Here is a 121,761-nt window from a genome sequence, read left to right as displayed (position 1 = left end):
CAGACCCTGCGGTCACTGGGAGATGGAGAGTGGCTGTATTTTAGAACTCAGTAGGTTGCATAAGAAGCCTGGTCTACCAAGGGAGTGGCTGAATCCAGGCATCTTCTGATGGTCAATGAGTTACAGGCACTAGGTGGGTGGTGAGCAAACTGCTTTCTCAGAATCATTAACCACATCCGGGCAAACACCCATCATCTCTAAGAGGTGCTAGCCAAAGGGTGCCCGGGGCCAGTCACTGAAGATATTGCTGTCATATCTAACAAAAGCAGCCTTCTTCTTGTCCTGGGGAATCTCTAAAAAACCAGGAGTACTTGTGGCACCTCAGAGATTAACAAATTTATTTGGGTATAAGCTTTTGTGGGCTAAAACCCACTTCATCAGATGCATAGAATGGAAAATACAGTAGGAAGATAGATATCTATATATATCTATAGATATATAGACACACACACACACACACACAAGGAGAACAGGAAAAAATGGATGTTGCCATACCAACTGTAATGAGACTAATCAAGCACCCATTGAGCTGTGGATGGGGTAATACCCTGCACTGCTATATAAGGGCTTGTCACCGCCTTGAAATTAGGTGCTGGTTGACCTCCCTGTGATTCCTAGTCCTGGTCACTGGTACCACACAGTCTGGCAGTGGAGGATAATAGGGTGAGGGCTTGTGGCCCTCAGGATGCTATGTAGGAAGAGGGCTGGGTTCAATCCCTCCTGGTGACTCCCTTCTAGGACTGATGCTTTTTTGCATCTGTCTGACAGCCCCACTGGTCATTGGTTTCTTCCCCCTTGTCTTCCCTCCTCCTCTTTTCATTCAAACCCAAGGGTCAGAGCCTTGAATCTGACCAAGCTGCAGGCAGTTCAGGACCCAGGGGGGATAGCAAAGGTGACTTAAAGCCACCGTTATTTATGCTCCCTTGATCCCTGAGCTAGCTAGGGACCAATTCAGCCAACCATGTAACCTGGAGCAGCCTCAGGGCTGCTTTACATCTTTCCAGCTGCAATGGCCCCAGGGGCTGTTGTGCCAAGTGGGGCTCTGCAGAGCATAAAGTGTTCCTGCCTTTCAAGGGTGAAGATTAGGAGGGCATAGGGGACATTGCCCACCACCCCAAAAAAATACCTGTATACATTGATAGTGGTGGGGCACAACTTAAAGGGTCAGCTGCCCCCCGAACAGCACGTCACACACACCCCCGGGCAGACCCCTCCCTGGCCCTCCATCTCCTCCCAGAAAGCAGCAGGCCCTTTCCACAGCACCCAGCTATTGCTCCTGCCTCTCCCTGCGGGGCGGGGCGCAGCTCACACAGCCAGCTCACAGCTCGCCTGGCCTCTTTGGTCACTTGACTGGCTCGGCTCTGCCAGCTGCCATGCAGGGATGTGGCCTGGCAGCACCATGTGACCGAGCCCGGGACCAGCTCTGACTCAACAGGAAACCCACACACAGGAGTGGAGCAGCCCCAGCCCCACCTGGAGCCCCTCAAGGCTGGGTGGTTTCCAGCTGAGGATTCCAAGATGCCCCTCCCCCGGCTGGTGTCTCCTGCACATTAGCCACCCTGTGGCCCTGGTTAAATGCCCCCAGCCCTGCCCCCCCAAACATAGAAGTCAAACTATGCCTGTTTTGCCATTCCCCCTCTCACCACCAACACACCAGGAGGAGCCAGGAGCAAGTGACACAGAGGGTGGAGGTCCCCGAACTGGTGCAAAGGGAATCCCTAACTGCCCTGCAACTACAGCTTACTGCTTCCCTTGCTCTGCTGGAGCAGGGCAAAGGAATGGACCGAGGACCAGTGATTTAGCCCATAATAGGGAGGAAATAGGCTATTTTTCCACAGCTGCGCAAAGTAGGAGAAAAGGTGCGAGGGAACCTTGGCCCCTCTTTCATGAGATCAGAAGGCCCCATAGGCTGTTCCCATGGATGGAGTGGCAAAGGAGCGGGTGCATCCTCTGTGCAGTGCCCTGCAAGGAGTGGGTGGGAGCAAGGCCAGAGAAGCTGCAGCTATCTGGATCCTCTCCCAAGGAAGAGGGTGTGAGGCCTCCCCCAGCATTTAGGGCTGGAGCAGCAGCTGTTGGGTTTGACTCTGGTTCTCTGTCTTGGCGAGGGAAGCATTCCTCCGTTTGTCGCCATGCAGCTCCCCAGCTCGGCTATGCAGGCTGGTCTTGAGAAGCTAGCAAACAAGCCCTTTGCCTTTGGTGCTGCATTATTTTCAAGGTCAAGCGCATCGCAGACCCGAGGATGAGATAAAACAATTGAGTCGAATGCTCCTTTTGCAAGACTTGATTTATCGCTCATGTTCTTAAATATTCCTCTGCTCACCAGACTTGGCAGCAATGTCTGGCCTCCATGCTGCTGGAAATGCTGAGAGTCCTGATTTATTTCTCATGCTGTGCAAGAACACAATATTTGCACTGCAGCCACCAAGCTCTGGTAATGCAGGAAGAGTTAACTTGTCTCTAACTCATTCTCACTCAGTGGGGTCAACTAGTCTTCCCAGAGACAGTCACTGCCTGGCTACTGCACTGTGAGGTGGGAGAACTTAACCCGTAATCTCCAGTCAGCATTCAATGCCGGTGTCAACTCCGCTGTCTCAAGTCAGAGGAATCAATTTGCCAGTTGCACATGAACAATCAGAAGCAAGTACCAGCAGTGCTGGCTGCTCTGAACTGAGACTGACTCATGCAGAGACAATTCTTGCTGCTAGTTACTCTGCTGGAACCAGCCAGAGTCAGCCTCTCTCTCTCTGTTTAATGAAAAGGTTTTCTGAGGGGGATGTCATGGACCTCAGGCAGCCATTTACACGGCACAATGTGCATGTCAGACACTACCATTCCAAACTGGTTAGTCCAAGTGACCAAATGTCCCAATAAAATCGTGACTGTCCCGATATTTAACCCTTTGTCCCGCGTCCCGGTCAATGTCCGATCAGGACACCATTTGTCCCAATATTCAGGTAAGGAGGCAAGTGGGAAGGAAGTGCTGATCCCTTGGGTGCTCCAGGGCTGGAGCACCCACGGGGAAAAATTGCAGCCAAGCTCCCCGCTCCTCGCCTCCTTCTCCCCCTCTCCAGCTCGTCACATCCCTGCTCCTTCCCCCGCTCCAGTGCTTCCCGCCACCTAACAGCTGTTTGACTGCGCTTAGCATTTTCCAGGAGGGAGAGGGGAGGAATGGGTACACGGCGCGTGTTCAGTGGAGGAGGCAGAGAAGAAGCAGGGCAGGGGCAGGGAATTGGGGGAAGGGGGTGGAATGGGGGTGGGGCAAGGGCAGTCCGGGGGGGGGAAGAGGCAGGGGATGGGCAAGCACCCACCTGGAAGAGGGGAAAGTTGGCGCCATACAGGTGAGTGGTGCCGTACGGGTGAGTGGCTTCGCTGTCTGCCTGGGACTTGACTATCTAGAGTAGTTTTGTATCATCTGCAAATTTTGCCACCTCACTGTTTACCCCTTTTTCCAGATCATTTATGAATATGTTAAATAGGACTGGGCCCAGTACAGATCCCTGGGGGACACCGCTATTTACCTCTCTCCATTCTGACACTTTCCATTATAAGACCCTATTTTCAATTGCTCATAACTAAGGCTACGGTTTTTTCACAGAGGTTGTGGAAGTGACGGAATCCGTGACTTCCTGCGCTCACTGTGGATTCAGTCCTGTTGGGCTGGAAGCTGCAGCCCGCTGCAGCAGGGTGACCCTGCAGCTCTCGATGGCTGCAGGCCCCCCAGAGTTCCCAGCCGCCACAGGCAACACTACAGATGGTGGGCCCCCCGATCACAGTGCCCAGCCACCACAGGCAGCAGAGGCCACAGCTCTCGTCCACATCAGGGTCCTTCAAAGCTTCTGCTGACACAGATGGCGAGTTACCCTGAGCTCCAAGCCAGGGAACCCTGGAACTCCAACCCCCCACATGTGGGGGGAGCAGCCCCCGCAGCTGCCCAACCTCTCCAGGCAGTGTGGGACCCCGTAGCTGGGCTCCCCATTTTGTCAGGGATGTTTTTAGTAAAAGTCAGAGACAGGCCACAAGGTTCTGTGACCTGTCGGATATTTTTAGTAAAAGTCATGGACAGATCACGGAAGCTTGTGGCCTGTCTCTGACTTTTACTAAAATTATCCATGACAAAATCTTAGCCTTACTCATAACTTTACCAAACTTTAACCATTTGGGGTGAAATTTTTCCACACTGGAGTGTGTGCATTCAGCCGAATTTTCTGGGAAAGTTTCAGCCAAAACAGTTCAGCCATTTCCAAAATGAAGTCAGGAGAAAGACATTGTTTTGCCATGTTAAAAAAAAAATTCTTACAACCATTTAGATGAGAAGCTCTAGCCCCTCCATGCTTTGGAACAAAAACTTGAAATTTACCAAGGAGTTGTTCTGGTGTGTGAGATGCGCCTTTTGCTGTCCCTATGAAAACTCAGCCACGTTTGGCCAATTTATCAGCATCTGAAAAATCTCAGTTCGCACATGCTCAGTAGACACTTCAGTTTTACCAATTCTCTGAGGATTCCATCCTCACGGAGAGTGCTCCATTGCCTCACAGCTTTCCCATGACCAGAGAACTGCACACGTGCCACACATCCACGCAGAGCAATGGAGCATGCTCCATCCATTCACATCTCCTACATGTGACAGGATTGCACAGGCACAATCATCACAGAGCAACTAAGCAATGTTCCATCCATCCTGGGGCTGAGCAGGACTTTTCTTGAAACAACTCCTCCTAGCTGCCAGGGACTGCTGTGGTAGAACTGAAAGCAGAGAGACTATCTCCCCTATGCACTCAGTGCTCCCAGGCAGCATGGAAGGGAAGAAGTAGGGGGTGGTCAGGTTCGCAGAAGGGAAGGGTTAGAAGCAGGACCCTAGAAGGGCAGAAGGGGGAGGGAGAGGAGAAGGAACTGGGGGAACAAGTCGGGGGGTTGCAGAAGAGGAGAAGACAGGGGCAGGAGCTGGGGAGAAGGAGATAGGAGCCGAAGCAGACAGGGAGAGGTGGGGTGGCGGGGAAGGTCTGTAACCACTAGAGAAAACTTCACTACAAAACCTGGAATAGAACCTAGCATTCCCGAATCTCAGCCTTCTCTGCTGTCCAGCAAACATCTGTGAAAACAACTGGCAAAGTGTTTGTCTCCATGCTCACAGGCTCCGACCTTCTCACTTCCCCAGGGGTGCTCGACCCCCACTCTACTCCACTCCTTCTCCCAAAGCCCCACCCCACCCCGCCTCTTCCTGCCCCATTCTGCCACCTCCCTGAAGCAAGCCCCACCCTCACTCCACCTCTTTCTGCCCCCGCTCCTCCCACTTCCCAGACAGTGCCTTTTGCCTGCTGCTGAACAGAAGATCATCAGCAGGTGGAAGGCACTGGGGGCAGAGAAGGAGCTGATCAGTGGTGCCCGCCGGGGGGTGGTGAGTTGTCACCTATGTCCTGCTCTTCTAGTGGTAGGTCCATGTAGAAGATAACAGCTGTCCACCGCTTCTGGTTACTCCATTAGCTCAGGTGGAAGAAGACTGTCCTGTGGATCTAAAGAACCCATCCCCGCAGATGACCTGTGTGCGGTGTCAGCATGGTTCCATGTCTTGAAATTTTTGGCTTTTAAATTTTTGTAAGATTTTGTTACAAAATTAGGAAGTTATATCCAAAACATTCTGGGAAAAGAACATGAAGGTTGCAACGTCCAGCACTCCAACATTAGGAAATAGCAGAATTGAAGATGCCCATGAAACCTTCATTTGGCCCCTTTGTGTGTTATGCATTATGAAACAATCTTTAATTACATGATCACATACTGTTTTTTCCTTAGGACCCCTGCCTCATTCAGCGCACAGGATGGATGGTGCTCCAGGCATGAATCAGGGCTGTGTAGTGAAGGAGGCTGTTGTCTATAGGAGCCCTGCCTCATTTGCTGTATGGTTTGGAAGGTGTGCATTTGACATAACCTTAGTCCCAGTTTTGGACCTTAGCGTCCAAAATATGGGGGTTAGCATGAAAACCTCCAAGCTTAGCCACCAGCCTGGACCTGGTACCTGCTGCCACCACCCAAAAATTAGAGTGTTTTGGGGCACTCTGGTCCCTCTGAAAAACCTTCCCTGGGGACCCCAAGACCCAAATCCCTTGAGTCTTACAACAAAGGGAAATAATCCTTTTTCCCTTCCCCCCTCCAGGTGCTCCTGGAGAGATACACAGACACAAGCTCTGTGAATTCAAACAGAGGGAATCTCCCTCTCTGTTCCCACTCCTGGAAACAAAAAGTACTTTCCTATTCCCCCAGAGGGAATGCAAAATTAGGCTAGCAATCCAACACACAGATCTCCCCTTGACTTCTTCCTCCCACCAATTCCCTGGTGAGTACAGACTCAATTTCCCTGAAGTAAAGAAAAACTCCAACAGGTCTTAAAGAAAGCTTTATATAAAAAGAAAGAAAAATACATCCAAATGTGCTCTCTGTATTAAGATGATACAACACAGGGTCAATTGCTTAAAAGAATTTTGAATAAACAGCCTTATTCAAAAAGAAGACAAATTAAAGCACTCCAGCACTTATATTTATGCAAATACCAAAGAAAAGAAACCATATAACTTATTATCTGATTTCTTTGTCCTTACACTTAGAAACAGAAGATTAGAAAGTAGAACTACTTCTCCAAAGCTCAGAGAAAGCAGGCAGGCAGACAACAAAGACTCAGATACAAACTCCCTCCACCCAGAGTTGAAAAAATCCGGTTTCCTGATTGGTCCTCTGGTCAGGTGCTTCAGGTGGAAGAGACATTAACCCTTAGCTATCTGTTTATGACACGCCCCCCAAATTGCAGACAGTGGGGAAGCTCACTGGCGGCGATTTCCTTCTAGAACTTTAAAATAAACAGATTAATACAACACATGTACCTTTACATATACCCCTAAGTATATAACTAACAGACTTCTACATTTTAAGAACACTTTTTAACTACTGAATTCTGGGAAACTCTCACGGGAGAGTGCATCAGCTACTTTGTTAGAAGCTCCTGTGATGTGCTGAATTTCAAAATCAAAATCTTGGAGAGCTAAACTCCAACGAAGAAGTTTCTTGTTGTTCCCCTTGGCAGTATGAAGCCACTTTAGTGCAGCATGGTCAGTTTGTAGTTGGAACCGCCGTCCCCAAACATATGGGCGTAGCTTTTCCAGGGCGTACACAATGGCATAGCATTCCTTTTCACTGACTGACCAGTGACTTTCCCTCTCAGACAGTTTCTTGCTGAGAAACACGACAGGATGGAAGTTGTGATCTGTTGCTTCCTGCATGAGCACCGCTCCTATACCACGCTCAGATGCATCTGTGGTTACTAGGAATGGCTTGTCAAAATCCGGGGCCCTGAGCACAGGGTCAGACATGAGCGTCGCCTTAAGCTGGGTAAAGGCCTTTTGACACTCCTCAGTCCACTTAACGGCATTTGGCTGGGTCTTTTTGGTCAGGTCGGTCAGTGGGGCAGCGATTTGGCTGTAGTGTGGTACAAATCGCCTGTAGTATCCGGCCAAGCCTAAGAAGGATTGGACCTGCTTCTTTGACTTTGGGACAGGCCACTTTTGGATAGCATCCACCTTGGCCTGTAGGGGGTTTATGGTTCCTCGACCCACCTGGTGCCCCAGGTAAGTCACTCTGTTTTGGCCTATTTGACACTTTTTGGCCTTAACAGTTAGTCCGGCCTGCCTGATGCGCTCAAAGACCTTTTCCAGGTGTAGTAGGTGTTTAGGCCAGGAGTCTGAAAAAATGGCCACATCATCGAGGTAGGCAACTGCAAATTTTTTCAGTCCAGCTAGTAGACCATCTACCAGCCTCTGGAAGGTGGCGGGTGCATTTTGAAGGCCGAAAGGAAGGACATTGAATTTATACACCCCCGCATGGGTGACGAATGCTGACCTTTCCTTGGCAGGTTCATCTAGCGGTACTTGCCAGTACCCCTTGGTTAAGTCTATTGTAGAGATGAACTGGGCACGTCCCAACTTTTTTAATAGCTTATTGGTACGTGGCATTGGATAGTTGTCCGGACGAGTTACAGCATTTAGCTTACGGTAGTTCACGCAAAAGCGTATTTCCCCATCTGGTTTGGGTACCAGAACCACTGGAGATGCCCATGCACTGGTAGATGAGCGGATTATACCCATCTGTAGCATGTTCTGGATCTTCCGTTCTATAGCAGCTTGGGCATGAGGAGACACTCGGTAGGGTGGGGTTCTGATTGGGTGAGCATTACCTGTATCAATGGAGTGGTATGCCCGTTTAGTCCGTCCTGGGGTGGCTGAGAACAATGGGGCGAAGCTAGTGCACAGCTTCTTGATTTGTTGCCGTTGCAGACGTTCCAGGGTGGTTGAGAGGTTCACCTCTTCCACGCCACCGTTTTTTTTTTCCGTTGTAGTAGACACCGTCAGGCCACTTAGCATCATTTCCCTGGACTGTAAACTGACAAACCTGTAAGTCTCTGGAATAGAAAGGCTTGAGAGAATTAACATGGTACACTTTAGGCTTTAGTGAGGAATTGGGAAATGCTATGAGGTAGTTTACAGCTCCCAGGCGCTCTTGGACCGTGAATGGCCCTTCCCATGATGCTTCCATCTTATGGGCCTGTTGCGCCTTCAAGACCATAACCTGGTCTCCTACCTTGAAGGACCGATCTCTGGCATGTCTGTTATACCAGGCCTTTTGCTCTTCTTGAGCATCCTTTAGGTTCCCTCTAGCAAGGGCTAAAGAGTGTCGGAGGGTGCTTTGTAGGTTGCTTACAAAGTCCAGAATGTTAGTTCCTGGAGAAGGCGTAAACCCCTCCCATTGCTGCTTCACCAACTGTAATGGCCCCTTAACCTCGTGACCATACACAAGTTCAAATGGTGAAAAACCCTAAACTGGGATGTGGTACAGCCCTGTAGGCAAACAGCAACTGCTGCAACACTAGGTCCCAATTATTGGAGAATTCGTTGATGAATTTTCGTATCATGGCCCCCAAAGTTCCATTGAACCTTTCCACCAGGCCATTGGTTTGATGGTGGTACGGGGTGGCAACCAAGTGATTCACCCCATGAGTTTCCCACAGTTTTTCCATGGTCCCTGCCAGGAAATTAGACCCTGAATCTGTAAGGATGTCGGAGGGCCAACCTACCCTGGCAAAGATGTCTGTTAAGGCCAGGCACACAGTGTTAGCCCTGGTGTTGCCTAGAGCTACTGCTTCCGGCCATCGGGTAGCAAAGTCCACTAAAGTTAGTACGTACTGCTTTCCTCTGGGCGTCTTTTTGGGAAAGGGCCCAGAATATCCACAGCTACTTGCTGAAATGGGACCTCAATTATGGGGAGTGGCTGGAGAGGGGCCTTGACCTGGTCTTGGGGCTTTCCCACTCTTTGGCATACCTCACAAGACCGGACATACTTGGCAACGTCCTTGCCCATCCCCTCCCAGTGGAAGGACTTCCCCAACCGGTCCTTGGTTCTGTTTACCCCAGCATGGCCACTGGGATGATCATGGGCTAAGCTTAAGAGCTTCCCCCGGTACTTAGTTGGAACCACCAACTGTTTTTGCGGCTGCCATTCTTCCCGGTGTCCACCAGAAAGAATTTCCTTGTATAAAAGTCCTTGGTCTATAACAAACCGGGATCGATTAGAAGAGCTGAGAGGCGGTGGGGTGCTCCGTGCCGCCGCCCAAGCTTTCTGAAGGCTGTCATCCGCTTCCTGCTCAGCCTGGAACTGTTCCCTTGAGGCTGGGGTCACCAGTTCTTCCTCAGACTGTGGACTTGGGCTTGGTCCCTCTGGAAGCGATGTAGGTGATGGGGTTGTTTCCGTTGCTGGTGAACCGCTCTCCGCTGGTGCACCTGAGGGTATTTCAGGCTCTGGCTGAGCCTTTGGGTATGGCTGTCTGTTGCTTCTGCCAGTTTTGGCTCGCTGACGCCCTCTGGCGTTGAGTTTGAAGATGGGGTTGCACTTGCTGGTGCTGGTTGCTGTTCCAGTTCCGGGCCTGGGACTGGAGATGCTGGGTCTGTTTCAGTGGTAGGCATGGAATCCGGGTCCACTACCTCTGCCTGGGTCTCTGGTAACACAGACGGGGCCTCTGTGGATGGCTCAGGAACAGGAATGGGTCTGGAAGCTTGCCTGGTTTGGCTACGTGTAACCATTCCCACTCTCTTGGCCCGCCTCACCTGGTTGGCCAAGTCTTCCCCCAGTAGCATGGGGATAGGATAATTGTCATAGACTGCAAAAGTCCACATTCCTGACCAGCCTTTGTACTGGACAGGCAGTTGAGCTGTAGGCAAGTCTACAGCTTGTGACATGAAGGGGTAAATTGTAACTTTGGCCTTTGGGTTGATGAATTTGGGGTCAACGAAGGATTGGTGGATAGCTGACACTTGTGCCCCCGTGTCTCTCCACGCAGTAACCTTCTTTCCGCCCACTCTCAAATTTTCCCTTCGCTTCAAGGGTATTTGAGAGGCATCCGGGCCTGGGGATCTTTGGTGTGATGGTGGTGTAATGAATTGCACTCGCATGGTGTTCTTGGGACACTTGGCCTTGATATGTCCCAGTTCATTACACTTAAAGCATCTTCCATCTGATGGGTCACTGGGCCGAGGTGAGTTACTGGAGACTGGTGAGGTTGAAGGGTAGGGTATCTGTGGCTTTACTTGGGTGGTATGTGGGGTCTTTGGCTGTCCTCGGTTGTAGGGTATATGGTCTGTGTGCCCCCTGGGGTAATCGTTCCCCTTGACAGTAGCTTTCTTGCTTTCTGCCAGTTCCATCCATTTGGCTTCAATCTCCCCCGCCTCAACGATATCTTTGGGATTTCCATCTTGTATGTACCGTGTGATGTCTTCAGGAACACCATCCAAGAACTGCTCCATTTGTATGAGGAGGTTCAGTTCTTCCAAGGTTTGAATGTTGTTTCCTGTTATCCAGGCCTCATAGTTTTTTGCAATGCAGTAGGCGTGTTTGGGAAATGACACCTCGGGTTTCCACTTTTGGGTTCTGAAGCGCCGACGGGCATGATCTGGAGTTATCCCCATTCGGTATCTGGCCTTGGTTTGAAAAAGTTTATAGTCATTTATTTGCAGCTTAGGCATTTCAGCTGCCACCTCTGCTAAAGGTCCACTGAGCTGTGACCTCAATTCTACCATGTACTGGTCTTCGGGAATGCTGTACCCAAGACAGGCTCTTTCAAAATTTTCCAAGAAGGCCTCGGTGTCATCATCTGCCTTGTAGGTGGGAAATTTCCTGTGCTGTGGAGCAATATTTGGCGCCGGGTTGTTAGGGTTGGCTGGCACATGCAGCCCAGCTTTTGCCAACTCCAGTTCATGTTTTCTCTGTTTTTCCTTCTCTTCATTCTCTTTTTGTTGTTTTTCCATTTCTTTTTGGTGCTTTTCCATTTCTCGGTGGTGGGCCAACTCTTCTTCTTCTTGTTTCCTTCGGTGGGCGAACTCTTCTTCCTCTAGTTTTCTTTTGTGTGCTGCCTCTTGGGCTGCTTGTTCTCTTTGGTAGGCTGCCTGTTCTCTTTGGTAGGCTGCCTCTTTGATCTGTTCTTCTCTTTCTTTCATCTCCATCTCTTTTTGTTTTATTTCCAGTTGTCGCCTGTGTTCAGCTTCTTTGATTTGTTCTTCGGCCTCAATTTTTGCCTTAGAAGTCATGATTCCTGTTTTCTTGTGTTGGGGTGCCCTCCGGTGTTTATCTTCTGAACTGCAGGTTCTCTGTTGCCTCCTGAAGTCTGCCTAGCAACAGTGCCTTTAGCTAATTTTCCTTTTCTCTCTCTAGCTAATGTTCAATGAAGGGAAACCAGAAAAACCACTTTATTTGCATGCATATAAGTGCTGGTACTTGCCTCCTAATGGGAGGGCTATTGCATGACAAAAGACCCTCAACAGTTTCTTAATGGCTTCTCGCTTAACATGCAAGCCACAAACTGCCAGAGAGAGCAGAAAAAAAAAATTCTCTCTGGTTCCCTTTTAAAACCAACTGTTTCTCTCTGCTAAAAAGCCCTTAGCAGAGAAAAGAAAAATATAATATTTCTACTGGCTTCTGGATTCTGTCTATATCCCACCAGCTGCCACTCATGACATAACCTTAGTCCCAGTTTTGGACCTTAGCGTCCAAAATATGGGGGTTAGCATGAAAACCTCCAAGCTTAGCCACCAGCCTGGACCTGGTACCTGCTGCCACCACCCAAAAATTAGAGTGTTTTGGGGCACTCTGGTCCCTCTGAAAAACCTTCCCTGGGGACCCCAAGACCCAAATCCCTTGAGTCTTACAACAAAGGGAAATAATCCTTTTTCCCTTCCCCCCTCCAGGTGCTCCTGGAGAGATACACAGACACAAGCTCTGTGAATTCAAACAGAGGGAATCTCCCTCTCTGTTCCCACTCCTGGAAACAAAAAGTACTTTCCTATTCCCCCAGAGGGAATGCAAAATTAGGCTAGCAATCCAACACACAGATCTCCCCTTGACTTCTTCCTCCCACCAATTCCCTGGTGAGTACAGACTCAATTTCCCTGAAGTAAAGAAAAACTCCAACAGGTCTTAAAAGAAAGCTTTATATAAAAAGAAAGAAAAATACATCCAAATGTGCTCTCTGTATTAAGATGATACAACACAGGGTCAATTGCTTAAAAGAATTTTGAATAAACAGCCTTATTCAAAAAGAAGACAAATCAAAGCACTCCAGCACTTATATTTATGCAAATACCAAAGAAAAGAAACCATATAACTTACTATCTGATTTCTTTGTCCTTACACTTAGAAACAGAAGATTAGAAAGTAGAACTACTTCTCCAAAGCTCAGAGAAAGCAGGCAGGCAGACAACAAAGACTCAGATACAAACTCCCTCCACCCAGAGTTGAAAAAATCCGGTTTCCTGATTGGTCCTCTGGTCAGGTGCTTCAGGTGGAAGAGACATTAACCCTTAGCTATCTGTTTATGACAGCATTGAATGAGGCAGGGGCTGCAGGAAGACGCAGGATAGTCTCATGGCTAAGGCAGCTGAGTGACACCCTGGGGATGTGGATTATCTTCCTGCTTTTGCCTCTGAGTTCCTGTGGGACATGGGGTGAGTCCCATAAACTAACATTTTCCCAGGAAGCCGCTGTGTGTTTCTCATTTTCCGGGCACCCAACTTGGGACACCTGGGTCTGATGTGCAGAACTGCCGGGCACTCACAGAAGTCAATGGGAGTTCCTCTCTGAATAAAGTGCTTTACATGCTAAATACCCTAAACAGGCTCACTGACAGGAATTCCGGGCCCCAGGACCAGGGTCATCCTTGGAGGGGGCAGGGCTGGGGCAGAAGTGACGAATTCGTCACTTCTGGGATTGACCCCGCGCCAGCCCACAAGGTCCCCCAAAGTGTGGGACCCGGGCCCCGAGCAGTTGCACACACCTAAGAGCCCTGCAGCCCACCCAGGAGATTTAAAAGGGCCCAGGGTTCCTGGCTGCCGCTACCACAGCAGCAGCCGAGAGCCCCTGAGCAATTGCCCCCTCCCTGTCAGCGGACCTGGGCCTGAATAATAAGGCCCTAGGCATTTCAAATTGGGCACCCAAAATTAATTGACACGACCATTTTGGCCTAAACCTCCATGCCTCAATTCCCCTGGTGTAAAACGAGGCTAATCGTACCACCTCATGGGGGTGCTGTGTAAATAGTACTTTACAGACCTGAACAAACTTAAGGCCCAGATCCACAAAGGAACAGGCGCTGCAGTGCTGAGCATGGTGGCGCCTGACTTTTAGTCATCTAGAAAATTCAAGGAACAACACTGCAATCCACAAAGCCTGAGTTAGACACTAGGGTTCTTCTACAATGAATGGGGAGAGGCAGATGCCTAGCATGTAATCTACAAAATTGTCAGCATGTTAGGTGGGGAGCTGCCCAAGCTAGCCAACAGGAGATGCCGGGGGGGGGGGGGGGTGCTAAGCCCCACCCCTCTCTTGAAGATAGGCACCTAAATCCAGGCTGTGGGAAGATACCTCACTCACAATCCACAAGTGGGAACCTGCCACCTGGAGTCAGGTGGTGTAGGCACCTAAGCTGTTCCTTGCAGGAATGGGTTAGGTGCCTGCCTTGCTCCATGCAAAACGGTGAGAGAAGGAAGTGAGCCAATGCCCACTTTATAACTTTTAGCCTATTGGGTAGAGCACTCATCTGGGATGGGGAAGACCCAAGTTCCCCCTCTGCCTGATGGGGGGAGGGGGTAAGGATTTGATCATGGGTCTCCTGTCTCTCAGGTGTGGGCTCTACCCAGAGCTATGGGATATTCTGATGTGAGGGATCCCTCAGTGAGCCCTGGTGAAGCTGTTGCACTGTGGACAGAGGTAAAAGTAAGCCGGTACGGTATGGTACGGCGTACCAGCAAGAGCCAGTATGCCAAGCCAGACTAGACTGGCTTCCCCAGGCTGGCGATTTAAAGGGCCCAGGGCTCCCTGCAATGGCCGGAGCCCCAGGCCCTTTAAATCGCCTCCCAAGCCCCGCTGCCAGAGCCCTGGGTTAGCAGCAGCAGCAGGGCTCCAGCAGTGATTTAAAGGGCCCGCTGCGGGGAGCCCCAGGCCCCCACCAGACATTACCTGAGGCTCTGGCAGCGGGGCTCGGGCAGTGCTTTAAAGGGCCTGGGGCTCCCTGCAACGGCCTGAGCCCCAGGCCCTTTAAAGCACTGCCCGAGTCCCGCTGCCAGCACCCCGGAACAGTGGCAGCAGGGCTCCAGAGGTGAGTTAAAGGGCCCGGGTAGTTAAAGGCCCCACCTCTTCCAGTTGAGGCCAAGACCCCTGCTCAGGACTCCAGAGTACCGGTAAGTCCTTTAAGTTACTTTCACCCCTGACTGTGGATAACTAATAAGAGAATGATTGGAGTAGGGACACTGGATGCCAGGTCTCCTAGGGGGGTGCCCTGACCACTGGGCTACAGAATCTCTCATTATCCATTAAAATAATGTACATACACACACACAACTGCATAACAAGCAAAGTGACAGCAAATCAAGCCCACAGAATGTACCACAAATCCAGATTGCATACTAAGTGCAGACTGCAACAGATCAAAGATGACATTTCCACACATTATTAACATAGTAGCATTGTCAACTGTTCTGTGTACAGTCCCTTTTTATGGCCCAACTTTCATTTAACCAGTTTTCCTCTAGACACGTCAAATCAGCCCAGTCGATCAACTTAACATAAAACAAATTAATACGACCTTCAATTCCAGAGTTTGCAATCCACCTCCCTATTGGCTCCCTGGAGATAGCCTGACATGGGGCTGTTTCCACACTATCATCCCAGTCTTTCCTTTCTGCCTTCTTTCCTTGTTCAGTTCTCCTCCTTTTATAGCTGGGCTTGTTTTCCTTATTGGTCCTAGCTGAGGGAGCTTGTCTCCATAAATGGCGGTTCTGGTAGCTGTGCTGAGGTACGGTCAGCCTGGTTGCCTATAAGCAGGGAAGGTGCTGGTCTGTGTGGGGTTTGTAATCCCTACTACAAGCAGTATCCCCTCAAACGTTCATGCTTGTGTAATAGTACTCTTCTGTTGCAGGCGACAGCCACTAGAGGGTAACATGGCCACATCAACTTGCGCAAACCAGATGTTCCAGGCAGTGGTACGCAACATTATGGAAAGACAGACATACAAATGTAGGTTGTAATTTCTCCCCCCAGAAAACAACTTTGAGATAGATTTAAGGTTTTGGTTAAATGAATATTAATGCCATTAAAATAATATCACCATAGAACAGTGTAGTTATAAAATACAAATATTTGAAAGTGAGAACATTCACAGCTAAGGTTCCCCAACCTAAACTCTGATGCCCGTAACCCTCCTAATAAATACAGGAATATCATTACTAGTCCAACAACTTTAGATATGTTTCCTGTCATTGATTTCAATGGAACTACGCTGATTCACACCAGCTGAGGATCTGGCCCATTAGCTACAGATGAAAAGGCATGTTCTACAGATGCTGGCTCCCATCTCTCCTCCATGGGAACTAAGAAAGGCCTATCTCTCGGAATAGGGTTCTTTGGTGTCTGCAGCCAATCCATGTAGAATGAATGGGAGAAAGGCACATATCTGACCCATATCCAGAGGGAAGGAGTCTGAAAGCCACACTGGAAGGGTGAATGAGAGGGATACACTGTGGTCACTAGTCCATACACAAAGAAATCAACCTTGGCTCTCTAGCTCATTGCTGGATGGTGGGTGGCCTCAGATGTAATCTCTGGACCTTTTAGGAAGGGTATGGCCTCTTGCTCATAGCAGCAGCAGCAGCAGAGTGGGACTGCAGGAAGGTCAAGTCAGGTCTCCAGCCTGCAAACTGAAGGTAAGACAGAGTACAAGAGGTGATATGCCCAGCTCATAACAGGTGGGCAGACTAGAGGTGAAGAGAGAAAATATTCTGATAGATTTGATTAAGAAGTGTGTGTTACAAAACTCTCTGGTCTCGAGCACCTCCTTACAACACAGTAGGGCAGCGCAGCACCTCTGCTTTCATTTCCCCTTGGTCTTCCTGAACTCCACCCAGCCACCAACACCTTTCAGTTGCTTTGGTCACTCAGCCTTCCACTCCAGCTAAGTCCCATCGCTTCTAGTGTTCATAGGCCTTACATTCAGGCCTGTAAATACTTTTTCCAAGGCACAGCGCCTTCCTTCTTCCCCTTGACTTCAGCAGGCAGAGTGTCAGCTTTCCATCTTGGCTGAAAGACAGCACCTGCAGCAGAACAGCATCTTCCCATTTCAAGGCTCTGCTCGGGCACTGGGTCAATACCTAGTGTGAGGGAAGAGCACTGAGCAACTGACACCACTGCCTGAAGATAGCTAGGTTTTATTTGGTGGAGTTTCATCTGAGTACAGCTCAAGCCTCAGCCTAACTTGATGGCTGAGATCTGAGCTCCAATGGAGGTGCAAGTACGAATAGAGAAGATAACCGGTAACTCAGCCTCCTCATGGTGTGTCAGTTCTCAGCTTTTGGAGGTCTGGCTCCCAAAGTTTTTGTCAGTCCCTCTAATGCAAACTCCTGCTTGTGGCCACTCAAGACAAGTTCATGACCCGCTGATGCCGTTCTGAGATTGGTGGTGGACCTGGACACACCGGTTGCACAAAGCCCTCATATAAATGCACCCAAATCTTGCTCGAGTGTCATGGCGTTAACAAAAAAAATTTCAATTTGCTGAAAGAGGAAACTGCTCCTATAAGTTCTGCAGCTGGGAAATGTATCTTGCTAAATGTACACGTGGGACCATTGAAGATCCCACAGTTATCCCCTGGTCTTGTGATCTTAAGAGGAGACATTGCTCCTGTTGTCTTGCTCCCAGAACACACAGGCATCTGGCAGGACAGTCTCTGTTAACTGTAGTCACAGCAGAGGCTATAGCTACCACAAGTTGCAGCCACTAGAGGGTGACGTGATCACAGCACCTGAGCAGGTCAGGCAGCCCATCCAGAAGAGGACGGTATACATGCCCATTACAACCTAGAGCATGTTTCCCTCAAGAGTATAGGGCTGCAAGCCCAGGGTCTGAGCAGTGAGGCTGGTAAACCCACATCAGAGACACACCTAGCCCTGCTGTGCTGCTACAGGAAAAGAGGAAGGAGCAGGCACCTGTCCATTCTCCCAAAGCTGCCCAACCCTCTCAAATGTACCTTGCTGCAAATGTACCTTGCTGACTCCCCACCTGAACTCTCACCCATGTGCCCCCTATCCCCCACCTCCCTGTAGCATGGACTATGTTTTTGCACTTGGAAAATCTGGTCACCCTAGAGAGATGGGAGCTGCAGCTTCAGGGGAGGGCAGGAATATCAAGACTCCGCTATGGCACACAAAGAAAGGCAAAAAGGGGAGAGCGACCTGCCCTCTTTTTGTGTCAGAGCTCAAACTATCCATGACATAGAAGCCAAATCTCCTGTCTAGGATGTAAGGCGCTGTCTGCAATTAGCCATGGGGCGGACCCCAATCTGCTGTCTCTGAAGAGATCAAAGAGAGCCTACACAATAAACATCTGCACTGTCACCACTGAGCCACAGGGTGGTGTCACCCTCACTCTGCTATGCACTCAGACAGGAAGGGAGGAGTGGGTGTCCCGCAGGGATGTTGGCTGGCTTGCTGCTAAGTGGCATGGGGAGTTCATGGAGCTGTAGGCAAAAAGGGGAAAGGCTGTGGCAAGCAATGGCTGGTGCAATAGCCTTTGATCTTCGAAGGGAAGAATTTGGATTGCTCATGAAAGCCAGGGCCAGAAAGTGCAGCCTAGTGCTGTGCAAGAGTCTGCCAGTGCTTCTCACTCCTGACCTGCAAAGCCCCCTGTTATTCCAGCCTTGGGCTCTGCATGTGCACACTCACCCAGTCCTGGCCAGCATCCCTTGCTGTCTCTAGGCCCCTCCAGAGGACTGCGTGGCAACTTGTGGAGCCCTAGGCTGAAACCCATCAAACTCATTACACTGCTGACATAAGCCAGAATTGGGGCTTAGATCTTTCAAGGGGATAAACCAGTGATTTCACCCCTTACGTCCATCTTCCCAGGCCCCCTCCCAGCTGGCCCTTGGGAAGATAATGCAGGGGCTCTTGAAGCTCTTCTGTCGGTTGCAAAGGCTCAGCTTTGGCGTCCCCATTGCTAACTCGCTGTTATTTGTGCAATTCCTTTAAATATTCTACTCCCACATTCCTGACCATTCCCAATGCTTCTGATTCTTGTGTCCCGAGCCAATCTATCCACCCCCCCCCCCCCAGGCCATCCCACAGAGACTAACACTAGCCAAGGACAGAGACAAGATCGCATTCAGCACAGACAAACAAAACTGAGACAAATCAAAGCCCCAGCCCCCGGTGTGGCAAGAGCTATGCCTCAGCTCCCAAGAATCTAACCCCAAATTCCCCTCATGGGGAGGATTTATGCTCAGCCCCTGGGAATCTAACCCCAGTCTCTGGTGCAGTGAGATCTATGCCACAGCCCCTGGGAAACTAACCCCAGCTTCCCTGCCCCAGTAGGATCTATGCTCAGCCCTGGGCAATCTAACCCCAGACTCCCTGGCACAGTCAGGTTCATGGCCTTACAAATCAAAGTCCAGTCTCAGTAGCGCAGGACTGCAGCCCTACCCCAGGGATGCAAGCCCCAGTCTGTCTTTCTAGCCACAGACATACTGACCCGACCAAGAGCTGTGAGCTCTCCTCCCCTGACTCCCTCCCTTTGGGGGGGAGGGTCTGTTAGTTACATAAACAGGAAGAGCCTGGCCTCCCCCACCTCCCTTCAGAGTTAAAGAAGTCCCTGTATTCTGTGTGCACGGCCCCCTAGGGGAGGGCTGTTGGCTGCTCCGACTTCAGTCTCTGCATTTCCCGTGGCTGCTTCAGAGGGAGACTGAGCCCCTTATTCTCGACACAGAGCATGTCTCAGTGTAAAAGCGCCTACGTGAGGCAGATGCAGGGAGAAAAGAGGTCACCCCAGGCTCTCCCAGCCCGTCTCTGTCACCCCCAGCGACCTCGGGCAGAAGGGGGGGCCCTACACCAGTGCATGTGGCCAGGGCTGTCCCCAACCCTGGGGGCAGCATGCCCCGAGCCTCACTTGGGTGCTCTGCCTTAGGAACAGAGGTTGCTGACGCGTAGTGAAAGAGAGCACGGAGCACAAAAGGGCAAGGCTCCTCTCCAGCCCCGGGGCCAGAGTCGACTCCGAAGAGCCTCATTTGCTCCCAGGCTTATTTTTAAAAGCTCTATGGTGATCCCTCCCAAAACCAAAGGCGTCCGGGCCAGCGCCAGGCCTGGCAGCTGCCAAGGAGGGCGTGCACGGCAGGGCCTGGAGAGCTGCAGAGGGTACCCTCAAGGGAGGGGCTCGTTTCCTCCCGCTGCCAAGCTGGAGCTGGATTGTCCTTGGCTCTCTTGGCTCTCGCAGACCAAAACTTTTAACCCTTGGCTCGCTGCGCCGTGGCGCAGGCAAAGGATTCAGGTCTGGGACCAGAAGCTGGGTCTCCTGCATGGAGCGTTGTCCCTGAAGGTACTGGCCCACACAGCTTCTCCCAGCCCCTGCCAAGCCACTACAGAGTGAGACTAGCCTGGGCCCCTGCAGCATGATCCAGCCCTGGGGAGCAAGACACAAGACTGTGGGTGGAACCTGGGTCTCCCGATGTGTTAATTCCTTGGGCACCAGGCCCAATGCCCACAGGACTTCCAGGACCCCAAGAGTTGGACTGGGATCTGGGTCTCTCACATGGCAGTGCAGAGCACTAGCCCTGAGCGGGAAGGAGCAAGCACAGCCCAACCCACCTTGCGGTAGTAACTTCAGCTCATAAGGCAGGGCTCAGTTGAGCCCCCCAGCTCAGCAGGTCCAGGGTACCACTCCACAGGTACTATCCCCCTTCCCACAGTGCTCTGTGCCACCCCCAGGGGGTGTGGTGCTACTCCCTGCTGTCTGGTGTAGGAAGCAAATGGATTGGTCCCTGATCGAAGCCCCCTTGCATTCCTCTCTCCACCCCTTCCCACTCTCTCCAGGAATGCAGCAGCAAGCTGCATGTGGGAAACTAGAATCAGCAGAGACCTTGGATGTGTCAGCTCCCAGCTAAGTAAACAAGAGGCGCTTTGGCAGGCGTTCAGCCTCACAGTCAGAGACCTCATGGAGGAGTGGAGAGGGGTCCCCCCTCCCGCACAAAGTCTACAAACCTCTCTCCAGGCTCAGGCATTAGCCCCGCACCCTTTTAACCTCATGAGGTCAGGCCCTGAAGGGAGCTGCCAAGGACATATGCTGCGCACCCCTGCCAGGGCGGGGGTCATTTAGGCCGTTCCAGCTAAGGCATCTGGGATCTGACCTGGCACAGCCCAGCTCAGGGGACCCCAGTGAGGCCCAGAAGGAAATGCCGAGCAGGATTCTGGGAGAGACTCTGCCACAAGCTGGGGTTAGGGTGCACATGGGGAGAGGAGTCCCCAGGACTGGGCGTTAAGAGAATGTATTGTGCCACCCACCCCCCTGCCCTCCCCAGGGGGCAGTCTGACCAGGCTGTGTCGGAGGGAGAAGAACCTGAGCCACTGCTCAGCAGAAGAGAAGAACGGACATTTGCCTATGGCTCCAGCCAGGGGCACGCTCAATAGATGTTGGGTACAGGACAGCTCAAGGGTAGTGGAGTCATCAGCTCTGCATCTACACAGACTGGAATGATCTCCTTAGTAGCACTAAGGGGCACATAGTTTGGGGGAAAGGCTCTATCATCCCCTTATAGACAGTCCTGTTGAGTCCATTCCCATAGGAAAGCTCCCTTTCCCCCCTCTCACTACATTTCCCACCTTCTACAGGTGCAGGGAAATGGGCACCATGTGCCACGGCCCCGCTTGAGGAGCTTTCATGGGCACCACCCACTGGCCCTGTATGTCGTAACGAGCTGTTTGCCCCTCCCAGAACTCTGTCTGGTTTGGAGGTGCCCCTTGGGGGTGGCTGGGTTCGGCGCAACTTTGCACAAGGCCCCAGGACAGCTGTTCGTTCAGCCCTCCTTCCCCCTACCGCAGCCCTTGTCCGCCCGCCAGAGAGGCGGTCAAAGGCAGTGCCTGCCTGCTGGCCGCCCGCCCGCATCCCTATCGCTGCTCTGCAGCTACCGACTGCAGGAGAATGAGCCATTGTTTCCCAGCCTCACAGCCTCTTCCTGTCCTCGTAGGCCTGAGACACAAACAAAGGCAGAGCCAGACAGTTCGGGGAGGAGACCCGGCCTGCTCCTCTCCTCCAGACCCCGCAGCATCCCCACAGGCAGGCAGACGCCACCTTGGGGGGTGGATGGGGAGACCCCTATTTTTAGCTGCCTCCCCCCTTCCCCACACCAAAAATACCCAAGCAGGAGGGACAGGCAGAGCAATTAGGTTAAAATAGCGTCCAGCCCCCCATAGCTGCCTGCCTCCCAGCCTCTCCTGCCTCCTGCACTTCCGCTTCCCTGCCTGTCCCCACACACATCTCCCCCCTCCATCTCACTGCCTTACCTACAGACGCGCGCTGCCAACCCCAAACCTTCCCTTCTGGCACTCTCCCCACAGTCTACCTCCCTTTCACTACCTCTCTCCTCCCCTCCAGTCTTCCAGCTTGGTCTCCCCTTTTCCCCCTTCCTCTCCACTCCCAGGCAGTCTCCTTTTCCCACTCTCATCCGCCCATTAATCTCCCCCTGCCCCCCCAGGGCATTCTCTCCCTATCTCCCCTATCCTTGCAGTCTACCCATGCCCGCCCCCTAGCTGTCCCCCCACCCCTCTCCTCCTGCCAGCACAGACAGACTTTAAACTCCTGCAGATGTGCAACCCTCACCCCAATCTTCTGCTCAGGGAATACATTCTGGGGAGGGGAAGTGGACCCAGAAGTGCCCCCCTTGCTGTGTTGCTACACAGGCTCCTGCAGGAAAGAAAGCTGATATCTGAGCCCCCCTCTGCCCCCTTGGCCCCCGAAGGGCCTGTGAACAGGAACCAGAGAATTAAGAGGGATGGGGGGGGAGTGAGAAGAAGACGAAGAAAAAAATCCTTTCCTGGCGCCTGGAATTCCAGAAGCGTTTCCGGGCCCCCGGCAGCTGTTCCTGATCTCCACTTACTGTCTCTAGTTTATAGAACAGCCCCTCACCCCATGGACACAACCCTATCCTCCCTTCTAGAGGGGGCAAGCAGAGAGTGCCCCTGCCCAGGGCTTTCCATTGCCCCTTCCTCTGCACCCCACTCCCCCCAGCCCTCTCAGCCCACCTCTGCCCTCACCACACCCATGCCCAGCCTCCACAGCAGGCACACCAGCATTGCAGCGCATTCCCCTCCGCCATGCAACCGGCGCTGGTAGGAAGCAAGAAGGACAGGTGGGAGAGGAAGAGACAGAGATATAAAAGTTGGCAGGAGGGAAGGGACAGTGAGAGAGGGAGCCTGGAAACTCAGCCCTCCCCTGGCATCTGGCAGACAGCGATGCCTGAGCTCCCGGCGTCTCTCCCCAACTCCCAGGGGAAAGGCGCCTCATCCCCCACTAACCCCCTGGCCACAAAAGGAACGTGTCCAAAAACTCCGATCACTGGGAAGAGGAAGATGGGGGAATAAAGTCCCAGAATCCCTGTAGCTTCTGCTATTCAGTGGCCCCGTGATCTAGAAGCTGAGGGGGTTGGGGGAAGAAGGTCAGAAGTCACCTTCTCCCCGCCACAAAAGAAAGCCCTATTGTCACTCAGTGAGACACACAGAGAGGGGGCAAGTGCCCAGGGCCAGAGGCTTAGGATCGGGCCTGACAGACTGGCCCTGGGGGCTGAGGGAGAAGGAAGCTGGATAACCCTAGGCAGGGTGTGGGGAGGAAGGCCCCCTCCCCTCCACTTGTGGCAGGGGGCTGTCTCTGCCCAGATGCCTGCAGTTATTCCTAGACCGTGTGGTATGCGACCTCACAGCCGCTTTGCGAGGAGAATGGAAACATCTGGAAGTCGCCCGCAAATGAACGGCGCTCCCAGTTAATGAGGAAACATGAGCCAAGGAGCCTGGGCAGCAACAGGATATCTGCTTCTCGTGTGCTGAACCAGATGCCTGCCCCTGCTCCCACCATCTCTCTTCCTCCCTCCCAAATAACTGTGCAGGGACCAAGCGCTCAGAGACCCCACTCTGCCTGTGTGTGGATGGAGCCCTGGAGCCCCCAGCACGGCCTGCCCTCAAAGCAGCCAACGAGAGCAGCAAGGCCAAAGATAGGGCATCGCTTGCAGGGAAGGGAAGGGAAATAGCCATGCAAAGAGCACTGTCACTATGCCCACTGTCACCTACCTGGCACATGCCCACAGCCCTCCTTGGCTCACAGACATGTGTCAGGGAAGGGCCACTGGCCAGACATGGAGAGAGGAAAGGAAACCAGGTGGAGAGACAAGGGGCATCCCAGAGAGGCCAAAGGCCACTAATGAATGAATTTTCCTCTACCATTGGAGAGCACCTTCCAGTATCCGGGAGCCCGAAGCACTTTACAGACTGCACTGTGGATGGAGAGCAGGCGGATACCCAGCCATTACCCTTAAGGCAATTACCCTTAAGCTGGGCTTCAGCAGCCATCCTGCACCCAGCAGCTCTATGACAGGGAAGAGAATAACTGAAATCTCCTTCCTGATCAGGCCCAGCACCCTGGCCTCCTTCAAAGCCCATCTTGCAACAAGCACCTCCACCGAACCCTAGGCACATGGACATGGTAGACACAAGGAGAGGGAGGAAACGTAGGGCAATGAAAACTCAAAACCAGACGGGAATCTAGCAAGACACACTCTGAGTGCCGCTGCCCAGTCACTTGGCTTTTCATTGCATCCCCACCTCTCACCTATGCATTAGATTGTAAACTCCTTGGGGCAGGGACCGTGTCTCCTTGTGTTCTCCATGCTTTCGATGCCACAGAAATCAGAGCTAATAATGACATCTCCAGCTGATACTGTGCGGTCACTTGGACATCACAATGAGAGGCACGGCAGAAATGCCTATTGATTTTTAATTATTAATTAATATGATTATTTATTTGTATGGCCTGGAGGGCCAGCTGTGATCAGGGCTCCATTGTGCTAGGTGCTGCACATATCATAGTGAGAAACTGTCCCCGCTCCAAAGAGCTTACAGTCTAAACAGGCAAGCCAGACAAAGGGCAGAGGAAAGGAAGGATTATGTCCCCATTTTTCAGGTGGCTAGCGGTGGAGGGAGGACTGTATGGAGTAAGTAATTATCCACTTTGGAATGAGGCTACCTGGGCTAACACTCCTGTATTTGTGCCAGGGATCAAATGTCCCGGCTCCCTTTTAAGGCGCTTTCCGCAGCGCAGCACAGCACAGCACCCCTTCCACTGTGCTGAGCCTGGGTTCAGTTCTGATTCAGAGTGACCCCACTGAATGGCCAGCGCCTCTGGTTGCAGCAGCCTGCGTGTTCCTTGGAGGTCTCCTAGCTCATTGTACCCCAACCTAATCCTGCTCAGTTGGTGGGATACGAGAATCACAATTCCAGGTCGTTTGGCTGCAAAACCACTGGCTGGATTTCCACCCACTGTCCTGGAAACATAGTGGATCCTGCTGCCCTGGAGCTCAAAGATGCTTAGAGTGTGGTGGGGGAGGGGACGGAGAGCAGGAGGAAGAGAGAGTGGACTCCTCGCAGCCCCTCCCTGTGGAGAGTGTTGCCCCCACCCCCATCTGGAAGAGATTTGTTCTGCATTCCCAAGCAGGGATGATTGCCACTCGTCTGGAATCAGTGCTCCCTAGCACAGACACACTGGGGAGAGTGGGGGGCCCTCGAGACTACAGTGGAGGCGCGGAGGTACCCATCCAGCCAAAGTGGCTCCAGCATAGGAGAGATGCAGACTGAAGAGGATGCACCATGACAGGGAATAGCATTTCCAGATCCCTCTGGGGATGAATGAGATCTGATGAAAGGGCCTATCCTGCCCCTCTCCCCACTTCAGATGGCTTCCTCTAGTGGGGCAGCTCCTCTGCCAGGGAGAAAGGAGTGTTTCAGACATCACCTTCTACCCCTCAAATCTATAGGGCTGGCAGGTTTGCTACGCCAGTAACAAGTATTCCAGGAACGCGGGCTTTGCGTGTTAATAATATGTTGCCCTAATGAATCTGATCTCCCCTCACCCCCATGAGACAGAAAAAATTATCCTTGTTTTACAGATGGGGAAACTGAGGCTGATTTACCCAGGTCTGTTGCAGAACCAGGAATGGAATCTAACTCTCCACACTGTATTTTAGCCCCAAGGCTATCCTCCCCCACTAACACAGGTCTCGCTGCCCTGTGAGCGTGTACTCACACACAGTGCTATTAGCAGGACTCTCCATCCCATCCCTGGCCCACGATATTACATGGGGCCACAAGTAGCCTATCCAAACTTCATCGAAACCAGCCATAACAGTGAAACTCCCCAGAATCCTATCAATTTCGTGCTGCTGCTTGGAAAAATTCAGAGCAGCTGTAGAGGCATTCTGAACAGTGTGCAGACTCTGGAAGGTGACACAGCTCCTCTAACTTCCCCAAGCAGCACTAGCTACTCATGCATTGGAGCTAGTCATGTGGAAAGGGGAACCAAAGAGCAGAGGCCCGGGAAGGGGTGGAAAAGTGGTAGCAGCAGAGGCTCTGGAGGGTGTAAAAGAGATAGACATCTTCCACTACCAGGAGCTAGAAGAGGGTAGAGCTTCAAACTGATCAGACACTTTGTAGACAGAGGCCCATATCAAAGATGGAGTTTCCCAAGCAGAGTCCAGAGACAGCACCCCGGCACCCCAAGCAGTAAAAAAAAAAAAAGCCACAATCGTGATCGGCAGCACCTCCATCACGCCACTTTCTTCTTCGGTGGTAATTCGGCGGCAGGTCCTTCCCTCCGAGAGGGATCGAGGGACCTGCCACCGAAGAGCCCAATGTCCTGCCCCTTCCCCTTGGCCGCCCCAAGCACCTGCTTGCTGAGCTGGTGCCTGGAGCTGGCCCTGCCTGGCATAATCTCAGCAGCACCCAGGTGGAGATGCCAAGGGTCTGAGCTTCATTCCCATCTTCCATTTCTCCCTCTGGCTAGCAGCTGTGTAGCAATTTTTTCATGCCTGCCCTACTCAGTGCCAGAGAGCGCCATCTCCCCTCCTCTACCTAAAGACCCCCACATTGTGCCACCAGTGGGACCTTCCATTCCATTCTGGCCCAGAGCTCCCACACAGAGCCACAGGATCTCATCCCACCTCTACTTTGTACCTCCTATCAACCAGACACTCCACCCTACCTCTCCCAGGAGACTCCCCTCATGATGACATTAATGCAACATTCTCTCCTGCAGGATTTTTCACCACACTCCTGTAAAGGGACAAACCCCTGGTGATACCATGGAGATGATCCATACAGGTGCAGAAACCCTATGCAGTACCCCCAATAGGATCCTCCATCCCCACCCTACACAGTGCCACCACCAATGAGACCCTCCAGCCTTACCCTGCACAGGGCCACTAATGAGACCCTCTGTGATGTCCCAGGTCTTGAACTCAGGCCTGGGCCACTCCAGACAGCTGCCACATCCTGGCCTCCCAAGGTCTGTCAAAACCTGGTGGACTGAGAAGCTAGTAGGACTATTGCCTCAGCCAAGGCACCACCCACAGGGGCCCTGACTGGAAGATCCCCCGGTTCCACCAATTGGTCTAACCACACTTTTTAAGCCAGAAGGAGACACAGGAAGTTTGTTTGAGTGACAAGGTGATTTCCTGTTGTGGCAACATTGGACCGTATTTGTGCCTGCCTCTTGCACCCAACCCTGTTCCTGATTCCTGCGCGGCTCCTGCCTGTGCTACTGTTCCCATGGTGCTCCTGCTCTAGGCTTATCCCTGTCTCTCCTCCCGTTCCTACCCTTATGCCTCACCTCCAGCCATCAGTTACCAGTCCTAGTTCTGACTTCTGACCCAACTCTGACTTGGCCCCAGCTCTGGTAACTGGCAGTTGACTCTCGTGCAGACTCTTGGCTTTGTTCCCCAACCTGGACTCCTGCTCTGACTACTAGGCAAGATTGCCTACATCCTGCTCCTTAACACCATCTTTCCTGACCCTGCACAGTGCTGCCAGTGAAACTCTCCATCCTCACCCTGATCAGTGCCCCTAAGAAGACCTTCCTCCCAACCCTACCCAGAGACCCTGCTCAGTTCTACTAATGGGACCCTCCCTCCAAGCCAGCTGGAGCTCTCCTCATCCCTTGCTGGTAAAACGGGGATGTGTGTGGCAGGGACAGTCCTGGAGTAAAACTATAGTGAGGGAGGTGAATCTCAGCATTCTCAAGGACTGGGATGCCCTCAGACATGTTCTTAGTGAGGTGTGCATCACACGGCAATTCTTAGCCTTGCTGGCCACACCCAGTCACCTGTGGGCAGTGCTGTTGCACAGCACACACAGGCTGGGGCAAGGGACCTCTGACCCAGCCATGGCTTCCTGATAGACAGACTCAACTAGACACAGGCGTTCTCTGAGGCTGCTCTCTTGATGAGGGTGAGATCCTGCCGACCCAGGCACAAGGGGTAGTGGGGAGAGAGGGGGCAGAACAGGGGCTCCTGCAATCTTTTCTCCTGGACAGTTGGACTAACTCCCTCTTTTTCTCTGGCCTCCTTTCCCAGACAGCTGAGGATTGGTCAGTAAATGTGGAGACCCCACCCACCGCTCCCACATCCCCTCCCCATTCCCTTCTCCCTCCCTCCACTGACACCAGTGCTCCTGCACAGCAGCCAAGGAACAGCGCAGAGAAGGGGGAGACTGCTGAGGAGCCAGCCCCCAAGCAGTGGGAAAGGGGGTCACCTCCCCTGGGAGCGGCAGCACTTCACCAAGAGCCACAGGGAACGTTTGAAACCTCGGAGAACTTTTCTTTTTTTAAACCTTTTTTTTTTTTCAAAAAGGTAAAAGCTAAAGTTAAGATTTGACGGGCATGGGGGAAAGTTCAGTGGAGCAGAGGGCAAGCGAAGGAAGGCGCGTGTGGTGGGGTGTTGGAGAACCAGGGGTTTGAAGGAGGGGGTAGGGAATGGGGGAAAGGGAAATATGGCAGAAGAAGGGGAAGGGAAGAGGGGAATGTGGAAGGAGGGGGAGGAGAGGAAGGGGGATATGGCAGAAGAGAGAGGGATGGGGGGGTGGAGGGAGGGATGCAGAAGAAGAGGGGGAAGAAGGGGCACTGAGGCAGCAGGAGAGCTGGGAGGGTTGTAGGGTTCCCTCTGCCTTCCTGCGCTCAACTGTGACCACTCATTCCTGCAGAGTCTGAGAGAGACTTTTTTTTCCTAACAGGAAAGGGAGTAGTTTTGTTTTTGTTTTGTTTTCAAGGGTTGGGGGGGCAAAAAGTGCTACATTTGGAATTCGAGTCTCAGCCTCAATGCGGGTCTGTTCCAAAAAACCCCTACGTGATCTATCTATATATATAGCAGCAGGCGCCCGGGAGCTCAGCGGTGCTTTATTCTAGCACACACAGTCTGCATTTCTCCTGTGCTCAGAGGAGCTGGAGATGGTCCTGTCTAGGCCATTCTGCACTGGACTGTCCCCTATAGCATCCCCTATAGCACGCTTCAATCTGGTTTTACATGATCCAAGCAATGGGGCTGTTGTTTCCTCTGAGAGACTCTTCCACAGCTTGATAGGCCCTCCCGGCTAGGAATGTTCTCCCAATTTCCAGCCCACATTTCCCTTCGCTCCTCCCCGTCCCGATGTTCCTCAGACCACCCTGGACATCTCCTCTCTCTCCTGGGCCTTTACACCCTGGGGGCGGGCATGTGGTGGGGGAGTCTGCGTTTGGCAGTCCTGCTCGTCTGGATCACTTTTCCCCTGTCTGCTTTCCTCCCATCCCAGCGGAGACAAATCAGTGGAAACCAGCTGAAGTCAGGGAGCGGGGAGGCTGGAGAGATGTTGGCAGTCTGATTGTGGCTTGCCTTTTGGGGGCCCCTGGGGAAAGGGGAGAGGCGGGGAGGATTAAGGAGAAGGGGAGCTGTTGGAGAGGGAAAGGGCCCAGCCGTTGCAGTGATGGGCTGTAACACAGACACAGTAGGAGGAATAGAACGCATGCCCTGGCTGACCCTTTGCTCAGAGAATCACGAGTTTCACTTGGATGAAAGACTAACTGGAGTGGAGCTGCAAACGAGAGAGACCAGGTGGGAAGGCAGGGTTCTGAGCGCCTCTGTTGATTTGGGGCGGCCACACACCAGCGGGGGCTGACAGGCAAGAAGGAAAGGGGTGACAGGGACAGGCCGGCGACAGAAGGCCTGCCCTGCAGCCTGGATTTGGCATTGCAGGGGAGGGCAGTGCCAGCTAGAGGCAGGAGGGGGCTGCTGAAATCCAGACTGTGGTTGTGGGCTAGTCATTTTTGTGGTAGTGAGGGAAAGAACGAAGGGGAGAAAAGTACCCGCCTCCTCCTCCAAGGATCCCGCCAGGCAGGGAATGGGCCCACAACCCCCAGCCCAGATCGGCCTTTTGCTGAACACCACCTCTCTCCTGCCCCCCTTCCCCTCTTCTTTCTGCTCTGACTCTGCTGTAGCCTTGAGCATCTGGCCCCCATGTGCCCCAAGGAGAGGGAGACTCCTGGGGGGGAGGGGGAATGCAGGGGCACAGCTCATCCCCTCTCCCTGTTCTCTGAGCCTGGCCCAAGGCCAGGGGAGCTGGAGTGCTGGGAACCATCTCAACCGCCCCACTGCCTTACCTGCACAGGGGGCTCGGCTCTTCCTGGCCCCGGGATGGCTCAGCGAGGCTGCAGGGGGCGGGCAGGGGCCCTGGCAAATTCCCCTGCTTTCCCTACCCCCATCCTTTTCTTGCCTGGCCCAACGGGTGCAAGCTGTGGCTGTGGGGAGGGGTCTTCATGGGGGGAAGGGGGGAGCCAACCCCCCAGCTGGAGGCAGTGGGGAATTCACACAGCCCAGTAGGAGCCCAGCCCAGAGGGGAAGCCTGGATCCCCATTGTAGCCAGGCCTGGCTGATCCCCAAGCACCCCCACACCACATGCCTAGCAGGTCTCAGCTGAGAAGGGAGAGCTCCCCCAGTTTCTCCATCAGCAAGGAGGCGGGCCCCTAGGAGCCATGGGGTTAGAGGACCCCAGGAAACAGGCTCCCTGCCCCCCGATCCCCAGGGAAACAGCCAATGGTTGCAGTGGATTTCAAAGGGAGTTTTGTTTTGCATTTGCCAACCTCTACCCCCTGGCAGATAAGAGGGGCCCTGGGTGAGCAAACAAGGCTGGAGCGGCGAAGGACACGTGGCGCCAGTGGTGACGGAGACTCATGGCCAGCGTTCCCGGAGCATAGCCCTCCCTGGCACCTGCTCCCTGTCAAGGTGACTTGCAGGCAGCAGCACAGGGGAACGTGGCAGGGAGGGGAGCACAGAGCAGGAGGCTGAAATGGGCTGGGAGCGTAGCTGGGGACAGGACAAAGGGTGGCTCTGTTGGGGACAAGGGCCAAGGAGCACTGGAAATGCCACTAGCGGGGGGTATTGGCTGGGTTTATCACTGATCTCCTGGAGTCTGTTCTGGCATTCCTCCTTCTCCCCCACCCTACTTCCTCCACACCATCACTCCGCCTAGACCCGTGCACACATAGCCACAGAGCATGTCTGTGCTCTCCAGCTGCAAGGCAGAACCTCAGGGGCTGGCCCATAGGTAATCTCACCCCCAGCCCTCCAAGAGTCCTCCAGACCCCAGCCCGGCCAGCAACCTGTCTGGCTCACTCCTCCCTGTCGCAAATCCTGCTGAAAGGACCCAGCCCTGCCCCTCAGTGTAGGAACCAAGGTGTCTTCCTCTGGCCCTGGGGCTGAACTTACCTGGGCAGGGAGAACATGCCAAGGTGCCAGCAGCGTTTGGCCCATTGATTATTCACCTGCTGTGTTGGCAGAGGACTGCTCAGTGGAGGCCTGGAGTGGAGCAGCCTCCAGGGGATTCTGAAATGGCAACACTCCACAATGCAAAGCTGATCTGAACAGCTACCCTGACCCATTCAGGGCTGGACAGCAAGACTGAGAGTCTGCTAGGAGAGAAACTTGGCTTAATCTGGGACCAGGAGCCCAGAGACAGCCTGACCTACTGACACAGTCTGCCTACTTATTTCCAGGCTGCCTATCGCTATAATATTTAGGGACGGACTATTTGTGCACAGACTGAGAGCTGGCTCCCAATCCCAGCTTGGCTGCTGGCTTGCTGACCTTGGACAAGACACATCGTCTCTCTGTGACTCAGTTTCCCTGCCTCCAGAATGGGGGGTGCAGGGGCTGATGCTTAATACGGTAGCATTGGTGAAGTGCTTTGTGAATCTTGGAGAGAAATTGCCGTAGAAATGCAAAAGAATTCCCCAGTAATCATAATATTTAATGTATTTCTTTCCCTTTCCAGCTACCCCGTGGGTTGGGCTCGGGCACAGGCCTGGGGGGATACAAGTTCAGCAGTGGGGTCGGACGTAGGGCAGGCGCAGGTGCGGGGGTGGGCAGGCATAGGGTCGGGGGTGGGTACAGGTTCAGAGGTGGGGTCGGGTGCAGATGCAGGGGCGGGTGCAGGTTCGAAGGTGGGTGAAGATGCAGGGGTGGGGCGGACGCAGGTTCGAAGGGGAGTGCTGATGCGGGGTCGGGGATGGGGTCGGACGCAGGTTCGAAGGCGGGTGCTGATGTGGGGTCGGGGGTGGGGTCGGACGCAGGTTCGAAGGCAGGTGCCGAAGCGGGGTCGGGGGTGGAGTCGGGCGCAGGTTCAAAGGCTGGTGCAGATGCGGGAGTGGGCACAGGTTCAAAGGCGGGTGCCGATGTGGGGGCGGGGGTGGAGTCGGGCGCAGGTTCGAAGGAAGGTGCCGAAGCGGGGTCGGGGTGGAGTCGGGTGCAAGTTCGAAGGTGGGTGCAGATGAAGGGGCAGGCTCAGGTTTGAAGGCGGGTGCAGATACAGGGGCAGGGGTGGGGTCGAGTGCAGGTTCGAAGGCGGGTGCAGATGCAGGGGCGGGGGTGGGGTCGAGTGCAGGTTCGAAGGCGGGTGCAGATGCTGGGGCGGGGGTGGGGTCGAGTGCAGGTTCGAAGGCGGGTGCAGATGCAGGGGCGGGGGTGGGGTCGAGTGCAGGTTCGAAGGTGGGTGCAGATGCAGGGGCGGGGGTGGGGTCGAGTGCAGGTTCGAAGGCGGCTGCAGATGCAGGGGTGGGGTCGAGTGCAGGTTTGAAGGTGGGTGCAGATGCAGGGGCGGGGGTGGGGTCGAGTGCAGGTTCGAAGGTGGGTGCAGATGCAGGGGCGGGGGTGGGGTCAAGTGCAGGTTCGAAGGTGGGTGCAGATGCAGGGGCGGGGGTGGGGTCGAGTGCAGGTTCGAAGGTGGGTGCAGATGCAGAGGCGGGGGTGGGGTCGAGTGCAGGTTCGAAGGCGGGTGCAGATGCAGGGGCAGGGGTGGGGTCGAGTGCAGGTTTGAAGGCGGGTGCAGATGCAGGGGCAGGGGTGGGGTCGAGTGCAGGTTTGAAGGTGGGTGCAGGTTCGAAGGCGGGTGCAGATGCAGGGGAAGGCGGAGGTTCGGGGTTGAGCACAGGTTCAGAGGTAAGTGCAGTCGCACGGGTGGTGTCGGGCACAGGTCCAGAGTGTCCATTCTTATTTCACCTGGCCCGTCCCTCCCCAGGCGTTGGCATTACCCTTTCCTGGCAGGAACCCTGCAGAGCACCCCGGTAACTCACTCCTGTAGCCAGAACAGTCCGAAAATCTCACCCTGAGCCTTCACCTTTGCTGTTGTCATTTTTAGGCTGTCTTACATCAGGATCAAGGAGTTTGCCCTGAGTTCCCCCCCTTCGGCTGTGACCTGCTGCCCCATCTGCCAGCCACTCCCACGCTAGCAGGCAGTGGGGGCGGAAGTGGGGAGATGGAGGATGGCGGATTAACATTAATCCCCAGCTTTGCTTACTTCCAGCCGCACGAGAGCTCCAGCGGCAGCAGCCAGGGTGACGACTGACTCCTTGGAGATACCTTCGCTCCAGCCCTGCCGTCCTACCTGTCCAGGGCCAAGCAGGACTCTCCGCACCCACCTGGAGAGATGAGGATCCAGAGGCCTGCACTTAATAGCAGAAGCTGCTAGGGGTGAGCCAGTTTGGAAAAGCCTCCCCTGGACAGTTTAATGAGTGCTGTGGAAAGCAATTACCCAGAAGGAGTGCCGAACTGGAGAAAGGACAGGCCCACACTCCCGCCGGCCGCTCTAAGGCGTCTCCAAAGATCGGGAGCAGGGGCTGGTCCTGGGAGCAGCGCCCCAGCCCAGGACACGACCCAGCCGAAAGGAGGGGGTAGCATGAGTGATGGGGAATCCGGGGGCGTGACAAGCCTCTGTGACCCCATTGGAATTTGTGCCCCCTCACACTGAAGGCCAGTTTCCTGTGTTTTAGGGGTGAGGGTGTGGAGTAACAACGGGGTGTGACATGAGTCTTGGGAAGCTACCGGTGCTTGGCTGGGTGTCGGGCTCCCATGGCAAACGCCGGTTGAAATCGGAGCTGACGCCGGACATGATCAGCCCACCGTTGGGGGACTTCCGGCACACCATGCACGTGGGGCGTGGCGGGGATGTCTTCGGGGACACCTCCTTCCTCAGCAACCACGGTGGCACCGAGACGGCCAAAGCCAACAACTTCTTCGCCCGGACCCTGCGGCACGTGCGGAGGACGCCACTGAGGAACCGGGGCAGCGGGAGCAAGGCCGAAGCCTCGCCCGCCCCCCCAGACATCTCGCCCATCATCAAGAACGCCGTGTCGCTGCCACAGCTCAACGAGGGGACGTATGGGAGCAGCAGCCCGGCTGGGAAGTTCGCCTTCAAGAGCGCTCCAAACAACGTGTCCGAGACACACTATGCTTATGGTGAGTAGTCCTGTAGTGGGGGCATGGGCTTCGGAGACATCAGTGCTATTCCCGGCTGTGTCGCTGAAACCAGGGCAAGTCCCTGCCCACTCTCCTGTGCCTCAGTTTCCCCATCTGTGCAATCTCCATCTCTGGATGGACCGGCCTATTTAAGAGCTATGATCAAGGGAGTTCCTGGTCCCGGTGAATCCCAGAATGATCCTTTTCTGAGATACACCCTTAGCCCCCAGTTGTTCCTCCCCCGAACCCACTTCCCCTCAACTTAACCTGTTAACGGCCCTGCAGAGCTCAGGCCATTATGGGCGGGATATAGTTTCTCACCTCTGATCCACCAGCTCCAGTCCAGTGCTGGGGTGGTAGTAACCCAAGGTCGTTCCCATCTGATGGCCAATTGGTGGCCTGTGGGAAATGAGTCGGGAGAGGGGCAGGTCTCGAGCCACCTCCTATGAGAGAAACTTGTTCACAGACAGCAAGGGAGACTCACTGTCCCCCTGGCTGCCTCAGGGTGAAAATGGGCCACCGAGCCTGCGTGCCTCACTAGGAACGGTCCATCCAGTGTGAAGAGGAAGCACCGGGGGAAGAGGCTGAGCTGCTGGCGTTCACACAGAAGGGCTGTCTCCAGCCCCACAGCGAAGAAAGGAGTGGGGGGTGATTTAGGTGAACTTTACTGCTCCTGGGAGTAGGCAGCGGGCGATGTCCCCCCAGCCAGCCAGCTCTGGAGACACAGCCCAGTGAGAGGCAGTGGCCTAATGGTTAAAGCACTGAATTGGGAGTCAGGAGACCTGGGCTCTATTTCCTAGCTCTGCCCCTGGCCTGCTGGGTGACCTTGGGCAAGTCACTTCCCCTGTCCCGTGCCTCAGTTTCCCCATCTGTAAAATGAGGAGGATGTAAAACGCTTTATCATCTGCTGAGGAAATGCGCTGTGTAAGAGCTGGGCATTGTTACTATTTCTGGGCCTGCAGCCCCCCGCTTATCCAGTGCCCCCCCTCCATGCCCCCAATGGCTCTGCTGATGCTCCTCCCGGTTGCCCTGTTCCAGCCCTGGCTCCCTGTCCAGGCCCCTCAGTCCTGGCTATGTCTGAGCGACGCTCTGGCGGGTGCCAGGGGCTGGGTTCTTTAGCACAAAGGCCGCGTTCTCCAAACGCAGAGGCCCAGCTCAGCATTTCCCGTGGCACTAATGCTCAGGTCAGTGTGACCAGTGTGGGAGTGGCTGGGCCTGGGCCAGGGACAGGCAGCGAAGGTGGCATGGTGCAATGCTGCCACCTGCCGGTCACAGGTTATACAGCCATTCCAGTGAAAATAGTTTCCAAGGGCTGATCACCCGTCACTCTCTCAAGGTCACCCTCTCAACTCTTGGCAGAGACCAGTTCCAGCATGTGCTGTTATCTTCCAGTTTGGCTGGGCCATGGGTGTCCGGCACTGAGCAGTCCTTAAACAGCGGGACTGATTCCCATCTTCCCTAGCACCGGCAAGTCATGTTACAGTGGAATGTAACTGGTGCTAGTTTTCACTAGTACAAGCCAGACTTTCCCAATACTGAGCAGGCACTACTAGATCAGGGGTAGGCAACCTATGGCACGTGTGCCAAAGGCGGCATGCAAGCTGATTTTCAGTGGCACTCATGCTGCCCAGGTCCTGGCCACCGGTCTGGGGGGCTTTGCATTTTAATTTTAAATGCTTTTTAAACATTTTTAAAACCTTATTTACTTTACATACAACAATAGTTTAGTTATATATTATAGACATAGAAAGAGACCTTCTAAAAACGTTAAAATGTATTACTGGCACGCGAAACCTTAAATTAGAGGGAATAAATGAAGATTCGGCACAGCACTTCTGAAAGGTTGCCAACCTCTGCACTAGATGGTGAAATTGCTCCTAGGCTGTCTAGCAAAGTGATCCATATGAGAGTGATTGATCCCAATATAGCCCAGCTGACATGTGTGACTTGTCTATCCCTGGTCACATACAGTCACTAGTCCCAGTCTCCCATAGCACAGGCCAGTCCGTCCCCACCCAATGTGACAGTTGCTGCCTCCCCCTGTCTCTTGTGCAGTGCCAGAGGCTTCCCACTCACCAAAAGGCTCCTTGTCCTTTCAGGGCTGGAGTCCGGGTTCTGCACCATCCCGCGTGCCCCGCGCTCAGAGAAGGCCCGAGAGAGCTCCTTCCCCGCAGAAGCAGAGCTCCAGCGCTCGGACTCCCTGCTGTCCTTCCGCCTGGACCTTGGGCCCTCCCTTATGAGCGAGCTCCTCCAGGTCATCAGCTTCACAGAAGCCATGGACAGCAGTGACAAGAGGGAGGAAGCCAGGGCCCTGGCTGGCGGCCAGGCTGCATCGCCCCTTGCCCTGCATGGCGAGTGGGTTGAGGCCGGGGTCCCTCAGGGATCAGGGACACCCAATGCCAGGTGTATAGAGGGCGACATAGCAGAAAGCCTCTGGGGCCACTCCAGGCAGGGGACCAGCTCCCCATCGGGACACTTGGTGCATGCCAATGGAGATGCTCATACCCTAGAGCATGCTGAGGAGGGGCCTGCCTATGCTGGGAGCGGGCACCAGAGCCCTGCATGGGCCTCAGCACCCGCTGAGGAGCTGGGGTCGCTCCCGAAAGACAGTCTGTGGCAGGGGCACTGGAATGACTGCAGCATGGAGGCGGGAAAGTTCCACCGGGCTGCCCAGGTCCTGGCTCGCCACTACAGCGCGAGAGGTGCACATGGCAGCCTAGAGGAAGAGGAGGAGGGGCCCCGGGAGAGCCCGGTTGTCAGCTCGTGGCGGGCGGAGAAGGCTAGGTGGAGTCACAGCGAGGAAGAGGAGGCTGCGCTCTCAGCTGTGCGGGAGGGGGAGGCCACAGCTGGGGAGGGCCGCAGTGACTCCTTTGAGTACGCCGACGAGGAGGAAGAGGATGATGAAGTGAAGGTCTGAACAGCCACCGTCTCCTGTGGCCTTGGGATTCCCCAGCCCTCCCCGAGAGACGTCAGCTGTCCGGGGGCCAGTGCCCCTTGGGAGCTGTGAACCCCTCCTGCCGCAGAGGGTTGATGGGGATGGAGGCAGGGAAAGCAGCTCTTTGATCCGCCCAGTGCCCTGAGCAGGCCCCGCCTTCCCCAAAGGGCAGGTCATGCTAATGGGGAAATCGCAATGATCGCATGCCCCTTCCCTCTCCTCCTTTCTCTCATTCGAAATGAGGCTCCTGCTCCCTGGGAGGCTGGGCTGGTAAGGGAGGCTGGGCTGGTAAGCCCTCAGCAAGCAACGAACAGGAGCAGACAGCCAGAGAAAGCACTCCAGCCGCACAGCTCACGCCCCGCGTCCCCCTGAGCTAGAGGCCTGGGGCAGGCTTGCTTCTGAGTCGGCCATCCCAGGCTGGAGCAGCACAGCGTTCTCCCTCCTCTTCTCTCTGGGGCCTGAGCGCTCTTGGCTGTTCGTCCAGCGCACGGCTGGGCCTGAGGATTGAACCAGGTTCTGCCATGCAGCACCACACAGCACTGTCAGCGAGTGGGCTGGGCTAGTCTCACACAGCTCCTACCAGCCCTCGCCAGTTCTGTTGCCTTCAGCCAGCGGCCATACCGCTGGGCTAGCTAATTCCTGGTTCCCTCCTGCCAAGGCCTGCCCTATTAAGCCAGTTATGGGGCCTCCCTTCCCCCCTGAGGCCATTCCAAGGGCACAACAATCCCCTCCCCATGGAGCAGGCAGCAGATTGGGGAGTTCTCCACCTGAGTGGGGTGGCCCTCCTTCCTTGAGCTGGTGCAGGGCTGTGCTCAGGGAGAAAGGCAGGTGTGGCTCTTATCCTCCAGCAGTACCGTGAGCTGGAGACTCTGAGGCTGGTTCGAGAGAGCCAGCTCCTCCACTCCACAGATTTGGGGAGGAGCTCCCCCTACCCCACCCCCCAAGTTCCTGCCACACTGTCCTCGGGGAGGTATTGAGAGCAGCAATACAGGAGGCTCAATGGAGGTGGGGGTGCAGCCAGCAATGACTTGGTATCCAAATGCAGCACAGCCGGGGAAATCATGACATGGCCCTTAACCTGGGCACCAAGGAGTCCTGCCAGAGTCAGGCGTCAAAACTCATGAGATTTTTCAAAGCTGTAAGTGGTGGGTTCTTTCCATTTGCCCTCCGGTGCTGGACTGCGCCGAGGGGCTGTTTCAAGGTTTCCCCCACAACCAGGAGAGCTAGAAACTTCCTGTTGTTGTGTAATGAAAGCTGGGAGGCTCGGGCAGTAACTGGCTTTGGCAGCTGGGCCTTCAGGGGAAACACCAAATAGCGCTAGAGTTGCAACAACGTCGTTAGTGTTGGCAATGCTGCGACTCCAGTAATCAGGCAGAATAAGGTCCCGCTGCCCTTGCCCCCAGTAGACCCCCTCCATACCCCAGAGGGGACACCCCCAAACTCCAATACTCCCTTCCACCCCCTCTTAGAACAAGAACATTTTCTCTGTGCTATAGTGTTCAACCCAGGCAGTTGAAAGGGGGGCTGCTCTTAGTCTGGGCAGCTGTTCCAGAGATGGGTTCCCATTGACACTATTTAGAGGGGTCTAAACTCGCCTCCCTCCAACGCACTTCCCCTTTCTGGTGTCCTTTTGCCAGCATGGGGTAGGGGCTGCTCACTGTGATCCTTGTGTCTCTGGGCAACGCGGCCCCTTGGAAGGAGCCACTCCCCACGCTGCCCTGCATGCGGACACGTTCACACAGAGAGGGCTTTGTGCCACAGCCCGGAGCAGGAATGACTGGGGTGGTGAGGTCATTCCACTGGCCCGCACAGCATGCCCATTGTTCGCCCAGGGCCCGCGAGCCTGTGGCCGGGGGGATCCCGTGCCCACGCTCCCACTGCCCGGTCGCCCCGGGGGTCTGTGTCTGTCAGGGAGCACACGAGAGCATTATAACCAGGCTTTGACACTGGGTAGGAAGAGTCCTAGGAGCCCGTTCTGCTCCCCACACAGGCCCTGGAGCTGCCAGCTCACTGATCTCATCACACTGCAGGCAGCTGCTCAGCCTTTCACGCTCAGCCATGGGGGGAGAGAGGACTGAAGTGAGCGGGAGCTACAGGTGCCCAGCAGGGCTCTAGAGTGTAGAGTCCAGAGCCTGCAACCATTGCTACGCATCACTGCCCCCACCCTAGGAGCCAGGGTCTTTCTCAGGCTCACCCTGCTCATTCACGTTTGTCACAGAAGCTCCATACCAAAGATCCACCTCCAAGGAACATCCCAGCTGTCTCCCTTTGCAGCCTGTGCACTTATTATTGATCTTATTAAAAAAGTTTTTGATACTATTCTCTCCTCTGATGATTCTTCCCATGCCCCAGCCAGCCCCAGGCTTTCAGCCTGCAGAACAGCAGCAAATCAGTCTACTCTCTCTGCACTTTCAGACTCCAGGGAGTCATCTCCTCCCAGCACCCAGTGCCTGAACTCCCTCCCTGCATTGGTATTCTCTGCACTTCCAGTCCTGGGACTCCTGAGAAAATAGGATTTGCTACCCCATCTCAGATCACTGGACCAGCCATTCTGGTCCCTACGCTCCTGCTGTGACCTATACGTGTTGCATCAGAGGAAAGCAAAACCCCAGTAATGCTGGCCAAGGTGAGGAGATTCCATCTTCACCCCAGCAGAGATCAGTTTACACCTTGCATCTAGAGCCCTGATTATCCTGCTCATAGCCAGCCTGGCTACAAATGTTATCAACCAGCCCTAGCCCTTGAGCCTGCAGCAGTGAGTTCCACAGGCCGACAACATATGTTATGAAAGTTATTTGTTCTGCATTTTACTGAATGACCCTCAAACACTGGAGCAGAGTGGACATAGAAGGGAAGGAGCAGTGTGTGCTCCTTTAGGGGAGTCTCTCTAAATATCAGTCTCTTCCATGCTTGGCCTTTGCCAACTAAATAACCCTAACATTTGCTATCCTTATATCCTGAGCATATGCATTGCCAGACTGGATCCAACCCAAGGGCCAGGTAGCCCAGTGTCCTGTCTCTGACCGTGGCCAGCAGCAGATGCTGGAGAGGAAGGAGTAAGAACCCTGCACTAGTCAGCTATGGATGAGCTGTCCCAGTTCTTCCTCACCCCCACTTGTTAGAAGTTGGCTCTTCTCTGAAGCCACTTTAAGCCTAGTGAGGCGTGTCCCTTTGTGGGGCTTTGGGGGAGTCACATCTAATGTCTGTTTTCCCTGTGCTGGGAACCCTTGTCCTGGACAGTCAGAGGGCAAGACTGCCCCCTGCTGGTACCAAAGACTTCCTATATTTCAGCTGTGTGGGGTGGAGGGGAGTTACCCATAATGCTTCAAGCCAGTTTTTCTCCAGCGCCATTCCCCCTGTGGCATGTGAACCTCTGGAGTGAGTCACTGCAACTTTAACCAGAGCGGTTTCACCAGACATTAGGTAGTGCCAGCCCATGTGAACGACGCAAGCTGACACAGGTTTCATTAACTTGCAGTTCCAAAGCCTCCCCCTCTCTCTCACCCACACTGACTGAGATAAGATATGGGAAAGGCTGGGTAATGGATAACTTGGCTGGAATTTCCCAGCTGATAAGAGACACAGTGAGAAGAATGAAGGAGATGAGGAATATTCTTATCTCTTGCTGGATGCAAGCACTTATTAACACCTGTGCAGTTGCATCCTCAATGCTGTGCCTGGTACGGGGCGGGGGCGGGTCAAGCCACCTCTCACACCAGCTGGTGGGGAAATTCCATGTTTAGGGACAGCACCAAGTAGAGAGAATCTCCCCATGCACTGGCAGTGTTCCCCAGCCTGGAGACAGAGCATTCTGCAGGTGCAGGACATTACCATCCTCCTACATTACCATCCTCCAGGTGGGAGATAAACCCTGGGCTTTGTCTCCCACCTGGCCATCAGTTCATCCCAGCCTGCTGAAAGCGCAACCTAGCCTTGCCAAAGAATCATTTCCTTCTTTTGCACACTCAGGCTTGGGAACTCCTTTCCACTCTGTCAGTGCACCCAGGGCAGCGCCCCCTTCTGGTGCCCTGGAGACACTTTCATCCCAGCCACTGTCTCCCACTCCACTAATCACACCCATAGGTGCCTAGAGAAGACGTCCTACCAGAATAGCGGACATCCACCTCTTCCCAGCAGATGGTGAGCCCAGTTTGGGGTGTTCCCACAAGAACCTTTCCTGTATTGGGTGCTGAAAGGTCATGGCCAAAGACATCACAGGAGCCAGCACAGTTGGGACAAACTAGCCCCTCCCCTGGGGTCTTTATTAGAGCAGGGAAGCGGGGACCATCATTCTTGTTTGAAGGAGATGACTTTGAACCCGCCCTGCACACTCAGATAGGTGATCTTGTCGTAGCCATGCCGGTTGGGGAACTCCACCTCATGCCCGTCTGGCAGCTTCACCTTGAACTTGTCTCCCAGGAAGCTGACGATAAACTGCAAGAGCGGGGAGCAAGGGAAGGACAGGAATGGGGAGGGGAGTTAGCATCAAAAGCAAACAACTGGCTGGCAACAGCAAGCACCTGTCCCTACTGCCTGGGCGGAAAGGCCCTGATTCTGTTGGCCTTGGGCAAGTTGCTGGGAGCTGAGCTCACTAAATGCATTGCAGGGTTGGGTGCCAGAGGCCCAGGTCCTCAAAGGTATTTAGACACCTAACTCCCATTGAAATCAGAGCGATCAGCCTGTCTCAGGAAGTTAAAGTCTTGCCTACACCAGGAGACTGGGGGCAATGTCTCCCACACCGCTGCTAACTCTGGTTCAGCTGCAACGGTGGTGGCAACACCGGGAGCCCTAGTGTAGACAAGGCTCCTGTGCCCACCACTGGTATAACGCACTGCGTTGCTTAGGCCTGCTCTGCACTGGGCGGGACAGCACATGAAATACCAGTGGCTGCAGGAGCCTTGCCCCACTGGCTCTCCCACTGTTACCCCACCAGTGGATCTGACTTGGGTTTAGCAACAGTGGGGAAATGCCACCTCTAGCCCACAGCGCAGACAGTGCGAGGGGACAGGATGGACCTAGGACTCTTCAAAGAACAAAACTAATAACTGATCGCTGGAAATGAATCGTCTCCTTCCCGCAGGCACTCCCCAGCCCCAGCCAGCCCAGCCCGGGGAGCACTGGGCAAGGAGAAGGAACCGTTTCCAAGCCACAGAGAAACCGGGTGATCTAACTGTGCAATGCTGCTAAGAGGCAAACAAACAGCTGCCCAAGGAGAAGGGAGCAGGGAGGCCCAAGAGTCTTATTCTGCAAAGCACTAGAGGGAAGAAAATAAGGGGTGGGAGCGGGGAGAGAATGATGGAGACAGATCCGAGGGCCGGGGGAAGAGGGATCTGCTCCCTACAGCCCTCTCCCTCCCCCAGCGAAGGCGTGAGCACCTGCTGGGCAGAGGCACGGGGGGGGGCTCTCAAAGGCAGGTCACAGGCAGCAGCCTGCAGGAGGCCTCCAGCATGGGCAGGGTTAAATGACAAGAGAACAGGATCTGTGGGGACTGGGACTCTGAACAGGCTGATGAGGAGGGTTCAAGGTCACAGGAGCCAGAGATGCGGGCAGGGAGAAACAATGCCTGAAGACACCAGCCAGGAGGGGAAGAAGGGTGGCAGAGTAAGAGCTTGGCAGCTCATCCAGCCACCCCCCACCCCCGCCCTGCTTTCCCAGGAGCCGCCTCACCTTGACCTCTGAGCCCCGGGAGAACGACAGGTGCTTGTCGCGATGCTCTGACTGCCAGCAGTTGGCACATTTGGAGTTGCAAATGATGGTGGATTCATTGAAGCGAGGGTTGAAGTGCAGCCCCAGCTCACTAGAGCTCTTGCCAAGGTTAATCACAAAGCTGTGCGGTGGGAGCAGAGCAGGCATTAGAGGCTCCCCCCATGGAGCCAGCATTGCTGCTACAGGAGCCCCACCCCTTCCCAAAGGAGGGCAGTTGAATTAGTTACACCCACCTCTCCTTTTACCAATTTCATGGGGGGCAGAGGGCTCCACCCTGCCACTTTTAGGGAGAGCTGGAGCTTCCAGCCCAAGACCCACTTTCCCTGGAGGAAGGTCAGGCCTGCGGCTCAGGCACCGGCCTGGGACTCAGGAGACCTGGGCTCAGCTCCCAGCTCTGCTGCAGACACCTTGGCTGACCACATGCAAGTCGCTTTAACCTCCGTGCCTCAGTTTCCCCATCCACAGACAGGGCCAGGACATCTGCGGAGCACTCAATTACAAGGGTGGTGGGGGGCTGTATAAGTAGCAAGCCAGAGAGACAGACCTGGTACAGTCAGGGAAACTGGGGCGCTGCCCCCATCTCTGCAGCCCATGCCCCCCTTGTCTGAGACCACTCTCACACTCACTTCTCAGCATCATTGGCGACGTTGCCCTTTATCTTCAGGCTGTTCCCTGCTTTCAGATCCAGGTTCAAGATTTCAAATTTCTCCTGCGGCAGAGAGACCTGACGTCATGAGACTCCCTGGGTGACCCATGCCCATCCCCTGCCCCAAATGAAAAGGAACGAAGCTCAGCAATTCCACCTGAGCCGGGACAAAGGCCGGAAGCAGGTCCCCTGCCCTCCAGTTGTCACCTAATGGCCCTGAGCCAGGACCACCCTGGTACCCCGCACTCCTTGCTTGGCGAGGGGAAGAGGTGGGAGTGGAAACCGGAGAACTGGAAAGGTGAGGGGGAATGAACGACTGAGTGGGGGTGATGACAGCAGACACAAAGGCAGAACGTGAGAGCCTAGCAATACAGGGGAATAGCTGAGAGCAAGAAAAGGAAAGAGCTCATGGCGAGACACGGCAATCCTTACAGACATCCTCCTTGCTGGTGCTGGATAGACGCGCGGCTGGGAGCTGCTGAGGATCTGGCTCAGGTACACCTCCCGCAGGAGATCTTATAGGTCTCGGAGAGTTACACATTAACAGCTCTCTCCCAGCCATTGGGGAAGGCTGCAAATCAAAGAATTATCTGCTCCCCAACTTCCTCTAAGCAAAGAATTGACGTGTCTTGATCAATACCCTGCCCCAGCCCCATTCCCTGATAAGGGAGCAGCACTCTGCTGACTCGGGAAAGTTACTCCAGCTGCCTGACCCGGAGGGGCTTTAATCACTAAGGGACCTTGTCATGAGGGTGCACTCACCACTAGAGGCGCCTCCTCCTGGCCACTCTGGGGATTAGCACTTCCCAGGCACTGTGCCCTCCTCTAGCAGTCTTTCAACTCATCTATTTCTCTCACCCTGCAGCCCCTCTTGATCCAGGAGCTGCAGCTTCCTGTCTGTGACTTGGCCCTGCGGCCAGGCCACTATGGTCCTCCACTTCTGGGGTATCAAAGGCTTTTGGGGCAAATTGTTCGAGGCAGCCTGCTTTGCACTACCTCATTGGAGCCATTTCCCCAGTGGCTGGGGGAGCAAACCTTGCTGCCTTTCCCCCAAGCCTCTCCTACCTTGCTGGCTCTCCCCACCTCCCTGGGTTTGCCAGCCCAAACTCCCACCTCTTAGGAAGTAACTGTGGCCCCAACCATGCCTCCCTTCTTCCAGGCCGTGACTGCAGCCTACTTCCCTGCAGCCCCTTTCTGCTCCCCACTCCTGGGCTTTATACAGGCGGCTCCTGTTCCTGCCCAGCTGAGTCTCATCTAATTAATCCCTGCTCCCTGGCACCTCCTGCAGGTGCAACCTGGGGAGTTCATTGGCCCAACTGCCACCTTAACTCCTCCAAGTCTTGTGAGGGGATGGAGACCCCCATGGGTGGTGTGTATAAGAGGCCAGGGGAGGTTAAACCTCCCCAAAAAAGCTGGCCATGCATGGGGGAAATGCCACGGCAGCATAGGTCACCCCTCCGAAGGCACGCTGGCCTGCCACTGCCTTTGGACCACCAGAAGCGAAGCTCCACAGAAGTGCGGAGGAGGCCCCGCATCTGAACCATGACCCCGCCTGCACTCCACTCCACTTTTGCTCCGCCTCTTCGCCAAGGCCCCGCCCTTGCTCCGCCTCTTCTCCCAAGGCCCCGCCCTTGCTGCATCTCTTATCCCAAGGCTCCCCCCAACTGCTGCTCACTCATCTCCACCTCCTCCCCTCCATCGCTCCCCTAGGGCAGGACTCCCGTTCTGGGAAGGAGGCAGAGAAGAACAAATGGCAGTGGGCAGGCCTCGGGAGAGGGGCAGGAAAAGGTGGAGCAAGAATAGGGCTTTGGAAGAGAGAGGCCAAGCAGAGGTGGGGCCTTGTGGGCAGGGCCACAGTCCAGGTGCCGGTGCCACCTCACACTTCTAGAGAGCTCCCAGTCCCTCACACCAAAAATCACAATATTCAGGTTATTTCCAGTCCCAAAGGATCAGTCACTTACCCCAGGTCAACTGCACTTAAGATCTTATACCAAACATCACACTTCTAGCCTATAATAAACTAAATACAAATGTATTAACTAAAAAAAAGAAGTAAGGGAGTTATTGACAAGCTTAAAGCAGGTAAACACACACATGAGTTACAGTCTTAGGTTCCAACAGGTGGTAGAAGCATCTATAATAAGTAAGCTCTACATATCTTTAGGGTTAACCCAGACCATGTGCTGGGGATCTTTTGCTTATGCTTAGTAATCCTTTCCCCACAGAGTCCAAGCAGCATAAAGATACAGTTCCTCCTTGCCAGGGATTTTCATTTGCTTCCCCCAGAGTTCAAGTTGCTGGGACGAGTCCACATGCACGTCCCCTGTTCATGGCTGGAGGGGGAAACAATCAGCAAAGCATTTTGTCCTCTGATGTTCCACAATGGCTTGCTGGTTTCTATGGGCCTTCTTTTGTTGGGCAGGAGATGAGACCTCTTGTGGCAAACTAGTATTTTACAGTTGGTAATGCTGCTCTCTTGATTTAGAGTTTCAGAGCCAACTCTCTAATATCTTCGAACATGGGACACAGCTATTGTAAGTGAGATTAACACATGTAGCAACTCATAAGCATTTCATAAAGTCTAAACACTAAATATGTTTTTATGAATCTGATACCTATTTTAACACCTAGGTGACCCAGACTGGTTTCCAGCTATGCATTTGTCAGTGTTCAGTGAGGCCTACGGGACTTGCCATGAGTTGGCACCTGGTCTGTCAATGTTACAGGACCATCACCCCATCTGCTCCTTCCCACTCCCACCCCACAAAAGAGTAATATCCTAGCTGCTCTCCTTCCATGAGGGAGCATTGGCCTGGCTGATCTCTTTAGGCTCCCCTCCCCCAGTAACAGTTACAATTCAGTGGGAAACTGGGACTGTCAGATTTCATAGAGGGAAATGATCTTATCCAGGCGCAGAGGGGACGCTCCGATGTGGTCGGTGGGAAGGGATGGGGTGTCCCCAAAAAGGGGAGCAAGATCTTGGAAGACAGAAGTGACTCCAGAAATCCCACTCTGTCCTGTCACTTCAGAGAGTGGCTGCATGCAGATTCACACTACCCTTGCAAAGCAGATGGGAAGGGATGGTCTCTGCTTCTTCCACACAGAGGCTGATTAAGGTTTCGTTGCACCCTGGAGCACAGCAAGTGGCTTTTCAGCACCACAGCTGAAACATATATATACACACATAGAGAGAGCCCTTTTCGTGGTGCATTGGGGATGGGGGGAATTCATCCCTGTCATGTGCCATATAGATTCAGGGAACACCCCCAGCATAGCAGGCATCTCCAATGGGTACACTGTCAGTATAGCTAGCTCCATAACCCTGGAGCAGGGGCAGTGGTGGAGGAGCAGGAGTGGACAGGGCATTCCCGAATGCCAGCTTTTGGCAGTGGTGCAAAGGTCTACAGAGATTGTTGCAACCATAGTGTTTTCCTCCAGGGCAGATTGGCAGAGGCCCTGGAGGTTTTTCGACTTCCTCTGCAGCGTGGGGCACGGGTCACTTGCTGGTGGATTCTCTGCAGCTTAAGGTCTTCAAACCACAATTTGAAGACTTCAATAACTCGGACATAGGTTAGGGGTTTGTTATAGAAGTGGATGGGTAGGGTTCTGTGGCCTGCTTTGTGCAGGAGGTCAGACTAGATGATCACATTGGTCCCTTCTGACCCTAAAGTCTATGAGCCTATAAATGACAGCTGCCCTGACCACCACCAAAGGGCAAAAACAGCCCCCAATTAAGGGGAGGTGCATTGTCTGCCATCTTGGTCCCTGCGCCGAGCTAGGGATGAATCCCGCCATGTGTCGGCAGAGCTTGTAACTGCAGGGAGGCCTCCACTGTGTTTGATGGAGAGACTACAGGTGGATCTCTGGCTTGTCTCTGCAACATCGCATCTCCACACTGCTGACTTACATGTGAAGACTAATGCCTGGTCTACACTGAGGGAAGCAGGGAGAGAATCGATCTAACTTCAGCTATGTGAATAACGTAGCTGAAGTCGACATACTTAGACCTACTCACTGCGGTGTCTTCACTGCGGTGAGTCAACTGCTGCCACTCCCCCGTCGACTCTGCCTGCACCTCTCATGGCAGTGGAGTACAGGAGTCAACAGGAGAGTGCTTGGGGGTCAATTTATCACGTCTAGACTAGATGCGATAAATCAACCCCCCACTGGATTGATTGCTGCCCGCCAATCTGGCAGGTAGTGTAGACGTACCCTAAGATGCAGGGTGTGTAGTCTCACCTTTAGCTGGAGATCAGGCTGGTGGAGGATCAAATCTCTGGTCTCAAAAGAAGTCCCAGCACATGATAATCTCGTTCTGGTTCTTTCTGGGTTTGTGAAGATGAGTCACAGAGGAATTGCCACTGAAGGGCATCTGCAAAAGAGGAAGATGGTCTGTGCAATGAGCTGGGGGGGGGGGGGGGGGGAAGAAGGGAGGAGGGGAGCCTGTGGGGGAAAGGAGGAAACAGCTCTAAGGGAAGAGACGAGGATACCAACTGAGAGTGACCATGTCGGCCAGCACAAACCAGGCTGCAGCCCCCAGTGGTGGGGATCCAGCAACCCGAGCTGCCCATACACCTGGCTCCACCAGTGCCTGGATCAGTGTATCTCCTGGGCAGCCTCCTCCAGGCCATACCCTTTTGGATGCCTAGTGGAGGTCAATGGGCCTACCATTGGCTGCCCCCGCCCTTCCAGTGGTAGGGGGTGTGAATGCCTCCTCCCTGGACACAAAGTGTGCATGCAAACTGCACCCAAGTGCGGGTGAATCCAGCCCCACACTGTGAGAATCATGCCTGGAAGAAGGCCCCACGAATGGCAGGAAGTGTTTAACCCACTTGAGCTACAGGAAGCCTAGCCTAAGCAAATATATGCTTTGCAGCTGCAAGCATGGTCACAGCAGAGGGCACTGTGCAGCGCCATGCAGAGCCCTCGCCCCGGAATGACTAACTGTCACGAGCAGCCATACATGCCTAGCGAGGATGAGCCAGGCTTTCAACAGGATGTGAGTCTGCAATTCAGCGCCGCTGAAATGGGACAATCAGACGAGAGGAGGGGGACCTAACTGTCACATGGAGAAGCGCATGGGTGTTAATACCATACTAATGACCACAACTTACATTTATAGTCCTGTTCATCCCAAAGGGCTTTACAAACTGTACATAGGAATCACAACACTGAAAGGCAGCCACCTCTGGGATGGAACAGGGCAGCTGATTAACAATGAATGGCAGCAACAGTTCTGGACAGGAAGAGGAGAAGAATACCATTTCTAAAGAGAAAAGCAGAGAATGCATTTACTAAATTGGAATTTGACCTGGGAACTGAGACTAACATCCCTATAAGACTACCTAACCTCTAGCTTCAAGGAGATCTCTTAGGCCCTTGGGAATGCTTTCAAAATCTCAGGCCCCTTGAGGTGGAAACAGCTGCCAGTGTCACATACATGTCCCGGCTGTAGCAACCACAACCTTGAGCATGGCATTTAATAGTTTTAGGCCTGGTCTACACTACGATTTTAGGTCGACTTTAGCAGCGTTGCCTCAATTTAACCCTGCACCCGTCCACATGACGAAGCCCTTTATTCCGACTTAAAGGGCTCTTAAAATTGATTTCTTTACTCCACCTCCAACGAGGGGATTAGCGCTGAAATTGATATTGCCAGGTCGAGTTTGGGGTAGTGTGGACGCAATTGGACAGTATTGGCCTCTGGGAGCTATCCCAGAGTGCTCCATTGTGACTGCTCTGGACAGCGCTCTCAACTCAGATGCACTGGCCAGGTAGACAGGAAAAGTCCCGCGAACTTTTTAATTTCATTTCCTGTTTGGCCAGCGTTGCGAGCTGATCAGCACAGGTGACCATGCAGAGCTCATCAGCAGAGGTGACCATGGAGTCCCAGAATCACAAAAGAGCTCCAGCATGGACTGAACGGGAGGTACTGGATCTGATCGCTGTATGGGGAGACAAATAAGTGCTAGGTGAACTCCGTTCCAGTAAAAGAAATGCCAAAACATTTGAAAAAGTCTCCAAAGGCATCAAGGACAGAGGCTATAACAGGGACCAGCAGCAGTGCCGCATGAAAATTAAGGAGCTCAGGCAAGCCTACCAAAAAAAACAGAGAGGCAAACAGCTGCTCCGGGTCAGAGCCCCAAACATGCCGCTTCTATGATAAGCTAGGGGGTGCAGCAACCAGTACCCCAATCCTGTGCTTTGACTCCGTCAGGGGAGTAGGATGCAACACGGAAGTGGGTTTGGGGGACAAGGAAGATGATGATGAGGAGGTTGAAGATAGCTCACAGCAAGGAAGCGGAGAAACCGGTTGTCCGAACAGCCAGGATCGGTTTCTCACGCTGGACCTGGAGCCAGTAACCCCCAAGCCCACCCAAGGCGGGCTCCCGGCCAGACCCTGTAGGCAGAGAAGGGACCTCTGGTGAGTGTACCTTTGTAAATGTTATACATGGTTTAAAAGCAAGCATGTTTAATGATTAATTTGCCCTGGCATTCGCGGCCAGTACAGCTACTGGAAAAGTCTGTTAACGTGTCTGGGGATGGAGCGGAAATCCTCCAGGGACATCTCCATAAAGCTCTCCTGGATGTACTCCCAAAGCCTTTGCAAAAGGTTTCTGGGGAGGGCAGCCTTATTCTGTCCTCCATGGTAGGACACTTTACCATGCCAGGCCAGTAGCACGTAGTCGGGAATCATTGCAGAACAAAGCATTGCAGCATATGGTCCCAGTGTTTGCCAGCATTCAAACAACATCCGTTCTTTATCTCTCTCTGTTATCCTCAGGAGGGTGATATCATTCCTGGTCACCTGGTTGAAATAGGGTGGTTTTATTAAGCGAACATTCAGAGGTGCCCGTTCCTGCTGGGCTGTTTGCCTGTGGCTGAACAGAAATGTTTCCCACTGTTAGCCACGCAGGGGGGGAAGGGTGAAGCCATCAAAATGTGATCTTGTAACAAAAGCACATGTGCTATGTAATGTTAACAGCAAGGTTTACCGTGAAAGAGTGTACCCATTGTTCTATAAAAGGTGTCTTTAACTATCACTCTCCCTTTTTTTCCCCTCCACCGGCTGCATATGTTCCTCCTTCCCAGAGGCTAGCGAAGATTAGAAGGTGAAAAAAATGCACTCGGGATGAAATGTTCTCTGAGCTCATGCAGTCCTCTCACACTGACAGAGCACAGCAGAATGCATGGAGGCAGATACTGTCAGAGTGCAGGAAAGCACAATATGAATGCAAGGACAGGTGGCGGCCTGAAGAGAGTAAGTGGCGGGCTGAAGATGATAGGTAGCGTCAGCTTGCTGACAGAAGGCAGGAGTCAATGCTCAGGCTGCTGGAGGATCAAACTCATATGCTCCAGCATATGGTTGAGCTGCAGGAAAGGCAGCAGGAGCATAGAACACTGCTACAGCCCCTGTGTAACCAACCGCCCTCCTCCCCAAGTTCCATAGCCTCCTCACCCATGTGAAAGTAGAATTAATTATATTGTAAAAATAAGAATGGATTAAAGAAATGTTGTATGTACCTGTAAGCAGAAATAAGAAATGTTGAAATACAGGTGCCAGGAAAAGAAACATTAGGCATAAACAATGGTGCTAATGGCGAAACATTAACAGAAGATCGGTAATAGTTAGTAAGGAAATAAGATATGCATGCCTAGCCCAGGTAAATTTATCAGATTCTGCTTCCTTTGTTATCTTGCTAAGTGCTCGCCCTTTTATCTGTATAAATAAGATAGTTTGTGTCTTGCATGGTGCTCACATTATCTGGGTGTTATTAACAGAGCGCTGTGCTAATAAAACAGAGTGGACTGACAAACTGAGTCCTGAATCTAACTTTGACACCCAGATGCCCAAGAACACGGTGGGGGGGACCTTCGGCCACCCAGCCACTCCACCCCAGAGGATTCCCCAAGCAACAGAAGGCTGGCATTCAATAAGTTTTTAAGTTTTAAAGTGCAGTGTGGCCTTGTCCTTCCCTCCTCCCCCACCCCTCCTGGTCTACCTTGGCAGTTATCCCTCTATTTGTGTGACGAATTAATAAAGAATGCACGAATGTGAAGCAACAATGACTTTATTGCCTCTGCAAGCGATGATCGAAGGGGGGAGGGGAAGGTGGTTAGCTTACAGGGAAGTAGAGTGAACCGGGGGCAGGAGGGGTGTCATCAAGGAGAAACAAACAGAACTTTCACACCGTAGCTTGGACAGTCATGAAACTGGCTTTCAAAGCTTCTCTGATGCACACTGTGCCCTCCTGTACTCTAACTGCCCTGGTGTCTGGCTGCGTATAATCAGCAGCCAGGTGATTTGCCTCAACCTCCCACCCCGCCATAAACGTCTTCCCCTTACTCTTACAGATACTGTGGAGCGCACAGCAAGCAGTAATAACTATGGGAATATTGGTTTCGCTGAGGTCTATCCCAGTCAGTAAACTGCACCAGCTCGCTTTTAAACGTCCAAATGCACATTCTACCACCATTCTGCACTTGCTCAACCTATAATTGAACAGCTCCTGACTACTGTCCAGGCTGCCTGTGTATGGCTTCATGAGCCATGGCATTAAGGGGTAGGCTGTGTCCCCAAGGATAACTATAGGCATTTCAACATCCCCAACGGTTATTTTCTGGTCTGGGAAGAAAGTTCCTTGCTGCAGCTTTTGAAACAGACCAGAGTTCCTGAAGATGCGAGCGTCATGTACCTTTCCCGGCCATCCCACCTTGATGTTGGTGAAAGGTCCCTTGTGATCCACCAGTGCTTGCAGCACCATGGAAAAGTACTCACCATGGAAAAGTTTCAGTTTATGTACTTGCTGGCTTGGTGCTCCGGTGCCAAGATAGGGATACGGGTTCCGTCTATTGCCCCACCACAGTTAGGGAATCCCATTGCAGCAAAGCCATCCACTATGACCTGCACATTTCTCAGAGTCACTACCCTTGACATTAGCAGCTCTTTGATTGCTTTGGCTACTTGGATCACAGCAGCCCCCACAGTAGATTTGCCCACTCCAAATTGATGCCCGACTGACTGGTAGCTGTCTGGCATTGCAAGCTTCCACAGGGCTATCGCCACTCACTTCTCAACTGTAAAGGCTGCTCTCATCTTGGTATTCTGGTGCTTCAGAGCAGGGGAAAGTCAGTCACAAAGTTTCATGAAAGTGCCCTTATGCATGCGAAAGTTTCGCAGCCGATGGGACCAGGCAGCGCGGTAAGGGAGCAGGGAGAGGGTGCTGGAAGAGAGCAGGGGAGTTTGGAGGGTGTTGGGGGGGGGTGGATAGGGGTCGGGGTGGTCAGAGGGCAGGGAACAGGGAGATTGAATGGGGGCAAGGGTCCGGGGGGGGGAGTCAGGAAGGAACAGGGGTTGGATGGGGCAGTCGGGGACAGAGAGAAGGGGTGGTTGGATGGGGCAGGAGTCCCAGGGGAGCATCAGGCATGAGAGGAGGGGTTGAATGGGGCGGCAAGGGGCAGTCAGGGGATAGGGAAGGGGGGTGGATGGGGCATGGGTCCATGTGGGGGGGGTGTCAAGAACTTTAGGTGGGGTTAACATGCATCCACATACATTACGCAATGTATGTAATATATAATTTTGTTATTATTTATATAGTTATGGAAAGTAAATAATACATGGAAGAAATGAAAGGGGTTTTTTTACGTGTTGGTTTTTTTTTTACGTAACCCTGCCGGGGCCCCGTCGAAAATGTTCGACTTGGGCCCCACACTTCCTAAAGCTGGCCCTGACTGCCAGCCCATCCCTTTCATTCCCAGTGGCCCTGCTGCTGAGGTGGTACAAGGCCTCTCCAGGGACCGGGGGCAGTGGCATGCACGTTGCAAGGTTGGAGGAAAGAGCTGCAGGTGTTCGTCAGCCCCATCCGTGGCCCCACGAAGTCATGAGGCCTCCTCGTCAACCTCCTCCTGGCCCTGGCCAAACTCTCCATCTACACTACCAGGAGGAGGATGATAGACGCGAGGGTGCTCTGCGACTGTGGGGCCTATTTCCGTTCCTCCCTAGTTTCATGCATTCGGGCAGAGTCCCACTGGGCAGCAACTGCTGGCTCCCTCGACACCTTTGAGGAGCAGTGGGTGCTGTCCCAGGTTCTCTGCTCAGTGTCCCCATCCGCTACTCGTTTTTAACCTATGACCTTAACCTCACTCCCTGTTTTTCTCATTTGTTGTCCCCTGTACTCATTTGGTCCCTGGGTCCAGTGGTCCCTCCCACTAGGCTGAGGGAGGGGCCTTTAGAAGTGGGCGGGTGCACTTCCCAGGTTTTCCAATAAGACTAGCACCGGGTAGGTTCTCAACAAGGCCCCTCCCAAGGGCCTGGTAAGAGGAATGCTTGTCCTCAGGCCTTCCCACTGGCAAAGGGGAGGATGCACAGGTTGCTCGCTGGCTCTCCAGCTCTGCCTCAGCCACTCAGGCAGGATACGACACTGCTAGGCAAAGGGAGGGGAGAAGAAACCTATTCACAGTGCTCTGGGAGGAGGGAAAGCATCACGAGACCCTGCACTTCCCCAGCACCTTTCATCAGCTCTCTGTACAAAAGTAAAGGCGCTGTCACCGCAGCCCTGGTGGAAGGGAAATATTAGCCTCCTCTTGAGCAGATGGGGAAACTGAGGCACGTGACAACATGAGGCCTACAGTTTGAAAAGTATCCAGGGATTTTGGGTGCTCCACTTGAGACACACCAGGCCAGATTTTCCAAAGAGCTCAGCTCCCAGCATATCCCATGTGCTGAGCAGTCTGTTTTTGCAAATCTGCCCTAGGATCCTAAATGGGAGCTGAACTCTTTTGAAAATCTGGTCCAGACAAACTTGCGTTCAGAGTAGCTGACCACTCCCAACTCCAGTTGAGGCCAACAGGAAGTGGAGATGCTCAGTGCCTCTGAAGATCAGTCCCTTGGTGTCTCAAACTGGGCCTCCAAAAACAGAGGCATTCACAGTTAGTGGCTACTCTTCAAAACTGAGGCCAGGGTCTCACAGTCCCACTGACTTTGAGGGGAGTGTCTCCCGTAGCAAGGACTGCGTAAGGCTACACGACTGAGCTCAATGCAGTAAAAACACACCTGCAATTTCTGCTTGCTGACGACATTGCTGAGGGGACTGTGGCTTGAAGCTCGCCCTAGCGTCCGACCATCTCCACATCCTTCACACTCACCCGAAACGTGATGGTGGTGACAAATAAATCACTGCACACACATTACATCCAGCCAGATGAGACCAATGCTGATAGCACATTATCAGTGACTGTGGCTATTCATCACACTGGGACAGCAATGATCCAAGGCAGCCTGGTCAAATCTGAAGTCTCACAGAAATCCCTAAGACAGGCAGAAAGTGTCTGTCTGAGTCACACATGTGACAGAAATGCCAAGGATGGCTCATCAACTGGAAAAAAAAGGAGAAGCTTCTGAAGTTCAAACAACACGTTGAGAGAAGCCACAAGAATTCGTAGCTCATGAGCTACCAAGAGGGAGAGCAAACAATGTCTGTTCCCTGGTCATCAAATCACCAAAGTCCAAGGGGGTGGATCCTGCAAGGTGCTGGGAGCATGCAGGAAAAAGCCAAGCATCCTTAATTTCCACCAGCTTTAACAGGGTCTGAAGGCACTCAGCGCCTGGCAGGATCCGGGCCTAAATGATGGCTTAGAGAGGATGTCAAGTTGAAACCATATGTTGCTATGAAATTAACTAGAACAAACTCCCTTTGATTGCCTACAGCAGGGGTAGGCAACCTATGGCATGGGTGCCGAAGGCGGTACACGAGCTGATTTTCATCGGCACTCAGACTGCCTAGGTCCTGGCTACCGGTCCAGGGGGGCTCTGCATTTTAATTTAATTTTAAATGAAGCTTGTTAAACATATAAAAAACTTTATTTACTTTACATACAACAGTTTAGTTATATATTATAGACTTATAGAAAGAGACCTTCTAAAAACGTTAAAATGTATGACTGGCACGCGAAACCTTAAATTAGAGTGAATAAATGAAGACTCAGCACACCACTTCTGAAAGGCTGCCGACCCCTGGCCTACAGAATGAAACGGCAAAACCAAACCAGATGGAAACTGAAAATAAAAGCCTGCTAGAAAAGGGAACAGAAATCCCCAAATAACTGAATTGAGTGCTGGGAAATAGGCCTCTAAAAAGGGGAACCTCAGATAGCCAAAAGAGAACTAAGAGAAGCCCACGTTGATGCAATGAGTGTGCTGCCAAGAGAAACGCCAAAAATAAATGAAGCTATTGGGAAGAGATCTGAACCTGAACTGCAAACGCCAGGGGAGAACTAAGGGCTTGGCTACAAACAGCTGTAGCACTTCAGTGTAGCCACTACTATGCTAACAGCAGGGATTCTCCCATTGGCATAGGTAATCCACCTCCCCGAGAGGCAGTAGCTAGGTCGATGGAAGAACTCTTGCATTGACCTAGCGCTGTGTATACCGGGACTTAGGTTGGCTTAACAGCACTGCTCAGAGAGGTGGATTTTTCACACCCCGACCGACATAGTTAACCCAACCTAATTTTCTAGTGCAGACCAGACCTCAGACGACAACCATATAGTTATCCTGGGTCGGAGGGGGATCTTGAGAGCATATGACAGATTGCATTCATTACATCCTTCCTGCTCCCCAAGGAAGGACAGGTGACAGCAACTCCCAGTGTACTCCACAAGGGTTTCCACCAGAGCAGGGCAGCTTTCAAATACACCAGCAGTCAGCTGGGCCAGGAAACTACCTAACTGTTCTGACACGAGCCCCTGGCTCTTCAGGCAGAGCTGCCCCACGCCAGCCTCCCTACAGCAGAGGGATTGGGGCTGCTTTGGCCTGCCACAATTCCCCCCTTCAGTGGACTTGCTGCCCTATGTGTTACACTTGCGGGAGCCGCTCTGTGGCCCTGGCTGAATCCGGCCTGCCCCCAGGTTTCTTGGGAGAGACAAGCTCCCACAAGCGATCTGTTCCTTCTATTGGATTCAGATTGCTGGCTGGGAAACACTCGTTCCCACAAGAGGGAAAGAGTAATACAAGTTAAATGCCTGAATGCAGATCAGGCCAGACAAGTTTTATCAAGTACCAGGCTGAACAAGCCAAAACATATTGCCATCTACCCAGGAACAAACAAACTCGCCCAGCCAGGAGATCTGATAAAAGCAGTGGGACAGATGGCAACACTAACTGCAAGACAGTACCCGTCAGTGCAGAGATAGCCTTATCTCCTCAGCTGCCAAGATGGGAGACGCATCCCCAGCTACTACGCAACAGCAGTGCAAGGCCTGTGGAGGCCTGTTGTCTGTTCCTGAGCCTGAATGTAGCACCTAAGCACAGCACAATTTCTAAGGGGTGTGTCTATGACTCACTGCATCTCGTTAAAACAAGGGAGTGAATAGTCACAGAACAGCTCCATGGTACCATCTCCCCGTGGATCAGGGACCAGAAGTTACTAGAACACAGTGCCATCTAATCTGGACACCGAGCTAAATGACATCAGTTTACCCAGCTGCAGTACCAGAGAACAGTGGCTACAATAGATTGAAACAGCAGAGGGAGCTCTTGCTGCATCAGCCAAAGGGCAGGGGGGAAGGAGTGGCTGTGCCGGGGAGAGGAGGTGGGAGCCCCTCTGTTTTTAGCAAGGGAGGGGGCTGTGCTGCTCCACTGGCACGCCCCTTATTTTAACCCCTGCCCTAGCACCACCAAGGAAAGGCCCCAGTGGGCAGAAACAAAGCACAAGCAGCAGGGCCTGTTGGGAAAGGAATAAATAGCCCCTGGGCTACTCAGATTGTAAGCTCATTGGGGTAGGGACCATCTCTTTGTGCGCTGGCAGTGGGATTCTGGTCCAGGGCTGGGCACCTCGGTGATACAGAAAACAAATCAGAACAGGAAGTGTACAGGCTGAAACGATTGCTAGGCTGTGTCAGCATTGCCCGAAGTACAGTATGGTGTCATGGAGATTTTGTGACGTGAGGGTTTAATGGACGCAGGGACCATGTTCGTACAGCACCTTGCACAATGGCTAGGAGTGGGGCTGTTAGGCACTATGGCAATAAAAATAAATAATAATATTAATCATGGGCCAGATCCTCATCGACTGTGAACCAGTGTGGTTCCACCGACAGCAGCAGAGTTATGGTACTTTACTCCAGCTGCGGATCTGGCCCCATGTTTGTGTCTAGGGAGGATTTACAGTTTGTCATCCTCTTGGGGGTCCCCCAGCTTTAGGTGTCACCTGAGATATAAACCAACAGATTCCATCACTCTCAAGGCCATGCTCAACTCACGGGGGGCACCCCACTATTCGTGGTGTCTTAGGGCTTAAGGCCAGACGGGACCACCAGTCATCTAGTGCAACCTCCGGTAAATCACAGACCACCACCACCACCACCCACACACTAGACCCAACCATTATTCCCCTATCCTCACTCACACAGAGTGACCCTTCTGGGGGATTGCCAGGGCAAGTGGGAACAGACACTCCCATGTCACAGCTTACAGGGGAGGAGCTGAAGGCATGGCAGCTTGCTTGCTGGGAAATACAAAAGGCTTCTAGTTCCGATTGGGCTGGCTGCCAGCGAGCCTCCACAGCAAACACCATGCACATGGGCACACAAACGACAGTCGCCCCAGAAGGCCTCCACAGGGGAGTCACTCAAAGTCCTGCCTGGGGGGTGGAGGGGTCTAGGATTAATATGGCCCACAACAGTTCTCCAAAGCAGGAAGCTCGGGGCCACCGAACCCCACCTGGAGAGAAGTGTGCACTTGTGCAGGTACATTTCAGGTCTCTCCTCCTTTAAGGCTTCTCTGCCTTTTGTACCCTCCACCCAGCTCTCTTGCATCTCCCAGCCCCACCCTGCTGTCTCTTAGCAGCAGGCAGCCAGGGCTGAAGCTGACAGCATGTGGCAAATGGCAGGGGGTGAGGCTCTAGCACAGCCAGGATAGACAGTGCTGACACCAGTGGAACAGGCTCCTCCAGCTGCTTCCCACTCCTGACTTAGGCCAGGACTGAAGTTTTTCAGGGAGCTTCGGGCAGGATAGCAGGTCTGGGATTTTCAGCTGGGGCCAAGGACTGCCAGTCAAACTCAAACTAGACCGATGCACAGCTCAGACCGTATTCGAGCAATGGGGCATTTAGAGGCGGTAACTCCTAGGACCTCCCTTAGCTCCATGTTAAAGCCAGACTGCATAGGTCTGACTCTTTGAGCTTCCCAGACCAAGCATCCCCAAGAACAACTCTGCTATTTCACACTCGATTGCCACCGCGACCTATAGAGGTATTGACCATCCAGACCTGGTGATCCACCGTGCTTGGTTTTCTTAGGCTGCTCCGTAACTTCCACCTCGGAGGCTGTACTCTGTGCTAGGGCCAGACTTTGCTCATGGAATATGCTTTTGCAGTAAGAGTTCCCCACCATCATCCTTTATGGTAAAACTAGATAGCAATAAATCAAAGAAATGTATTTAACCTATCTTCTACTTCCCCCGCTCCCTCCCTCCCCTCTCTGGCAGTGGCAGGGATGGAAGTCATGACTCACGCCATCTGGTTTCTAACAGAGAGTCCATTTACCTTTTCAATAGCCTCTTTCTGCCTTTATCATTTGAGTGGGCTGTTCACCAGCAGGGCATGTGTCCCATCCTGGGCCTCCAATCCTGAAGGCTGCTCCGTGCTTCAGCGACTTCAGTGAGGCTCCCCCAGCCAGATGCAGGCCCGGCTTTGTACACAGGATTTCCACTCTTAAAAGTGGCTCACTTAGCCCTAATGAACTCCCGCGCTTAGCCGCTTAACCTGACAGAGTTTTACTCTCCCCTTTTCATTTCCGGTTTAGAGGAACACAACCCATCCCGGCTCCTCAGTCTCCAGGCCGAGTCTGATCTGGGCTTTCAACAAGTCTCCTTGCTGTACTCTTCAGCCTGTTACTGGGTATCTTCATCGTCATGTTAAAGTCTTCCACCCTTCGTAAAGCTCACTAACTCCTACCCCTCCGCGAGAGCAAATTCAATTGTCCTCTTTCCCACTGTATGCATCATCTTCTCCTAGCATCCGTGGCTGAGAGGCAGGCAGAAAGAGGGAAACTGCCAGGGGACCCCTTGGATGGATGATTCAGCAGGAGAGGGGGAGAACAGATGCTGATGTTCATCTCCAAATGCCCATAACATTCACTTCCTCTGCTTCCCTGTCTCTCTGACCCATCTGCTACTAGGAAACTACTCTGAAAAGGTTTTCAATCCAGAGATCTGAAAGCACTTTACGAAAGGCAGAAAGTGTAATTATCCCATCTAGGCACAGAGAGGGGAAATGCCTTGCCCAAAGTCACCCAGCAGGACAGTGGCAGCTCCTGATTCCCAGTCCAGTTCCCTAGCGCCTCGGCAGACTCACGCTAGCATGGCTGCAGCATGGTTGCCCTAATCACAAGGGACTCATCATCCTACAGTAAAAAGAAACCTGCTGCATTAAGAATTTACAGTGTGGAAGAAAAGGGACTGGACAGCTCGTGAACATGCTCCTTATTGCACATCGGTCCCCTAGGAACTGCCGACAGAAATTCCTATTAGACTAACGAGGAAAAGTCCGAAACTTTCAACTCTGTCGCTGGCTCTTAAATAGCAACATTCCATGGGGAAAAGCATTGAAAACTCTTCCAGAGGTGAGGGACAGACGAGGTCAGGGAATAGCGAGGCTTCAAATCAGAAGACTGTGTAAGACGCATGGACAGAGGTGATGTCAGGAGAGGAGATGCTGGCTCTGTTGCAAGGGAAAGTAGCAATTCAGCCAAAGATCCAGCAACTGTCTGCTGCAGTCAGCTAAAGGAGGCACATGGGAAGAGAACAAAGGCACTGCAGTACAGAGTCTGCAAAAGTGAGCAGTACAGCATAACGCATCCCGGATCAAGGAGCAACCTAGCTGGGGAAACAGAAACCACCCTTGCAGGTTACATCTGAAGATCTAGCAGCACCCAGTATGGTGAAATGCTCGGTAAGAGGTGTCAGAAGATGGCGACAAGCAATACTGCTTGGATCGTACATAGGCAATTATTCAAAACCAAACAAGCCTGTGGTGGAGCTGGGGGAGAGGAAGGACTGATGTGTTCCAGGGGAGATGCACAGATAAACACAGCTGAGCCCTGGCTGCTAGAACTTTCTTCCACATGATCTTTGGAGTCAGCTGAGGAAATCCCAGATGCAAACAGTCTCTTTCTTTCTGATTACTGTGCATGTAATTCTGTGTGTCTGTGATTCAAGTGCACAACTTAATAGATCTTTTGAAACTGACGAATATTCAATAGCCTTTCTCCTGCCCTCTGCTGGATGGAAAGCCTCAGAGCTGCTCAAACGTGTGCGCACACCTCCCTCTCAGTCCTAACTCTGAAGTATATTCTCTGTTATTACTAGTGCACAAACAATGAAGTACTCCAGTTTGCGTGTGGTGACATCCCCAGCTAGCAACAAGCCCAGCAGCGGCTCCAGGGACCAGCGCTCCAAGCGCATGCCTGGGGCTGCAAGCTGCAGGGTGCGCCCTGCTGATCCCTGCAACCGCAGCAGTCAGGCAGCCTTTGGCGGCTTGCCTGCGGGAGGTCCACCGGTCCCGTGGATTCAGTGGCAATTCGGTGGCAGGTACGCCGAAGCCACAGGACTGGCGAACCTCCCGCAGGCAATCCACCGAAGCAGTGAGACCGGGGACCTCCCGCAGGCACGCCGCCAAAGGCTGCCTGCCTGCCGTGCTTGGGGCGGCAAAACAGCTAGAGCTGCCCCTGTACAAGCCAATACATCATAATACTAGTATGTAAGAGGGAATGTTTTCTAGGTTGGAGTTAGTAATAATATGGAGCTTTTCAGCTCATCATCAGTTCAAATCTGGTCCAGGAAAGTGTTGGCTGAGAGGCATGGCCGTCCTAACTACCTGTGTACAGTGAGGTCACGTTTTCAACCCAGAGGACAATGTCGTACATGACATAAACCACCACTGTAAGCACAGCGCAAATGAGCTCCCAGCTGCAAACCAAAGCTCTCTTAATTTTACTGAAGCCCATTGATGGGGATGGCATCAGTGTGACATGGAATGGATTCAAACGGGTATGGAGGAAAGACCCTGTGTTAGGTTTGCGGGAAGGAACAGAAGGTGTTCAGTAGCAGGCCACACATATTGGTGCTGTGTCTGGGTTCATCCAGCATCTTCAGTGGTGATCCAGAAGGCCCAGACAGTGTTCTAATTCAATTTGCATATGCCACTAAATTGGGAGGAGCTGCAAACCCTAGGGAGGACAGAAAAAGAACACAAAGGGACCCAGAATGACAAGAAATAGGAGCTGAAGTTCAGTGATCCAATCAGGACAATGCAACTGACAATGTCTGGTGTGGGGAAGGGAGACAATCTAAACTGGTATTTAATGGGAGACACTTGAGAAAAGCAGTAATGCTAAATGCTAAAGCTAGACACAATCAATAGCTTATTAGATATGGGCTTGAACTGATGTGGTGCCCACACCAAGTGTGTCAGTAAATTTGAGCTGCAGACACAGAAGCATCACCTCATGGAGCAGGAAGGATACACCCTTTCTATAAAGCTCCAATGTGACTGTACCTAGTGTGACGTTATGAGACACCTAGAATACCAGGTTCTACTCTGGGTACCATGATGATGTTAAAGATTCTCAGAAATGCAACAAGAGGCATAAGGGGTCAAAAAGACTGACTCATAAGGAAAGATTACACTAGCTAATGTATCATGTACTGGAACCCAGTTGGGGGAGGATATGGCAGCTGTCACGTATCTGTGAAGGGCACAATAAGGGAGAAAGGGAAATGGCCAGACATGGTACAATGGAGTAATGGGATAAAAGTAAGAAAAGAAATATGAAGTTTGAACACCAGGAAATACTTCCCAACAATAAGGCAGATCAGTCTCTTTCATGGCCAGAGTCATTTAAGATCAGCCTGACAGACTGTGAGAGAACACACGTTGGACAGTGCGGTGAGACACACTAGATGTGACCTAATAGGTCATTTCCCTCTTTTACACCCATGGGCCCAACTCTATAGGCACTTACACGTGAATAACTCTACCCAGCTGTAATCTCATACACGAGTTCCGTGGGAGCCTGCGGGATTGGATTTCTATGACTGAATGGACCCCGTGGGATTACTGGATCCTTCTTAGTGCTACAGGTGGTCCTTCAAGTCAAGACATGCTGGTGGGCAGAGCTGATGCTTGGAGTGCCCCAGCCCATACTGTGCAGTATCCATTCTACAAATAAGCAGAGGTCTTTAGTTTCCAAAGTTGTCAAGTTGGCACCTTTCGCCGGCATTACATTTTTTTAAAAAGGCACTGTGTAGAGAACACATAATGTTCCCTCCAAGACCACTAGAGCACAGAAAATACAACCAGCGCTTACTAAGTGTCATTATTAGAGCCAGACTGGATTATTGAAGCAGTAAGGAGAGAGGACACATTGAATTTAATTTTTTTTCCCAGGATTTTTTCCAGCAGCTGTTCAAACAAGGAGGAAAAGTACGTTCCAAATTAAAAGAGAAAGGAACGCGATTTAACCATGTATCGAGCCACTTTAAAGTAAGCCAGGACGGGAAGCAGCTCACATTCTGGTTTTTATATTTTTAAACCTTCATTTCCTATAACGAGCTCTCACTCTTTCCAATAAACTAAATGCAAGAGCACTGCAGTAAGATTGAAGTCAAAGGGAAAGGGAAACCATCCACTTAAAAAACTGTCTGAAAATCTTATACTTAATATTGTTACAAATAATTTTTGTTAAGGGTAAAGGGAAGGAGAAAAGAATTTCTCCCTCATTCTGTTTCTTTTACACATTTGGCAGCACTTTGTGGGCAGCCAGTTTCAGTTTTCCCTCTCTATTTTTCAATCAGTTGTGGATTTAACTTACTTGTGTGTCTCCACAGCAACAGAAGAAAAATACTGAAATAGGAAAATGTCCTCAGAAAGCCAGTTTCTAGGGGAACTCGGGCAAATTTAGTAGCTGAAATTACTGCTGACTCATTTTAAGTTGATTAGATTTCAGGTCAGTATCCCTTGAAGGTTCCAGCAACATCTGTGACTCAGCCCCTTGCACATACATTACAGTAGATGTCATTTTACAGCCCTGCAGAAGGTGTGAACTTTAATATCTTAATATACAGGCTCTGTGTGGCCAAGTTGGCATTGCTGCTGGAGCGTATACTTTAAATAAATCAGAGGAAGGAAATGCTAAAGTTGCACCTGCATCATTTCTGATCTGTGCAATAACACAGAATGTTACTGAGCCCAAGGGGGGGGGGTGCATTAGCTATAAGTGGTTCAACTGGCGGCCTATGGTCCAAATCCAGCCCATGGGATGATTCTGTCCAGCCCCACACGATTTTCCTCTACAAGATGGGATCCTTCATGCAGCATGACCTCACACACACACTGTACTGCATGATCATGCTGTATGGAGGACACCATTTTGTAAACCAAAATGGCATCCTCTGCAAAGTGTGACCTCACAGGTCAAGCCATAGGGAGAATGCCATTTTGCTTCTGTATGTTGCCTGTGGAAGTGCTACACAGCTACACCTGCGGCACACACCACTGAAAAGATTAGCTCATCAGCAACCAGAGATATTGAGAACAAATGTTGGAATTTTCCTACAGGATCAAACATGATGTCAAACCACACCAATATCCTGTCTCTAAAATTTCTACCAGAATTCTTCTTAATAAGGCAGTGAAAAAAGGAGAACCAGCTGTCAATTTATTTAGATTTAAGCAAGAGGCCATTGAAGAAGCAAAGCAGTCATGGTGTAAGGCGTAAAATATAGTCCTGGTTAAAAAACTGGCTAAAAGCCAGAAAGCAAGAATTAGGATTAAATGATCAGTTTTCATCATGGCAGAAGGTTAACTATGAGGGCACCTCAAGATTCTGTACTAGGTCCTTTATTGTTTAACATATTTATTGGTCTAGAAAGAGGGTGAGTAGTGAGGTTGCAACACTGGCAGTTGACAGTTATTTCGGTTAGTCAGGATCAGAGAGCCCTAACCAAACTAGATGAATGAGCAAACAAACTCTGGTGTTAAAAGGCGCACATTGCAGGGGAAATACACCTCACAAGGTTTGAAATTCACTTATCAACCCATGAAAGGGACTGGCCATTATCACAGACAACTCAATGAAAACTTCTGCCCAATGCACAACTGTGGTCAAAAACAGCTAACAGGGTTAATAAGGAATGGGATGGAAAGTGCTACCAAAAATCATTATGATGCCTTTATATAAGTCAACCTCACCTTAAATGGTGCATGCAGTGCTGGTCACCTTATGTCACAAAGGATAGTGCAAAGCTGGAAAGGTTTCAGAGAAGAGCAATGAGAATGATCAAACGCCTGGACAAATTCCATATAAAGAGAATGTAAACCTTGAGGATGTTCTCCTTAGAAAGGAGATGTGACAGAAGTATATCAAATAATGAATGGTATAGCAAAGGTGGTTTGGATTGAAAGCTTCTATCATCCCTGTCTTATAACACAACAAGGGGCCACTCACTGAAATTAAAATGTGGGACGTTCAAATGGAAAAGACAAATACTTATTTTCTTTTTCAAATCCAGAGAACCATAGCCTGTGGAACTCACTGCCACATTGCATCACTGAGCTCCAACAACATCATATGAGTCAAGGAGGGGGAGGATATTTATAAGGAGACCAGGGTCATCCTGGTGAAGATGTGAGGCTCTTCCCTGCAGGCAGTAATAGGGCCCCTACCCCCACAACAGCCACACACAAGCTAGACCCCCAAAGCACAAGAATGTGCAGGCCCATCAGCGCCTTGTTTCAGCGTTAGCACTGGCCAACCCCAGCGCTTGACTCGGATCCACCTTGTGGCGGGTAGTTCCGCAGGCTGGCGCTTCGGGGGGGGGGGGAGGGGCGCAGTTACCTTTCACCAGCTCGGAATCCCCCAAGAGCCGCCACCCCCACGCCCGGCCCAGACAGCTGGGAGGTTCCATTCCCCGACGGGGTTGGGGAGGACGGTACCAAGGGCACCCACAGCGCTACAGCACCACCCCCTATCCCCAAACGCCCTTTGAAAGGACACGCGCCCCAAAGGCGGAAGTTCCCCTTCTTCTCCGGTTTCTCGCCACCGGAAATACCCTTCCCGCCCCAATCACAGGCAGCCACCCACCGGGACAAAGGCTCTCCCGGAAGTTGGCTCTATGGCGCGGCCCTGTTCTCGACGCTCTAGCGCTGCCTCATGGTCTCTATAGCACCTACGCAATGGCTTCTAGACAGTTCTTCCGCTTCGTCTCGTCTGTTGGCCCGTGGCGCGGCGGACGTGTCCCGTCCTGACCTCTATGGTTTTCGGCGCTGACGCGCTAGGGGAGGTGGCGCTCTAGCGGAAGGCTGAGCGGCTTTAGTGATTCCCGAGACGCTCTATCCGGACATGGGGAGCTCTATGGTCTCCATAGCGGCGCTCTAGACGGTTCTCCCCGATCTCGATGGCTCCGCGCCGCCGGGCCGGGAAAGCGGAAGGGACGTTGCCCTTTTAAGCCAAGGGGCGGCAGGGGCCGCACGAGCCGCCATGGAGCCGGACACGCTGGAGTCGTGGATCAGTGAGTGGGGCTGGGGGGCAACGGGGCCCTCCGCGCGCGGACACCCGCGGCCCTGCCGCCCGGGGATCCGGATCAACCCCCCTCGTCAGCGCCAGTGTGATCCGGATCAACCCCCCTCACTGTCCCTCCGTCAGCGCCAGTGTGATCCGGATCAACCCCGCTCACTGTCCCTCCGTCAGCGCCAGTGTGATCCGGATCAACCCCGCTCACTGTCCCTCCGTCAGCGCCAGTGTGATCCGGATCAACCCCCCTCACTGTCCCTCCGTCAGCGCCAGTGTGATCCGGATCAACCCCCCTCACTGTCCCTCCGTCAGCGCCAGTGTGATCCAGATCAACCTCCCTCACTGTCTGTCCGTCCGTCAGCGCCAGTGTGATCCGGATCAACCCCGCTCACTGTCCCTCCGTCAGCGCCAGTGTGATCCGGATCAACCCCCCTCACTGTCCCTCCGTCAGCGCCAGTGTGATCCGGATCAACCCCCCTCACTGTCCCTCCGTCAGCGCCAGTGTGATCCGGATCAACCCCCCTCACTGTCCGTCCGTCCGTCCGTCAGCGCCAGTGTGATCCGGATCAACCCCGCTCACTGTCCCTCCGTCAGCGCCAGTGTGATCCGGATCAGCTCCCCTCAGCACTCCCTTGTCAGCGCTACAGTGTGAACCGGATCAACCCCCCTCACCATGCGTCCGTCAGCGCCACAGTGTGATCCGGATCAACCCCCTCCCCCTCCCTGATTGCTTCCACGGCACGTTCCAGATCGGCTGGGCTGTCCACCCCTGCTAGACCAGAGAGCCCACCTCACTGCCTGGCCCCCAACCGCCTGGCTCCTACCCCCGCCCCCCATGCACCTACCCCTGCCGTGATCAGTTCCACCCCCAACTCTGATCTGTGGGTGTCAGTATCCTTCGCTTTTAGGCTTGTTCTCAAGCCACTGCCCCCTCATAAACAGTTTGTTATCCTGTTGATGTTAACGTATGCTCCTCTGTCTCTTTGTTGTGTGCACCTGTTGTCTCTCAATCATACATTTTAAATTATAAACGTTTTGAGCAGGGACTCTCCTTTCATATGTGGGTGCAGTGCCTAGTGAAGTCGGCCCTTGATATCTGGTTGGGGCCTTGGTACTACCACAATACAGATCCACCTGCCACTCACACTCTGATCCAGATCCAGTCCCATCATTCATTTATGCTCTCGTTAATGAAGGATAATGGAGTGGACAGTATGCTTATAAAATTTGTGGATTACACCAAACTGGGAGGGGTTCCAAGCAGGTTGCAGGACAGGATTAGAATTCAAAAGGACTATGGCAAAGTAGAGAATTGGTCTGAAATCAACATGATGAAATTCCATAAAGACAAATGCAAAGTACCTCAGGAAGGAAAAATCAAATGTACAACTATAAAATAGGGAGAAACTGACTAGGTGGTAGCACTACTGAAAAGAATCTAGCGGGCTTAGTGGATCACAAATTGAATATGACTCTATGATGCAGTTGTGAAAAGAGCTAATGTCATTTGGGGTGTATGAATAGGAGTGTCGTATGTAAGGCCTCGTCTACACTACCGGGGGAGTTCGATCTAAGTTACATGAAAAACGTAGCTGAAGTTGATGTATTTAGATCTACTTACTGCGAGGTTCATGCTACCCTATGTCAACGGGAGACGACTCCCCTTGCGCTTCTCGTTCACTAGACCCGTTAAATCGACCGCCGATGCATCGATTGCCACACATCAGTTAGTGTAGACAAGCCCTTAGACACAGGAAGTAATTGTACTGCTGTACTCTGCGCAGGTGAGGCCCCAGCTGGAGTACTGTGTCCAATTTTTGGTGCCATACTTTAGGAAGGATGTAGACCAATTGGATAGCCCCCAGAGGACAGCAACAAAAATTATAAAAGGTTTTGAAAACCTGACCTGTGAGGAAAGGTTAAAGAAACTGGGCATGTTTATACTTGAGAAAAGAAGACTGAGGGGGGACCTGATAACAGTCTTCCAATATATTAAGGGCTGTTATAAAGGGGATGGTGATCAATTGTTCTCCATGTCCACTGAAGGTAGGACAAGAAGCAATGGGCTTAATCTGCAGCAAGGGAGATTTAGGTTAGATAATAGGAAAAACTTTCTAACTGGAAAGGTAGTTGAGCTCTGGAACAGGTTTCCAAGGGAGGTTGTGAAATCCCCACCATTGGAGGTTTAAGAACAGGCTGGACAAACACTTGTCGGGGTGGTCTAGGTCAGGGGTTGGCAGCCTTTCTGAAGTGGTGTGCCAAGTCTTCATTTATTCACTCTAATTTAAAGTTTCACGTGCCAGTAATACATTTTAACGTTTTTAGAAGGTCTCTTTCTATAAGTCTATAATATATAACTAAACTATTGTTGTATGTAAAGTAAACAAGGTTTTCAAAATGTTTAAGAAGCTTCATTTAAAATTAAATTAAAATGCTGATCTTACGCCGCCAGCCTGCTCAACTCGCTGCCAGCCTGGGGTTCTGTTCACCTAGGCTGACAGCTGGCTTAGTGGGGCCTGCGGCCAGGACGCCAGCTGTCAAGGGGCTGGCAGCAAGACCCCAGACTGGGGGGGGGAGGGTCCAGGGGTCAGAGCAGGAGGCTGGGGTGTGTGGGAGGTGTAGGTCAGAAGGCTAGGGATGTAGGGGGGTTCAGGGCAGAGAGCTGGGGGTGGGGGGTGCAGGGCAGAGGGCAGTGGGGGGTGCAGGGGTCAGGGCAGAGGGCTGGGGGGTGTGGGGCATACAGGGCAAAAGACTGGGTATGGGGGGTTTCAAGGGTCAGGGTAGAGGGCTGGGGGTGTGGGGGGGGTGTAGGGCAGAAGGCTGGATGTGTGGGGGCTCAGGGTCAGGGCAGAGGGCTAGGGGGTGTAGGGCAGAAGGCTGGGTGTGTGGGGAGGGTTCAGGGCAGAGGGCTGGGTGTGTGTGGGGGTGCAGGGCAGAAGGCTGGGTGTGGGGCGGTTCAAGGCAGAGGGCAGTGGGGATGTGGGGGGTGCAGGGCAGAAGACTGGATGTGGAGGGCTTCAAGGGTCAGGGCAGAGGGCTGGGGGTGTGTCTCGGGGTGTAGGGCAGAAGGCTGGGGGTATGTGGGGTTCAGGGGTCAGGGCTCGGGTGTGGGGAGTGCAGGGCAGAAGGCTGGGTGGGGGGGTTCAGGGGTCAGGGCAGAGGGCTGGGGGGTGTAGGGCAGAGGGCTGGGTGTGGGGGGGAGTTCAGGGGCCATGGCTGAGAGGTGTGGGGCATGCAAGGCAAAAGGCTGGGTGCAGGGAGGTTCAAGGGTCAGGGCAGAGGGGTGGGGGGGTGCAGGGCAGAAGCCTGGGTGTGGGGGGCAGGGTTCAGGGGTCAGGCAAGAGAGCTGGGGTGCTTGGCTCTTGGGGGTGTTCCCAGCCCTGTCCTGAGCAGCTCACGGCAGGGGGCTGGAAGGGATATGCCCTGTTCCACCCCCTTCCCCAAGGGCTCTTCTCTCCCTCCTCTATGGAGCAGGGAGCCACTCTTCTCCCTTCCCCGCAAGGGCCATCAGCTGATCTGAGCAGGGAAGGAGAGGAGGAGGGGCAGGAAAGCAGCACAGCTGGGGGAAGAAGCGGGGGAGGGGGGAAGTTTGGCTGCCGCAGGACCAAGCTTCTGCCTCCTGCCCCCACAGGGGAGAGCAGTGGGCCGGGGGGCTGAGTGGGGCTGGGGGCCAGGACCGCGGCAGGCAGCAGCGTGCCACTCAAAATCGGCTTGTGTGCTGTGTTTGGCACCCGTGCTGTAGGTTGCCGACCCCTGGTCTAGGTTTACTTGGTCCTGCCTCAGTGCAGGGGGCTGAAGTTGATGACTTCTCAAGGTTCTTTCTAGCCCTACATTTCAGTGATTCTCTTTGGGGTGGCTCTGATCCCCTCCCCAACTTCACCTGCTGGTAATGTTTGCAAACTTCCTGCCATGGTATTTCATTAACTTCCATCTCAGTTCCAGTTTTGACCCCTTTGGGGGAGGCATGTGGAGGGTCTGCTTTCCCCTCAGTGTGAACCTCTGTTAATGCAGCTTGTGAAAGGCCAGACTCCTGAGTTAGTGAGTGGCCTTGGTATTACACCCCACCCTTACAACCTGTGTGGCTGATTCTCGCTGGGTGGGAGATTCTGTTTCTGACAGGATACTCTCTTTTCTTCTCTCTCACATCCAGACAGGGCTACGAATCCTCTCAACAAGGATCTGGACTGGGACAGCATCAATGCTTTCTGTGAGCAGCTGAATAAGGAGCTAGAAGGGTGAGTACACTCCTTCCTCCCTCTAATACAGCGGCTCTCAACCTTTCCAGACCACTGTACCCCTTTCTGGAGTCTGATTTGTCTTGGGTACCCACGAGTTACACCTCACTTACAAACTACTTGCTTACAAAATCAGACATAAAAATACAAAAGTGTCACAGCCACTATTACTGAAAAATTGCTGATTTTCTCATGTTTACCATGTAATTATAAAATAACTCAGGTGGAATATAAATGTTGTATTTACATTTCAGTGTATAGCACAGGGGTCGGCAACCTTTCAGAAGTGCTGTGCCGAGTCTTCATTTATTCACTCTCGTTTAAGGTTTCGCGTGCCAGTAATACATTTTAACATTTTTAGAAGTCTCTTTCTGTAAGTCTATAATATATAACTAAACTATTGTTGTATGTTGTCAAGGTTTTTTCCCCACTTTGAACTTTAGAGTACAAGAAGAGGGGACCTGCATGGACGCTTCTAAGCTTAATTACTAGCTTAGGTCTGGTACGCTGCCACCAGCCAGAATTTAGTGTCTGGCACACTTTCTGTTCCCCCAAAACCTTCCCTGGGGAACCCAGACCCAAACCCCTTGGGTCTTAAAACAAGGTGAAATTAACTATCCCCTTCCTTTTCCTCCCAGACTTTCCCCTCCCTGGGTTGCCTTGAGAGGCTTCTCACCGATCCAAACTCCTTGGATCTTAAAACAAGGAAAAATCAATCAGGTTCTTAAAAAGAAAGCTTTTAATTAAAGAAAGAAAAAAAAGTAAAAGTTATCTCTGTAAAATCAGGATGGAAAATGCTTTACAGGGTACTTAGATTCATATAGACCAGAGGGGGACCCCCCCCCCAGCCTTAGATTCAGAGTTACAGCAAACAAAGGTAAAAATCCAGCAAAAAGAGACATTTACAAGTTGAGAAAACAAACATAAGACTAATCCGCCTTGCCTGGGTATTACTTACAATTTTAAAACATGAAAGACTGATTCAGAAAGATTTGGAGAACCTGGAATGATGTCCCGTCCCGAGAGCGAACAACGAACCAAACAAAAAGCACAAACAAAGACTTCCCTCCACCAAGATCTGAAAGTATCTTGTCCCCCTATTGGTCCTCTGGTCAGGTGTCAGCCAGATTTACTGAGCTTCTTAACCTTTTACAGGTAAAAGAGACATTAACCCTTAACCATCTGTTTATGACATATGTATAGTAAATAAGGTTTTTAAAATGTTTAAGAAGCTTCATTTAAAAATAAATTAAAATGCAGAGCCCCCCGGACCGTTGGCCAGGACCTGGGCAGTGTGAGTGCCACTGAAAATCAGCGCGTATAAACAAGTAATTGTCTGTATGAAATTTTAGTTTGTACTGACTTTGCTAATGCTCTCTACAGAGCCGTCCCTTGGGTATGGCAAATCAGGGCGACCACTCTTTGGCGACCTGCGCTTTGCGGGACCCCGTGGTCTGGTGTGATTGGCCAGAGCGGTCGGTCCCGGAAGTGACGGATTCATCACTTCTACCCCGGGCCCCGCACTGCCCTAGGGAAGTTCCTAGCTCTCTATATAGCCTGTTGTAAACTTAGACGAATATCTAGATTAGTTGATGTACCCCTGAAAGATCTTGGCAAACCTCCAGGGGTACACGTACCCCTGGTTGAGAACCACTGCTCTAACAGCTCCAGGTTACATACCTGAATTCCAAATGCACGATCTTGTAAGCTAAGCAGGGTCGTTCTGAGTCTGTGCTTGAATCAGGGAGAACCTCTCTGGGAAAAGTCCTTCTGCTTCAGGAAATGGCATAAAAGCCCAGTGGGTGGCACTCTTTCTTCTCTCTAAGGCAGTGCTGTGCCCTGCTCCTCTCCGGCTATGCCTCAATGCCAAGGGGGTTCGTTGGTGGATTTTTAGGTGACTGTGGAGCCCAAGTGGTGCCCTGCAGATTTTCCCACAGAAGTGACAGGTGTAATTTTGGAGTAGACATAGTTGTTCTTTCTTTCTTTGTCCCTTCTCTGTCTTGTGAGCACGTCTGTTCTTCTCAAAGTGAGCTGTGGCTCGGAGTATGGTGTGGCACCGCTGTGTTCTTTTCTGTGCCGAGTCTTCCTAGTTTGTTGGGTTGATGCCTCCCTTTTTAAGGTGCACTTTCAGTATGTCTTTCAGGCTCTTCCACTGCCCTCACATGGTGTTTGGGGGAGGAGAGGGAGGATGTTGCTACTCGAGGAGCTGTAAAACTGAGGTCCTGGTTGCTTCTGACCCACGGCTCTTTTTGCAAGAACAGGAGTCCTGGCCATATTCCTACAAGAATAACAACACTCTGCCAACCTCAAAAGTTTCACACTGGAAGATCACTCTTCTCTTCCCCCACTCCCCTTATGACTTTGCTGTGTAGCTTTGCTTGTGCAGAATCACAGCTACATTCCACCCCAGAGGCAGCTGCATTAGTGGGGCAGTGAAGGATTCCTACAGAGATTTGTACAGGACTTTGAGATCCTTTGGGATTAGAGATGCTCTAAAGCCCCATCAGTTAATTAATGAAGTTGCCGTGTGCTATTGAAACTAGCCCCTTTGCCCCAAGCACATTGAGGGGCCCCGTAAGGACTTTGTGCATACCCAGATGTATGAGCAAGACTTGTGTCCCCTGGAGAGATGCAGGTCCATTTCTCGTTATTAATAATACCTAGCCCTTATATAGAGGTTTTTCATCAAAAAAGATCTCAAAGTGCTTTGCAATGGAAATCAGTATTATTGTCCCCATTTTATAGATGGGGAAACTGAGGCACTGACTGGGGAAGTGACTTTCCCCAGGGTCACCTAGCAGGCCAGTGGCACAGCCAGGAAATTAACCCAATCTCCTGAGTCCCAGTCCAGTGCTGTATCCTTTAGGTTACACTGTCTCCCTACAACCACTGTGCTTTTTCCCCTTCCAGTCCTCCACTTGCCACCCGACTTTTAGCTCACAAGATCCAGTCTCCACAGGAATGGGAAGCCATCCAGGCCTTAACGGTAAGGGAGAGACTCTCCAGACGGGTTAGACAGATTAAAAGCCAGGGTGGGGAATGCCCGGTTTTGCTCTTTGGACTATGAGGACTCTCCCGTATTGCTCAGCTAAAGCCCTGGTGCACCCAGGCTGTCGGGAAGGGCTGATAGAGTACTGCCCCCGGGCTGAAGGTTGTTCCATCTCAGGCCATGTCTACATCTAAAATGTTGCAGCGCTGGTTGTTACAGCTGTATTAGTACAGCTGTATAGGGCCAGCGCTGCAGAGTGGCCACACTTACAGCAACCAGCGCTGCAAGTGGTGTTAGATGTGGCCACACTGCAGCGCTGTTGGGCGGCTTCAAGGGAGGTTCGGGGAACGCGAGAGCAAACCGCGGCGAAGCTGGTCTCCTTTCCCGGTTTGCTCTCTCGTTCCCCGAACCCCCGAACAAGCAAGTCTCCTTCCCTGCGGTTTGCTGGGTGGTTCGGGGAACGCGAGAGCAAACCCGGGAAAGGAGACCAGCTTCGCTGCGGTTTGCTCTCGCGTTCCCCGAACAAGCAGGTCTCCTTCCCTGCGGTTTGCTGGGTGGTTCCGGGAACGCGAGAGCAAACCGCGGCGAAGCTGGTCTCCTTCCCCGGTTTGCTCTCGCGTTCCCCGAACCCCGAGCAAGCAGGTCTCCTTCCCTGAGGTTTGCTGGGTGGTTCCGGGAACGCGAGAGCAAACCGCGGCGAAGCTGGTCTCCTTCCCCGGTTTGCTCTCGCGTTCCCCGAACCCCGAACAAGCAGGTCTCCTTCCCTGCGGTTTGCTGGGTGGTTCCGGGAACGCGAGAGCAAACCGCGGCGAAGCTGGTCTCCTTCCCCGGTTTGCTCTCGCGTTCCCCGAACCCCGAACAAGCAGGTCTCCTTCCCTGCGGTTTGCAGGGTGGTTCCGGGAAACGCGAGAGCAAACCGCGGCGAAGCTGGTCTCCTTTCCCGGGTTTGCTCTCGCGTTCCCGGAACCACCCAGCAAACCTCAGGGAAGGAGACCTGCTTGCTCGGGGTTCGGGGAACGCGAGAGCAAACCGCGGCGAAGCTGGTCTCCTTTCCCGGTTTGCTCTCGCGTTCCCGGAACCACCCAGCAAACCTCAGGGAAGGAGACCTGCTTGCTCGGGGTTCGGGGAACGCGAGAGCAAGCCGGGGAAGGAGACCAGCTTGATTACCAGAGGCTTCCTCAGGTATGCTGGGATACCTGCTTATTCCACGGAGGTCAAGAAAAGCGCTGGTAAGCGTCTATACTTGATTACCAGCGCTGGATCACCAGCGCTGGATCCTCTACACCCGAGACAAAACGGGAGTACGGCCAGCGCTGCAAACAGGGAGTTGCAGCGCTGGTGGTGCCCTGCAGATGTGTACACCTCCTAAGTTGCAGCGCTGTAACTCCCTCACCAGCGCTGCAACTTTCTGATGTAGACAAGCCCTCAGTTGAAGTGGAGGATCTTACCCCAGAGGGAATCAGTGGGAGTGGCTTGAATGGGCCTTGGATCAGGCCCCTCATAATCTAGTCCGAGCTAGTGCTATGAATGCCTCTGCTGTGAGCTCCCCTGTTTTCTGTGTCTCTGATGGATTTACCCCCCAACCACCACAACACACACTAACATGAGCACGGGGGTTCACTGCCTGTCTCTAGGGTGGGGGAGGGAGCCCAGAGGACATTCCCACCAGCTGTTTCTCCCCTCCCGTGGTCTTCTGTGTGTTTCAGGCAACCACGTCTGCCTCTGCGCCCGCCCTGTGTAGGGCCAGATTGTTCTCTAGTCAGAAGGCTGGCACCTGTGATATGAAATGGAAGGGGGGAACCAGCCTGGCTGCAACAGAGGCTCCCAGGGTCCCTCCTTGGTGACCCTGACCCCACGAGCCAGGATGTGGGGCCTGCTTTCCCTTTCCCTCATGCTGTGGGGTCAGTCCTGCCAAGGGGAGCCGGCTCCTCCGCCTGCTGACCCTGACTCGGCCTCTGCTCTCTCAGGTGCTGGAGACCTGCATGAAGAACTGCGGCAAGCGCTTCCATGACGAGGTGGGCAAGTTCCGCTTCCTCAACGAGCTCATCAAGGTGGTGTCCCCCAAGGTGGGTGCCAGCGCCCCGTTGGCAGGGCAGGCTGTCAGGCGCCAGTGAGGGATATAGAGAGAGGTGGAGCTGGGGTAGGGATTTCCCCACTCCCCTCCCTAACCTGTGCAGATCTACATTACCTGCTCTCTGTGTACTCCCAAAGGAGGCCATTGCTGGGAGTGAATGTATTGGGGGAGGAGGACTAGGTTTGCTTCCCTCTGTGTTCCACTGGGACATAGCAAGGCAGCTTCTCGTTGGCCACTATAAACTCCTCTACAGAGGAATCTCCCCTTATGCACCTTCCCCCTGCTGAGCAAATGGGACATAAACTGGCCCTTCATCTCAGGGTGTCTGAGGGCTGCCCCACACTGACAGTTACTGCCTGGGATCTCATATAAACTCTGGCCCTCAGGGCCTCACCCATCCTCCCAGCCCCAGTATGCTGGAGGCCAACCACAGTAAGGGGCATGTTGCAAGGGCCGTTACTAACTTCCTCCTTCCCTTCCATTGTCCGTTGGGAGCCATCTCACTTCTCCCTGAGAGGTTGGCCGTGTATGGATCAGCTCTGCCCACCTCTCCCCTCAGTATCTAGGCAGCCGAACTCCTGAGAAAGTGAAGTTGAAAATCCTGGAGCTGATGTACAGCTGGACGCTGGGGCTACCTCAGGAAGTGAAGATCGCAGAGGCCTATCACATGCTGAAGAAACAAGGTGAGAGCCAGGTATCTCCTTTGGGGCAAGGGCCTTCCTCTGCTATGGCAGAAGCTGGGTCCAGACTGGATTCTGGCCTTCTCCATGCTCAGGTCTGGTTTAGCCTCTGTATGGGTTGCACAGTTCAGAGGCCAGAGGGAGCAAATGGGAACTTTAGCAATCCAGGCAAGAGGGGGAGAGTCTCTAGTGGTCTGACCAGTGTGTGAGGTGAAGGGGTGATATCTATCTTCCTCACCAGCTCCGCGCAGATGTGGCTTCATAAGAGGTGGGGCCATAGGAATAATAGGGTTATAACAGACCAGGACATGTGATTCATGGAATGACTGGGATGATTTCCTGCTAGTGGGGATTTGGAGACGCTGCAGACGATGCACGGCTGGAGCAGGGGGTGGGTGGAGCATGCCCCCCAATCCCAACCCCAACCCTGACGCAGAGAGGAATTGGACTGGCCAGAGGGAAAGATGATGTCCATTGTGTGAGGCCTAGATCAGGGCTTCCTGGAGCAGGGTTAGCAGAAGAGCCATCTGGTAACCCCAGCACCGCTCCAGTGAGGTGAGGGCCGGGCCCGGTGATGTTTCTGCTCCTCTCCCCTGCAGGAATCGTGAAGAGCGACCCGAAGCTGCCGGACGAGGCTCCCTTGCCCCTGCCTCCCCCCCGGCCCAAGAACATCATCTTTGATGACGAGGAGAAGTCCAAGGTGAGGGCTCTGTGGGAGGAGGAGCAGAAGGCCTGGCCTTCCTGCATCTGTGCTCACTCATCGCCGTCCGTAGGGTGGCTGGCGCAGCAACATAACCAGGAGTTCATTTGCCTGCTGTGTGCTGTGCTCAGGAAGGGGATGTGCTTAGGGCGTGATCCAAAGCAAACCAGTAGAGAGATTCCCACTGATTTCAGTGGGCTCTGAATTGGGCCCTTAGAGAGAAACTTGCTATTTGACCTGTTGAACTTGATGCTGCTGGATACTGATTAGGGTGATAGCATGGGGACTAATATGACCTAGCACTGACACTCATATGAATGAATTGCAGCTGCCGGAATATTACCGGGGCGATGGCCCCTCTTGCCACGTGGCATAAACTGATTGCAGCTCAGAGCGCAGATGCTCTTCCTCTCCCTCCCCCTAGGACACATATGGCCCAATTGTTTAACCCTTCCTTGAACCATCCAGCATCGGCCTCCCTCACAGCTGGGTTACCAGATGGATAAGCCACCGCTCTCTTCCGCTCTGGCAGTGCTGATGCTCTTAAAATGGGGAAAGCTGGAATGAGTCTCCTGTGGCAGCAGCTCCATAGTCAAGGCTGTCCAGCTGTTTCTAGCTCTGCACAGGAGAGTTGGCGGGAGGGTCCAGTGTTGATTGGACAAAGTGTTTGTAGAGAAGCGTCTGGAAAAAGTCACCTCTTGTTGGAACAACTCCTTAGTGATGACTCCAAAGGGTGGGTGTGGCTGTGAGGGTGAGTGGATGAGTGTGTGAGGAGCTTTCAGAGTCCCTATAGGAAGGGCACTGGGTCTGAAGCTAACAGAGAGAGCTTTACTCCCGGGGGTTATTCATTACCATTAACAAAGGCAACGCTTTAACGAATCTGGGGCATGGCTAAACACACGAGTTGTGGCACTTGGACCATACTGGTAGAATTGAAGCTGAACCCTACCCACTCCTCCACCCTCCAGCGTGGACATAGTTATACCAGCGTAACTGCGATGTGTGCTGACCTGTATAGCTATTCTCGTATGGGATGGGGAATAAGGTAGGCCGGTGTAAGAGCCTCTATCAGAGTATAAATGCAGCCACTCTAGGGGGTTGTGCTGCCATTCCTGGTACAAGCGAAAAGTCACTCCCCCAGCCAACATAGCTATACTAGGACCAAAAACTGTGTGTAGACTGGGCCTGAGGAAAAATCCCTTCTGTCAGGTGTCGCTTTTCTCTATTAATCAGGTTTCGCTTCCTCTGTGCTGGAGAAGTCGGTCTCCAGCTCCCTATACCGTCAGACAAGGCCGGAATTTCTAATGTAATAAAACAAGCCAGAAAAAATCATGTCTGTGTGGCGTGTTGGGGGACCTTTGAGGTTCTTTAGTATGTATCAGAAAGAAGCATGCAAACAAAGGCACAAGCCCAGTTATGTTTCCGTTTGCCTCTCACTTTTGAGGTCATTTGTGGCCCTTTAACTGGACTCTCAAACGTTCAGGGTCTTCCCGGTGCTGAGGGCGTGGGTGTTCCATTCATCAGCGATGCCCCAGCCTTAGTTCTGTGTTAACAGAACAGTCTGTCTGGGAACCATCTGCTTTAGAGTGACTCCTGCTTCCAGCCACCCAGGCTTGGAATTGCCTCCTCTGCCCCAGTCCACGTGCTTCCCTGTCTCTCTTGCAGATGCTGGCTCGCCTGCTGAAAAGCTCCCATTCTGAGGACCTCCGGGCTGCCAACAAGCTGATCAAGGAAATGGTTCAGGAGGTAAATTTCCTCATACAGTCTGTCAGCAGGGAAGGAGCGCTGAGGATTTATCCACCGCCACCCCCCAGGGAGGAGAAGCCTGGCACAGGATGCAGAGAGGCCCTGGGATGGAGTGGAGCATATGGCTAGTGTGCTTGCATCACCGTATTGACCTCGCAAGCAAAGGAGCCCACTTCCCATGACATCAGGGGAGGGGCCAATAGGGGGGTGAGGAGAGAGATCCCTGGGATTTGGAAGTAAATTCTGCTCTCCCCAGTCAGGTGGAGGTGGAGGGAGACATGGGACATGTGCACAGAAGGCGTTCTTGGAGCACATACCCTGCTGTGGCACCCTCTGCTGGTGCAATCCTAGTCCCTGTGTCATGCAGTGGGTGCAGGATGGTCACCAGTGTAAACTGAATCTCTCCACCCAAGCTCAAACCATTCCAGGAGGAGCCCCTCCCTGCCCTGCTCTCTCCAGATGTCATTCAAAGGGGGAGGCCGCTCTGTGCCCGCTGGCGTAGCTGTCCCAGTCCCAACTTGTGGGGAGAGAGGACATCAGACCCCCCCTCACCCCTCTGCTTCTCCCGCTCCAGGACCAGAAGCGAATGGAGAAGATCTCCAAGCGTACAAACGCCATCGAGGAGGTGAACAACAACGTGAAGCTGCTGACGGAGATGGTAACCAACTACAGCAAGGGGGAGACAACGGAGAGCAGCGAGGACCTCATGAAGGTGAGGGCGAGGACTGCCCCCGAGTCACTTCCCTCTGTCTCCCACACCAGGGTGAGGTAGAGGGGCCCTAGGGTGCAGTGGGTTTTTACTCTGCAGCTCCTGCCACCTCCCTTTCCCCATCCCCTCCTGAGCGCTTCCCTGCCGCCTACCTCCGCCCCCTTTCTCTCCCCCAGGAGCTGTGCCAGCGCTGCGAGCGCCTGAGGCCCATGCTGTTCCGGCTCGCCAGTGATACAGAGGACAACGACGAGGCGCTAGGTAAGCCGAGCTGCCTGCCACCACAGCACAGCCCCGCTCGCTACCCCCTCCGCCTCCCCTTCAGCTGAGTCCAACATTGCATTGCTATGCACCCCACCCCCACCCTGCCCGCTGGGCCATCCCCCTGGGGCTGATCGGTAAGTGGGTGCTCGGGGAAGCCCAGCTGTGCGTCGTGCGTTGCCAGACAGTGAATCAGGGGAACTATGTTCAACATGCCATTGAAAGTGCAATGGTGGAGGGGTGTGTGGCAGATTGGAGGATAACCCGGGCAATGAGCGATTGCTCTAGGGCATGGAGCTGCGATAACAAAGATGTCTTTGCCAGACAAAGAGTCAGTTCCCTGGCTCTCCTCTGCCCCAATCTGTAGGGGGACAGGGAACGCCAGGGGCTGCATGTGGCCGGGCTGCCACTTGACACCCCACCTCCTCTTCTGCCTTCAAATCCCCTGCCCCTTCTATTGCAGCAGAAATCCTGCAGGCAAATGACAACCTGACCCAGGTGATCAACCTGTACAAGCAGCTTGTGAGAGGAGAGGAGATCAATGGAGAGACTGTGGCTGGCCCCCTCCGAGGTGAGGAGCCCTCAAGGGGGGAGGGGAGTGAAGGGGGAGATCCAGCCAGGGGAGGTGGCAGCCAGGCAGCCCAAGGGGAGGTGGAAAGGTGCAGTTGGGGGCCTGGAGCAGGGTAACTGGAAGGCTGAAATGAGGAAGACACTTGGTGAGCCAGATGACATGCGAAAGGTGCTTTGGGAGGGGCGATCAGAGACTGTGGGTGAGGCTGAAGCCAGAAGGGGGAGCAGAGAGGGGCGTGGGGGTAGGAAGGCAGATTGGTGACCAAGTCAGCTCCCAGCAGAGTAAGAAGATTAAGGGAGGGACTTATCTCTTTACAGCTGCTCAGTGATCAAAGCCTCTGTGTCTTCCCTACAGGCAGCACCTCAGCCCTCCTGGACCTGTCGGGACTGGACATGCCAGCACCGGGCCCCTCTTACCCAGCCTTACCCACCCTGTTGGGTGGCTCCATGCTCCCTGTGCCTGACCCAGCCAGCTCCGTCTCCCTGCTGGATGACGAGCTCATGTCTCTCGGTGAGGAGGGAGAAAACGCTCGGCTGTTACTGCATGGTTTGCAGGCGAGCGACGTCTTGAAGTGGGATAGCTGCTGCTGCTGGGAAAGGCTGACGGTGTCTTGAGGGGGGTATGTCTGCACTGCAGCTGGCAACGAGCCTTCCCGCCTGGCAGGGCAGTCAGACTGGTGCTAGGGGGGCTCAAGCTATCGTGCTGCAAATAGCAGTGGGGACGTTGTGGCTCTGGCGGAGACTCAGGCTGGTGCCCCGAGCTCAGAGCCAGGGGTCACATGGGCATGAGAGCCTGAGCGGCAACATCCACACTGCTACTGTTAGCACCCAAGCTCGGCCCCGCTAGCGCCAGTCTGTCTACCCAGGCTGGGAGCATAGACACGTCCTGGAAGGCCGAGAGGTTACTGCTCCGCACTGCCACGTGGGAAACCCCATTCGCTTCTGCGTCTTCGTGCCTTGCAAGCACCTTGGCTCTTCGCAGGCAGCTCTCGTTTCCTAGAGTGCAGTAAACCTCTTGTGCACAGACACAACGTAGCACAGGAGCTAATGGTTACGAACACAGAGGGGTGGGGATCTCCACCCCAGGGGCCCCCACTCCATTGCTGGGGCTGCTGATGTCCCCGGGGAGCTGCCTTGTACAGATATGTTGCCAACACACACTGCGGGCTGCCGATGCAGAGTAGATCCCAGGGAATGCAGCTCCCAAGGAGGCTGTTATGGGACATAGGCTCCTAAATCACTTAGGGGCTTTGGAAGATGTTCCCTTTAGTGATTGTCCTCTGTCTGCCTCGGGGGGTAGGATCGCTGAGTGATGTTTTGCGGGGCCACCTTGTGCCATTGACTCTCTTGGGTCCCTGCCTGTCCCCTGTGTGCTGAAGGGCAACTGAGTAGCCTGGAACCAGAGAAAGAAGCTGATGGAGAGTGGGGAGTGACCAGACCTGATGGAGTGGAAACTAGGGGCACTTTGCTTTCTTCCCGGCCCTCCATCCCTGCATGTCTTCCCCATCCTACCCAGCTCTGATTGGCAGCTGCTCACCTCGCAGGCTGTCAGTCCCCGCTTCAGTTAACCGCAGGGCTCTTTTCTCATGTCGGCTCTTTTCTTCTCACAGGACTGAATGACCCGGCCCCCCAGGCTGGGGACAGCAGCGGCTGGAACAGTTTCCAGGTAACAACCTCAGAGCAGAAGGGCAGTAGTTTGTGAGAGGGAGGAAGAGACTCTGAAGATGAGGCATCATGGTTACTAGGGGCGGTGCTGTATACGCACTGGGAATGGTGGGGCAGCGCGTGGGATAGAGGGGGTGGTGCTACATATGTGATGGGGACGTGAGGAGTGTGTGTGACAGGGAGTGCGGTGTGTGGGGCACGGGGCTTGTGGCGTGTGGCACAGACGGCGGTGAGCGTGGGGCAGAGGGGGGAGCCGCGTGTGTGGCGGGGATGGAAGTATATGGGGCACGGGGGTGTGGCATCTGTGACGGAGATGGCAGCGCATGTGACATGGACGGCGGTGTGTGGGGCACGGGGAGTGCGGAGTGCGTGCCAGGGATGGTGGCATTTGGGGCAGAAGGGAGTGGTGTATGCAACAGAAATGGTGGCATGTGGGGCAGAGCGGAGCGGCGTGTAGGACGTGGACTGTGGTGTGTGGGGCAGAGGGGTGTGGGCGTGTGTGACGGTGACTGCGCTGTGGGGCAGAAGGGGGAGTGGCATATGTGACATGGATGGCAGTGTGGGGCACGGGTGTGGCGTGTGACGTGGACGGAGGTGTGGGGGGGGGTAGAGGGGTGTGCCGTGTGTGACTGGATGACAGTGTGTGGGGCAGAGGGGGGTGCGGCGCGTGTGACGGGGACGGCGGTGTGTGGGGCAGAGGGGGTTGCGGCGTGCGTGACTGGGACGGCGGTGTGTGGGGCAGAGGGGGGTGCGGCGCGCGTGACGGGGACGGCGGTGTGCGGGGCAGAGGACCTGTGCGGCGTGCGTGACGGGGACGGCGGTGTGCGGGGCAGAGGACCTGTGCGGCGTGCGTGACGGGGACGGCGGTGTGCGGGGCAGAGGACCTGTGCGGCGTGCGTGACGGGGACGGCGGTGTGTGGGGCAGAGGACCTGTGCGGCGTGCGTGACGGGGACGGCGGTGTGTGGGGCAGAGGACCTGTGCGGCGCGAGTGACGGGGACGGCGGTGTGTGGGGCAGAGGACCTGTGCGGCGCGAGTGACGGGGACGGCGGTGTGCGGGGCAGAGGGGGGTGCAGCGCATGTGACGGGGACGGCGTTGTGTGGGGCAGAGGGGGTTGCGGTGTGCGTGACGGGGACGGCGGTGTGTGGGGCAGAGGGGGGTGCGGCACGCGTGACGGGGACGGCAGTGTGCAGGGCAGAGGACCTGTGCGGCATGCGTGACGGGGACGGCGGTGTGTGGGGCAGAGGGGGGTGCGTCACGCGTGACGGGGACGGCGGTGTGTGGGTTAGAGGACCTGTGCGGCATGCGTGACGGGGACGGCGGTGTGTCGGGCAGAGGGAGGTGCGGTGCGCATGACAGAGACGGCGGTGTGTGGGGCAGAGGACCTGTGCAGGTAGCATAGGCACACAGAGTGCTGGGGAGCAGTGTTGTACAAACCCCAGGCGCAGGCTGGCTGTTGAGCTAGGTGTGTCCCTTGCTGTAGTGCCCTCTGGCTGTCATTGCAGGATAGCAGTGAGCCCAGCCTGCCCTCCGTTGCCACTGCTCCAGCACTTAAAGCAGAGGCAGGAACACCCGCTCCTGGCCCTTCCCCTGTCACCAGTGGCCTGGATGACCTGGATCTGCTGGGGAAGACTCTGTTACAGCAGTCCCTGCCTCCAGAGTCACAACAAGTCCGATGGTAAGAGCCAGGGCCAGGATCGGGGGTGAGGAACGGACGGGATCAGCCGGCCTTTCCTTAGCCCTCTTCCAAGCACCATGTGCTTGGTCCGATGGCCTGCTCCCTTATCTCTTCCACTCCCAGGGAGAAGCAGCCGCCCCCCCGGCTCACATTACGGGACCTCCAGAACAAGACAAGCTCTGGCACCTCAGTGACTGCCACCAGTAGCACCCCCACCCTGCTCCGAAGCATCTCCTCGAGCCCTGCGGCCCCCCTACCGCCTCCTTTGGAGCAGCCTGCCCCTGCCACGCTTCCGAGAACCACCCCCACGCCAGCTGGAGCTATGCCGCCCCCGCTGGGGCTCCCCACTCCCACGTCCCCCCAGGAGATCTCGCTGGCAAACATCACAGTCCCTCTGGAGTCTATCAAACCCAGTGAGTGAGGGGGAAGAGACCGCTGGCTGGGGGCGGCAGGGTTATAAGGAATCCTCACCTGACTGGGTCTAGGAGAGGGCCCACGGGGTTGGTTGTCCCGTCTGGAGTTTCCATCAGTCCCATGTCTATGTAGCATGATAGGCTCCACCCAGTGCCCATCTCTCTGCTCCTACTGATGCTGTTCCCTGGTCTCCCCTCCTTGCAGGCAGCATCCTCCCGGTGACTGTCTACGACCAGCATGGCTTCCGGGTCCTCTTCCACTTTGCCCGAGACTCTTTGCCCGAGCGGCCTGACATACTGGTGGTAGTGATCTCCATGCTCAGCACAGCCCCGCTGCCCATCCGCAACATCGTCTTTCAGTCTGCCGTCCCCAAGGTAGTGTCCCCAGGACTGGGGGAGGAGAAGGCTGGATCCTCTTGGGGGGTGGGATTGGGGAGGTACTTACTGCTCCTGACCCAATCTTGGGATTTTGCAACGGTTGTGTTTCTTTTTCCTCCCACACAAACCCCAGATCCTCCGTCTATTTATGCACACTGCAGTGAAGGCAGATTTGGGGTGGGGAGGGCTCCAAGCTGGGGGCTGAGTTCATTCCTTCTCTTCTCCTCACCCCACTGCTAATAGCTGTGTTCCTCCGCACCCGGTGGATGGAAATCTCTGGTCCGGGGCCAAGCATGATCCAGTGGAGAGGGCCAGGAGGTCCGGGCTCTAGTCCCAGCTGTGCTGCTGACCTGCTGGGTGACCTTGGCAGGTCACTTCCCCTCAGCATCTCTCCCTGTAAAGCAGGGCAACTATATGTCACTGGCCTCTGGGAAGTGCTTTGAGATCAGCGGGCAGGGAGGGCTGTGGGAGAGCTAGGCTAGTAGCGAGGGCTGGGAGTGACTGAGCGCCCTCTGGGGAGTTTCTGACTCGGGTGGCTGGGTGGGGATGCCTGCCCTCATGGGGCAGAGTCTATGCTCAAATTTAGACAGCTGGGCCCTATCATCCTCCTCTGGAGGTATCGGATGGTGACGCCCCGGCCTCTCACCACAGGTGATGAAGGTCAAGCTACAGCCGCCCTCAGGGACAGAGCTCCCGGCGTTTAACCCCATCGTCCACCCGACTGCCATCACACAAGTCCTGCTGCTTGCCAACCCGCAGAAGGTAAGGGCACCTCCCTTGCTGCACAGAGCCCCTGGGGCAAGCGTCTCCCTGTGCTGCTCTAGGATGGGGCTGGCGGCTCTCTCCCTGACCTGCAGCTCCCTCTCTCGTTCCCATGCTCACGCCAGCTCTCCCAAGCCCCTTCCGCCCTCCTGTGTGTCTCTCTCTCAAACCACATCCCCCTGCCCCATCTCCTGATCGCATTTCCCTTCTCTTCCCAGGAGAAAGTGAGACTGCGATACAAGCTGACCTTCACCATGGGGGAGCAAACCTACAATGAAATGGGGGACGTGGACCAGTTCCCCCCTCCAGAGTCCTGGGGCAGCCTCTAGGGCCAGGGAAGGGTGCTGTTCCCGAATCCCAAGGACTCTGCATGACTGCAGGACTGGAGTCTCCTGGGGCCGGCGCGTGGACTCTGAAACTAGCCACTGGGGCCAGGGGGCAGCAGCAGTGTGTGTGAAGGCCTGCGGATGAGAGCTGAGCCCAGGGAAGGAGGGTGTCGGCTCAGTGCAGGGTGGGGGACCGGGATGGAGCAAGAAGCTGCTCTGACCGTCTTCCCTGCTCTTGTAATCCATCCTCCCCTTCCGCTTCTCTTCTAACGCTGCTTCCCCTTCAGCATTAGGCGTAATGATCAGCTGAGAGCAACACTAACAAACCCTGGCCTGGGGGGAAGAATCCGAGGATCCTCCTTCCTCTTCTGATGTAGGGCCTTTGCTGCTCCTGACCCCCGATCTGCTTCAGACTGCCCATCCAATCCCTACTCCTAGCAAACTCCACTCTGGGACCTCTGGGGGTAACTCTTTGGGGGCTCCCCCTTTGCAGCCTCAAGTCATCTCTCCCCACCCTGTCATGATTCCCTACCCACGGTGGGATCACCCCGAGAAACCGTGTGGAGCAAGGCTGAACGGGCTGGGCGAGGGGCCTTGACCTCCCTTCACCGCAGAGCAGGAATCCGTCCCTGCTGGGGGCAGGTTTCCCAGAGTCCTTGGCTCCCGCCCAGGGGCAGAGCAGTGCTGGAGAGACTGGCTGCTCTGTGACACCGAGCCTGTGTAATGCCAGCAGGGAGCTCTTCAGTTCCATGGCACCCAGGCTGCATCCTGGCTCCCAGCCGCTGACTCAGGCAGGGGGAGGAGGGTCTGGAACTGGCCATGCCCTGTCAGACCATGTCCCATTGCAGCAAGTGGTCAGGGTCACGGTGGGGGTGGGGGACAACATGCCATATGCAAGAAGGACTAGCAAGAAAGCAGCGTGGCCTCCTTGGGCAGCAGTGAGGAAGAGGAGCAGGTATTCAGCATGTCTCCACCCCTGGGCTTGGATGAGGCTGTTCCAACTTGCAGGCTCCTCCTCTCCCCTCCCCATCTGTTGCAGGAGCCTGTGATGAGAAGCAGCTAAAAGCCCTTCTTCCATCTCACCATTTGAACTCCTTGGTTTGGGGGGTTTATGTCCTTCCTCTTGTGAGGATGGGCCAGCAGAGGAGTCCCCCCCACCCCACCCCACTTGCCACCCAGGAGAGTGCAGGCAACTGCCTGAGGACTTCAAAGGGGAACCCTGCTGGTAGAGCCCCACATGTTGGTACAGGGGAAGGGGGCATTTCTCGGCACTGTTCCCGGAGGAGCTGACTCAGTGCAGGTTAGCGATGAGGGAGCCCAGATTCCAGAGGGCTCTTTGGAGGGAGATAGGAAACTCCTGATGCTCCATCTGACTGTCATAAGGGCAGGTCTTTCTCCGTGCATCTGGGATTCCAGCAGTTCAATCACTGTGACGTAAAACTGGTATCTGTTGGACCATGATGCCGGTAGGGAGGGGAACAGATGGATTAATGGTTGAGCTGCAAGCTGCGTCCTTCCCCACTATACCCTCACTTTGCTGATCATGTTGCAGGCTGCACTAACCCCTCTTCCCCTGCCCACCCCGAGGCAGGTTTCAGGCTCTGTGCTGAGAGGGCTCCATCTATTTGCAACTGACCTGCATGTCATGGGAAAAACCTCTCCCTCAAGATGCGTTGGAGAGAGGGTGCTGGCATAGGGACCTTGCCCACAAGTGAGGGCTCAATCCATGTGTTGAAGGCCAACCAGTGGGGCTGTGCTCCTGTCTTGGGGGAATCAGAATTGCTCTGGGGGTGGGGGGCTAGAGCATGGAGTGGGAGGATGGGTTGGAGGGAAGGCCTCTGTGAGGTGGGGCTCTGCTGCATCTTATTTTCTTTTCTGGTCTCTTTCAGGGTTTTTGTAGGGATTTTCTTTGCAGATCTTGTTGGTTCTCGAACAGACTTGTATATATTTTCAGTGCAAATTCTGTACATGGAAAAGGATTTAAAAAACCGCCCGGCGCGAAATCTGCTGTATTTATGGGAAATAAAGAGTGTTCTTTCCTGATGTCTGTGTTTCCTGAGTCAGACTTGGGCAGAGCTCCCCCTGCTGTCACCAGTGAGCCCCATACCTGTAGGCCTTGGAAACTCACTGTCAGTGTCCCTACGCCCTCCCAGCTAAGGTGAGTGCTCCCGTTGGTGTCAGGGAGACTTCCATCCCTGATGTGGGGATTCCTTTCAGTGCAGCCAGACCTGGGGAGAAGGCTGTACTAACGTGCTGGAAGTGTCCCCGTTCCCTCTGCCCATGTCAGCACGCTGCAGCCTAGACAAATACAGCATGGATCCCCAGTGACGGGGAGGCAGGGGCTGGATGGTGCCCTCCACCCACCTTGAGCTCTGTCTACAGCAGCCAAACCTGCGTTCAAACCCAAACCTGGCCTGGATGCTCACCCTAGCTCAGTTAGCCTAGCCATGAAACTCAGGAGCCGCCCTGGACTTTGTTCACTGCCCTGCCCTGCGGGAACCACATGCCAGTGCAAACAAGAGCTGTGAATCCGCTTGCTGGCTAGCTGGAGCTGCTCCGGGTTTCATGGTCTTGGCTCACTGGACTGGGAGCAGCACCTGCTCCTGTTTTGGGCTGGAATGCCCCTCCCCGGTTTCTCAATTCCTTTTTCTGTGCAAGGCTGATGTCAGGAAGAGCTGCCTGTAACCCCTGCTGCTCCCCAGGTTGAAGGAGGATGGAGGAAGGGGACTGCGCTCTGCAGGGCTGAGCATTCCCACCCTGGAGAGGATTGCTAGGAACTCCTGGTGCCGGGGTTAACCCTGACTGTCATGCCCCCTGACTGAACAGTCTTAGTCCAGGTTCAAGTGCTGTTTGCAGCCAAGCGGCTTGGCTGGCTGTTGGTAACTGTCCCCACTTCCTCTTCCCCTGGGGTGTTCTGTGGGAGCCTCTGCAGCAGCTGCCGCAGTGCGTCTTTTCACACGCTGTGCTGTGAGGCCCCGCTGGCCTCCCAAGGGGGCTGGGAAGATGGTTGGTTTTGGGAAGTAGCAGTAACGGTCGGCTGCAACTTGAGGGTGGGGTTTTGCCATCCCCATCCCTGCTGTAGCCCTGTGTCTCTGAGATAGTGGGGCTGGTCTGAGGGCTGTGTCCCTACTGCCAACTCCCACCGTTAAATGCCAGCTAGGGTGGCTACCAAAGTCCATGGTGCACAGGTGGTTTGGATCCTCATTCCCAGTCCAGGAGTGGCAGGGAGGCCTCATTAAATGGATCCCATAGCAGGCAGGAGTGCCCCCTGCTGGGGGTTTCCACCCTCTGTGCAATGGCTTCCCCTACTGCCCCTACACCTAGGGCCTCTGAGTGCAGGAGCTCAGCTAGCAGCTTCTTGGGCTTTGGGTTTGATCCCTGTGGAGTCTGGCTAAGGAGTCGGGGAGGGAAGGGGCAGTCACAACGGTCCCACAGAGTAGCACAGAGGCTCCCTCTTGGGGTTGCCTTGACTTGGTGTCTTTGGCCACTGTTGTCCGTAAACCTCACTCTTGTTTGACTGTAGTCTAACCTCTGTGGATCAAGTATGGTCTGGGCTGTAGGGCACTGGATTGCAAGTGAGGAACCCTGGGTTCTGCTCCTAGCTCTGCTCTGAGGTACTGGGTGACCATCCCTCAGTTTTCTCATCTGGGAAATGGGGATGATGACACTACTTCAATGAGATCTCTGGGCACAGAGTACCATATAAGGGCTCAGGGGTTGCTGTTTATTTTAGCCCTGAGCCATGCATGGGGATGGTGTCAGGTGGGCCACATCTTCCTGCCTCTCTCCCTCCTTGACAATTACACAGTGTATTTCTTTATATACACACACTGACTACTTCCTGTCCCAGCTTTTGTGCTTTCTCACTGACCATGCAGGCTGGCCACAGCTCCTCCCTAAGTTCTCTTTATGGCCGGGCTGCTCCTGGCTGTGGGGGGCTTGGGAATGATCTCGCAGCAGGGAAAGAAATCCCTGGTCTAGCAGATTGTCTCTCTCTAGCATGCGAATAAAGTGAATGGGAGGGTAAGAGCTGGGCCCGGTTGCCGCCTGTCCCAGAGCCCTGCAGCTGCGGGCTGTGGCTAGGGAGGCTTGGCTCTGCAGAGGAAGGCACCAAGGGAGTTTGCAGAGTTGACAACTTGAGTGCTGAGCTGCCCACTGCGCTTGGAGCAGGGTGTTTGCAACACTGCGGTCCCCTGCCATTGGTTTGCTGCAGACACGCGAGTGGGAAGTGCTGCAGTGCACCTTACAAATGAAGCGGTGGTGAGCTCATTGCCACAGCCTCTCTACAGGGTGCACATGCAACACCTAGGAACCCAGCCTAAGCCTGCAGCACCACTATTATCACCCTGGGAGTACAGAATACAGTCCCCTTGCTGCAATGGCAAGGGGCTTGCAGATCAGGACTGGGGTGGGGGTCTCAGGACAGGAATAGCAGCAGGAGCTAGGGTGACAGATGTCTCGATTTTATAGGAACAGTCTCAATTTTTCGGTCTTTTTCTTATACAGGTTCCTATTACCCTGCACTCCTTGTCTTGATTTTTTCACACTTGCTGTCTGGTCACCCTATCAGGAGCTGCAGATCAGGCATGAGGTACACTGACAGCTGTTGGGGGAGATCTCCCAGGACTGCAATGGGCTATCATTTATTACAGCTGCACCTAGCTGGTGCCTCATTGTGCAAGGTGCTGTACATAGAAAATGACCATCCTTGCGTTGTTAGATGGGCCATACAACAGGAGTGAGGAGGGGAGGAGATCATGGCTGTAACAGAAGGGACTGCTGCTGGCCAGGATGGGGGCATATTGGCAGAGTGGAGGTGCTGCAAGGGCAGGACAGGAATAGCAGCTAGTTCAGGGCAGGAGGGCGACGCACCGAAAGACCTGTGGGTGTGGTGTGGGGATGGACTGGACTTGAATAGCAGGAAGTGCAGCAGGTTAGGAGTGGAGCTGGGTGCATAACTGATGTGATGGTTTGCTGATAGTTTCAGGGGAAATGATGGTTTGGCTTGAATCAAATCTGAAAATAGCAATCACAGGAAAAAGTCAGCAAATTGAAAACAAATCCATTTGGGGTGCATGACACACGGTGTTGGACCCAACACGTTTTGGTTCAGGCCTTTAGAAAGCTTCACAAAACAGGAGAAGAAAGTGCACTCCTTATAACTTTCACCCGTTTATAACGTTCAGGGGTGAGGGCATCTACCTGGGAGGTGAGAGAGCCGGGTTCAATTCCCTCTCTTCCTAACATGGAGAAGGGATTTGAATTTGGGTCTCCCATATCCTGCAGGAAGACCCTAACCACCAGATTACAAAGTCATCCTCCCTTGGTATGGCTACTCATGGTCATTAGGCATGACCATGAATTGCCATAATGAATAACAATGGATAGTCATGTGGGAGGGGGAGGGAACAGCATGGGGGTAAGGGCACTCACCTAGGTAATGGGAGAATCAAGTCCATGATCCAATGGCTAATTATTTATACAAAGTGGAACAGCTTCAATAGGCGAGCAGGAGCAGAGACTACCCCAGACTATCCCATAGCCCTGCAGTGAGGGTATTCACTTGCAGGGTGGGAGCCCTGTTTTTGAATCCCTTCTTCACCTCAGGCCAAGGAGGGGTTGAACCTCCCCTATCCCAGGGGAGCACCTTGACCACAGGGCTAGAAGAGACTGAGGTTCCCCCATTTTATGAATAGCACCAAAATGGCCAAACCAATTTGGTGAATTTGTGTCAAATTCACAAATGGTTTGGGGTCAACCAAAACTGCATTTTTTGGCAAATAAACTCTTCATCTGACCAAAAGCCAGGAATGAAGGGCATTGGCAGAGCTGGCCAGGGATTCCAGGGCAGGTACAGCTGGGAGGCTGCGGGTCCCAACTGAGGTGCATTGGCAGAGCTGCTGGGAAGCTAACCTGCCTCCTGCCCACTCTGTGCCTGTCTCTAGCTAGTGGGATCAATTGCCTGAGTCCCCAAGTGAGTTGACAAGGCATAAGGAAGGCAAAGTAAGCACCAGTAGAGACAGCGAGTGGGAAACAAGAGGAAGAGCGTGTGGGCCCTGCGCTCTGGTTAGGCGGTGACGGATGCTTGTTCTGCCTTGTTACGTGTTTGCTGTAAAAATATTTCCCCTTTAAGGCTTGGCTGAAGTTATTTATACTTGCGGGGTGGTGACAGGAACAGAGAGCAGCAACAGGAGCGCTGACTGCTCTTACCTGCTCAGCAATGACAGGGGGTGGGTGAGGGTGGGAACCAGACCAGAGAGGAAACCAAGGAGAGAATGAGAAGGAAGGAGAAGTGAGAGAAGGAGCTAGAGGAGAAAAGGGAGGCAGGACACCAATGAGCAAGGAGTGAGAGAACCGGAGGAGGGAGGAGAGAAAAGGGCGGGAGTCTGAAGCGAAGTCAGAACAGAGAGAAAGGAGGAGAGAAAACAGCGAGTGGGGAGGGAGGAAAGGAGAGAGGGAAGTAACGAGAAGCGCAGCGGGGAGGAAGAGGCAGCGGGCTCTGGCTCCTCCGATGACAAGTGCAGCTGGCTGGTGCTGAGCAGGGGAAGCCACTCGTGGGGGTGGGCAGTGCTGCGCTCTCTTCTCTGCTCCCAAGATGATGAAGAGGCAGTTTAATCGGATGCGGCAGCAGCTCTCCTATCCCGGCATCACAGGACGGTAAGGACCCAGCCTCGAGCCCTTCAGCTTTCCACTGGCAGGGCTGCCAGGGAGGGCAGGAAGCTGCACCGGAGAGCGTTGCACCACCACCACCCAGTCTTCCAGCAGGTCGAAGGCCGGACGCGCGCCTGGCCCAGAGCCGGGGAAGAAGCTGTGATGACCACTGAGGCCTGTGACTGAGAGACTGTGGAAGGGGGCCGGGGTTGCTTAGAGCAGCCCCAGTTGTGGGGAAGCTTTAGCTAACCCCCAGGGAGACTTGGTTAACTCGGCCCTCTTAGCTGGGAGAGCCGGAGGGATGCAGCGATGTTGCTCAGTAGCGACTCCCTCTGGTCATTTATAAAGCCAGGTTAACAAAGAGCTGCTGGCTGGCTCCACTTGTCCTGCTGGACCAAGCAGCAGGCCCCCTCCATCCAGTCAAACACCAAATTGCCCTGTAACCTCAGCTTCAATGGTGTGGTTCAGCCCCATGATTATCAGGCCAGGTGGTGACCCTAAGCCTGAAGGCTAGGCAGGGAGATCCTGTCGCATTGTGCCCCTCTGTGCAGCAGGATGGCAGCCAGGGGGTGAGACCAGGAAAGTGTAGAAGTCGGCAGCAGAGGGAATCCCCCAGGCCCCATTGGGGCAAAGAGGAACAGGGATGCAGGAAAAGGAGTAACAAGAGAAAGGAACATTCCCTACCAGGGCTTCTCTCCCTCCTGGGCTGGAGGCCCCCTTTGGAGCTGAATCCTCCACATGGTGCTATGGGAGCTTCCTCTTGTACCCCCCAGTGTCTCAGAAAAGCCTGCCTGAGGTGGAGAGGGGAACGGGGAGTGTCTCAGTAGGCTGATGAGAAGGGAGGGGGCTTCGGGCATATGCCCTGCTCTCCTTTCCTCTCTGGGTCTCTAACTGTATTTCCATTCCTGCTGTTCCCCAGCCCAGTGCCACCTCTGCTAGATTGTTTTTCTCTCTGTCCAATTGTTCCTCTTGCAAAATCTTGAAAAGCCCTGGGAGGGCTGGGCTCTCCCGTCTCGGTTCTCACTCCCACACACACATACACACATTGTTTTTTTAAATGTCAAGAGGCTGAGAATGGCTTAAACTCATTTCACTGTTTGCCTGAACCCTCAGGCCAGGCGAGTGGGTCTTTCACTGGGAGCAGTAGGTTATACTGCTGCAGGCTCTTCCCTCCCCCCTCTCCCCTTACCCCAAAGCAGTCCCCTCCCTCAATTCCCCCTCCCCTTGTGTAAGGACTAGGGCACTTGCAGTGCCTCTCTTCTCCGCACATTCTCTGCATTAAAGGGGTCCCCAGCTATGTCCAGCCAGGAGATTTCATTAGGGCCTGACAGAGCATCAGCTTGTTCAACCCAGCTACAAGGCCCCCTCACAGGCTACAGATCTACCTCAGCACCTCCCCTCTTCAACCTGCTGTGGGATCCCACTGACATCCCTCTTTAATTGTCAGCCCTCTTTAACCACTGGCACCCCACCCTCCCGCTGCTGCTTCTCCGCTTCACCTGCCCTTCACTCTGGGCACAGTCCCTGAAAGAAAACCCTGGATTGGATGGACTCTGGGGGCAGCCCCTGGGAGGAGGAGGAAGAGAAGAACCAAGAGCTGCCCAAGTGCCTAGTGATTTTGGGTGTCCAACCCCGACATGTCTTGTAGGGCCCTGATCACTAGGGGCTGGGAGCTCAGCACCTCCTGACAATCAAGTGTCTCTGGTGAGGTGCCCCAAATCACACTAACACTTCTGAAAATCTTGGCCTAGATCCCTTGTTCAGCTGAGAAGGAGCCAGCGTGGACCTCCAGTGCTATCAGTCTACCCCGTCCCTGAGTCCCAGCCAAGGCCAGCTCCAGGGGTTTTGCTGCCCCAAGCAGCCAAAAAAAAAACACCTGTGATCACAATCTGTGGCAGGTCCTTTGCTCCCAGCAAAAATGAGGGATTCTCTGCCAAATTCATAGACTATCAAAGTTGGAAGGGACCTCAGGAGGTCATCTAGTCCAACCCCCTGCTCAAAGCAGGACCAATCCCCAGATTTTTACCCCAGATCCATAAGTGGGCCCCTCAAGGATTGAGCTCACAAGCCTGGGTTTAGCAGGCCAATGCTCAAACCACTGAGCTATCCCTCCTGCCTGAATTGCTGCCAAATACCTGAAAGTGCTGCCCTGCTCTGGAGTGGCCGCCCCAAGCACCTGTTTGATAAGCTGGTATCTGGAGCCAGCCCTGGTCCCAGCCCCCTCTGCTCTCAGGGTGGGAGCCATTCCCACACCTCACATCCGCTTCCTGTGGGCCCACCTGAAAGCTCCTCTTAGTCAAGCCCAGCTTTAGATGAGGTGACCCAGGATCCACCATCTCCCATCCCCCTGGACCGACCCAGAGCCGCTGCGGTTCAGTGCCCTCCCTCCTGAGTAGGCTGGCTGGAGGTCACCAAGTGTAATGAGTCTCTCTCTCCCTCCCACACCCTCTTCCCCAGAGCCCAAGAAACAGCCGAGTTCCTGACTGAAGACTTGCTGCAGGTAAGGCCTGGGTTCGGTCCGTGGGCATGTGTGGGCCTGTGCCTGCATGTCAGGCGAACATCTGGTGTGTCTGCATGAGAGTTCCTCTCTCTCTGTGTTTATATCAAAGTCACAGGGCAGCCTCAGCCTGGATTTTTTCTGCATCCTGGAATGCAGCAGTGGGTGATAGGCCTCTGTCATAACTAGAAAGGGAAGGGTAACAACCAGGGTCAGTGCAAGGATGTTTCGCACCGTAGGCGAAACTTCCACCTTGTGCCCTCCCCCGTCCCCGAGCCCTTGCCTTGAGGTGCCCCCTCCCCCGCGGCAGCTCCCCCACTCCGCCCTGAGGTGCCCCCCGTGGCAGCTCCCTACCCCCCACCCTCTGCCCTGGTATCTTGTCCCCTTATAGGTCCTTTGGGTCAGGTGTCAGCCAGGTTACCTGAGCTTCTTAACCCTTTACAGGTAAAAGGATTTTGGTGCCTCTGGCCAGGAGGGATTTTATAGTATTGTACACAGGAGGGTTGTTACCAGGGCCAGTGCAACCATTTAGGTGACCTAGGCGGTAACATAGGGCACTAGTATTTGGGGGGCGGCATTTTTTTCAGCAGTGACCACGACGGCCGGCTCTTCGGCCGCTCCGGTCGTGGCCGGCATTTAGGAAGAGGGAGCTGGGTCTGGGGAGTGCAGGGAGGGCCGTCTGCAGCAAGTAAGGAGAGTGGGGGGCAGCACACAGGGGAACTCCCCGACCCCAGCTCACCCCTGCTCCATGCACAAGCACCCCGAGCACGCCATCACTGCTTCACTTCTCCCGCCTCCCAGGCTTGCAGCGCCTAAGCTGATTGGCACCGTAAGCCTGGGAGGTGGGAGAAGTGAAGCAGTTCACCCCTGCTCCGCCTTCTCCCTGAGCACGCCGTCGCTGCTTCACTTTTCTTGCCTCCCAGGCTTGCAGTGCCAATCAGCTTAGGCACCGCAAGCCTGGGAGGTGGGAGAAGTGAAGCAGCCACGGTGTGCTCAGGGAGGAGGCGGGGCAGGGGTGAGCTGGGGTCGGGGAGTTCCCCTGTGTGCTGCCCCCCACTCCCCTTCCTTGCTGCAGGTGGCCCTCCCTGCACTCCCCAGCCCCAGCTCCCCCTTCCTAAATGCCAGCCGCGACCGGAGCGGCCGAAGATCCGGCCGTCGCGGTCACTGCTGAAAAAAATGCCGCCCCCCAAATACTAGTGCCCTAGGTTACCACCTAGGTCACCTAATGGTTGCACCGGCCCTGGTAACAACCCTCCTGTGTACAATACTATAAAATCCCTCCTGGCCAGAGGCACCAAAATCCTTTTACCTGTAAAGGGTTAAGAAGCTCAGGTAACCTGGCTGACACCTGACCCAAAGGACCTATAAGGGGACAAGATACTTTCAAATCTTGGGTGGGAGGCAGGAAGGCTTTTGTTTGTGCTCTTTGTTTTGGGGTTGTTCGCTCTTGGGACTAAAAGGGACCAGACATCAACCCATGTTCTCCAAAACTTTCTGAACAAGTCTCTTCTATTTCAAACTTGTGAAGAACAGCCAGGCAAGGCGTATTAGTTTATCTCTGTTTTCTCAACTTGTGAATGTTCCCTTTGCTAGAGGGAGGTTTATCCCTCTTTTGTTGTAACTTTGAAACTAAGGCTAGAGGGGGTTCCTCTGGGTTCTTTGAATCTGATCACCCTGTAAAGTTATTTTCCATCCTGATTTTACAGAGATGATTTTTACCTTTTCTTTTTAATAAAATCCTTCTTTTAAGAACCTGACAGATTTTTCCATTCTCCGAAGACCCATGGGTTTGGGTCTTTGATTACTTTGTAATCAATTGGTTAGGATATTATTCTCAAGCCTCCTCAGGAAAGGGGGTATAAGGGCTTGGGGGGATATTTTGGGGGAAGAGGAACTCCAAGTGGTCCTTTCCCTGTTTCTTGTTAAATCACTTGGTGGTGGCAGCATACCAGGTTTTAACGTAAGCTGATAGAAATAAGCTTAGGGGGCTTTCATGCAGGTCCCCACATCTGTACCCTAGAGTTCAGAGTGGGGAAGGAACCCTGACATGGTGGCAGAGCGGTGGGATCATTTTTGAACTAAAAGCACAGCAGAATTTTAAAAGGACAAATGTTTCTTGTTAGAGTTTTTTCTTTCTTTGCCTGAAGGCAGACGGGTCAAGTTACAGTAGCAAAGCAATTTTCACATCTAACAAGCCTCCTTGATTACATCAGTGGGGGACAGAGCTAACCTCAAGCCCGAGCCCTGCCTCCCATGCTAGCTCTGCTGCTGAGGCCTTGTTTCTAGCCACGTTAGGGACCCCCGTTACAACACAGCCTGGCCACGCTGGAACATGGGTTGGTTTTTCCTGTGTTGATCAGACAAAACCGTGTTATAACCACATTAAGGAAACTATGTAACATCTACCAAGATCAAGCAGTGGTAGAACAGGGTCACCATGCAAACAGGCTGTACCTGTAGTGTAGGCAAGACTTCAGAGTCCATCCCTCCATCCCTCTCTGGCGGTGGTGTGAGATGGGGACACAACACCTCACCAGATCCCCCACACACAGGGGAGGCACCAGAGGGACATGGATAGATGTCAATAGGCAGAGGGGGTCACCCTGTGCCCTCCGGAAGAAGGGAAGTTCTCTTCCCTCAATTCACAGTTGCCTTCTCATCTAGGAAACCTCAGCAGAGAGATCCCAAGGCGACCCTGGAACCTGATACATTGAGGGGTGGCTGGGGAAGGGAATCTCCCAGTCCAGCTCCACTCGCTTCCCAGTCTCTTCCCTCTCTCCAGATTGAGCAAAGAATCGAGCCAGCCAAACGGGCAGCGCACAATGTGTCCAAGAGGCTCCAGGCGTGCCTGCAGGGGCAGTGCGGTGCAGACATGGAAAAACGAGTGGTAAGTGCCTCTGCCCCACACTCTGCTCCCCAGCAAGCTGCCTCTTCAGCCTACGCATGAAGAGGATGTCAGCCTGTCCCCCAGCAGCCCTGCCCAGCCGCTCCATGCGAGACTCTGCTGGGTAGAAGATGCTTCAAGGGTGCAAAGCGCCTGAGACCTGAGTGTTACAGCGTCACATTTATTCCCCTCCAGCGTGGAGGGTCTGGTCTGTGCTCTGGAGAGATCAGGAGGTGGTGGCAATGGGGAAGTGGAATGCTGAGCTTTCACAGCTAGGTCACTGCTTCTGCTAGAACTTTGGGGTGAGACCGGCTGTTACCAGGGGCCAGGAAGGGAATGGAGAACGTTTCTCCTCTAAGTCACTGGTTCTGATCTGCTCCCAGATTGGAACTACAGCACTTAGAGGGCTGGGGAATGAATAAAAGACCTTTTCTCCTCTCAATTGCCATGGGTTTTGAGCTGGTTTGGGAGACTGTATGCACGGAGGAATAAGATGCAGAACCTTTCACCTCAGATGTGATGGTACTTTGACCTCCCATGTAGTATGCCTTTCCTAGAGTGAAGGGGTCCTGACCCTGAATAATCACACTCCACTCAGGGTAATCTCCTCCTCCATGGTACAGCTCCCTAGACTCCAGCATTCTGGAGTGGGGCACACAGATCCGGACTAGCTGTTGAAGGACTCTGCACTAGCGGGACCGCTGCAGAGTGGGGATTAGTTGGAGAGAGCGAGGCAGGGTTATGGAGCGTTAAAGACCATAGTAGCCTTTTGCATCATAACCCCTCCCATGTATCTCCTTGGCTTCTGCTTTGATTCTCATGCTGGTGAGGGGGATTCTGAGGAGGGACTGTGAGGTGGGGACAGATGTAAAATGTGTCCTGTGTGAGGTGGCACTTCCTTGGCTGGCCCTGCCATCATCAGGTTGTGGTGCTGAAGGTGTCACTCCCACACTGGAAGTGGGAGGGAGGATCTGACCTGTCTGCTCATTGTTTCTCCCCCACCCGCCCCCTCTCTCCTTGGCTCTGTGCAGAAGAAGCTGCCCTTGATGGCTCTTTCCATCACTATGGCTGAGAGTTTCAAAGAACTGGACACCGATTCCAGCCTCGGGTAAGTGCCCACAGGGAAGAGCCCTGAAAAGTATTAGTGCATATGGTACAATCAGTGCACACTTCCCAGGGCACTGGTTCAGGGGTTCATGCTCTCAGACAGAGCCTCTGAGCACTTGCGTCAAGGTTAACACTGCCAGCCACAGGGCAGCACCCCGCCTCTGAGCATGCTCGCTGGGGGATTTGTGCTCTCGACCTCCGAGCGCAGCAGGATCTGGGAACTAGTGCTGGGATTGGCACTGCCTGCCTCCCTGGTGCACTACCCCTGGGAGGAGAGGGATAGGGTGTTTGGGGCCTGCTGTGATTCTCCCCTTCCATTCCTGCAGGAGAGCTCTAGAGATGAGCTGCTTCATACAAAGCATGCTAGCCAAAGTCCTGTCTGAGTTTGAAATCACCTTAGAGAGAGACGTCCTACAGCCTCTGAATAAACTGAGTGAGGTAGCCCTGATCTATCTCTCTCTCTTACCTTTGCTTTCCCCATCTCTTCTTTGCTCACTCTCCCTCCATCTCTCCTGCCTGCTTGTGCCCACTGGCCCACCTCTGCTCTCCCCCCACCTTCTCGCCTCTCTCTCTTTGTGACTGTACAAAATGCAGCACAAATGCAGCCATTCCTGGCAGCACAGAGGTAGGATCTGTAACTAACTCCCTCATCCAATCTTGGCTAGGAGGAGCTGCCTGTCATCCTGAAACACAAGAAGAATCTTCAGAAGCTGATCTCGGACTGGAACTCCATCAAGGGCAGGTACTGAGCGAGGGGGAGAGTGGTGGATTGCAGCTGTGATCCAGATGATTGCCCCCCTGAGAGTGGAGAGTGGGGATTGAGGGGCTAGAGCTGACAGACCCTCGCTGATCTGAGGGTGCAGCTAAGTCTCTGACACGCAAGGATGAGTCCAAAGTGCGTGCAGTGTGCACTTGTGAAGTCCCTTCCTGTTAAAGACATTGTGGATTCTGCTATACAATCAGAACAGGCAGTCCCCTGGGACAGCAAAATGTTCAGCCCTTCTTTGTATGGGTGAGTCCAGCTGGTGCAGGGGCTATGTCCATGCCCCTAGGAGGAGAGGTCCTGGTTCCAGGAATGGTGGTGGTGGGGTGGGGGTTCTCTATGTTCACACGTTCTGAATGAGCAAATCCTGTGCCAGGGGCAGAAATGGAGGGTTTAACCCACAAGTAAATGCTCTGTCAAGGGGAAAGAGAAGGGCAACCCTGCTGCTTCTAGGCATATTTACATATCGGTCAGAGTTCTGATGTGGATGGAGGAGAGCAAATGGAAAGGCACAGACCCTCCAGCCAAGTGTCCGCATCCCTGGTATTAAATACCATCAGGCTTCCAGGGTGTGGCCCTGATTCTTCTTTTGCAACCCAAAGGCTGAACCAAGCTGTCAAGAACTCCAGTAACAGCGCTGGTGCTGGCCCCGGCCCTGGGGGGTCGTCCGCTGCCATCAAACTGGAGAACCTGAAGGAAGAGGAAGAGGAGGTGAAGCGAAGGGTGGAGCAGTGTAAGGCGAGTGGAAAACGAGTCTGCCCTCTTTAGGGAGGGCAAGCTGATGACACCAAGTGGGGGAAAGGAGGCCAGGTCTGGGTTCGTTCTGAGAGCTGGGCAATGACCCACTCACCTCCAGCAGTTGTGTCCCAGGAGGCCCCAGGAGCCAATCACTAGTTACAGGCTAGAGCTCTGTCTAGAGTGAGAGGGTTGGTCCAGATGCAGCCAGCACCAGTGGTGTGCTGGCCTTGGTAAGATGGCTGTGTCCCAGACTCCAGAGGGGGTAGACAGCCGGCGGACCCCAGTGCCAGCTCCACACCCCAGTGTAATAGAGTAGTAAAGGCTTTAGAGCAGCAGTATGGTGGTCAGAGAGTAAAGCTGCTGCAAGAGAGTTCGTGGGGTGCTCACCACAGAACAGAGAAACCTGCAGCAAAAAGGAACATACTGTAGAATGGAAGATCCATCTTGTGGCTCAGGGACAGGCCTGGCACTCCGCAGATCAGAATTCAACTCCCAGCTCTGCCACAGACTCCTTGTGGGACCTTGGGTAAGTCACTTCAGTTCTCTGTGCCTCTGGTCCCTAGGGGTGACAACCCTGCCTTCCTCCATGCCTACGTCTGTCTTGTCGACCCAGATGGTGAGCTCCTCCACGTGAGGACTGTCTCTCATGCAGCACCCAGCACAGCGGGATCCTGATATTCGCTGGGGCCTCAACCTCAATCATAATAACAAAGAAAAGCATAGAGACTTATTTCCTGAGGGGATGAAGGGACAATGTGAACACTGACCCCTGTAACCCCAAATCTAACAAGCCAGCTCCTCTGGGGTGCTGTCTTCATTTGCCTCCGCTCCAAACACCAGTAAGACCCCCTGCATCTCTTGCTGTAGCCTGCCGTGTGTTCGTGACCCAGATCTGGCTATGAGAGCATTGTCTGGGGGACTGGCGGGGTTAATGATGAGGGCTGATGCGGGGGACCCTTCATTGTGGTGATGCTGAGGAGAAGGTTAATGTTCGTTCTATCTCCTCTCCAGGATGAGTACATGGCTGACCTCTATCACTTCTCCACCAAGGAGGACAGCTATGCTAACTACTTCATCAAAGTAAGTCCCGCCTCCCCGTACTGTTCTCTCACCCCCAGCTCGTTCCCATTGTGTACAAGTCCCCTAGGGTCTCCATGTTGCTCCGGCATCTTCTCGGTCCCATCTCACCGCCCCGGCGCTGCTGGCAAAAGAGGCTTCTCCCCTGCTGCTCCCGTTCCGTCTTCACCACTTTCCTTTGCATCCCACGTTCCATCTGAAAGCACCCATCCCTGTCAAATGCCCCGGGACCCGGTGTCTCTGAGAGACGCTGTGCAGAGTAAAGCTGTGTTTGCCTGTGATCTGTCTGACAGCTGATGGAAATCCAAGCTCAGTACCACCGGAAGTCTCTTGAATCTCTGGACACAGTCTTGGCAGAGCTGAAGGAAACCCACAGCCAGGCAGGTGGGTAGGACAAGCTGGGCCGGGGCAGGGTTTTGTGGGTGGCAGTGTGAGTAGCTACACACGGCATGTAGGCAGAGGGGGTCGATTCTCTCTACTGCTTCCTCAGGGTCTCTCTAAGCTCCCACTGAGCCTGCTTGCTGGGCAGCTCTCTTCCTCGCTCTGTTACACTGGGATTGTACGAACGCAGCAGGGCAAGCTTTGCTCACCAAACTGACCCCTGCTGACGTATCTCAGCCCTCACTGAAGAGACCAAAGCTAGGAGTGAGAGAAGAGTTAGTCTCTCACGGCTCATTTGGTCCTCGGCCTCCCTGCTGGATCTGCCAATCGGAGGGCAATTTACAGCCAGGCATGGTGATGGCGGTTTGGTGATATGGAGCCTCTGTCCTGCTAGGAAATGGGCTGACACCTCTCAGCTCATTTACCACGAGCTGGTTGTTGGATGGTGACGAGAGACTCCAAGCGCCCTCTCCAATTGGGGTTTGTCCTCCACCCCCTCCTGATCTCTCTCCTCTTTTCCAGAGTCCCCTTTCCCCATGGATTCCCCAGTGTCAGGGTATTATGGGGTGCCTTTGGAGACGCACCTGAGGACTTTGGGTCGGGAGATTGCCCTCCCCATTGAAGCCTGTGTCATGATGCTGCTAGCGTCGGGCATGAAGGAGGAGGTAGGTGCTGCTTGCTGCTTCCTTCCCCCTACCACAGCCAGTCCGTCCTGCTGTCATGCTGTCTCTCACCTCCCTCCTCTAGGGACTCTTCAGGTTGGCAGCAGGGGCCTCGGTGCTGAGGAAGCTGAAGTGCAGCTTGGCCAGCGGCTCCAATGCACTAGAGGAATTCTACTCCGACCCACACGCTGTTGCAGGTACATGCTAGAGGCCCTAGGTAAGGGCCCTGGAGACGCTGACTGGACAAGTAGCAGCCTCAGAAGCATGCTTTAAAACGGCAGTTCTCAAACTGGGAGTGGGGTCATGAGGTTATTATGAGGAGGTGGCAAGCTGTCAGCCCCCGCGCATGCTGGGGCTCTGACTGTCAGCCAGAGCCCTTCAGAGCTGGGTGGCCAGAAATCAGTGGCTGCTGGCTGGGTGCCCAGCTCTGAAGGCAGCACAGCCCCCAGCAGCAGTGCAGAAGTAAGGGCAGCATGGTATAGGGGAGTCAGCAAAGCCTGAAATAATTTCAAAGGGGTTCTGAGCAAAAAAAAGTTTGAGAACCCCTTCTCTAAAGCATGACCCTTTGCCTCCATCTCAGGTGCACTGAAATCCTACCTGCGAGAGCTGCCCCAACCCTTGATGACCTTTGAACTCTATGATGACTGGTTTAAAGTAGCCTGGTAAGAAAGAACCAGAGAGATGGACATTCTTAGGCAGGCTAAATTATCAAAAGGACCCCTCTGATTATGGACTCTTCAGCAGGGATGTCAAACATAAGGGTCCCCAGGCTAGATCTGGCCCACGTGATGTATTGATAGCGTTCTGCCGAGAGGTACTGATGACTGCATCGGTCACAAACCTCTCTGAGACTGGACGGAATGCACTCTTCTATTAACATGACTGGCAGGAGGAGTTAATCTGAAGCCCCCCACCAACACAAATGGGCATTGTGAATCAGCCCCAGGAGTTTGGATTGAGTGGGCAGAGGGCTTTTGCTGAGTACTGTTGTGTTTTGTGCATGTCAGTGAGGAAAGGAGCAACTGAAAGCACAGTGTCTAGACAGTCTGACCCTGGAAGACGCCTGGGGAGAGGTTTTTTGGGTCAGGCAGCAGGCTGGAAAGAGTGTTCTTAGTACGGTGAGCAAAAGTTGCTGTTTCCTGCCATTTGATTCCTTCTGGTTTCGGAGGCACAGGATTTTGTACGTTCTTTGTTGTAACTAACAAAACTACCTCAGAGAAATACTTGACTACCACCAGCTTCTGCTCTCAACTGGCCCATGCCCATGGCCTCACATTTTGGGTTGAAAAGGGGCAACACTCATGTCAGGAGTGGGATCTGGTTTCCAAGGAGAGAGCTGGTGAGCTTGGAACCCATGATGGAACAAATCCCGGAAGGGCTTGCAGAAATCAAAAATGGCCAGCAGGATTTAAAACAAGCCCTCAAACAGGAGCTGGAGACGTCGCAAAAGGCATTAAGACAAGAGCTGAAGGTTTCCCAGAAAGGGCTCAGAGACGATTTGAAGGCCGAGAGGAGATCCTTGTTGGAACACCAATGATGAAGTGCCCGGGCAGGTTGGCAAAACCAGTTGCAACACACCCGGCTGGAATAAAACAGATTGATGAGGTGACCAACAATCGGACTGCCATGGTCCAGAAGGTTTCCCACAAGACAGCGAAGCCAAGCAAGCTTTAGCCAACTGGGAATGGGCTAGCTGAGATGAGCTGCCGCAAGGACTTAAGGAGCTGAAAATTCAAGTCCAGAGGAATTCAAAGGGTTGCTGACCACAGAGAAAGTCTGCCGCCTGAATGAGGAATTGAGCCAGCCAGAGGATGTGGGGAAGGCCAGACATTTACAAGTTTTCTACCCGGTTTGTAATCCACAACGGCCCAGAGGGGAGAGGTTGGTCTGTCCCAGCTCAGATGAGGCAAAAAACCCCTATCGTTGAGGGAAAAACTCCCTGGGAAGCTTATGTGGTTCAACTCAACATTATAGCACCATAGAATGGCTGGGAGGAAGGACAGGAAGGGGCGTTACTCACAACATAGATGGCCCAGCCCTGATTGTGCTGCAGATCTTACTCCTAAAAAACAGACTGTGTCATCCAGACCTGGTACAAGCCCTTGACATGTGGTTTGGAGATAACCATCAACCTGAGCTGGCCAGGGCACAGCTAAGAGCTAGAAAGAGAGGGAAAGAAGAAACCCCATCTGAACTGTCAGAGGGCCTGCAGAGACTTGTGTTCATGGCATATCCAGATAACACCAAGGCTTTTAGGATGGGCTGGCAATGGACCAGTTTATAGATCTTCAGCGGGACTTGGACTTTCAGATCAAGATCAGCGAAAAGAAGCCTAAGACACACCGAGAGTTTGGGGGAATTGGCCGCAGAATTTGAATATTTTCTTGCAGCAGTTCACCAGACAAGGAAGGAAGCATCTGCTAGTGAGGAAGAGGCAAACTGCTTGCCATGAGCCCTGTAAGTACAGCTCTGCATCTGATGTGTCTGATGAAAGAGAGGATTTTAATCTGGTTTGTGACCATATTGAATGATGATAAAAACTGATACATTTGGTTTGTAAATGAAGATAAATTGACATGTATGCAAAAATTAAAGGAAATGGTTCAGTTAAACGCTGGTAGTGTGACAAAACTGGCCACAGAAAGGATTGTTATAAATGGCAGGCAGACCAACACAGACTGCCACAAGTGGCTAGTGAAAGTCTCTCTCTCTCGCTCCCAGTTTGGAGAATGAAGGTACCCCGAGCTGGAGGAACCAGGATCAGCCCCACCATTTTTCTTTAGATATGGGCATTTGAACAACGTGGATGTTTGACTACAGTAGGATCTGCAAAATGCACAGTGTTGATTGACACTGGCTCAGACACAGCCGTCTATTAAACCAGATACATTAAAACGTTTTGGGAATCAGAGTTCTAAAACCGAACCACCTAACCAGTTTCAAGTGGAGACAGTGACTGGGGCAAGGGCAGCTGTCCCAAACTAGGTTTGAAGAATGGACCTCTGGAATTCGAGCAAGAAGTCTGGGTGGCTGCCATAGTGCATGAGCTCATGATTGGCTTGGATTTCATTATGGCTAATGCCTGCGGAATCCAGTGCCAGGAAAGGTGACTTACAGAGTCAGTCTGTGGAAATTGCCCTTTAAAGATATGGGCCAGGCAGGTGAGACAAATGGTGTGCAGGCAGTTGGTTTGCAGTGAGTGAACTATCCTGCCCCCACGGGCAGAAACTATTATAACAGGCACATGCCGTAGTAGCTTTCCAGCAAGGGAGTGGTTGAAACGTGTTCTGAGTCTCAGTGAATTCTTAGCTGCTCAAGCTCCTCAAACAGCCAGGAAGTGATTTCTGTTCATTTGCTGAATGTTTCTGACAAGCAGCAAATAGTGAAGAAGGGAAACTGTTTAATTGGCCCTCAGGGTGTGATTTAGCATGTTCAGAGCTGAGAAAGGCTCTGGTGATGACTGCTTCTGTCTTGGCCTATCCATGTTTCAAAACCCCTCTTATGCTGCACACAGATGCTAGTGCTTATGGTATGGGGGAGAGAGCTTCAGTTTGGCTCTTCTCTCCTTCCCCTCCTCCCTCCCCCCTGGGTCTGAGAATGTAGCTGTGGAAGTTGAGGCTGGAAACGTTTTTACAGAGGCGAATCCCCCATTCAAACAAAATAAGCAAGGGCTGGTTCCGCCAGAAAATTCCACAGAAACAACAGGCATCCCCCCGGGGCTGACTGAAAGGGGTCCTCTCCCTGGTGGTTTAAAGAAAGACCATAGTGGGGGAGTGGGAGGGGGAAAAATCTGAGTGGGATGCTGGATGGGAATGAAAAGCAATTTGGACTGGTGATGTGAAAACATCTGGACAGAAGGCCACTATATCTATATAAATCATTTAACCTTGTATCATTTTTAATTTGCTAAACTGTTTATTTGCTTTCTGTTTGGGATGGGTCATACAGGGTGTCACCATTTTGGGGCATCACCAGGATGATGGGCAGAGCTAAAATGAGGGGAGTGTTATGCTGAGAGGTACTGGTGGCTTCCCTCACAAACCTCTTTGAGTGTGAAAACTCTTTTCAGTTAACATAACTGTCAGGATGAGTTAATCAGAAGCTCCCCCACCTAACACAAAAAGGGGTTTGTGAACCCACCTGGGAGTTGGACTAAGTGGGTGGAGGACTTTGGGGGGAGGAGGGGCAGTCTGAAAAGAATGTTCTTGGTGCTGTGAGCAAAAGAAGCTGTGTCCTGCTATCTGATTCCTTCTGTGTTCAGAGACACAGAACTTTGTACATTCTTTGTAAATAAGCAAAACTGCACCAAAGAAATCCCTGACTGTCACTGATTTCTACATGGATGATATTTTCATCCTCTGGACAGACAATTTAAACTTTCTCACAGATTTCCATCACAGCTACAACTACCATCACCAATCCATTAAACTCTCTCTGGAATGCTCCCACCCTAGCCTCAACATGCTAGACACCCCGAATGGCTTCAGCAATGGAACCGTACAGACAGCTATATACAAGAAATGCACAGATCGCCACACCTACCTTCATAGATCCAATAACCACTCCAAACATACCAAGAAGGTTATCTACAGCCAGGCACTCACATACCGCAGAATATGATCCGGGATATGCATCTTAATACACTCAAAACCGCCTACACCAAACAAGGACACTGCACTAGAGAAGTAAATCACATCATGGAACAAGCCACCTAAATACCTTGAGAGAACCTGCTTCAATACAGAAATAAAATCCCCTCCCACCGCACACCCCTAAGTGTCACCTATCACCCCACACTAGAGGAAACCATACAGGGTATCAACAAACAACTATAACCATACTCGATGGAGACCCCATCCTGACAGAAATCTTTCCTGAACCCCTTCTTCTGGCCTTCAAACAATCCCCCCTACCTCTCCAAGCTCATCATCAGAAGCAAGCACCCCTCAGACCAGGACGCACCAACTCAAAGTGGTATCAGACCCTGCCAGAACCACAGATGCAAAACCTGCAGACATATATCCACTGCTATAATGATCAACACCCCTCATAACACACCTATCAAGATCCATGGGTCCTACACATGCCTATCACAATATGTGGTATATCTCACCCAGTGCACTAACTGCCCCAATAACAATTATGTGGGTGATACCAGACAATCGCTCCACTCTGTAATGAACTCACACAGGAAAATGATAAAGGATAAAAACACCACATCACCAGTGAGTGAACACTTTTCTCAGAGAGGTCACTCAATATCTGACCTATCAGTCCTCACTTTCAAAGGAAACCTGCCCAACACCTTCAAGAGACAACCCTGGGAGCTTAAATTCACTACTCTGCTAGACACAAAAAATCATGGACTGAACAGAGACACTGAATTACTGCAACAATCTGGAACCCACTAACACACACCCCAGCTGCTTTTTTCTCCTCCCACCCCACCTTCCTTTCCTCCATGTGACTCGGAAGGGTGCAGTTATGTTGTAGCCATGTCAGTCCCAGGATATTAGAGAGACAAGGTGGGAGAGGTAATAGCTTTTATTGGACCAACTTCTGTTGGTGAGAGAGACCACTTCTCCAGCTTACACAGAGCGCTTCTTCAGGGCTGAAAACTTACTGACAGGACAGGCCCACACTACAGACTTGCAGCACAGTTCTGCCATTGGCTTAATAAGTCCACCTCCGCGAGGCGTCTTCACCAGAAACACTATAGCTCCTCACCCACCTCATCCCTCTAATACCCTGGGACTGACAGGGCTGCAACATCACTGCACATGCCCGTTTCTGCTCTCAGCTGGAACGTCCCCAGGGCCCCAAACTTGACTAGCTGCTCAGGTTGAAAGGGGGAAGCACTATATTTCCATTGCCCAAAATCTAAGCTTTCCTTTTAAGAAAGAAAAATATGTTTCTAGCCCCCTTAATTGTGGAGAGAATGTTCCACATGTGAATTGAGTTGAAGGCATGCAGTGCTGTCTGCCTGAGTGTGCAGAGAGCCTGAAACAAAGACTCTAGGGTGAAATCTTCTGGCCCCTACTCATCTGATTGGAGTATCAATTTTAAAGTCCAGTGATGATGATGCTTTTGTCAACATTAGCTATTTAATGGCTGGTCATTTTAGGGAATGGAATGTAGGTAGGGTGGTAGGAGTGAAGCCAGTTGGGTTGGCATTTGGGAATTGCTGCAGGAAAGGAAATGCAGAGGAAGGAACAGAGGAGACTCACAAAGACAGGAAAGGGAGAGAGAGAGAGAGAGAGGTGATGGGAAAGGATGAAAGACAAAGGGTAGGAATAGCAGTGATCTAAATAGAAGAAGATTTTCTCCATAGTGACTGCAACAAGAAGGCACTGAATAAATAATAAATAGCTGGATTCTCACCCTGATCCCTTTGCAAGCCCCTGCTAACACCAGAGGGCTTTGTGGGGAGCACATAGGAATAAGATCAACCCTCTCCCCAAATGAGTCTGATCCGCTGTTCTTCAGCCTGTACTGGAATGGAGAGGGAAAGGGGGTTCTCGCCTCTCCCTCTGACACTGCCCCGTCCTTCCTTTTCTCAGGACACATTAAATCTCTTCGTTTCCCTCTCCTCTCTCAGTTTCAAGGATCCAGAGGGACGTCTACAGAGCCTCCAAGACACCTGCAGCCAGCTCCCCCAAGACAACTACAACAACCTGAGGTAGGAATCTGTCAGTCTCTAGGCTTTGCACTCTGCCCATCTCCATGGTATCACAGTGCCTCAGATGGTGAGTGATCCCCTGTCTTCTGAGACTAGGGGCTACAGTTCCCAAAGCATCCTGGCCTCAGCTTCTGCATGGCTCCCAGAGACCAGGGGGGGAAGGGGATCCAAAGCTGAAGTTTGGTGTGTTACAGTGCACAATGCCAACCCCTGAGAGAATCAGCACAGCCATTGCTATGCCCCCTGCCAACCCCAGGAGTAGAACCCTGGTCTCCTGCATGGCAGTCACACTGAGACCAGGGCCTGGTCTCCATACTTTTGGCAGCCCTACTTGTTCTGAGGGAGAGAGAGAGAGACACAGTTGGGAATCCTAGTCTCCCTGTGTGGCTATGCAGAGCACTGACTCCTGCGGCCAGGAGGGGCAGCATTCCCTGATATTTACTAACACCCTGCCTTTTTCAACAGGTATTTGATCAAGTTTTTAGCTAAGCTGGCTGAACATCAGGAAGTGAATAAAATGACCCCTACCAACATCGCCATCGTCCTAGGCCCCAACCTGCTGTGGTCACAGCAGAGCAAAGGGTAATGTATGGGACTCCTCAGGGAGTCAGCAGCTGGGGATGATCCAAGGGCACGAACCTCTCCACCACCATCTCTGAATGTTTCCTCTACCAGCCTCCCCACAAAACAAGTGCTGTGGCCGGGAAGCAGCACCAGCCCTGGCTGGGATTTATTAACCATCAAGGGCAGTTTGAGAACTTTTAAAAGGATTTTTTTCAATACCAATGGTCCATAGAGCTCAGTACTGACCAGCAGCACGAGCTGCTATTCCCATCCTAAACTCCACTAATGTACCACACTCCTGATCTTGCCCACACCCCGCTGTTCCAGTCCTAGGCCCCTGCCCCAGCTCTGCAAATGCACCCCAATCCTCACTGGATGCACTTCTTTCTGTTCCAGTCCTGCCCCACCAGCCAGCTGTACTAATGTACCTCACTCCTGGCCTTTCATTGTCCTGCCCCCAACACACACCTCAGCCTCTTCACCTGTCCTGACCTGCAAACACCCCCTGCTGTTCTAATGCGAGGATCGGCCCTCTCTCCCTCAGCTCTACCAATTCAAGTCCCTGCTGACCTGTGTGTCCCTCTGCCAAGCCTGGCCCCCCAGCACATCGCTCTGCCAATCCAAAGGGGGTTTGTGCAAGGGGGGCAAATGTCTATTAGGCAGTGGCTGAGACCCAGCACGCTCGTGGCACATGTGACCTACGACAGGGCTTGAATCCAGGTGTTTCAAGGTGAAAGGGGCAGTATGCTTATTGCACACAGTGCCACATAGCCCCCACCTCAAAGCTGTACTCCTCAGCTATGCTTTCTGCTGCAAACCCCTGGTGCTAATAGCACCCCACGCGTTTTTGACTAGCTATAAAATGGGTTCATCCTGCTGGCTTCTATGATTCCCCTCCAAACAGGCCCCGTGTTCAGCAGAGAGACAGTCGCAAGCGCTGTTGCCAGAGGAGAAGCAACAGCCTCAATAACTGTCCATTTCTAGCTCCATCCTAACGGCTTCTCTCTCTCTGTCCCTCAGAGACCCGTTACAGCTAGACCTGGCCTCTGTGTCCTCCATCCAGGTGGTGGGCATCGTGGAGGCCCTGATACAGAATGCCGACACTCTCTTTCCTGGAGGTAAGCCAATGCTGGTCTAGATCTTGGCTTCTCTTAGGGCAAGTCCAGTGGGGCCAGTGCTGTGATGCCAGTGTCTAACAGGTGGGAGTGAGTGCTATTCAGAATCAGGCCCTGCGTGCTCAGAGTCCGAGATAAGAAGGGTACAAAGCCAAACGAGTGAGCCACACTGACATGAAGGGGTGTCCTGTCCAGGGCAGTTCCCTTCTCCTCCCCTGCCCTCACTGGTAGGCTGGCGGCTGCAGTGCTGAACATGAAGAGCGGTTTAAAGCCTTGCAAGTGGGAGGGAGATCTCCGAGGCGGTACAGCTGGGATCCCCACCCAGCCCTCCCCTCAGGCTCACTGTGAAATTTGGGGTCCTGATTTCAGAATTGGACAGGTGAGAAGAACCAGGAGAAACACTTGGGAGCCTCATATAGTGATAAAAGGCTGCCCAGGGGCTCCAAGCCAAGCTAACGTAGTGACATTGGTAGTCACCTGTCTTCTGGACAATGGCGTCCTTTTCTCACCCACTCTGCACTCAAGGCACCAGCCCCCAGGACCTGCTGTGCATGCTCTTGGGGGGCTGGGGGGCTCTTGGGGAATGATGTTGTGCAGGGTCTGGAGAGTCTATACTGATGGGCACTGTCTGTCTCCAGGCTGCAGGAAGATAAGGGGGTAGTTGTTCTCCACTCCCAGACTTGAGGCCAATACACTCAATACTCCTGAGGGAATTCTGCACCAAAAAATTAAAAATTCTGCTCACAATATTTTAAAATTCTGTATATCTTATTTGTCACAATAATACAATGTAATCACACCAGTTTCAATTATTTTCATAATTTGTTTCAAAACACCTGTCAGCCACCCCTCCTTCCCCCGTCCCCATGTGGCCCTGCACCCCTCTACCAGCTGACCCCATCTGTCCCAGCACCCCTAGTCCCATTCCAGCTCAATGCTGTCACGCTACTAGCTCCTGTGTCCCAGTCCCATTCTGTCCTCACACTAGTCCTTCTGAACCCCAATCTATGTGACCATCCCAGCAGCCCCGTGAGCCCTGCACTTCCCCCCACCCCATATCCCGTGCTTCCTCACCTAGGCCCGCAGGCAGGGCACTGTGAGGAAAGCAGCCACTCCCCACACCCTCTCCATAGCTGGCTGCTCTAGCTCTGAGCCAGCTGCCCTCTCTTCTGGTGTCACAGCAGCCACTGGTGGGCAAAAGGTGTAATTGCAGTGCCTCCCTGGCAAAATACATTTTCTGCGGGGGTCATGAATTCTACATGTGCGCAGTGTCGCAGAATTCTCCCATGAGTAACTCGAGAAGAAGAGAGTGAGGGGTCCCTGTGGGTAGGTGAGTGGGTTCTGCAGGATAGTCTGTGTTGGCTGCGCTCTCCCGGGACATAATCCAAAGCCCATTGGAGTCAATAGGATTCTCCCAGTGACCTTTGGATCAGGCCCCTAGTGCTCTGCATGTGGTGGCTTTGCTTTGGGTGTGGGGAGTATCTGTGCAGACAGTGAGGAGGGTGCTTCTGTACTGCATTAATTCACTTTATTTCTTTATTTTTTAAAGAGATAGACTTCAATGTTTCGGGCATGTTCACTCCCCCCCCAGAGATCAAACCCAGCAAAGCCCCTTCAGTGGAAGAGCCCTCACCTCAGCCCCTTCCTGCCAGCGCTCGCTCTCTAACTCCTGGAGAAGAAGCGTAAGTGTCTGGTCGTGAGTGAGGCTGTGCTGTTCTGTCTGTCCCGGGCCCACTGCAGAGAGATGGGGTCCTCCCATCATAGCCAGTGGCATCTTCTGTAGGCGACTCTAGATACGAACTGACTCTTCCTCCCTTACCTGGAGGTTCGGCACGCACAGTGTCCCACCAGAAGAGAGAATGCTTCACAGTGCCCTGATATGTGCTTCCTCTAGAGGCAGGGCAAGAGGAAGGATGGTCCAGCATTAGTGTTCTAGCCTGGGATTCAGGAAATGTGGGTTCAATTCTTGGTTCTGCCATAGACAACTCCCTGTATGACCATGGGCACCTCATTTAGTCTGTCCCCAAAACAGGGAAAATGGTAGTGCCCTATCTCATAAGGGTGCAGGGAGGCTCACCACATTGATGATTACACAGGCACTCAAATGCTATGGTAAAGGAGGCCATATGAATAGGTCCTATGATAGTGGTGTTCAGTATCTTCTCTTTTTCTCTCTGTCCCCCTCCCTCAGCGTCCTGAATAAGCTGCACTGCTGAGCTAAGTCAGTTGTATAGCTGTCTCCGCATCCCACACCATTGTCTCCTAGTTATATCCCACTTGGGTGTCTGAGAGGAGAACCCCTTGCCACCAGTGTCACAAGAGGAGAGCTCCATCTGCTTCCCCAGTGACACGCATCTTTAGCAGGGTCACCCAGTACCAGTAACTGCTCGCCCCATCCCACCTCCCACTCTGTACAACTAATCCTGGAACTCTGCACATGCGCATTTACAACCCCATGCAGCTAACAGCATGATCAGATGCTAGGTTTGTCACCCCATGTGCCGGCCACATTCACACGATATCTCTCTGGAGACACACGTATTTGAGGCCCATAGTTCAGGTCTCCAGCAGATGTGATTAAAGAGACCTGACTTGCCCTTTCCCCACAGCAGAAGAGACCCCGAGACGTCCTCTGGTCCAGTCTCCCCAAAGGCGACCAGAACTTCTCCTGTGGCTGTGGGCCCCTCGGCTGATGACACCACACGCAAAAGTAAGTCTGGCAGGCTGACACACCTCAATGCGTATGGTCTGTCTCGCTTCCGGTGCATGACCCGGTGCTGATGGAGCTGCAGTTCAGTGAGCTCACCAGTCTGCTGAGGGATATGCCTCTGCTGGGCGAGGTCCACACTGGGGTACGTTGGTATGAGGGTCCTGCCTGTGTGGCATCACCAGTGCTGATCCCCATCTTGCCCTGTTCCAAGGTTGGCTTCCCCTCACCAGCCCTGCTTGTTCTGGGAGTGAAGGGGATGCTGGCAAGTGATCAGGGCCGGCTCCAGCCACCAGCGAAGGAAGCAGGTGCCTGGGACGGCCAATAGAAAGGGGCGGCACTCCGTCCGTTATTGGGGAGGCACTTCCAGGTCTTCGGCGGCAATTCAGCGGCAGTTCCTTCAGTCCCTCTCTTCCTTTTCAGTGGCACTTCAGCAGCAGCTCAATTGGGTTTTTCTTGTTCTTCTTCTTTCTTTTTTTTCGCCGCTTGGGCCAGCTAAAAGGCTGGAGCCGGCCCTGCAGGTGGTAATGTCGGGGATTGTCTCTAAGCAAGGCTATGACCCAGAGATGTGGGGAAAGGGGCACTGGCTGGGGACTTGAGCTGGTCCTGGCTGTGCATATCGGGATGTAACAGGCAATATGGAACTGGGAGCATTTATTGAGCTGGGGCAGGTGAGCTCTGGCCTCTCTGGATGTTGGGCTTCTCCCCTGCCATGGGACCAGCCTCTGTCATGCCTCAGATGTCCCTAATGCAGTTTGACTTGTAGCCCAATTAGTGCAAACAGAACACCATTGTGGTGCATTAATGACTATAAGCCTCTCAATTTACCCATCCTGCCCCTTCTGTGGAGGCAGCAAGCTCCTCCCCTGGCCGTGGGGAAGGTCCTGGCATTCTGCACTGGTGCCTCTGGCCAAAGCTGCTACAGGCAGTCCCCTAATTATTTGTGGGGTCCCTGTCAGGGATTAGGACCCCATTGGGCTGGGCACTGTATGAATACATCATGGAGAGCTGGACCCTGCCTTGTCCAGTTCAGCCTGGCTGGAAGGAGAGAAGCTGCGCCGTGGGACTTGGGCATGGGAGTACAGGATGGGAGAGTCAGGCTGCAGGCCTGCCATGTAGGGACCATAAGGATGGAAAACAAGCCAGTAAAAGGAGTTTTGTTTCCCTGTTTGCTTTGCAGTGAAGCGAGCTGCCCCAGTCCGACCCATGGTGGCTCCACCACAGGTGCAGCCTCGAATCCAAACCCCCACACCTCAAAACCCACCTGTGCCTGAGAGTACTGCCATCCCCAAAGTCTTCCCTCGCCGAACAGTGAGTGGGTCTGTGCGAGCTCCCGCTATCCCACCTCCACTTCCACCCCAGCCTGCCAGACGCCAGAGTCGAGGTGCTCCACTGTCCCCCAAGTTGCCTCCAGACACCATGAGGGATGAGGCCTCTGCAGCTGGCCAACCTCCTGCACATAGTGACAGTACAGAAACCACTGTAGACTGCACCCCAGAGGTAGAAGGGCCGGAGGAGCCATCATATACAGGAGGGCCAAGCTCTTCAGCCATACCCCAGCCAACGGTCCAGTCCCCAGAAAATGACTGAGACCCAGTGGAAGCTTTGAAGGCATCAGTTCTGCCTGTCTGCCAAGGAACCAGGGAGGAGGAGGGAAGAGAGACTGGTGCTCTTCCAGAGTCCAGCACACCACCTACGTCAAAAATCTATCTAGCAGCTCAGCTGAGAGGACCTTGTGAAGATGGACCAGGATGACCCTTGGGACTATGTTTCCTGGGAAAGTAGTTCACACATCTCCAGCCTTGAAAGTGTTCCCCTCTCCTCCATGTGCTTCCCTTCTCTCTCTTCCCAACACTCCCTGCCTGTGCGTCTCTGTGCTTTCCAAGCTCTCCCTTGAAATTGGGAACCCCACTCTTCACACTGCTTCCCTCATCTCTCTTTATTGGCACCTCATTGCCTATGCCTTCATAAAAGGACCAATGAACTTGCTCTTTTCTCTCCAGCTACCAGAAACTTTCCATAGGGAGACACAAACTCCAGCTCCTGGAGTTCTAGGATTCTGCCACAATCTAAGGAGATAAGGGATCATTAGATGCTTATCCAGCATTCCCCCTGAGCCTTCCCAAATGATTCTGCTTCATTCAACTAATCTCACGTTTCATAAATCCCCTCTTGCACTTTCAAAGGACCCTACAGACTCTAGAGAGCAAGGAGTTCACAGCTCTTCCTTCTTTTTAAAGACTGGATTTCAGTTACAGGAAACTCATCTGTATCCAGAATGGTTTGAAGCCATTCAAAGCATATTCAGAGAAGTGGAGTGTATGCACTGAATTGCTATTGATTCACACAGCAGAGGCCATAACCGAGATGAGTTTCTAATGAATAAGGTTTGGATACACAGGGTTGTTCTGATGTTTTCTACATATGCAATGCAATAATTCTCTACCTTTGGGACCAACTTTGCCTTCAAATGAGTTCTGATAAACTCCTCCCACTAAGAATCTCTGACATTGACATGGTGAGGTTTGGAGTAGGACTATTTTTTTTATTGTGTTGCTGATAAGTTATTTAAAGGCTTGGGGCCAAATTTATAGTTGGTGTAAGCAAGCACGACTTAACTAACTTTAGTGGGTGGATCAAGTCTGCATTTGGTCCTGGGATTGTACGTGAGAAAACCCTGTAAAATAAATGCTGCTTTCTGTCTGTTGTGTTTTGCGGTATCTCACAGTTTCCTCTGGTAATGTACTTTTACAAATATATATGTACACATATTTTAGAGAAAAAGTCTCAACTTTGTCACACTGAATACTTGCAGGGCTGATCCCTTCCTTCCCTTTGTTTTTCCACTTCTCTTCACAGAGAATACTAGGAGGTAGGGGACCATCCCAGCGCTGAGTTAACAATGGGTTCCCCCATCCCCACCTGCAGTTTTCCCCTAGCCTCTGGAAATACAACAGCATTTAGTTCTCTACAGTGCATGAAAATCACATAAGCTCAGGGTTTTTTCTTCTCTCAGGCAAGCCAGAAATTATTACAACTCTTGGGGTAGACGGGGTGGTAGTGGAAAATCCTGTTTAAAGTGCAGGATACATGACTGACCCATAAGAATTGGGATAGGCAGTGCACCCTAAATATGGATCTGGAAGGTACGAGCTGGGCAGCTTGGGTACTATTACAGTCACCATGGGTTAGAACTGTTAGATGACTAATGGGGTCAGGTCCCAGCCTCCTATGACCTCCCATTCCCCACTTCTAACACGTTTCTCCCTGCCTTTTTGTATATGAGCCAGCAGCCATCGCCTCTGAGAGGGCCTATGGTTCTAGGGGGCGGAAAATCATATTGTGTGGGTACTTGGTCCATGGAGGGAGGGGAAAAAAAGGTGAGAGGTGACTGTTTAGTGCAGGGGTTGGTAACCTTTCAGGAGCGGTGTGCCAAGCCTTCATTTATTCACTCTGATTTAAGGTTTCACGCACCAGTAATACATTTTAATGTTTTTAGAAGGTCTCTTTCTATAAGTCTATAATATATAACTAAACTATTGTTGTATGTAAAGTAAATAAGGTTTTTAAGGTGTTTAAGCTGCTTCATTTAAAATTAAATTAAAATGCAGAGCCCCCCGGACTGGTGGCCAGGACCTGGGCAGTGTGAGTGCCACTGAAAATCAGCTTCCGTGCTCCCTTTGGCACACATGCCATAGGTTGCCTACCCCTGGTTTAGTGGGTCCATAAGGTGGTTAACTGCATCCATTCTGTAGGGCTGCCTGGTCTCCCTGGTTTGAGTTCTCTGGCAACACTCTCTCCACCCCCAAAGAGCACTTGTTTCCTTCTGGCTGCTTTTCCTATATGCCTGGCCAAGGGAACTGGCCAATTTAGTCTATGGATTTTACCACTTGTGGTTGCCCCACCGTGGCCAAGCAGCCCCCCGCCCCCGCAGGAGCATATCTGTCCACCCCCACATCTAGCTACTTCCACGGCCCTCCTTGTAGTAGCTCTGAGCACCCTGCGGCCCACCAGGGTCTGTAATGAGCTGGGGTGGGGTGGGATGGAGGTCTCAGATGCTAGCGTGTAGGACACCCACCCCCCTTGCTCTGCTGACTTGGCTGTTCCGGGGCAGGGGCTGCCCCCATGGTGTTTGTACAGCGCCTGGCACACGAGTCCCCTCTCCCGGCCGCCCTGCTGCAGTCAGGAGGGAGCCGCGAGGAGCTCCCCAACCGGTACGCTGCAGACCAGCTCCTGCTCAGCCGCTGAACACAAGAAAGATTAGCACGTGCCCGACCCCCCGAGCCCAGCCCTATTGGCTGCAGCGGGCGTTTAGCCTGCCAATCATCTTCCTTTGCCCCGCCTCTCTATTTTCTAGGCCCGAGGGTCTGTCACTCTCTTAGCCCCACCCCATTCAATTTTACGAGCATCTCATTGGCCAATCAGTCACTGAAAGCCCCGCCGGTAGCTGTCATTTCACCCATTCACCGCCTGCTGAGCATTTTACAATGTTTGATAGGCTATTGAGTCTGTCAATCTTTACGGCCCGCGCCTTCTCGTTTATTTCCTGATATTTGAGAAGCTAAGGTAGTCGCCATTTTTGTTTTGCCCGCCTCCCTACAGCTTTCTCCCCCTGTAATAGGCTATGGCTGCTGGGGTTCTTTCCGGCTTCTCGGTCGTAGCAGCGTGTGGACTGACGCTGATTGGCTGTGAACACCTATCAATTCTTCCCTATCTTTCCTCTCATTGGTCTTTGAGGAAACTCATTCACAATCCCTCCTTGCTGTCCCCGAGTCGCTTTTCCCCTTGCATGGGCGTGGCTAATTCACCCTGCCCATCTAATCTGTCCGCAGTAGTGATTGGATGCTGAGACCTCGCCCCCGATTGCGGTAGGCTATCGCATTTATCCGTCACGCTTCCCCCACCTCCCTCGGTGATTGGACAGCACTGGCCAGCCCCTTCCAGGTGGCCGGGCCGCGGGCCTGCCCATCAGGCCGAGTGCGCGCGCTGATAGGCAGTGGCGCACCAGCCAGCGGTGACGTCATTCCCGCGGGAGAAAGCGGCATGGCGGGCTGCAGGCGGCTGAGTGGGGCGAGCGCGCGGGAGGTGCTGGGCCCGGCGCGGGGGCTGCTGTTCGATTGCGACGGGGTGCTGTGGGCCGGCGAGCGGGCGGTGCCCGGCGCGCCCGAGCTGCTGGAGCGGCTGAGCCGCAGCGGGAAGGCCACGTTCTTCGTCAGCAACAACAGCCGGCGCTCGGTCTCCGAGCTGGAGCAGCGCTTCAGCCGCCTGGGCTTCCGCGGCGTGCGGGCCGAGCAGGTCTTCAGCTCCGCGCTCTGCTCCGCGCTCCTCCTGCGCCAGCGGCTGCTGGGGGCCGGCGACGGCGCCTGCCCCGGGCCCGGCCGGGTCTTCGTGCTGGGCGGGGAGGGGCTGCGCGGGGAGCTGCGGGAGGCCGGGCTGCGCCTGGCCGGGGAGGGCGACCCGGCCGGCGGGAAGGACGAGCCGCCGGTGCGCGCCGTGCTGGTCGGCTACGATGATCAGTTCACCTTCGCTAAGCTGTCCGAGGCCTGCGGCTACCTGCGCGACCCCCAGTGCCTGCTGGTGGCCACCGACCCTGACCCCTGGCACCTGCTCAGCGACGGGCAGTGCACCCCGGGTGAGAGGCCCGGGAGCTGCGATCTCCAGTTGGGGAGGTCTGTGGGTCCCACCACTGCGGCCTCTGGGTGCCTAGAGACTCAGGCCTGCCCCCTGCTGGGTCTGGGGACCCCCCGTCTGCCTGGGTGCTGCTGCTTCTCTTGCCACACTGAAGCTGCTGGGCTGAACCCCAGGGTGTTCCCTTGGCAGATGCAGCTCTGGCAGTTGCCCTGATCTCTGGGACTAGCCCTGTGGGCCAGAAGGGAGTCAAATGGCTCAGTCCCTTCCTGTGAGTGACCACCAAGGAGGCTTGGTATCTATGGTGATGGGGCCTTGTTACCAAAAAACACCTATCCCACTAGAAACTGCACCAAGAGCTTTAATTCACTTCCCACAGCCACTAGCTGGACTGTTCCAGGGACCTATATGAGAGGAGCCATGCCCCATCCCTAGTAGCCCCTTCAGATGGTGATGACTGACGGTGGTTCTCTCTCTCTTTATCTAGAAAAGACACATCTAATTCTTAAACTTCACTGAACCACCAGTAGTTATTATTTGCAATAGGGCAGTGCCTAGAAGTGCCATTCATGAACCAAGACCCCATAGTTCTTGGTGGTGCCTGCCCCTGACAGTAAGGGCCCATCTCAAATAAGAGGGACAGTGCTACCCCTCAAACTCTGGGTATAAAGTGCACTGAACCTCAAAGAGGTAGGCAGACCTTTGAATTCCACTGACTGGCAGGGATGCTAACTCCCTGTCTGTCCTTGGATAACAAGCATTTGTTCTGAGTTTCTCATGGCTGCGTCCCATGGTAGCTAAAATCTCATATTGATTTGTGAATGCCTGTTTCTTTCCTTCCCAGGGACAGGGAGTCTCATGGCTGCAGTGGAAACAGCCTCAGGGCGCAAGGCGGTGGTGGTGGGGAAGCCGAACACGTATATGTTCGACTGCATTGTAGAGCGCTTTGGTGTGGACCCTTCCAGCACCCTCATGGTGGGCGATCGGCTGGAGACAGATATCCTGTTCGGCAAGAACTGTGGGCTTGCCACAGTCCTGACCCTGACTGGTGTGTCCCGCCTGGAAGAGGCACAGGCCTACATGGCCAGTGAGAGCCCTGCTGCAAAGGACCTGGTGCCCAACTACTATGTGGACAGCATTGCAGACTTGATAGCAGGCCTGGATGAGTAGGAGGTGGGGTGGAGTGTGGGGGGGGTTCCCAATCCCAGTCCAGATTTCCACCCATTCCCATTCTTCTTTCCCTTCTTTCTCAATTTCTGGCTCTACCCAGTCCAGTATTTATGCATTTATTTTGCAGGGGTCAGGGTGTAAGTAGTTGTCTTTCCTCCTTTATCCTGCCAAGAACAAAACTTGCCTGATAGAACCCTTCCCCTTCAGTTAAACCTGCTACCACTGACTCAAAAGGAGCACTGGAAGCCTTGTCTTAAAAGCAGGGTGGGGGCATGTGCAAGCCAAATCACTGTCTGCTCCCCGGTGGGGTGAGGGCAGGTTGTCTTATTTTTCTTTTGTATATAACCAGTGGCGGCCTTTTACTGCTATGCCCTCCACTCTCTGTGGAAGAAAGTGTAGGGAAAAGGCTCTCCTGGCCAGACCAGTGAAGTGTATCAGTACTGAACTGTGTAGCTTTTGCCTGTGTCTGATGGGTTGTGATCCCACTACTACAGTGGGAAAGGGATCTGTGTCCATACCTCACTGCTGTTGTGTGGCTGTGCACAAGATAGTGTTGGTATTGTCAGTACTATGAACGTGCCACAGCCCCGGAAATCATTCCTTGCTGCTTTGTCTTTTTACAATTTTATTTATGAATTAACTTATTTATGGAAGTGTTTGTATAAATTATTGCTGATTGGCTGTGCTGGGGGTGGGGACAGTGCCTTTGGGCCCCACTCACTGCTTCTGTCCCATATTGTTGTGATTCTTTGACACTCGCCATTTTTCAGTATATAATAAAGTGCGAGCGTGAGCTGGAATTGGCCTCCTTCATTCCCCTATCTCTGGTGGGGGAGGGGTGGGAGGGAGAGAAACATGACATGTAGGACTGAAATTAGGAGGTCTTAGTCAAGTTTTTAGGGAGCAGGAGTTGTTGGTCCTTCCCCCTTTAAGAACTGAGTGGATTATGCAGTGGGAACCCTTTCTTGCTCTAAGACATGGGCGGGGGGCCATATTGGAAGCTTATGCCACTGCTACTGGCATGATGAAGGCCTCTGGTTGATGGGGCTATCTGGAACCTTTAATAGCACTGCACCCACGCATGCTAGGTGTCTGAATTAGGCTTGGTTGGCTTGCATCTGAGGATGGCTACAGGAATACAACCCAAGCTCAGTGCGTTGGCCATGTGATTACACTGCCTGTTTCCTTCCCACTCTGGAGAAAGAGTGATGTCTTGGCCACAGATCTTCAGAGCTCTGGCTGAGGAAGCATGACTCTGCCTCACATGCATGGATGCTGTGCTAGCTGCTAGTCAAATGGTTTTATATCTGTCAGGCATCTGTAGCAACTCATCACAATCTCCCAAATTGCTCCCAGCTCTTGTGCGCTGAGAACTAAGATGAATGGAGCATAACTCTGAAGTAGTGCTTCTCAACCTATTTACCATTGTGGGTCGCTTGTGCAGCGCTCTCTGTTATGTGGGCTGCATCCACACTATATATACTACCTGTATAGCCTTGAGAATGTCACATGGGCTGCAGCTGTATGCTGATTGGGCTGCATGCAGCCTGTGGGTTGAGAACCACTGCTCTGAAGCACTGATCTATCTCAAGGAAAGACTTAAAGCACCTTTTGAATAAAGTGTCACTGACTCACAGATTGTGCCCACTCTTGGCCCTGTGTGTTCCGTTGGGGGTGCTCCTTTCAGTGAGACAGCCCTTCTCAGGGATCCACTCTCAGAGTTAGTCCCCTCCACCTCCTGGAGCCGCACCTCTCTGAACCTTAGCATGTCTATCTCTTGCCGTGGGCCCCCTCAGGGAGTCCACGTGCTCTGGACACCCCGGCCTCCTCACCCCCGAAGGGCTTGATGCAACCCTGTTCTCTAGACTGGAGTGACTCTCAGCCAGCATAAAACAGGAGGGTTTATTGAG

The 121,761-nt window shown here is 53.3% G+C and overlaps 5 protein-coding genes across 17 annotated transcripts; 3 read left to right on the top strand and 2 right to left on the bottom strand.

Annotated features, from left to right (window-relative positions):
• Positions 1 to 28,094: 28,094 nt before the first annotated feature.
• Positions 28,095 to 39,916, top strand: CDC42EP1 (CDC42 effector protein 1). Its single transcript, XM_050926991.1, has 3 exons — positions 28,095 to 28,282; positions 33,093 to 34,189; positions 36,289 to 39,916. Exons 2-3 carry the CDS (start codon positions 33,757 to 33,759, stop codon positions 37,104 to 37,106), a joined length of 1,251 nt encoding a protein of 416 aa, XP_050782948.1. The 5' UTR covers positions 28,095 to 28,282; positions 33,093 to 33,756; the 3' UTR covers positions 37,107 to 39,916.
• Positions 32,115 to 32,942, bottom strand: LOC127042772 (uncharacterized). The gene has a single exon (XM_050936092.1). The coding sequence runs from the start codon at positions 32,940 to 32,942 to the stop codon at positions 32,115 to 32,117; it is 828 nt and encodes a 275-aa protein (XP_050792049.1).
• A 1,437-nt stretch (positions 39,917 to 41,353) lies between the features above and the next one.
• On the bottom strand, positions 41,354 to 65,806 carry LGALS2 (galectin 2). Of its 11 annotated transcripts, none has more exons than XM_050927430.1 (9): positions 65,706 to 65,774; positions 64,725 to 64,778; positions 50,140 to 50,284; positions 48,591 to 48,742; positions 47,716 to 47,848; positions 43,909 to 45,496; positions 43,457 to 43,539; positions 42,792 to 42,951; positions 41,354 to 41,558 (listed from the first exon to the last, which is right to left on the bottom strand). In XM_050927430.1, the coding sequence occupies exons 6-9, from the start codon at positions 43,912 to 43,914 to the stop codon at positions 41,412 to 41,414; spliced, it is 396 nt and encodes a 131-aa protein (XP_050783387.1). In that variant the 5' UTR covers positions 43,915 to 45,496; positions 47,716 to 47,848; positions 48,591 to 48,742; positions 50,140 to 50,284; positions 64,725 to 64,778; positions 65,706 to 65,774; the 3' UTR covers positions 41,354 to 41,411. The 11 variants fall into 11 exon arrangements, with proteins under 11 accessions (XP_050783387.1, XP_050783385.1, XP_050783386.1 ...); XM_050927428.1 differs by lacking the exon at positions 65,706 to 65,774 and adding an exon at positions 65,617 to 65,673; XM_050927429.1 differs by lacking the exon at positions 64,725 to 64,778 and having other exon boundaries at positions 65,706 to 65,779.
• Positions 65,807 to 65,910: 104 nt separating this feature from the next.
• GGA1 (golgi associated, gamma adaptin ear containing, ARF binding protein 1) lies at positions 65,911 to 87,271 on the top strand. Of its 3 annotated transcripts, none has more exons than XM_050926492.1 (17): positions 65,911 to 66,043; positions 70,196 to 70,280; positions 73,191 to 73,266; positions 75,237 to 75,335; positions 75,903 to 76,026; positions 76,623 to 76,723; positions 78,389 to 78,469; positions 79,044 to 79,181; positions 79,355 to 79,436; positions 79,903 to 80,007; positions 80,362 to 80,517; positions 81,617 to 81,672; positions 83,177 to 83,349; positions 83,473 to 83,762; positions 83,968 to 84,137; positions 84,792 to 84,902; positions 85,121 to 87,271. In XM_050926492.1, the coding sequence occupies exons 1-17, from the start codon at positions 66,013 to 66,015 to the stop codon at positions 85,229 to 85,231; spliced, it is 1,989 nt and encodes a 662-aa protein (XP_050782449.1). In that variant the 5' UTR covers positions 65,911 to 66,012; the 3' UTR covers positions 85,232 to 87,271. The 3 variants fall into 3 exon arrangements, with proteins under 3 accessions (XP_050782449.1, XP_050782439.1, XP_050782459.1); XM_050926482.1 differs by having other exon boundaries at positions 79,900 to 80,007; XM_050926502.1 differs by lacking the exon at positions 84,792 to 84,902 and having other exon boundaries at positions 79,900 to 80,007.
• A 3,450-nt stretch (positions 87,272 to 90,721) lies between these two features.
• Positions 90,722 to 120,651, top strand: SH3BP1 (SH3 domain binding protein 1). The gene is made up of 20 exons (XM_050936077.1): positions 90,722 to 91,885; positions 94,337 to 94,379; positions 97,159 to 97,263; positions 98,292 to 98,368; positions 98,694 to 98,805; positions 99,033 to 99,109; positions 99,733 to 99,868; positions 100,880 to 100,948; positions 101,239 to 101,329; positions 101,849 to 101,991; positions 102,074 to 102,185; positions 102,569 to 102,650; positions 108,587 to 108,667; positions 109,133 to 109,249; positions 110,252 to 110,349; positions 111,896 to 112,028; positions 112,956 to 113,056; positions 114,234 to 114,641; positions 117,978 to 118,685; positions 119,526 to 120,651. The coding sequence occupies exons 1-20, from the start codon at positions 91,824 to 91,826 to the stop codon at positions 119,849 to 119,851; spliced, it is 3,081 nt and encodes a 1,026-aa protein (XP_050792034.1). The 5' UTR covers positions 90,722 to 91,823; the 3' UTR covers positions 119,852 to 120,651.
• The last annotated feature ends 1,110 nt before the right edge of the window (positions 120,652 to 121,761 follow it).

Source organism: Gopherus flavomarginatus, chromosome 1 (genome assembly GCF_025201925.1).
Source record: "Gopherus flavomarginatus isolate rGopFla2 chromosome 1, rGopFla2.mat.asm, whole genome shotgun sequence".
Lineage (NCBI taxonomy): Eukaryota > Metazoa > Chordata > Testudines > Testudinidae > Gopherus > Gopherus flavomarginatus.
Note: the sequence above shows the minus strand (reverse complement) of the source record. Positions and strands in the feature narration are given on the sequence as shown.

Bases quoted from the DNA above. Each gene is read 5' to 3' on its own strand.
- LOC127042772 (XM_050936092.1), bottom strand. From the start codon at position 32,942: ATGGACACTCTGGACCTGTGCCCGACACCACCCGTGCGACTGCACTTA.
- CDC42EP1 (XM_050926991.1), top strand. From the start codon at position 33,757: ATGAGTCTTGGGAAGCTACCGGTGCTTGGCTGGGTGTCGGGCTCCCAT. The intron at 34,190-36,288 runs GTGAGTAGTCCT...TTGTCCTTTCAG, and splicing joins CGAGACACACTATGCTTATG to GGCTGGAGTCCGGGTTCTGC.
- LGALS2 (XM_050927427.1), bottom strand. The intron at 42,952-43,456 runs GTGAGTGTGAGA...CCCACCGCACAG, and splicing joins GTCGCCAATGATGCTGAGAA to CTTTGTGATTAACCTTGGCA. The intron at 41,559-42,791 runs GTGAGGCGGCTC...CCGCTCTTGCAG, and splicing joins CCCGGGGCTCAGAGGTCAAG to TTTATCGTCAGCTTCCTGGG.
- GGA1 (XM_050926482.1), top strand. From the start codon at position 66,013: ATGGAGCCGGACACGCTGGAGTCGTGGATCA. The intron at 66,044-70,195 runs GTGAGTGGGGCT...TCTCACATCCAG, and splicing joins CACGCTGGAGTCGTGGATCA to ACAGGGCTACGAATCCTCTC. The intron at 83,763-83,967 runs GTGAGTGAGGGG...CCCTCCTTGCAG, and splicing joins TCTGGAGTCTATCAAACCCA to GCAGCATCCTCCCGGTGACT.
- SH3BP1 (XM_050936077.1), top strand. From the start codon at position 91,824: ATGATGAAGAGGCAGTTTAATCGGATGCGGCAGCAGCTCTCCTATCCC. The intron at 97,264-98,291 runs GTAAGTGCCTCT...GGCTCTGTGCAG, and splicing joins CAGACATGGAAAAACGAGTG to AAGAAGCTGCCCTTGATGGC. The intron at 99,869-100,879 runs GCGAGTGGAAAA...TCTCCTCTCCAG, and splicing joins GAAGGGTGGAGCAGTGTAAG to GATGAGTACATGGCTGACCT.